The following is a 108,679-nucleotide window of genomic DNA, read 5'->3' as shown; positions in this document are numbered from 1 at the left end:
CAACCCAAGAATTAGAGTTCTTCAATAGCTATCATGAATGTCTAATTTGTGTCTCCTGTTTGCTAAAAACAATCCTTCTAATATTTATAAAATCCTCTCCCAAGGTAGATTATAATGCCTACAATAATCCATTAAAAGCCACTCCCGTGGTCAATCAAAGAACACTTGTAAACTATTAAGAACCAAGGATTTTAAGTCTCACAATTCTCATATCAATCTCCCAATCTAATACTCAAATTGTGTCCATCATATCATGTACTAGAATTATAACTCCTCCCTAATTCGTTATAACTCTTAAAGATTCAATTAAAAGTTAGCTACTCTTCTAATTGTATAAAGCGCTCAATGACAGATTAACAAATCAAGAGAAAACACAGTCCAACTAAACAAACATAATAAGTCAAAGAATACCACCCAATTCTTGGATTAAGGAATTAGCTACTCATGATAAGATGAAACTAATATATATTTATACCACGAACCATGAGTATATGAATTGAAGTACGAAGAATACAACTTGACGAAAGTGTTTGACGTCCGGATGAATCCCTTCACTCCTTCTTCCAATCTCTCTCTCAAGTGTTTCTTTCTCTTTTCTCTCTAAAACGGCTATCTCTCTATTATTCAATATGATAAAAGTTAGTTGTCTCTAATCTCTATCAAAGCCCTAATATATAAGAGTTTTAATGATTTTCAAGAAAATAAAATAATATCCTAAAACGAGTTAAATTCTGATGCTGAAATTCGTAAGCTGCTGTTCAGGCCTGATTCTGGGCTGATCCAGTTGGATTTTGATATCTGGACCACCTTGAACTTGTAGAAAATTTCAATATCTTCGCGTGGGCTGTTGAATCGCCCAATTTTGACGTCCGGAACTCAAGTTATGGCCCAAACAAGATTTGCTTCGCAAGCTATCCATAAAATTCGAATTTCCATCTGATTAAGCCCAAATAAGCTTGATTTATTCCAACTTTAGGAATATTTATTTTCCTGCCATTAAACACTTAAAATCAATTAGTAACATCCCGATTATTTACAAAATACTAAATTTATGGGAATAAAATCATATAAAAACATATATAAATATATGTTATATCAAATATCCCCACACTTAGTGTTTTGCACCTCCTCGGACAAATAAAATAAATAAAACTAACACCTAAGAGATATATACCACTTTCGTAGGTGATCACAGTTGCATTTGGCATATGCAACAAGCCCTTTAAACCCCTAGGCAGCCCTAGTGGACGAGTAAGGTCTCGTGAAGGCCTATAGCGAATGTACCCACAAAATTCATCTAGCTCATGCAATAATAATATAGATGACCACAAGAACACAAGCATGGAATGCAACTACATGATTAATGCACTAATAATTGAAAATGTATGGATCCCAATAATAATAGTATATTCCAAATCAGTGATAACTATCAGAGTATGCAACAAGTTTAGACACATCAAGCTCACACCGCAATAAAATCACTTAGTGAACACAAGTACAGAGTGTGCGTGTGTGCTTATCCTAACAACATGCTCTTCTTTGAATCAAGAACAGAGACACACAAGTTTCAACATGACTAGTCATGCAAGTTAATAGCTCCCAATTTGAGTACTAGAATAGATCTTAAACACTTTGTTGCTTAGAACTAGCTATCATTCAAATTTACAAGGGATTTTCACGTCTTCTTTTTATTGCTATAATACTACTATATATAATTCTTTTTTTTTGCCACATGATCGGTCTAAGATTGGGACGCTCCTCAGGATAAGTGAGTTACGACCACCAAAAGACTTCACAAGCTCAACTTTCTCCTCTTTTTTTTCTATAAGTCAAGTATTTCTCCAGTAATCAAGGATAATGAAAAGTCACCAAGAAAGTTATATTTCTAGTACAATTGCACTTAATACCAGCACAAGTACATGGGTCGTCCCTTTCATTTTCGCCACCCATTGATCTCAAAGGAGTACTTGATACTGTATTTCTTTTTTCTTCTTTTTTTTTCTTTTTTGAAGAAAACATTTACACCCCACAATCACCTCAAACTCAAGCATTTACTACTAAGCTCAAAAGGGAATAGTCAAAATTCTAATCATCAACAAGCGGCTACCCCTCAAGAAGCAAGTATATCTCAGTCTAAATTCAATATTTAAGAGCATGATAAGATTGTGTCAATAAATAAGCTCTGAACTAGTGACATTACGTATGTAACATCGCTAATATGTGATCATAGCAAGAATTAATCAAAAACAAGCTACACATAGTATCATCATAGGTTACTAACTTGGACTATTACATGGGATCATGCTATGTTATGATATGCAATGAAACATACATGTTATGCAACTATATGAACTAATGTATGCAATGTATTAGTGTTTATCCTAGCATGATATGATCATCTAAATATTTTACAAGGCTAGAATTTTTTTTGATTTCTAATTTATTGTTTTTTTTATTTTTTTTTTTAAATAATAACATAACACACTATTGAGAACACATCCCCACACTTAAATGAGTCAATGTCCTCAATGACACACTAATACTCCTCCTATAAATAAAAGAAAAGTAAGAATACTCCCCTATGCATACGCATGAAGTGCCGTTTGAAAAATAAGCGAAGTGTGTTGCCTCTAAGTCGATGCACCGCGGGCACCTTAACCATGCCCATGGTGCCAATCATTCTGCCCGGACTTCATAACTGACCTTATGGACCTTAAAATCCGATCTTCACCGTTCAGAATTTAGATATTAGTGTAAGGAAGATGCTGTCCAAAATTCAGGACGATCCGGCCGTTGGAACTCCGGGAAACGCAAAAACAAGGCAGCTGATACAACCAGAAAAATTGCTGCGAATTTTTTATTTTCAGCACCTGTAATAACCACTTCAAACAAACACATCAAGGTAACTTGTGGGAGTAGAAAAAAATCAAAATATACCTAATATAATAATCATGAGTTACCTCCCAAGAAGCGCTTGTTTATTGTCACTAGCTCGAATTATTCACGTACAAGTAACAAAACTAATGAGGTGAAAAAGCAAATAACACTAGTACAGAAAAGACTTTCCGCGTCGCCCCTTTAGCGTCGGTTAAAGGCAGAACCGACACTGTAGATACTTTTATGCGTCGGTCGGGCAAAACGCCGACGCTATAGGTTCACTTGTAGCGTCTGTCAAGAGAATGCCGACGCTATAGGTTCACTTGTAGCGTCGGTCGGGAGAATGCCGACGCTATAGGTTCACTTGTAGCGTCAGTCAACAGAATGCCGACGCTCTAGATTCACTTGTAGCGTCGGTTGGGAGAATGCCGACGCTTTAGGTTCACTTGTAGCGTCGGTCAAGAGAATGCCGACGTTATAGATTCACTTGTAGCGTCGGTCAAAAGAATGGCGACGCTAAAGGTTCACTTGTAGCGTCGGTCAAAAGTATTGCTGCCTTCCGCAGTAGCTGCGTCAATTTGTGGTCGAGTATTTTCAAGAGTATCGTTCACAGGGAAGGACTGATATCAACACCAATTTCAAATCTTTTATCTCTTGCAATTCAGAAGTGTGGAGAAGAATTTGGTGGTGTATGGTTATCAACTAATTAAAATAATAAATAAATAAACTATACAATAAATATGAGAGAAAACAACCCAAGAATTAGAGTTCTTCAATGGCTATCATGAATGTCTAATTTGCGTCTCCTGTTTGCTAAACAATCCTTCTAATATTTATAAAATCCTCTCCCGAGGTAGATTATAACGCCTACAATAATCCATTAAAAGCCACTCCCATAGTCAATCAAAAACACTTGTAAACTATTAAGAACCAAGGATTTTAAGTCTCACAATTCTCATATCAATCTCCCGATCTAATACTCAAATTGTGTCCATCATATCATGTACTAGAATTATAACTCCTCTCCCAATTCGTTATAACTCCTAAAGATTCAATTAAAAGTTAGCTACTCTTCTAATTGTATAAAGCGCTCAATGACAGATTAACAAATCAAGAGAAAACACAGTCCAACTAAACAAACATAATAAGTCAAAGAATACTACCCAATTCTTGGATTAAGTTAGCTACTCATGATAAGATGAAACTAATATATATTTATACCACGAACCATGAGTATATGAATTGAAGTACGAAGAATACAACTTGACGAAAGTGTTTGACGTCCGGATGAATCCCTTCACTCCTTCTTCCAATCTCTCTCACAAGTGTTTCTCTCTCTTTTCTCTCTAAAACGGCTATCTCTCTATTATTCAATATGATACAAGTTAGTTGTCTCTAATCTCTATCAAAACCTGTTAGGTCCAAAGTATCGTAGAAGGGGGGGTTGAATACGATACTCACTACAATTTAAAATTCTTTCGAATCTTGCGGATAAATAAATTGCAGTCCTGTAATGGGTTTCGTGTTCCGGATATTTATCGGGTCGGTTTCTGAGGATATGAAAATATTAAACCAACACACAATATTTTCCAAGGTATATCTGTATATTGATAAATACCTCGAAGGGTGCTACAAATCCAAACCCGAAGGTTGGCTACAATGACCACTCCTCTAAATATTACAAGCCCTATCCACTACAAATATTTACGGTACAAAACTAGGCTAGGGTGTGTGTATATTTGAGAGAGTTTGTGCATAGCACTTGGCCATCCATCCCGAAGGATGTTGTGTAAATTGTGAGAACCACAATCACATATTTATAGGCTTTCATAAACTAACCATGGTTAACGAGTTCGTCCTGGACGACTTGAGTTCGTCCTGGACGAATTCAATTTAACTGTGGTTAAATTGAATTGTCCAGAAATAAAAACTAACTCATAAAATACTTGAAGTTGCGCCAAATACATGAACATGTATTGTAAACTTGCGCTTGATTTTTTTTTGGTCAAAGTTGGCGCCCTCTCAGTGAACTTGCGCTTCCAGAGTGTCACTGTATGTCTAGCACTTAGAAAACATTCAGGAAATGAAACTTGCGCCATTACAATGCACATAGAAGTGGTCAACAGTTGCGCCGAGTCAAAGATTGCGCCTTCACAGTGTTCCCCTGTGTGCATGACTTAGATTAAATTCCATCAAGTGAAAGTTGCGCTATAGTGAAGAAGCCTTCACTGATCTCTCTCATCACTTGAGAGCAAACTTTGACTTTAGTCAAAGTTTGCGCTCCATTGTTGCACAGAGGAAGAGTATGAAGTACTTAGAGAAATCTCATTGCGTCTATACAGTGAAAGCCTTCCCTTGTTCTCTCTCATCTCTTGGGGACGAACTTTGACTTTGGTCAAAGTTTGCTCCTCAAGAGCATTGATACTTCACTGTGATATACTTAGAAAATTTCCAAGTGAGGAAGAGCTGTTGACTTTTGGTCAAATGTTGCTCCTCACATAGCTTCCTTGTTCTCTCTCATCTCTTGGGGACGAACTTTGACTTGGTCAAAGTTTGCTCCTCAAGAGTGTGGAGACTCCATTGTGATGTACTTAGAAAATCTTCTAAGTGAGGAAGAGCTGTTGACTTCGGTCAAATGTTGTTCCTCTCATAGTAAAAGCTTTCCTTGTCATCACTCCTTTGACTGAGATTGACTTGAGTTTGCTCCTCTCCCTACTTAGCCAAATTAGCTCAAATCTTGAGTTGGCACAAATCATATATTATATATATTATATTATATTCATAATATTATATAAATATATGTATAAATAAAGATATACATATAAATATATATAAATAATATTTATATAAACATATAGTAATATATATATATATACATATATTTAAATATATTCTCATATATTTAAATATATATAATATACATATAATTATATGTAAATATAAATATAAATATATATATAGAGATATATATAATTACCTATAGATATAAATATACATATATTTATGCACATAATATAATATATATATATATATATACACTTAAATATATAAATGTTTATGTAAAATATAAATACATATACTATATACATATATATTTATTTAAATATATATACATATAAATATACATATACATATGTTTAAAAACATATATACATATATATTATATATATTATATTTAATTAAATATACATATATACATATATAATTATATTTGTACATATACAAATATATAAGTGCACACATATATAAAATGTCACTTCCTGATATGGCTTTATGTGGAAGCTTTGACATGTGGCATTTGAGCAGTAAGCTTTGGCATAGCTTGGCTTTGGAACAAATGACTTGATATGACTGGATCAATTCTTCGATCGATAAATACTTTGCAAAGCTCCGTACGTGCTGACGCTTAGTGCACTGGTCTGGTTCACAAGCGACTAACACTGAAGTTAAACATTGTACCGTCTTTGTCAGCAAACATTGATCAGTCGGTTCCGGGTTAGTTTATGCTTCAGTTTGTTGATTGTAAATAACTAACCAAGATATATAGAATATCTTGCATCAGGGGTTGCACTGAAATCTTTCGAGTACCTTGGACAACATCTTCATTGCTTCCACAATCTTGAATACTTCAATCTTTATTCTTCACTGAGGCATGAACATATTAATGAACTTCTTCCAGTGAACTTATTCCTTCAAGACTGTAGATGGCTTCTTCAACCTTTGTCTTCGTATCTTCCGATTCCGGTGCAGGCGTAGTGTTATTTACTTGTCCTGTTCTATTGTTGAGTTATCATCCCTATGTAACAGATAGGGTTTTCTTTACATTTAGACTAACAATCTCCCCCTATTTGTTTGTTAATCATAACAAGCAAATCCTCTGGAGGATAACTCAACTAACACTTGAAAAAGTAAAGTCCTGAACTAGTAAATAATGCTACAAAGTTTCTGGATCATATAATACATTTCCAGATTTCATGAATAGAAATAACAAATGTGCATATCACCTTTATTTCTCTGGTTCTTGCTTACCTGCCAGATAATCCTCATAGTCTGTCTTGAAGAGAATTCAAAACATTCCATTATGCAAAGAATAATCAGCAGCTTCATTGAATTCTTCAGTGGTAATGAATAAGTTCATGTCTACCACTTACTGAAGAATAGATGTATCACCTTATACTTCTCCTCCTGTTACCTTGATCAGGTTCCCCTTAGTGATAAGTAGTTGTCTCCCCTTAGATGAAAGATCAATCCTCCTCCTCAGTTGAAAGAAGAATCTCCCCCTCAGTAGTACACAACTAAAGAGTAGTTTAATCCCCTTTAGTTGTAGACAACTAAAGAAAGCTAACTTACTTTTTCTTCCCCCTTTCATATATTCTCCCCCTAAATATATTCTCCCCCTTAGTTGTGGAATCCTCCGAGGATATGTGGTATCAAATATGGTCAAGGAACGTGTCCAATACATCCTGTACCAAAAGATAATATCCCCGTAGAGAACTAAACAACGCTAAAGCTGGGGTCGAAGAAAGAGTTCAGAAGAAGGGTTTACTTTAATTGGGTTGGTCCCTATGCTGAAAGAATAGGTTCCAAACGGAAAAGTAATGAGTAAAACTAACATTCCAGTAACAACATCCACTTTGTCTTTAGGTATAAATTTGGTAATTAGTAGGTGTCTCACTAAAATGTTCTGCAGGTGTATCACTCAACACTCAATTTTCTCTCGGTTTTTGGGTAAGGGTGTCACTCACGAGTTCTGTAAGTGTATCCCTCCACACAAATACTGAGCTTCCAAAATGCTGAGTACCTGCAAGAAAATCACCTTAGCCACCCTTAAAGGGGGTCACTGGTGGTGCAATGGGAGTTCGTAATTCCCAGTCCCTGCAAACTCATCGGATAAATCCGAATCATGGTCCACAAGTTGCCAACCACGAAGTGGCTTATCCAATTAAGGATCCAGAGTTGTTTGCTCTGGGAGGTTAGACAAAGGCTTAATTATGGCAAAGGCCTAAGTCCTCCTCAATGTCTGTGAAGACACTTGATTCAAGAGAATCATCAACCATAAGTTCACACCGTGAAATGGAATGAACCGTAGTTGCTTCCGTCAATTCTTTCAACAACATGTGAGTTTTCGATACTAAATATTATAATATGTACCTCACAAGTGTTTCACTCTTCTCAATTTCCTATGTGTTTGCACTCACTCATGCTCACATATTTCTCATTCTGATATCTCACTGGTTCTTCTCAGAATCTCACCAAGTGTTTAACTCTCAGTATTTGGCTCACAGTGTTTCTCTCAGCACTCAAAGTATGGTCTTCTGTACCTGCATGAGAAAATCACCATAGCCCCTTCAAGAGATGTCACTGGCGGTGCAATGGGGTTTCGTAAATCCCCGATCCTCAATTGACTCATCAATAAATTGACTCATAGTCATAGAGTTGCCGATCTCCTATAAATAGGAAATCCATTCCGATTGGATCCAGATCTGTTCTTATCTGGGGAGGGAGACGAGAATCCTGAAGATTTGGCAATTGAGATCCTCGTTTCCTCCTTACACCTGTAAAGGCATCAACCATCTTATCTACCGTAAAATGGTAAATGAAGAAGTTGCTTCTGGAACAAAACCTTTAACCTTACTGTGCACTCTCTTGTATTGTGTCCATAAGATTTTTGTTTAGGCTCTTCATCAGAGTGATTACTGATGATGTGCTTGACTCAATACAAGATGCTCTGGCTGACGAGCGAATTTCAATGGACTCATCCTGTTGAGAGAATGATTCCAGAGACTGTTTTATTGCCTTTTCAGCTCTATATTCTTTTGGGAGAATACAGATGAGCAACAGTTACCTCAAGTTTGAAAACACCTTTTCTCCTTGAGAGGTAGAGCTGTGGGTACACTATCCCTCACATCCTTATTTGCTGCAACGAGTACAGTTTCTCCCTCATTGACTTTTTGTTTGAAAAGTTCCTTATTACTCCAGGGGGAAAGTTGGGATGTGTTCTGAATTTGGTTTTATAGTCTGGGATAAAGATTATTGGTTTTCAACCTTATGACTATCTAGGAAAGCCAAGAGGCTGATAAAGTTCCGAAGAACAGAAAGAGATATAAATGCATTTTTGAAGATATATGATTTTGAATGAAAGCAATTGCATTTAATCTTTTGAGGAAAAATGAATCAGTTGTGATTGTAAAAATGATTTTCATAAAGAATGACAATCACAACCGATGAAAGAATCAAAGTTTTTCCATTAAAAACTGGTTTGAGTACAAGAGTCAGAATCTATGCATAAAAGGTTTAAATGAACTTGTCTTTGAAAAAGACATAGACTCCTGTTTCTCACTACAATTTAAAAAGGAAACAAGAAAATTTATGCGCTACAGTGTATAAAGCACTCGCCACACTAATTAGTGAAAAGGCCTCATACTAGCACATCGTCAAAACAGACGCTGCAGGTGACAAAGATTACCAAGTACACAAATACAAGATAATCAATGTCTCGTCCTATGACGCTACATGTATAGATGCAAAATATTCTAAGAAATATTTATGAAATAGAGTAGTGGATACCAATTGTTAAAATCAATTGATAAGGAAATTTCTTTAAAGAAACTCACCACTCCTGAACATAAATATGAGACAGAATGAAGATTTTGTTGTCTCCCTTGTACTCAGAATATTAAACACCTAAAATATATTAGCACTAGTGGTTTTAAGAAATATGCAACAATATTTCACCAGTGCCAACACATCACAATTCATCCACAAATAAAACATCAATAAAGCATCAAAAATAGATACCAATTAAATATTTCAAAAATGAATTAATCATGCTTCTATTATTCTATCAAAGTCAATCATGAAACAAATAATCATATAATTGTCATGGATCACAATTTAACTAAGATAAAATAAAAATTACTTACGAAATATCATATAATTATCAGATAAGCAAATAACAACTAAAATCATGACAATCATACAATGATATTCGCAAGCCCGAGGGAAAGTTGAAGAAAAGTTCACGAGTCTTATACAGATAATCATTAAACACAAGTGAACTCACACAACTCCTCGCAGAAAATATTAACACTTAATATTAGTGATCTCCACATAAGCATGCAAAAACATCACTAACACTAAAAGTATCACAACTATATGTAGTTAGACATGAAATAAAATATCAATTAATAAATCATCAAATATCCAACACAAATAGTTATGCTTCAAATATATACACTAATATAAATGGATTCAGCCTAGAGAGAGTCTAAGTAACTCCACAAATACTAGTATATCATGACTAAATTCTAACTAGATTCTAACCACATACCAATTACTGATACAAGTCACAAGTCTAGAAACAAATAAGTCATGCTTCAGATTTTATACCTATAAAGATGAATTCAACCTAGAAAATAATCCTAAGTATGTTCACAAATACAGATATATCACGACTAGATTATGACAAAGTTCTCTACTAGATACCAATTTTTGAAGAGGTATAGATCAAGAAAAATAACATAATTAAGTCATGCTTCATGTCATCCCTAATCATTTAAATCATGAACAAATAAGTCACTTAATTGTCATGCAACACAATTTAAATAATTGAAATAACAAACACTCATGCTAAAACATATAATCACCATCTAAGCATGCAAAGCAATAACCATGGCAATCACATATAATAGCAAAAAGCACGAGGTACTGGATTTTAAATAAATTCACAAGTCTTATATATAGACAATTTAATACTCATGAATTCATTCAAGGAATACGATAGACATGCTCATGAAAGAAGTAATACCTTATAGAAAATATAGTATGTGATCTACTTGCAGTTAAGTAAAGTGATAAGTTGAATACCTCTGAGACTTAACATTTCAGTTGATGTACCTTTCTTGTACAGATCAAGTCCAGTGGTTGTTGGCATAAGTCTTGACATGTCTAGAATCTTCCAAAATGCGCATATTCAAAAGATCCTTGACTTCCTTTTATTGCCATCATTCTCTAGACTAGCTAGTAGACCATAAAGAATTGCAACTTTCCAACAAACTCATCATATCACTAATCTGCATTCACTTAGCAATTATCTTGCACAAGTGACGTTAGTCCACATATAATATAATCATGGTATCACAGCACATATAATTATATTGTGTGTGCCTTGTATCATGAGAGGTAATAATTTGGATACCAAATATGACTTTAGCAAACAGATATTAAAATAATATGCTAGTCAGAAATCATACCATGTCTGTGACGATCATCAGGTGTTGGATAGCAACTCATAGAGAGCTGGTGAAGAAAGAGCATAAAAATTCCGTTGGATCTGCAACTGCAAAGTCCTTGAAATGTTGTATGAATCTTCATCCTCTAGATCACTGTAATATCCTGAACCCAAGTCTCGTCAATGGCGCTTTAGTTCAATTTTGAAGGTCGTTAAGTCCTCTAAGATGTAGAGTTCTGAACTTGAAGATTCTATTTCCGTCATCTTCATAACCTTCTCTTTTGAAGTAACTCTAAGCAACCAAATTGGCTTGTCCCTCGTAACATAGCCAAAAACATCCAGTTGGAATCTAAATACCCGACAAGTACTAAGTACTGAATTGTCTTTAGGTCAGGGTATCAGAATCCGCACAATCTGCTTTACAACTTGATTGAGATCATATTGTTGTGCACTCACTCAATCTGGATCCCTTTAAGAGCTTCTGAATCTTCCTTAAGTTTCAGTTCAGATTGAAACCTGAAGAAACAACATTATTTGACAATAGCTCTCCCAGTCTTCACTTCACCATTAGGAACATTTAAGAACTAGAACCCGGGAATGATATTGACTTCCAACCCTTTGTCTAAGCAGATACGTTCTTGATATGTCCTGTTCATATTCATTGTGGTGTTGAGTTTGACTAGTGGATCCACCAAATGCTCCCCCTAAGCTGTTGCTGGGATTTTCTTAACAATCCTTATCCTTGCAAAGAGATTCTGCTTGGATTTGAATCATCATAATACCAATGATATCACTTTTAACAGCTTGGAGCAAAGTGTCGTTCAATGTACTGTCTAGACTTACAATCACCTTCTGTTGATTAATCACAATCACCCTGTAGACTGTAGACTCCATTGAGTAGCCGAGGAAAATATTCTTTGAGCTTCAAATGCAAGACTTGCAAAGAGGCATTTTCCTCCAAACACATACCAAGAGTTAGTGTTTGCTTCTGATTGGCCACTGACAAGAATGGTGTCTTTCTGGATTTATCAATGATCAGGGTTCATCTTGATCAACCTTCATTTGTGACGTCTTGTCCTTCGAACACATACGAACAACACGAAAGAAACTAGAGTAGTCAACGATCATCGCAAAAAGAAATCTGGATTTATTTGTAGACATGACATTAGCTGCTCCATAGAAATCCATACGTATCATCTGAAGCGGCTCAGTAATGTTGATTATATCTTTGCTTCTGTGCGATGCTCCTTCGACTTCCCTATTGACATACCTCATAATCTTCACTCATAATGAATTCCAGATGAGGTAGTCCTCTCACCAAATCTCTTCTTACTAATAAAAAGAGCTCCTTGTTTTGACATACAAGTTTGAGAGCTTCAAGTGCCATAGCTAATACTCATCCGATGAAGCTTCACTATCAAAACAGCTCACTCCATCTTCAGTTGAAGTTCCATATTAGCTACGAGCAAAATTCACATCCTTCCTGATTTAAGATAAAACACTATTCCATGAACTGACATAATGTCCTTTGTTAGAGAACCGTCTGATACTAGGAATGTGTGCTTTGACTCCTTGCAAGAAAGATATGCTTCCATGATGACATTCCATAAAACAGGCATGTCCCGTAAGAGAATCTTCGTTGTCATTTTCCAAAGATTATTGACGGAACTGCTCACACGATCACATTTGCTAACAGGGTACTTTTTGTGAATCATATGATTTCAGTTACTCAGCAAACAGAGTGCACCAAAAATCATATGGAACATATGTAACCTGCAATCACAAATGGAAAGAGTTCTATGGTCCCCAATCATAACTGGGTCCGGATGGATTAGAGATTTTTCTTTAACAGTGGTAACAACATAATCAACCTTAACATGCTAATTCTTATTTAGACATTGCCCTAATGTGATTCTCAAACATGCTTTTCTAAAATCAATGCAAGTACAAAGACATGCATTCATGACGTGAAAATAAGCAGACATGATGTTGAATACACATGGCAAACAATCAAAGATAAGACAAGAGCAAGACAGGCAGTTATGTAATTCAGAAGATTCAGTACTCTCTACTTAAACCAATTAACACAAGTGCAACAGGTATCAAGTAGAATTACATATATTCAATAATCTTCCAAGAGCATAAGGATCTGATTCCAATCTGTTGTTATATGGCATTATACTATCTCTATTACCTAAGTCAGTTTTAGATCTAACATGAAGTTCTAAAAGTTCTACTGACACAAGGTAGACATTTCATCATAGAACAAAATAAAATCCTTAACAAACAATTCAGATTAGATAAGCAAATCTAATTGTACTAGGGAATCTGAAAGTAAGTGTTTTAACAAAGTTATACATGCTAGGATCATAACCCCTAAAACTAAGAGTCGTGTTCCAAAGGAAAGCTTCTAATCTCACCATTGCAAATAATCAAATCATAAATATTCATACACATGTTAAGAATCTGCTAAAGACACATGCACAATATTATCATCAAACCTAGTTACTAGAGAGGTCATCTAGCATACTAGTTTAACATTATCTATTGTGATGCTATCATGCATGTGCTTGTGTGTTAAACAATTCTACTCAGAGATTTATAACATGCTTTGAATATAAAGAAATAGGTATTGCATAGTTAGAAAGAATTCGTACCTGAGATGTGTGAGTTAAGTCATCTTCAGAGAATGCTAGGATCGCCAGATAACCATAATCATCATTCTCATCAGCAACTGATCCATCTCACACCTTTCCTAAAATAGCATAAGAACTTCTGTGATGCTTCTTTCAAAACATCCACTTGAAATTTTAGACAATCCCTATCATCCTTGTTTGTCGAGGCTTCAATATATATAGCAACCCTCCTTTGCTAAAGATACCAAACAATATTGTGTGTACTGACCAACTCAGTTTTGAAAAACAACCTCCTTGAACTGAACCCTGAAGAGTCACCACTTGAAACCAATGGATTCCATCTGAATCTGACATGACTAAACCTCTCAGACAGTGTTATGCTAATCCTTGAAGTTCTGTCCTCACATTCTTCAAAAGTGTTAACTTTCGTCGACTTGAGCTTCCTCAAATTCAGTAGTTACAAACTCTTCTGTTCAATCCTAAGGTTCTGACATAAATGCACAAAACTGATTTGGTGCGGTAGTAACTCGATAATTATATCCTTAAACCTCCACAGTTATCTGTCTTTGGTTCAGTTGATTCTGGATGGATTTAGCATTGATACAATTCACTGTGTAATTGTATATCCCTGAATCACTGAGTTAGATTGAAATCCCTTGAAGATTCGTCCGTAAAAACTTCTCTTTTCCTACTACCAGTGGTGCCATTCAAAGTTGACATTCCGAGCCCTGGAAAGATGCTTCACTGCAGATGTAGCAAATTCCCATCCTGATCTGGTGATCTGATAATCAAGTAGGAGTAATTACTCAGATCAAGGCCTGAAGTACCTTCTTCAAAATTCACTGTCAGTAGTGTCCAATCAGTCTTCAATAGAATCTTCTTCGAATCACAATCAGCTTTGTCGAACATAGAAAACTGCTTCTAATAATCCTTTGAGTAATCAATTGGATTGGGTCATCAATGTAATTCCATTACCGGTTCTGAGAATCTGGTATTTGAAAGACCGGTGTTTGTCTTGTAATCTGTCAGCCTGATCTGTCTCAACTAAATGTCAATCTGATTTGTCTTGGAGTAGAATAATTTAAAAAGGTTACGGGACACTTGATTATTTAAACTAAGTTTAAATTATAAAAAAAAATTATAAAAAATAAAAGAAAATAAAGTATAAAATAAACTTAGTTAAATCTATATAGTAAATTTAATTATATTTAAAAAATAAATTCAAATAAATTCATAATAAACTGAATAAGTTTAAAATAAATTTATTTCAAATTCATTTAGTAAATATATTAAAATTTATTAGATAAATTTAATTTTTGAAAATATTCAAGTGTCTCGTCTCCAATTAAATCATAGTTTCCAGAACACACGAAATTGAACCCTTGAACTTGAACTTATATCCATAATCAGTTAAATCCTCTTAAATTTATATTTTATATTTTAACTTAAATTTAAATCATAAACTATACAAATTTAAATAATAAATTTATAAAAATTTATGATAAACTTGATAAAGTCTAAGAGTAAACTTTACAAGTCTAAAATAAATTTAAGCAAATTTATTAAATGAATTTAGTAAAGTTTATAAAGTAAATTTAATTAAGTTTATAAGATAAATTTAATTAATTCATAATAAACTCAATTAATAAGTTTAAAATAAATTAAGTCAAATTTATAAAATAAACTTTTTAAAATTTAAAGTATAAATTTATAAGTCCCGGTCCAAAGTTCAGTATCCGACAGATAATCCTTGCTTAGGCCTACGGACAAATTCAGCAACACAAACCGGAAGAACATTTCCCCTAATCAAATATCAAAAGCTAGGTTCTTGATTTTCCGTACGATAAGGATCCCGATTTGTATATCAATCAACCTGGCTCTGATACCAATTGTTAGGTCCAAAGTATCGTAGAAGGGGGGGTTGAATACGATACTCACTACAATTTAAAATTCTTTCGAATCTTGCGGATAAATAAATTGCAGTCCTGTAATGGGTTTCGTGTTCCGGATATTTATCGGGTCGGTTTCTGAGGATATGAAAATATTAAACCAACACACAATATTTTCCAAGGTATATCTGTATATTGATAAATACCTCGAAGGGTGCTACAAATCCAAACCCGAAGGTTGGCTACAATGACCACTCCTCTAAATATTACAAGCCCTATCCACTACAAATATTTACGGTACAAAACTAGGCTAGGGTGTGTGTATATTTGAGAGAGTTTGTGCATAGCACTTGGCCATCCATCCCGAAGGATGTTGTGTAAATTGTGAGAACCACAATCACATATTTATAGGCTTTCATAAACTAACCATGGTTAACGAGTTCGTCCTGGACGACTTGAGTTCGTCCTGGACGAATTCAATTTAACTGTGGTTAAATTGAATTGTCCAGAAATAAAAACTAACTCATAAAATACTTGAAGTTGCGCCAAATACATGAACATGTATTGTAAACTTGCGCTTGATTTTTTTTTGGTCAAAGTTGGCGCCCTCTCAGTGAACTTGCGCTTCCAGAGTGTCACTGTATGTCTAGCACTTAGAAAACATTCAGGATATGAAACTTGCGCCATTACAATGCACATAGAAGTGGTCAACAGTTGCGCCGAGTCAAAGATTGCGCCTTCACAGTGTTCCCCTGTGTGCATGACTTAGATTAAATTCCATCAAGTGAAAGTTGCGCTATAGTGAAGAAGCCTTCACTGATCTCTCTCATCACTTGAGAGCAAACTTTGACTTTAGTCAAAGTTTGCGCTCCATTGTTGCACAGAGGAAGAGTATGAAGTACTTAGAGAAATCTCATTGCGTCTATACAGTGAAAGCCTTCCCTTGTTCTCTCTCATCTCTTGGGGACAAACTTTGACTTTGGTCAAAGTTTGCTCCTCAAGAGCATTGATACTTCACTGTGATATACTTAGAAAATTTCTAAGTGAGGAAGAGCTGTTGACTTTTGGTCAAATGTTGCTCCTCACATAGCTTCCTTGTTCTCTCTCATCTCTTGGGGACGAACTTTGACTTGGTCAAAGTTTGCTCCTCAAGAGTGTGGAGACTCCATTGTGATGTACTTAGAAAATCTTCTAAGTGAGGAAGAGCTGTTGACTTCGGTCAAATGTTGTTCCTCTCATAGTAAAAGCTTTCCTTGTTATCACTCCTTTGACTGAGATTGACTTGAGTTTGCTCCTCTCCCTACTTAGCCAAATTAGCTCAAATCTTGAGTTGGCACAAATCATATATTATATATATTATATTATATTCATAATATTATATAAATATATGTATAAATAAAGATATACATATAAATATATATAAATAATATTTATATAAACATATAGTAATATATATATATATATACATATATTTAAATATATTCTCATATATTTAAATATATATAATATACATATAATTATATGTAAATATAAATATAAATATATATATATAGAGATATATATAATTACCTATAGATATAAATATACATATATTTATGCACATAATATAATATATATATATATATACACTTAAATATATAAATGTTTATGTAAAATATAAATACATATACTATATACATATATATTTATTTAAATATATATACATATAAATATACATATACATATGTTTAAAAACATATATACATATATATTATATATATTATATTTAATTAAATATACATATATACATATATAATTATATTTGTACATATACAAATATATAAGTGCACACATATATAAAATGTCACTTCCTGATATGGCTTTATGTGGAAGCTTTGACATGTGGCATTTGAGCAGTAAGCTTTGGCATAGCTTGGCTTTGGAACAAATGACTTGATATGACTGGATCAATTCTTCGATCGATAAATACTTTGCAAAGCTCCGTACGTGCTGACGCTTAGTGCACTGGTCTGGTTCACAAGCGACTAACACTGAAGTTAAACATTGTACCGTCTTTGTCAGCAAACATTGATCAGTCGGTTCCGGGTTAGTTTATGCTTCAGTTTGTTGATTGTAAATAACCAACCAAGATATATAGAATATCTTGCTTCAGGGGTTGCACTGAAATCTTTCGAGTACTTGGACAACATCTTCATTGCTTCCACAATCTTGAATACTTCAATCTTTATTCTTCACTGAGGCATGAACATATTAATGAACTTCTTCCAGTGAACTTATTCCTTCAAGACTGTAGATGGCTTCTTCAACCTTTGTCTTCGTATCTTCCGATTCCGGTGCAAGCGTAGTGTTATTTACTTGTCCTGTTCTATTGTTGAGTTATCATCCATATGTAACAGATAGGGTTGTCTTTACATTTAGACTTACAAAACCCTAATATATAAGAGTTTTAATGATTTACAAGAAAATAAAATAATATCCTAAAACGAGTTGGATTCTGATGCTGAAATTCGTAGGCTGCTGTTCAGGCCTGATTCTGGGCTGATCCAGTTGGATTTTGATATCTGGACCACCTTGAACTTGTAGAAAATTTCAATATCTTCGCTTGGGCTGTTGAATCGCCCAATTCTGACGTCCGGAACTCAAGTTATGGCCCAAACAAGATTTGTTTCGCAAGCTATCCATAAAATCCGAATTTCCATCTGATTAAGCCCAAATAAGCTTGATTTAATCCAACTTTAGGAATATTTATTTTCCTGCCATTAAACACTTAAAATCAATTAGTAACATCCCGATTATTTACAAAATACTAAAATTATAGGAATAAAATCATATAAAAACATATATAAATATATGTTCTATCAAAGTGTTATGTAATCCACAAAAGTATTTTAAATGTGTATTTCGTATAAGACTCGTGTCCTGAACATTTAGAGGAGCAATGTAAGACTTCTGATGTAAGGTAAAATATGCATTTAACTTATATCAAGTTTGAGATTGTGAAGATGTATTTCGGTGTGTTCAGTGAATGGCACCCCGGGTTGGGTTGCTGAGGTCATTCCGGGCCGGGGGCGTCACACAATTAGTAGCTATCACTTCTAGGACATGTTATGTATTGCTTAATTCATGTATATCATATGTGTAATTGATGGGGTGATTGTGCATCTATATAAGCACATATTAGATTTATACTATATGCGTCACTTAATGTTGTTATCATTCTTGTAACCTAACAGCTCTCAAGTATATCTGTTCATCCTTTGAGAGAGTGTTCTTATCATGTTTATACAGTTTTTATTCATCAATATAAAGACTGCTCTTTATTCAATTATGTTATTTTGTTGATTTGATTTGTATTACTGAATTCAACCCCTTTCTATAGTGAACTAAGATCTAACAAATGATGATAAAATATTAGTTACAAATGAAGATGTAGAGGAAGTAGATAAAAAAAAAATTTAAAGATCTTAATTCTGATGATATATATTTTTTTTAAAATGATAATGTAATGAGTCCATATTTAAATCAAAAATTTTAAGTTTGGATGGAGCAAAAAAGTTTCTTCGTGCATATGCTTTAAGATATGGGTTTGCCATAAAAATTTAGATGTCACAAAAGTGAGTCTAGGTGAACAAAATATATGCTCGTGTGTGTATATATAGGTTGTCGGGGAGAAATGAATTTAAAAGTTGTGTTGTTGATGAAAAAATAAATTAACCAATATTAGGGGGAAAAGACGTTGAAACATCCTTCATAGGATTGGTTGTAAAATGAGGATGTATGTTGTGAAAACAAAGGAACCAAATTTTTGGGAGTCAAGTTCACTTGAGTTTTAACATAATCATGAGACTGTGTATCATACAAATATGAATTTAATACAATGGGAGAGGCATTTGACCGAGGAGGCAAGGAATCTTATAAAAACTATTAATATATCGAGTGTTGGTCCAACTTTCAAGTTTAATAATGAGTATCTTTAGTAATTTGAAATGGAGTTAATTACATTTTGTAATTCTTAATTTTTTACTCAAACACACATGAGTACCTATATTTTTTTGTGTGACAATTTATAATCATTGCATTTTGTAACCCCAATCCACTTTTCCATTAAAAATTGTCATTAATGATATCTAATTCTACTTTTATAGCCATGTTTGTCTTTTTCAGAATTAAGTCATCTATTCATATAGAAATATGAAAATGTGTATAATTTTTTTGAAGTTCATCCAAACACACCTGAAAACTAGTGTCATTCCCACGAATCAAGCTGAACACACTACGTACTAACTTGAATAAGACAATCCTTGATCCACTAATTTCCAAAACAAAAGAAAGGTAAAAAGCATAACTAATTTCCTAAACAAAAGAAAGGAAAAGAGCATAACGCTCATTGAGACTATTCATAAAGGCCCAAGAAAATATAAATTTACAATTTGGAAGCGATAAAAGGACTTATAAAAAGAGACTTGAAAAAAAAATACGACCTCGGTCGTACTAGTATTTCATTATACATTATAATTTTATTCATCTAATATGTTTTTTGTTTTGTGCGTAAGAAGAAATGGAAAATGATAATCTTTTGGATTTTTCACACGTTAGTGATTTTTTGTTGGATTTGTTTCTAAACGACTACTTTTTCGATAAATACGTCACTCCGTCATAACAATAAGTTACTCTCTCCGTCCCAAATTAACTGTCCTGTTTGACTTTTTGACGATCAATTTGACCCAATTTTGACTGAAAATTAAAAACTATTTTTTAATAGTTTGACAAAACTAAAATATATATTTTAAAGTAGATTTGATAATCTTTTCAATGATATATTTTTCATAATTTTATCCAACTATTTAATATACATATTTTTCAATCAAAGTCGAGTCAAATTGACCGCCAAAAAATCAAACTGGACAGTTAATTTGGGACGGAGGAGTAGATGAAATTACCTGAAATCTATCACTAGATCATCATCTTATGCAAAGTAACTTTGTTGCTAGATGTTTAAGTATTTGTAGAGCGGGTTCGACCTGATTAATATTTCGTTTATGATAATTTTGTCTTTTTTCGCCGGAAAAAAACACATCGTCACAGTAAGAGTAAGTCCAACAGTGTTCTTTGTGAAACCCTAAATATAATATAAAAAAATTATGTCTTAGTAGTTTAGGACATATTCTACTAACTTCAACTACAACAATGTGCCTTATTTTCACCATATGTTCAATATTTTATTATTAAATGTTCATTTTCATCATTAAAACATAATATAAAGTAGAGAGAAAAGAGTATTGGTAGTAATTTATTATAAAATATGAGATAGGATAAGGAGAGAGGGTGCCTCAAAAATAGAGCAAAAGAGTTGTCCCAGTGATATAAGACATCACTAACACATTGTTGGAGCAACCTTTTTTATCAAATATCCTAAATTTAACCTTAAGACATGATATAAGGCTTATCTTGGACTTGATCCAAGGCTCCATCCAGTCACATACACAATTCCTTGACTGATCGTGGCTCTATCCTGTGGCTAACGCAGAATTAGCCCAAGCCGCTAATTTATTCTGCACTGAGAAATACTGCTCCTACTCCCCTGGAAATGCTACATTGAGCATTAAATTTTCATTGGAGTTCTCAACAATTATTCTTCTCCTTCGAGGTGATAAAATACTACATTTATCATCGCAACTTTAAATGCCGTCATTCTTCATATTTTCCTCACAAATTTTTAATATTTACAATATTTAATAATATATTTTACAATATTCTGTTCAAAAATTTCAATAAATTAAAAGTATTCCTAAATTATAAAATAATACATGTTATAATATATTCCTTACTAAACATATATGAATTTTTCTGAACAGAACTTACTTCTCTAAGCCTTGCAATTAATTTGTTTATAAAATCTTGTATTAATAAAATTATTATATTTCACCATGCAAAAAAGAATAGTCAGACATGTGTAAATGAATACTACAATTTGTTCTTAATTTCAAAGAAAAAGATAACTTAAAAGGCTAAATTTTATTAAAAAAAGTTGATGATGGTCATAAATATCCGGTCTCGGAAATCAGAGCGCGCAGAGCAATGAATTTAGGGTGTAAAATAATCGGCGAGCAGGCAAGTCGCAATTGAAAAACAAGATATGGGCGTGGGTCATCGAAAAAGCAACCCAACCAAGACTCCATTTAATGAACCAAATCAATGCATGAATACAAAAACAACGATCAATTAGATCCATATACAATGTCGGACTCTAACGGGGATTCTTTCGGCAAGGTCAAGCAGAGGCTCAAGGATCGAACCAAGGTGGCCGCTGTTTTTTCCCTCTCATTTTCATATGCTATAATGTAATAATAATAATAATATATGTGGGTTTTGATTCATTTGTTGTAGAAAGTTGTTGAAACCAAGGAGATGTTGTCAAAACAAGCTGTTAAAAGCAGAGAGATTCTGTCCAAACAAGCTGTGAAGAGCAAACAGATGTTGTCTAAGCAAGCTCAGAACATTGCCAAACAGGCTCAAGAGCATGAACGCTTCATCAATAAGGTTTCTTTTAATCTCTGTTTGCATTGTTTCTGCTTTTCTGTTTGACAGAAATGCCATTGTTGTTTGTGTTTCTAGGTCACTCATTTTGTTGGGGTTATTGGTTTTGGAACATTCTGCTTTCTTTTGGGTGCAAGTAGGTACCAGCTTGTTTTTTTCGATGCCTCGACAAGTAATGCAGCTTAATTTTGTAATTTTTCTTGCCTGGTTGATTCTACTGTTTATCAGGACCTCAGGACATTCGCTACGTCTACTGCTTGTTCTACCTCATCTTTGTCCCACTCCGGTGGATCTATTACCGCTACAAAAAATGGCATTATTATCTTTTGGTAAGTTGATTTACAAACACTTTGCTAAGCCATGCTTATATCTAGGATTGTTAATCCTAGTGATATGGTTATCAAAGTCTTCTGTTGTTTCAAATGAATTCTTGATATATGCTTAGATCCGCTGATATTGTTGATTAGAGTACTATAAATTTGTAATGCAAAGATCCTACTTTCTGGTTTCTGGCTTTGTTGTTTCACATTTTTCTACCCGAGTCCCCCTACTTTCAGGGGGTTATCCTTTCTTCAACTAAGAACGTCTCTGGTGCAGTACTCTTCGTTTAGGCTATCTTTGATTTAAGGATGATTTGGCCGACTGACTGTTGCTTTAAGAATATTTCCTCCCACTAATGTTCCACTTCATAAAATTTTAGTTTTTTTGTAATTATAAAAGAGTTTTCTTGATTATGATGCAGGATTTTTGCTACTATGCCAATACAATTTTCTTGGTGATGCTTCTGTTTTATCCTGAAAATGAAAAGCTTTTCATGGTGACCTTCTCATTTGCCGAGGTGAACAAATAGTTGAATTCCTACACTTAAATAACTTTTTCATTTTTTACAATACACCATTCCTACAAGTGCAGGGACCGCTTGCTTGGGCCTTGATTGTTTGGCGTTGTAGCTTAGTGTTTAGTTCTGTTGACAAATTAGTAAGCGTGCTTATACATCTATTACCTGGTGAGTCTTCTTTTGCCTTGTTAGTTAGTTATGTTGGTGACAGTTATCAAATAAGGCCATTTGTAACAATTTCAATTTCAAATGATTTACGTATTAGATACATCCTTCGTTCACCTTCAGTAGTGCAAATTTTAATTAGTTTATATTTTGCCCTCTGTTATTTCTAAACATGCTGGCTTGAAAGGTATTAAAAACTATATCTTTTTATTTCCTGTTGTTACTTGTTAACATGTCTCATGTTGTATTACCTTTATCGGTATTCTTCTTTGCTAGATTTTTTTTGAAATTTAATGGATAAATTCTTTGAACTTGTAGTTATATTGCTGAACTTCTACCTTCGAGATGTTTTTAATATGTCTGCTAAATGCACTTTCACATAATTTGTACAAGAGAGGGAGACTTTGGTTATACCATGGTAATGAATTTAAGCTGACCTTACGAGTGCTTTAACTCTTTAAAAGGAAGTGCTCCCAAATTGTTTTCTTGCACACTCAACTTGCAAAAATAGTGATGCAAGTTCACAATACATAAAAGTAAATTGGTTGTTCAATGATTTCAATCACTATCACTGTTTCCACCAACATGTATTGCATGAGCCTGCAGATTTTATGTGGATCTTAACAATAAAAAAAACAGATATATTAATTGCATTTCTATGCTTAGTTCAAATAATATGTCAACTTATGATAAGTGTTTCATATAAATATACTTTATAAAGTTCAGTTTCTGGTAAAGATTATTGCTGCAACTTTACCTTACCTTTTACTGTTTAGGATTGGTATTTTTCACAATTCGGTGGTGGGATCCAGCGTTCTTTGAGGCCATGCATCCTGAAGGAACAGTTCGAAGAGCTTCATGGCCCTATGTAGAAGACAGATCTTATCTGTGGACCTGGCTCTTTGTTGTACCTTTGGCTGCTTACAGCATATGGCAGGTTCTCTACTTTCTGATTGTGAATGTCCTTCGTCATCAGAGGCTGTTAAGAGATCCTGAGGTCATGACTTCTTACAGGTCTGAGCAGGCCCCTTTCTAACTATCTCTTAATATCCTTTATCTTCTCTGTGTTAATAAAGTCACTGCTCGCTGCTTAAGATCTTTTCTTTTGCACTTCATGCACTTTCCTGATACTATTTATTCTTTCTGCCGTCATTCTTAGCTCTATAAAGAACTCAAAAATGCTTTTATTTCACAATTATAAGAAAATAATTGAAGTTATGCAGGTTGTTCATGCATGCACAGTACTGTCAACTATGTCCCTCTTAATTTCTGTCAAGTTCTTAATATTTTTGCCAAGTGACCATCTCAATCTGGTAGTTATGACTTTCTGAGAAACAGACTTCTTGTTCTCAAGTTCAATTTCTTAGCTTTAATATTTATTTTTTGATCAAGTTATAAGTGAATTGTTATTGTTTGATAGGGAACTCTCCAAGAAAGCACGAAAAGCAAACAACCTATGGTGGCGATTAAGTGGTTTACTTGGTGATCAAAATCGGATGTTCATGTACATTCTCCTCCAAGCAGTGTTCACTGTAGCAACCATGGCTCTGACAGTCCCTATATTCTTGTCATATGAGCTCCATTGTATATTCCAAATACTCAAAGTTTCTGCATCTGTATGGAATGGTGGAAGTTTTCTGTTAGAGGTAATGCCAAGACAGGCGGTTATGAAGGAGAAGAAAAAATCAGGGATGCAGCCAATACAGCCTCAAGAAGCCCAATCTTCAGTTGCTTCAGAAACTTTAACTGAAGCTCCTGCAACAGCAGTGGATGCTGTTATTGTGGGTGGAACCCCGTCTAAGTAGTTAAACGATGCTCGTAAAACTGTTTGTATGCCATGTGAACGAAGCTGCATGTAGCTGAGCTTTATTTGTAGGTCTCGGAATTGTAGTTGAACTGTAGTGGTTGTAGTTTTATGTTTTCAATTACAGAATTAGGTACTCGGCGTTTAGGTGAAGTAAGTTGAACCAGTAACATGTGTTTTTTACATTACCTTGATGCTCTGCAGGATATGTTTTAGCTTGTATTGTCTACTGTGATTGTACAAAAGAGCATGCACTTTGACAATGGAATAAGTCATTAATGAGAGTGGTAGTACTTCCTCTGAGCTGTGTGGAGTCTTTTTGGTTTGTACAAAAATACACTCACATGCTATTAAATATTTCACATCATTTTGCAGTGTCTAAATGGCCAACCATTTTTGCATATTTAAATTTCAGTCTCCCAGACCCAGACTACCTGAGGTCAGTGGACTTGGAGACATTACCAAAATGGGGCCAAATTTCCTTAATCATCTACGTTACACTAGCCATTCTCCTCCTGCTCTTTATTTCCCAACCCCCAGTAATAAACCTCTCACCATCCTCACCACTGCATCAAACTCCGATCAAACTTTTCTTTCTCTGACCATTCCAAGCCTGCCTACATCCCCTTTGACCCCATTATCGCCCGATATCAAGAGAAAGAGAGATGATATGCTGAACGGAACTTTTCTGGAAAACAAGATTTGCCAAACGAAAGAACGGTGTAACATATGTTTCAGAATAGGGACATTATGTTTCAAAATAAGGGTATAACCAACACCCTTCAGAGAAATCACGAATCGATGTTGATTTGCTTTATATAAAGATATCAATGAACTTCCAAGTTCTGACTGAGGCCCGATGTTGATTTGCTTTATATAAAGATATCAATGAACTTCCAAGTTCTGACTGAGGCCCGAAACTGAATGAACAACGAACCTATTGTCTGGTCCGGAGATCCAACATTAGACAATTTTAACTGATAGTCAGAAGTTCCTGCGAATCCCCACTCATTATTATTGTTGTGTAGTTTTTTTTCCTTTCATTTATCCGAAGTGTAGTATGCTTTCACCAAGTAATATGGCAGGCACTTCACAATGTACTGCTTTATAGTATGGGTGGCACTTCACAATGTACTAACCATTCGAACTAAATCACAAAAAATATATATTCAACTTTTGATATACTTGGCGTTCAATTTACAAGCCCCAGTCACAAACTTACATGTAGAAAGAAAAACAGGGCTCCATAGCCCGTGGTGAAAACAGAACCCCATGCAAGTGTTCACAGAACTTCCTGAAAACCAATGCATGAACGCTACACTACTAAATCATCACGCTGATAGCCACATGGCCTTCTAAATAATACCACCCTCATGTACCCACATGAAGGGGTGCAAAAAATGAATAGAATCCCGGACACTGGACAAAAGGCACGTACCCAGGGAAGAAAGAAAGATGTATAATACATATGAAAAGGACTATAAAAGCTATATGCACAAATTTTGCACATAGATATGTGCAAATTTTCCACAGCCGTATGGAATGTAGATATTACTGACGTTCAGAGATTCAGAGTCTGGAATCTTTTGACCATCATTCTGAGCGTTGATGCAAGAAAACAAATCCAGAATTTTCACGGATCAATGGTGGAGGTTCAATATCTGCTAGATCGACTTGCTGCATTGACTTGGATATGTCATCCACAGAGAAAGGAATGCTGCGGTATTATTTAACAACAAAATTTGGAGAGCATTAGGAAAACAGAAGTTCACATCATATTTGAAGCAATAATAATGATAGAACTTGAAATATTACCTGGAGTCGTCATCTAACAAAAATGAACTACTGACGGCACTGTTCGAATCTTCTGTCATCAGAACTCTCATGTTCGAAATAACCTACATTCATAATGAAAACAAGAGTTTACTATGGGGAACTTACCTTGTTACAGGAAAAAAGAGAGCATATGAATAGACTATGGGGAGCTACATCCCCATTCCCCAGAAGTCAATGCTATTATAAATCAACTTACATCTGAAGACACACTATGGGTGCCATATTTGTCGTCCCAATACATTGTACTAATTCGGTACAGCTGCTGTATGCTTAGTACCTGAAGCAGCAACATGTAAATGAAGAAAAAATTAAAGAAAGAATTTAACTAGTTGAGAAAACGATAAAACAGATAGAAGCTCCAATAAAATATAAAATTGTGTAGTCAAATTTACTTACAGGACACAGTTCATTTGTTATCTCATTTAAGGTCTTCTTAGGCTTTTGATGTATAACCTACATGATAGGAAAAATGAGATATGGATAAGATAAAATTATGCCAGCATTATGAGCAAGAAGAAGATATTCGGTCTTACAAGGAAACCAACTGCTTGTCTTATATGCTTCAATTCATCCCAAGCAGTGCCTGCATACTGAAAATCAAGAGACATTAATAAGAGACTTAAGATGTGACTGCAAGCAATATTCTAGTTGGAGACAATTCCTACATCCTCATTTGCATGGCAACACCATTGTTCTAACTCTGCCAGGCCTGATTTGACATATTCACCGTTACTGAATGAGCAACATTCACGTCGCAAAAGGAGACTGCAAAAAGAAAAAAAAGTTCGACGATCAGAGATAACGGAAACAGAAGTTGAGTCATTAGAACTGATGAACTGCAACAGTCCTAATTTAATACATCAAAGTATGAGGTATTGACTATTACCTGTTGAATAGTTGCACGTTGATAAATGAGAATATTTGAGTGAACACTTTCCGAACCAAGAATGGAGGAACCTGTAATGGATCATTACAGTAAGAAGATATAACATGTACCATAGACAGGCAGACATTGACAATAATGTTACATATCCGAAGAACATACATAGTTTGCTTTCATGGTCTGCAAATAATTGTTTAGACTTTTAACAATGCTCTGCCAATGAGCAATAAGAGCCTGTTGAGCAACTGCATTAGCTGAGGCACGACCTTTCACCAAGCTTCCACGGGAGGTCCTAGGTGCCTGAAATGGAAGGACAAAGAACTAGAATATGAAAAATGATTCATAGGGATACGAGGTTGGGCTTGAGTTATGGTTCCTTGTTCACCCTTCACATAATGAAACAAATGTAATTTTCTCTTTTAAAAGTAAATGTTTCTCAAAATATTTTGGTATAATTCATTTTTTAAAACCCATAATTACATGATCTGTATAACTTGCACAGACATGAAATGGTTTGATTGACTTAAGGATTTCTGCTAACACTTTAAATATAAAAAGAAAGAACTTCAGAAAGGCCAGATTTGGAATGAAAAGAAGGGAAAAGGGTTGAGCTTTTACTTGCATATATAGGAAAAACTGAAGCTTAACTTTTGAAAAAAAAGAATGAAACTGAAGCATAAACACATGTCACACTCTTGCTTTATATGCATACGATAAACTAATAATAAATACAGATGGAATGGAAATTTCAAAATTAACTAAGAGTTTGCAAAACCATTATGATGACGTGAATATCTAGAGAGCTACTTTCAATTACAACAATTTCTTTACGAATAATAATTGCATTTTCTCTTGATTCTTTTATGTTACTTTTTTGGAGGACTAATTATTACTGGGAGGGGTATAATGGAGAATGTATACCTGTATACATAATCCAAGCAATGGAGAGATCTCTTTCTTCAGATTATCTCTTATCATTCCGTATATTTTCTCGAGGAAGGCAGTAAGTTGTTGTTTAAACAATAAAGCTGGATACTTCGCCTCTACTTGACGTAAATCGTCCAGTCTTCCAAGCACTCGGCCATTGAGGAATGGGAGTCCAGCACTCTGTGGTGACCCTCGCAGCCCCTAAATTCCACATACATTTTCGATGCAGAAAAGGGTGAAAAAGCATAGAGGTAACGTTGAAAAAAAAACCTACAAAACATTACTGTCTCATACCTGGGACATTCTTCCAAAAAGAGAAGCCGAGGAAGATCTCCGCCTTTGTGGCGTCAAGCTGGCTGCTCCACTTGCTTTGAGTGTGTGTTGTAGCAGTGTTAACAACGTTGATGTATTACATAACCAGTATGCCAGCACATCATTATTGTCCGGAACCTTCAAAAAGCAGTTCCCTCAGTCATATATATAAGTACGCATTTAGTTCTAACATTTTTAAAGAACATTAGTTGACTCCAGAACAGGTGTCATTTTTTAATGACAGGTGCAGTAAAATTTATAGAAAAGAAACACCCAACTCAGGTGTTTGTTTTAAGCTTATAAGTGTGCAAATCACACAACTTTGTAAAGTTTGGACAGTTAATCCCATATGCAGCCTAGGTCAGAAGGACTTGTTACTTATTAGCTCAATAAATTAAAGGTAGGACTATGTGTACTTTCTTAAACTTGGAACCTTGACATCGATAAAAGATATTATCATCAGTGAATGCAAATAATCATATTGCTTCTTTGACATTTAATTATTTATAGTAACCAGTGAGCTATTTTATTAGTTCAATTATCCAAGCAAATGATGTAACAAGCAACTTCAGAAAGGGCCAGCTAGATAGGAACATGTTAGAGATATATCTTACTACCTCTATGGATGAGGCTATTGTTTGGATGATGCGATCAAATACACTAGTTCTTTCAACTTCAAATGACCTCCAATGAAGAAGGCATTTGTATATAACACATGCAGCGATTGGTTTGCCTCCAGAAAATCCTATATCTTGAGAAATGCACTTGATCAGCATATCCTGATTCTCCTGTACAAAATTAGGAGATAGCAGAAAAGAAATGTTAAATAGCAAACAAAAGCTTACATGTAAAATAGTAAGAAGGTTGTGTTAACATGTAGCAATTATATAAATAAATAATATATAAATGCCGATCAACTAACAGTTACCTGCTGCTTTTCATTAAGAGATTTCTGTGGTGTTTCCTCCAATTCAGGCTCACGAGATCTTGCTTTAGCAGGAGTCATCTCATGTAGATTCTAAACAGATGATAAATATACAAAATTCATTAAACTGTAGTGTAATCCTCATTACAGGCAGTGTATTATCGAATTCTTACTATTGAAAGCGTTGTTTCTCCATTAGAAACATTCCCATTCTGTTGATTTCTCTGCAATGTTATTAGAAAGTTAGAAGCAATTTCATTAGTCAAGCAGGCCAAATATTAACTTAACAGTCTTTATTACCTGAATAATTGTTGTTCTTGGCCTTGAAGAAATTGATTTTCCAGTAGGTGACATTGCCAGTGCTTGTTGACGGAGTACCTGATTCTCTGACTCGGAATTCGAAAGTTTCTCTTCAAGCCTGAGAGAGTGTTTAAAATTTTAACAAGTTCCAACAGTGAAGTAACGAGCTTTTAACGAGGAACATATGTTGGAACTATAATTCTATCACTTCACATGATATTTACCCATAGTGCAGAAAGGTTAAGTCCGATTCTCATGTAGAAGATAGATGTTTCCGAAGGTATAATTGTAGAGGACTTCTCTAAATGTGCCTTATGATAATATTAAATTGAACACTGGTTTTTCAATATTTTGAGAATTTTCTGCTCACTCCATGCCATATCCGTCTTTCATTATACTTTAGTTTGTCCCAAAATTTTGTCCACCTCTCCTCTTGTATTATTTTACTTTCCTTCCATGCCCTTGTTTAAACTAAATAACTGAGATCTCCATACTTAACATTTCGTAGAATGTAATAGATGCTAAAGTTCACCACCTTTCTATTCCATACTGGCATGACTAATTGTCCAACTTAAATGAGGATAAAAATAGTCCAAATGCTAAATAAATTAATTTCTCCAAGTATGTGTGCAAGTCGAACAAGACATATAATCTGGGATGGAGGGAGTACTAGCTAGTAGTGAGATCACAATAGTAAATATAATAATGCACTAGTAGCTGGTAGGAAATGTATTGTATTGAGCTATCACTATCAACCTAAAAAAAAATCGATGAGAGTTGATATATCTAGCAGGTACCAATATTACATCCGAACAATTAGTTTTGATATATAATTCCATCCAAACGAACCTCTGTACAGTATTTTGAAGCTGATCCACTTTTCGATCTGCATCTTCAAGTTTTTGAACTAGCTCAGCATTCTGTACTTCAGCACTTGTTCGAGCCTTCCTAACCTCTTCTGCAGATTGTCTCTCTGAAAGTAGTACAGCCTGTACAATTTTTAAATTTAGCTAGTGGGCCCAGAAGTCTATTTTGGGTTTCATTCAATAATTTCAGTTTTATATAGCAAACAATTACTGATTGATAATCAGAACAAATTCATACAGCAGCCAAGGTAATTAGAACACCTAATAAACTTATACTAAGCCAACTAGTAGAAGTTAGGTATACATCCTAGCTCAAGCCATGACTATCAACAGCAATAAAGTCTTTGCTAGGTAATAGCAAACTAGGTACTCAGTCCCAGTGGTTTAGCTGTCTTCTGAGCCCATCATTTTGAATATTTGGAATACAATAAACGTTGGGTACATTTCCAAGTTATCAGACACACTAATATTTTCTTCTCATTTATTGCAAGATTCAGGAATATATGTTACTGCAAAACATGACCTAACAGCATATGAGCATAAGGCTGGGACAAACTGTAAATTTTTTCTCCTAGAGTATTTTTTAGGATGTCTGAACCTACAACTAGCTTAAACTCTACCATGTAGCAGCAAGGGTGCCTATAATTACCAGTAAATTAGTAAAAATTCCAAGACCATATATTTATAGGGCAGGAGATTGCAAAGTGGTCTCATAAGAGGAAGTAAATTTTAAAGGCATTCACTACAATTTTTCACCCATCAAAATATAAAAAAGTTCTCAGATTACTCTAATAAAGTATCTCCGTGACAAAAATATAATGCACAACTATTTGGCAACATATATCATCCATTTGTAATGATTAGGCAATCCATGTTACTTAAGAGTACCTACCTTCAAACTCTCCACCTCAGCATTCAATGCATCAATTTTTTCTGTGTCCTGAACTATAACAGGCGTCTCCTTAATGACAGGGAGAGCTTCTTCAAAAGCTTTTCGTGCTGCCTCCTGCTCTTGAATTGCTTTAGACTTTGCTTCTTCCATTTGTAATTTCGATGCACGTAAAGCTTCCTGCAACTTTGTAATTTCTTGTGCTTTTGTCTCTTCCATCTCAGTCTGCACCCAGCAAATAGAAATATGGTTCTTAACTACAGCACACCTACACTTTAAAGTGCAAAATACATTAACCGTGAAATGAATTACCCTTAAACGTTTTTCCAGCTGCAATCTCCATGTAAGTTCCTCCACACGCTTTTCTAGCTTATCTTTTGCTTCTTTAAGAGCTCCGGTTTCTCTTGCAGCCTAAATAATTATACATGTATTACTAACTCATATATTATTCCTAAAAGTAACTCCATTATGAATAAATTTTGATTCTTGATTAGAAAAGATATGCAGAATGAGATGAAACCATTTTGAGTGATCGCAGCTCCCTCTTAGCAACCCTTTGCCTCCAGCCACACTGAGTGACAATGGCAGCCTTCTGAAGACTTTTGTAATAAGAGTATGCTCTGTGATAACGATAATTAGCCTGCATGAAACCAGAAGGTTGTTAATGGATATATCATTCCCCTTTCGCACTAGTTTAATCAAGAATATGTTCAGTACAACATGGCTTTAGAACCTGTATAACAATTGCAGCTTTGGTTTGCTTTCTATATCTGAATTCATCACGAGCTTTCATTGCTCTTAAGCCTGCCTGCAATGTAATTGCAGCCTTCTGAACTGATACATAGGATGTCCTGGATACATGACTTCGGAAATTCTTCTGGATTTTTAGAGCTGCTGCTTCTCGTCGCAATTGCTCATATAGCTTGCAAGCCGATAAAGCTAACAAAAGAAGGATAGAAACATAGAGAAATCAGAGAATTTAAGAATGAGCATCAAGCTAGAGTGAATATTAATAATATTAGCAACATAACTAACCTTGATTGGTTTGATCCTTAATTTATTTCTGTTACCATTCTTATAGCTGGTGGTTTTGGTTATTTTTGTATTTAAACTTTAGCTATTTTTTTTAGGCCATTTAATCTTTGGCTTTTATATATGCATATGTAGCCATTGTATGGGAATGCCATCTAGGCTCTGTGGCTTAATATGAATTGTCAAGACCTCTTTCTCCATCTAAGGTCATTAGATATACCATGATAGACAAACTTAATGTTCATCAAATCGCAGCTGTTTCTACATATCATAGTTTGATATGTTTGGTAAGACTCAGACCTAAAATATTCTATGAGAAATAAGACGTCATTAAGGCAGCTCTCTTTACACACAGTTTGATAAAGAAGGAGCTACATCTGATACCTCGCCAACATGACTGCAATTGAACAGCAGCTTTGCGCAATGATATAAACTCCTTCTGGGCAATGTAAGTCCGAATTTGCCTTTGAATAATTTTAGCTGCATTTCCAAGAACCTCTGTTCTTCTTGCATCCAGCTCAGCCATCTGACCAGCTCGAAGGAAAACCTTTGTCTTACCAATCTGCCAAGTGATATATTCAGAACAATTTATTATTCTGAAATTTCTCAAGTCAATCACATATCCAAAACATTAAATCCAATTGTCAAGCAGGAAGAATCAAGATGTTCATGCAGTATAAGGTTAACATAAAAGTGCACTAACAAAGGTACGTGCAGCAACTTCACAAAATTACGAGATCTACTGTAAAAATTATGAAACACTCTACTCGTACATATTATTGCCCAATCAATAATGATATATGTTAACCAAATGTCCAAACCTGATAGCCTCTTAACCCCATTTTGTCCAAAATCATCTGGCAGGCAACTTTGTCATCATAGCTACACAAGAAGTTTCCATTAGATGTGCATGGAGGAGACAATTGAACAAAATTAAGGGTCATCATGAGATGTATGCACAAGAAAATGTCATATATAATAACTCAGATGCATTCCAAATCATATTCTTCAAGATAACCCAAGTAAAAAAGGACCTACTTTCCCTCCAGAACTTCTGGAGCAAGAAGACCAAAGCGAAGAAGAAATTCATAAAATGTTCTTCGAGTAGGATAACCAGCACAACTAATCCTAATGGCCTCCAGCACTCCCTGCACAAAAGTACAAATTTTGAAATTTAGCATTTGCATGTTCATATAGCTCTCCTAGTTCCAAAACACATGTAAAGATTAGGTTTTCCGGGTTATACTTACTCCACAACGCAATTGTTGAATAACATTGAGGTTTTCAAAGATAGCAGGCTTGAGTACATTGTTAGGCTTTACACATCTGATGTAGTGAGGCTCTGTTGTACTCAAGGTTTCCATTAAAGACTGCAACTGAAGCTGCATTCAGGAAAACATACATCTTCATAGTCAGTCCCCATATCCAAAGCTACGAGTCGATGATGGCATCCAGGAATTCAACTAAAAGACCACGATAAGACTTTGGATTGGTAAACAATCCTTAATATCATTTGCTAATGTTTAGAACCAATCGTCCCTCGCCTCAAGGAAAAACAGTTGTTCTTAATGGTATGAAACTAAATGTCCGGGACTAGGAACTACATAAACTCACCTGAACACTAGGGATGACAAGTTTTTTCACAAATTATATACCATTCAGAACTTCAGAATCTTAATTATGCAGTACTGTGAAAACTTGATAGCAGAATAATCTTTTATAAGACTGTAATTAGTTGTGTAGCCTCTCTATGTTTAATATAAAATAGGTACCCTGAAAGAAACTAAACTGCTTATAATGAATGTTTCTTGGCATGCGGACTTAACTATTAGTAACAGCTGGGAATGAACATGTAGCTGACCCGCCATGAAGTCAAAGTTAAAAACAGAATTATCTAATATAGTTGGCATTAAATCCTTTAAGAGATTACAGCCCTGGATCAATTAAATATTCCGTATAAAGGCCTGATTAGTGCTAGATACAAACTTAAAACCAGAATAAATGGAAGAACATGACTGTAATTGTTACCATAAAAGTGCATTTACTCTAAAACTAAGTTGTCAAAACAAACGATTATTATTTGTCCAGAGTTTGCTTTATGAGTTAATGTGGACCAATGACTGATGTTCTTTTAATTACAAGGGTAGAAAAGATTAATTTGAATGACTGATGTTCTTTTAATTACAAGGGTAAAAAAAGATTAATTTGAATGACTGATGCACCTGAAACATAATGCAATTTAAGAGAGAGGTTTTTTTGGGGGGGGTCCAGGGGTTAAAGAGATGAGAGGAAACCTAATTCAATGAGGATAAGAGTTGTCGAGCTTAATACACTGGTGATGTAGCACAAGAACGGAAAACAGGAAAAGGATAGATAATGTGGATTAACTGCGCAAAACCCACCAATAGCTGAAGAATCATTACCCTAGATATTTATCGACCGTTGAAGAGAAGAGTTTGCAGGAATCACAACCCATAACGAGAGAGAAACGATTCATAATTCAATAACAATCAAATATCAATCGAAGTCTTATAACAATGATGAACTAGATCTCATTATATAGGAGTAAATACGTAAAGACTAAACTAAGCCACCAAGTAAAATCTTAATAATTAAGAAAACATTTCCTTTTACTATTTTGCTACAATAATTTAGAATATTCTTCATAATCTATTAATATAGTGTAATAATAATATATGATAAATTACAATCAAATTTATTCTTGACTAATAACAAAAAAAAAAATTAATTCCTCGTTCCGCATCAATTGGTAACAGGTTTCCAACAAATATGTGTCCTTCCAACAACATGAGTAGAAAGTAGGCCAATATTACCTTGAAACGAGACCCAATTGAGGAGAATTTCGAAGACTTTGATGATTCAACTGGAAGTGGTGGAAATAAACCAGCAACAAATGAGCATCTAGAGGCAGTTAAAAGATCTTGATGTTCTGCAACCACATAATCTTTATTTTTGTCTAGGAATAGATCAGCTAAATAATTCACCTGGAGAAAGCAGGTATATTGAGCAAAACATCAGTAGAACATTAAAAGTATTGCACATAATCATACAGAACCGAATCTTTTACCTCCCCAGCATAGTGGCATATGGTGAAACTAGTACGAGACAGCTTAGGTTTGATAAATCGCTTATTCTTGGGAAATGTCTGGTACAATTTCTGAGAGAAGGTTTCGTGAGTAGACTTGGGAAACATGCTGCAATACACACAAAAAAAAAAAAAAAAAACATTTTTCACTAGGTAAAGTTGTAAGAAACACCTATATTCACACAAAAAAGCCATGATGCTGTGTGTGATTATCAGGATATGCATGACACAATGAAAATTTTAAAGAGAAAATTGTAAGAAACACCAATGTTCCCATGAAAAAGCCATGATGTTGTATGTGGATATCGGTATATGCATGACACAATGACAAGTTAAAGAGAAGATGACAACGTTTACCAGGCTTCATCTAGAAGTGCAATTATTCCTCCAGGTTTCTGCAGGCAATCCACACTTATCAGTTCAAAGTAATTAAGTCAATGAGTAAATGAAATCGTGGCTGTTGCTGTTTTACTTAGAAGTATCCTAATGCAGTAGCTAAAAAACTAAATCACAGTTCGTCATCACAATCCAAAATTCAAATACAAAATACATCTGGTCTGATCTGGATATGATCAAATTATACACAACAGAGAAGTTAAAATTCAACTGTCCTTTACCTTCTCAATTAGATCCAAGACATCTTGGTTATCAACAAACTCTATGTAACTCCAATCAATTTCTTCCTTTGTGTACTCTTCTTGTTCCATTTTAAATACATGCTGCAGACATAAGATCCAACAAATCAAAAAATAGGAATCAATGGTAGTCAGTAGTCACAGACAAATAATCAAAAGCCCCAAGCAAATGAAAACTAACCTGATTAAAATGTTGCTGCAGCTTTTCATTAGTAAAGTTGATACAAAACTGCTCGAAACTATATAATCCAAGGTCGAACGACTTGTTACTAAATTAAATCAAAGTGCAAGTAGTTTTCTTTGAAAACGAAGCTGCTAAAGTGTTACCTGTTCTGCTTAAAACTTTCAAAGCCATATATATCAAGAACTCCAATCAACGATTTTGAGTTTGGGTCCTGCCCAATGGAACGGTTTATTTTTTCTACAATCCTGAAAAAAAAATGAAAGTGTTGTTACAAAAACTAAACATCCAGAATGTTTGAAGCCATAGAACAATGCCATATATCATACCAATCAAACAAGCGAGAATATACAGTTTTGGCCAAAGCATCCCTGCTACCCAGCGCAGATTCAGGATCAAGAGTCCTCGTAATAATTTCCTCGGGTGTCACCATTACACGCTGAATCAATGCATCTTCCAAGCTCTTGGCATCGCACCTATTTTTCATCGTTAAATTTTCGAAAATAAGTAGCCAGCTAGAAATAACAGGTATGAGATATATTATAGAAAAGCTTCGCAAGATCGGAGAGACAAGCAGATGGCCTTACATAAGCAGTTCTGCTGTCACATTAAGATGGAACCTTGACTTCTCATCCTTAAGAACGGAGGAGTCAATTTCCTCTCCCTTGGCAAATTCAACATTACCAAGATGAAGAACTGCAGCAACCACCCTAAAAATCGCCTCCTGTAAAGATCCTATTGATGTTAAGATCCTACTAAGAAATATAGCAGCTTCAAGAAAAACTTTTTAAGGGCAAACCTGTTCTTCTTCACTTATTCCAACTATATCCATAGCCCTTCTCGTTGCAAGATATTCATGAGCATCATTTACTCCATCAAGCTCATAATAATCCGACTGATTCAAGTAGTGGTATGACCGAGGGTTTTCCAATTTATACTTCTCCCTGTCCTGAAAATTCAAGGGAAACTCATCAAATACATCATTCAGTGTCTTCCAATAAAAATGCCTAAACAAAAGGCACCCAGACGAAATTGAAGAAAAATAAAGGATCATACCTCAGGGGGCGCAGCGCAAAGAAGATAGAAGCAGTGATAATTTCTTTCTGGATTTGAAATCTGGCAAACCCGAGACCTCTCAAGCAAGTAAGTCCGTATAGCTGCCCCAGATATCCTCCCACTCTTATCAAATTGTATCTCGACAAACTTACCAAAACGACTATTCGTAAACACAGAAAAGTAGGAGTTAACAAAATGAAATATATGAAAAGCTACTGCAACATGACCTGAACTGAACTGACTTTTAGTACCATTTCCATATTATAATCTTAGTGTCATGAGCCGTGACTAGGAATTCTTTTTACCCTGAGATTATTGGGAATTTAATGGTGTGCCATCATAAACGGATGAGTGTACTTTTCAAATGTTTAGCAACTTAAACCTACATAAGGCTCTCCATTGCAAAATCTGGATAACATTATGAAGAAAAAAAAAATTGGATCTTCACATATTGACATGATTCGAAGCTATTAGTTGATGGTTTGATATGAGCAAGACCATCATAAGTATATTTCTTCCTAATACATTTATATATTTGCCCTGCTTATTTAAATTTTCTTGCTCCAATACTTATGAAAAAAGATTAAAAAAAAACATTGTCGAGTCGAGTACTTAAAATCTGAGGGGAGCTTCCATTGCTATGTCTGATTTGAGTTTTTTGCCGCAGGGTCAAATTTTGTAAAAAGCGGCAATAATTTATTAACAGCCCAGCTTGAGATGGGGTTGTAATTTATTTTCCAGAATATTGATGCTATTATTCTAATATCATGAGTATGGGGATTGCAAGATTGGCACTACAGAAATATTATGTATGCCATTCAAGAAATGAATTTGCTTCTAAACTGCAATTTAATAACGACCCTCTCTTATATGTTGTGAATCACATGATAAAATGCAACATATCATTCTCGTCTTTTTATGCCCCATATATAAACAAATTGCCCACACAATGCACACCTGGAGTTGTTATTTCTGACGGTTTTGGCATTGCCAAATGCTTCGAGTACTGGGTTTGACTGTGGATTTAATCAAAAATACCATATTAGACTTCACCTCCTTCACGTAATGAAAAAATAACAATTTATATTCACAAAATACATATGTGACATCATTCTTACTTCGAGAACTTGCTGTTCAACCGTTCGTCCTTCCACCCCCGACCGGCCACCTAGATGTGCAAGATATCTCATAAGCATCTTCGTTGTTTCGGTCTTACCTGCGCCACTTTCTCCACTAACTAAAATAGAGTTGCTCTTTCCCTCATTGATCATTGCTCTATCACAAACGGCAAGAATATATTTGAAAAGTACATCCAGAAAAGCACATTTGATTGCATATATCAAGTGAGGGCATCAATTTACGTTACCTGTATGCAACATCTGCGACTGCAAAAACATGCGGACTTAGCTCTCCAAATGCAGCTCCCTTGTATTGGTCCATCATGTGAGTATCATATAGGTGAGGCAATCTTTGAAATGGGTTTATTGCAATCAAGATATTTCCGGTATATGTCTGTGAGGATTTGATAAAAAAATTAAGTTATAAGCTTTTTTTAGTAAATACCAGCTTTATGCATCAGAAGAAAGGATCATGTCTCACATAAATTTCATTAAGTTCGTATCTGGCTGCCAAATTTTGCAGAACTCCGGGTTCATGCAAATATGAAAGCTTTGTCATGTCATCTACACCTCCAGGAGGTGCTTCAGTGTCTTTTGGAAAGACTTTCGAGAAGTTTGTGATGACCTGCGATCAGCTTCCAGTCTTTAGTTTTCAATATAATGGTGACTACCAGAACCACAGTATAAAATGTGAAAAAGGAGGTAAAATAGTAGTAAGTTATCTTATCAGCCCTGGCATACTTCTTTACTTTCATTCACATGACCATTTATATGCTACTTACACCCTCAAAAGGGCAGCCCTAGAAAAAATCTTGTCCAATAATCTCATAAAATAGTTTTCAAGGAAGTAAAAGTAGACCCCTTAGTTGAAGAGATAAAATATCAAAAGCTGATTTCCTCACTCTGCTGCAAAGATGCCTCTTAACAAAAAGGGCAGCATGCATTTTTCAGAGTGAATATAATTTGCAGTGTATATGCTTTCATGTTCACACGTAGAAAGAGATAAATTAGTTTCAGATAATTTTTTTGCTGATATAGTTTATAGAGTTTCGCATACTAAATAGCTCTTTGACAGCTTTATTAGGAATAATCTTTTTACATCAGAATCTCAGCCAACTCTGTCTTTGAAAAACTTTATGATATACTTATCAAATTGACTTGTAGAAAAATTTTAAAAAGGGATCAACAACTACAATAAAGTCTTGTTGAATATGAAATTAAAGGGATTTCACATATATCTTTACTCTACAATGACTACCTATGTAATGGACTATGATAAAACGTCCTGCTGAAAATGTGCATTTGAAGTGTCAATGTGATATGGGCTTGTAAAGTATGTAGTACTCACTGTTTTCCCGTGTGAAGTACGGACATGAACCTCTTGACCATTTATTTTGATTACTTCTCCGTCTAACCATGCTAATTTTGGATCATCAACCCATACATGTGACCCCACAATAATATTAACTGGCGCAGCCTGCAAATTATTATAGCGTCAGGCATGGAAGAAGATGTTATCATTACAGTTACACAGCTTATACATCAAATACTCCACACAAAGATATAAACTAACACTAGTTCATGAGTAGAAACATCTATTGCATTAAATCCACTTTATCAACAAAATAAAATTGCTGCTAGTAAAAAATTAGCACACTGCACCTAATTAATATACCAAACAATAAAACATCTACATCATCTTTTTTCAATTTCAGAGAGAGGAAATGATACATATATAAGAAAAAAAAATGTAGTTGTGCTTAAGTCTAGTGAAACGTAATTTCTATTGCAGATGGACATGTTCTGAAGTTGCATTAGCAATGAAATTTATTGGTAAGATGTTCATGAATTAATAAATATAGTATATAATAAGTTTTAGTATTGAATAAGTCATGCAATACGCAATTGTCACATGTGCAACATTTTATTGATGTCACGTGAAAGGCTTCCCATAAGAAGGGTTTTATAAACATACCGACACACCCTTTTCTTAGAAAAAGGCTGTTTTATGATACTTGACAGTCGTGCAAAGCAAGACCATCTATTCATATGTTTCGTCTACAAAAACATGATAGAATGGAGAAAGTTGTTATGTGCTTTAACATTACTATATTATTATTTATGTAGATGTCAACAACATCGCTACATTAATAGCAGATAATATTTTACTAGACTCAAGACAACATCTTCAGTTGCTTTAACATTTTTACTTAAGATTTATATTCTATCACTTTGACACGGACATATGGGTTATTATGTATCATGTTCAAGTCTTATATTATGACTGCAAGGTTCATTTGTCTAAGCTAATATTATGACTTATACTCAAGAGGGGCATATTATGACTTATACTCAAGAGTAACAGGCCCATAACAACATTTAGTATCTGGATGATTTATGCAATGCAGCAATGAACCCAACTTAAATAGTTTAAAATTATATCTGTCTTTGCATCAATATATGATTTAACAAGGCACTACGAAAGTAATATCCTCTATCACGACACAAGTAACCAAATATAACATAAAGCTAGAATTAACTTGTATACATTTATGTACAATGAACTTCTAATTTCATAAATCATAATATTAAACATGGCCATCTTATAACAACAGGAGGTGAAATCATTTAGATTTAAACATAACTAATAGCATTTTATGAATATAAATATTCCTTTGCATCTTGCATTGGTACAATTTCACGCACATGTGCAATCAAGTTTCAAACAATCTACTCATTTTGTTTTGCTTTTATTAAATTTAGTTACTCTAGAAAACAATTGGGAAAAGATGTTACTAGTCTAAGAATCTAACTGAATAGTCAGTATGACCAGTTCTGTTGACATAGACACCCTGATGTTGTACAGGCTTCTTTGTTTTCCGTTTCTAACTTTTCTTCTTATTTAGCCTTGATAAATCACATAAACCAAATTTTTATCTGGTAGATAATTTGAAATCACTGACAAATACTCCCTCCGTCCCATCAGGAAGTTTACATACACTGTTTGCACGCATTTTGAGGCTCCTCTAAAGTATAGTTCCATAATATTTTTCTGAATTTTTTTTTCATTGAATAAAAGTTTAAACGTCAAAATTTTATTCAGAGAAAAAAAAATTAAAAATGCTATGGAACTATACTTTATAAGATTCTCAAAATGCGTGCCGAAAAGTAACGTAAAGAACCTGTTGGAACAGAGGGAGTAGTACCTTAAAAATATTGCAAAGAACCTATAGTTAAGTGATATGATAGACATATATTAACATAAGAGCGATCATAGCAGCATTTCCTCATATTAGATAAAAAGGTTTATGTCAAGATTTCTCAACTCTGTCTACTTAACACGAATAAGAGAACAAACACGTTAGGTTATTTTGAACATACATAGAGGTACCAGGAATACTCCTCCATCACTTCTTTTTTCTTCCACTCATCTTAATATAAGATTAATTTGTTAGAAGATAGGTAACCTATTAGCTCATTTCAAATTCAATAATTTGCTTTCAGACAATGGTACGTGTTAAAATCATAGAGAGCGTACCGTCCATTACAGGAATAATGATAGAAAGATTAAAAGGAAAAACATAAAGAGATTGGAACACTAACAGACTGAAACACGATTTGAAGTAAACAAGTCTTGGTATCAAAGTTTTTATAAGTTAAAACAGAAAATGATCCATAATCAAGGGAAGGAAGAAGCAGTCCGTTAGAGTGTCTTGTATCACTCTTAAGCAAAAGTAAATATCAAGTCAACATTTCTTACTAGCAATTTAAGTCTTCCCAAGTCAACACCATATTCTATTAAACACGGTCCACCGATAAGTGGTGTACTAATGGACAAGTATAGGGAATGGTGTGCCTAAATAATGGTGATAAAACATTCGAAGTTGAATGTGTATATTATACTTATCTTAAAGAGTTCATACGGTTCCGATACGCTGGTCAGCTAAAATTAATACCTCTACACTAACAACCTCTCTTACGCCTATCCGAAAACAATATCTATACATCCAATACCACAATCCAAAACTAGACCCTTCCACTTTAGCAACACATCGTTACACAAATTCATTATAATAATCAGCGAGAACAAGTCGAGGTAAACATAAATCACACAATAGAATCTCAAATTACAAGAAGCAAATTAAGTTAAAATTACAAATAATTACAGAACGTACCATTTGATGAGCTAAAAAATCGATCTCCTAGTATTCGTCAACTCATCAAACAAAGACAACGAGTTACAGAAGATTGATAATCTCAACTCGGTGAGTGAGATCGGATACGGAAGCAACTTGACTCGGCGATGCTGATGATGAAGATGATGATGAATAGCCTTTTTGTTTCTCTCTCTAGAAAACACTGGTTATGAGTTGTGAATTTGTATATATTATTGTGTTTTGTGTATCTATTTTTGTTTTGTTTGTGTATATATGGGACTCAGCTGAGTTGAGTATTTGGGGGGAGCTGTAATAATCGCCTTTTTACTCTAAACCCGACAATTGGTTTAAGACAAATATGCTACAGTAATTGTCATTTGTATTGTCCTGTTTTTACGGACCGGATGGTAAAAAGTAAAAACAGTACTGGTATTTAAAAATATAACGGTAAAAATATTGAATTTCGAAATTCAAATACTACACTGTGCTTCTCAGGAGTCAGGAGTTATAGGGGCCGTTTGGCTAAGCTTAAAAGAAGTGACTTCTTGCTTAAAAGAAGTAAGTGGAGTAGAAGTGAGAAGCAGAAGTAAAAATTTAGTGTTTGGCTACTTAAACTTATAAGTTTTTTTTAGTGTTCGGATGATTTGACTTTTAAGTTCATGCAGTGTTTGATACATTACAATATTATTTTTAAAAGAGTGTAAATTGATAATAAATAAACTTGCTTAGAAATTTAAATACAAAATACTAAACACAAATAATTTAAATAAAAATAATGTAACAATTAAGGATCATTTTTACTGTGTAAAACCAACAAAATTATATTAATTTCACATTAAATATGACTTATAAATTAAATAAATCCAGCAGAGATACACAGAGAGTGAAGGCTCGCAAAAGAAGAGCACAGCAGCTATGTTTTGAAAGGTGAGAAGAGAATAAAAAAAAGCATCGATTCCTGACTTCTCTTTTTCTGCTTCTGGAGCCAAGTTTAAGCGCTAGACTTTTTTTCCCAAACACATGATCAACTTCTCTTTTGGGCTTCTGCTCAAAAGAAGCCTTTGCTTCTTAAGCCCAAACAGGCACATAGTATTATTAATTCATCAGTTTCGACATGAGATTATTACTTTACATGTTGCTTGCTGCTTTTATTACACCGTGTTTCTCTCCATTATACAATAAAATACGGCACCTTTACGCTTTGCTTGACGTATAAAACTGGAACTTGCTGTATATTGTACAGATGGTATGGATATATTTTAAAAATTGTTTCAAAATTACTGTTAGGATAACCACCGATAGGGATGAGCGTGGTTCGGTTTGGTTCGGTTTCGACCGGAAACCAAACCGTAACCATATTTATTCGGTTTCTAAAATCAAAAACCAAAACCATACCAAACACCATCGGTTTGGTTTCGATTTCTAGTTACGGTTTCGATTTATAATGATTCGGTTTCGGTTTTCAAACCAAATTATTCAACATCGATAATTTATGTTTATTCAACCTGATAAATTGATAAATTACGTCTACAAATTTCAAGTTAGTACAATTTACACCACATGCTTTAATGGTATTACCTTATACTTGTTATCTATAATTTAAAAATTAGTATTTATTTAATATTTAAAGTAATTTATGTGAGAAGAGGTAGAGTTGGAGTAAATATATGTTATATTATAAATAATATTGATGATGTGGCATTATAGGGGTTTGCTTTTTCTCCCTCAAATAAGAGGAGGAGTATTCTCTCCCGTAAAATTTTTAGAGAATAAGGAGTTGCGTTGAAAGACTGATTTTTGATCCTAATCCTTAAATCTTGTCCACCTAGACCAAATATGAGTAAGGAGAGTTTGCATTGAGATTGCTCTAAGCTTATCAAATTTAAAAGGCTAGCACTCTGGATCACTGAACTATATAAGAAAATATATTGAATTTTATCATTTAAAATCATTAAAAAACAAAGAAAAATGAGATAAATACTCACATATTTTTTTAATATTAAAAGCGTCATTCAAATTAGATTCCATTTACTCATAGATCATCTAACTTAAATATCTTGCAATCAAGTCATTAAAATATATAATTATGAAAAAATTATATTAGAAGTACATAATAAAATAATAATTGGAGGTACTTTCATGTGGAATGATGTAAAATTTTCATTAATAACTTAATCAAATAAAAAATATATTATTAAGTATATTGCAGTTTTTTGGCAAAATATTGTTAACAAGATTTTTAGAATCTAGAAGGAATAACAATGATGTATATAATATAACAATCAATATATAATTTTAATATAAAAATACTAATTTACATAAGCAAATAATGTAATTGATAATTATGGGTGTTTAAACATTTAGCCAAAAACTGATTTATTGATATTAGATTTAAGCAATGATTTTATACTTAAACAAGTGTAATTATTATTACTTTGTACATATATAGATTTTTATGCCGAAAAATAATTATAAATTGAGTTTTATATCAAACTGGGCATCCATAGCGGGACTCATTTACATCATTATAAACCAAATATATATCAATTTCCCCGCATCACTATTCATACATCTTTCCTTGAGCATTTATAAAAGATTAAACCAGACTTATTTACATCATTATAAATCAAATATATATCATTTTACCCGCATTACTATTCATGCATCTTTGCTTAAGCATTTATAAAACGTCAAACCGTTTAGTTTATGCATCTTTGCTTAAGCATTTATAAAACGTCAAACCGTTTAGTTTTTTACTACAAGTAGTTTCGTAATTTAAAAACTGTTTGTAGTTACAATTGTAGTAGATGTGAAGTGTGTAATATTTTGAAAATTTTAGACGGCACGGCACTTTCAGCAACACCAGCAAAACGAAATATGCTGAAAAGTAAAATTGGTAAACTGAAAATACACATGAACAAGCAATTGCTGCTGCTAATTTCTCCCAACTGAAATGAAAAGCACTTGTACGCACATATGGTTTTCTTCAGAGATAATGGGACTTTTCTCGGGTCACTGAAAATATAGTAACTGAGCAAAGCAAATATCTAATTAGCACTGAAGGAATATCCTGAAATATGTAGATGCAAGATAACGACAGGGCAGAACCCTAACAAACACAATATTCAACGACAAATTTTACAACTGCCATTAAGATGTGCAGAGTGAACTGATTGTCAGTTTAAATCTATATTTCTCAACTAGCAAATCTGGCCAACTTCATGAGTATTCATAAAGTGAGATGCTCTTGTCGTCTGATACACTTGCAAGCTGAACAGTCCGGACACCAGGTCCTCCTGGTGGTCGAAACATCACTCCCCAAACCTGGTCTGTGTGGTTTGTCATAGATTGCACAGCTGCCCTCATCTTGGGATCCCACAGCCTCACAGTCTTGTCGCTTGAGCCTGTAGCAATTGCTGCTCCATCGGGACTAACATCTACACTCAACACCCAACTCGAGTGACCGGACATGGACACAAACAGGGTCTTTCCCTCCACATCATACATGTTCACATGGCCATCATCCGAGGCTGATACGAGCACTCTTGAATCAATAGGAGAGTACACAAGAGATCGGACAGGCATGCAATGGCCTTCAAGGTGGTGAAGAAATTTGGAGCGAGCAACATCGAAAACAGAGATGGTCCCATCCATTGAACCACAAGCAAGCTGTCTTCCGTCAGGGCTCCATGCAACTGACAGAACAAACTTCTTGGTGCCACTCTTTTCAGAATGCTTCACACCTTCAGGACGGGGTATTGACAGGGTACCAACCAGCTTCCATTCAGAAGTGTTCCATAACTTGACTGATGCACTACCTCCTCCGGCAACTGCTAGAACTGTACCCTAAAATAGTGAAAGTAATTGTATTGATTGTGTGAGGTACAATGTTTAAAGAAACAATTTTAATCATGTCCAAAAATGTAAATAGAAACTACTAGAACAAATTGTGTCATTGCATGCAGTAAGCAATGTAAGTAGGTTAAATTTTTGGTCAAAGTAGGAGATTATCCAGATGGGTAACAGTTTTCAGTAACAATTCCCTCTAGACTGCACTTCAACATCAGGAATACCAAAAAGAAAACAAGTGCTATAAAGACAATGAAACTATCACACACAAAAAATAAGATCTTGCATCACAAATCATAATCACCTTCCAAACACACATGAGGTATTTCTTGAATCAACCATTTGCTTATTCATAAATACATAATTCAATTCAATATTCATTATAAAGCTTAGCACAGGAAAAAAAATGTTGAACATGGTTTTTATACAGCCATAACTTAATTAAGCATATTGTAAATTAAAATGAGGCTTTGACATTTGAAGTTCAGTATACACTTAGGCCATGTTTGTTTGAAGGGACTATAGTCCCGGGATAACTACATTATTTTCTTAAAATTTAAGGGACTATTATCCCATGGGATTATATAATCACTGTTTTGATTCATTTCCATGGGATTAAATTACCTCCTTTCACAAGGGATTATAATACCATATAAATTGACTAAAACAATTATGGGATGGGAATTCATGGTATTATAATCCTTTACAATTGAGACAAATAGGGTAATAATCCGGGGATTATAATTCCTCCAAACATAAATCGCCTTGAGGTGTTTTAAAGCTTTAGATAATCCAATCTATAGCTATCCGTTTATCCACTTCAACTTGCAAATTTGGCTTCCTCGTTCCATTAAATGAATGTCAATCCCAGTCCCAATAGAAATTATTACAGGAACAACTCCATAGCAAGTCAGAAAGCAAATTTCCATAAATAAAGTAGCATATATCAAACTCAGAACTAGCAGTGATGCGAAATGGTGAACAAGCATGAGAATTGCTGCAGAACAAGAACTAGAAGAAAAGTAAAAATATAGATGATGTGGATTAACCGCAAAAAACACACAAGCCCTAAGGTGATCCGACTACGGAAGAACCACTACCCCTAGGATTTCTAAACAGCAGCAGAGAAGAGTTTGTATAAATCACAATCCAGAGAAAAAATTCTCAATTTAACTTCAATCGAAGTCCTCCAATAATAATAAATTACATCTCCTTCCATAGGAGTAAATCCTTGACCGTAGCCTCCATGTAAAATCTTAATAATACAGGGAAACAAATGCAGATTTCATTGAATTGCAATAATGATTATTCCCAAAGCCGCTTTACTTTTTATTCGACGAAGTTGTTTCCTTCGTACGCACTCTCATTCTCATAATTTTACACTGCCAACAGATCTGATTATAGAGCTGGGGAAGAATCTATATATTTAACCGTGATGGCTTCGGTGGCAACAACGGCGACGAAAAGGTAGAGATGTGGTGCAGGGAGATGAGGAAGAAAAACAGTGCATCGCAAGGGAGATGGATTGGAGATGGGGAGATGAGTGGAGAAAGGAAGCACACCAAAAGTGCTAGGGTCAAGCCCCACAAAAGTTGTCTACTACCGTTTCTAAATTAGATTGCGGACACCAAAACAAAACAAAAAGATCAGATACAATACAAATGTGAGAGACTTCATATAAATTTAATATACACTACACTTAAATCCATTTAACTTGGCACAAAGCATGTGCAGCAATCTATAGACATTAAACACTACAAAAGTAGGAGATTTTCTCTAAATTGAGTTTGTTTACATTCGATACATTGGTGACTATAAGAAATGGGCACCATATAAAATCAAATCACCTTCCTAGTAATTTACTTAAAGAAGGCTCTTTTTATATTTACAAGAGAACACAATATATATAACAAAAATACATTCGTTACAAAAGAAGACACTACACTGAAATCGATCATATGTTGAAGTTCAATAAATGTCCACAACAAATTTAATAATGACTATATATTATTCTTAATATGTGGGCAAATCACCTTTTTAACATGGGCCCGGTATTTATAAAATAACAAATAGGACTCAGTAAAAAACAGTTGGGACCTGTACATGTGTCTATTATAAACATAGGTCAAAATCTTTTTCATCCTCGCCGCCGACACTAGGGATCTGTCTCATCTGCCACTCATCAACCATGGCTAGTCTCCTTTCCAAGCGACTCTGCCACAGGATCGCCATTTTCTCTATCATAATTTTCGAAAGTAGCAAGTTGAAGTTACTATTAACCTATAATTCGTCAAACAGGGTAGGGTATTTTTGGCATTGTGGACCTGTATAAGTCTAGAGATGATTAGTCCAAGAGATCCAACTCGCCAGCAATTTGATAACCATAAACTCTTTACATGGTCAAACTCTGATAAGCAGTGCTTATTTGATGGGGCTAATAATCATTTAAGTCACTCGATTATTAATTTGAAATTCTAACTTAATGAGTGACAATTTCATTATAACATTCTACATCTAGACATCCTTTATGAGTACCATGAACGGCAATGAGGTGGCAAATGTTTCACCTAAGAGCAGTGTTGTGAAAAGGACGCACCTTAAGTGCCTCACCTATGCCAAGGCAAAGCAACTTCAATTAGGCGCACATTTAAGGCCATGAAGTAGGCAAGCAGGTTTTGGAAATGTGTGCTTTATTGAAGCTAAGAAAATTTTGACATTATTAATTTTAATGGGCCAATTATAAAGCCCAAAAAGTAACCCAAAAACAAAAATATGATTTATAAACCCAAATAAATAGAGCATATCAGCTTCCAACGACATCAAAAGGGAGAACCGTGATAGACCCCGCATTATTACTTTATGTTGATAAAAGCAACAAGGGGTTGGTTGGAAACCTAGATGGGAATTATATGAAGATGATGATAAGGTCTTCCCAGATGATGATAGATTGAATTAGGCAAAAGTTGGAAAAGCTTCTACAGCTGGAGAGCCGTCACATTCAAATTTAGCGTCAAAACAGCCTCAAAATCTTACCAATTTCAGAAAAAATATGTGTACTTCAAGTTAAAAAAAAAGGTGCATGTGAGACGATGTTAGTAGACGAGAATGAAGGAGAGGAACAAGAGTAATTGAAAGATACAGTTCCGACATGATTGAGACGAGGATTTTAAAGATGAATATGATTTCAATGAAGATCATGAATGAAATATAAAGCACTAGGCTATAAAACTTGCTTCGCATTTTGTTGTTCAGTTTTAGGATTGTTTTTACACTCTACAAGTATAATTTAATATATTATATAGGTTAAATTATGTTTCTCTGACCCTAATAGTGTGATTGAATACATTATGAAGTATAAATTCTGTTACGAACCTAGGTCAATTTGTATATAGCCTAAGCAATATATTCTTTAAAATGATTATAAATTGTGTGTCCAGCTTCAAAGAAGCGCGCATCGCTTTTGCGCTTTGCGCCTAGGCTTCAACCAATGACCAACTTGTTACATTTGGACACAACAAATGATCTAATGATAATTAACCCTTAATTAATGTACTGCTTAATGGATTGAATAAAAGGAGTATGTTGTGCTATTCTGCTAAACAGCTTCTTACAGCATACAATTGGGGCTTTTCCTGCTAAAATAAGTAGCCTATAATACAACTTTGCTATATAGTCAAGAGAATCGAAGTAAAACACCCACTAAAATGTATGTATGTGCTAGACCCCTAAAAAAATTTAGGAGTATGCTTAATGGCTCGATTCAAGAGCAACGGAAAAGGGAAAGACGTTTATTGAATTTAAATCTTCAAAGCACACATAGCATGCCTAATACAGACTACAGTAACAGTATTGAAGCAGGAACGTTATGTATATTCCAAGTGAGTAAAAACGCATTAGCGATTTGAGCAAAGAAAGCGAGAGAGGGAGAGAGAGAGAGAGAGGAGGAGGGAGAGGGAGAGAGAGAGAGAGGGAGGGGGAGAGAGAGTTGTGGTAGACCTGCGGATTAAACTTCAATTGCCAAACTTCAGAGGGAGAAGCTTCGAGAGTAGCAATAGTATTATTGGATTGAACATCGAAAACTCGAACAAAGCTATCAATGGAAGCGGAAGCAGCAATTCTGCCAGAGGGATGAGCAGCCACCGAAACCACGCCCAGGCAATGACCCGAATTTGTGCGAATGAGTGAGAGATCTTCCGGGTTCCACAGCTTCACTGTCTCGTCAAGCGAGCCGGTCAGGAGTAAAGCCGGGCTCTCCTCGTTGCCTGGGACCCACGTCGTTGTCCACACTGAGTCGCCGTGTGCGCCGTCTTGGGTTCTCAGCCACGCCAGTTTCATTTTTTCCGTTGTGTCAGCGATTAAACCCTAGGCACCGCCACGGGGTTGCTACCTTCAGATGTCTTCGATTTCGGTCTTCTTTCTATTTTAAATTTAAAATTCCGCTATTTACCGAAATGTTCCTGATTATTTCTGAATTAAATTTTATAATTTTTATATTGGGAAAATGAATTTTTTGTCCCTAAACTATTTACCTTTTCAGAAATTTGCCACCGAACTAAATTTATTTTCATTATAGACACTAACGTTATATCTTCTTTTCATTTTAGCCATTCCATTAACTACTTAACGGAAAATTCAGTTTTTCTTTTAAAAAAAAGGAAAAAGGCCAGAAAATATAAAAAAACATAAAATATAAAAAAAATTTATAAGATATTTTTTTCATTTTCTTATAGATTTTTTTCACTATAAATGAGATTTTTGCTTTTTTTAAGGAAAAAAATGACCTTTTAAAGATACCTCTTGATTTTTGTCAATTTTTGTTTGTTTTTTGAATTTTTTAGCTTCTTTCCTTTTTTTTTAAAGAAAAACTGAATTTTCCTTTAAGTAGTTAACGGAATAGCTAAAATGAAAAGAAGATATAACGTTAGTGTCTATAATGAAAATAAATTTAGTTCGGTGGCAAATTCTAAAAAGGTAAATAGTTTAGGGACAAAAAAATTCATTTTTCCTTTTATATTCCATCCGCCTTATTCATTTATATACAAATTTTTTATGTCAACTCAATTATATATACTCCAAAAACTAAAATTTTTAATAAAAAAATTTAATAAGATCCACTGTTTGCTTTCGCTACATGCATTTTATAAATTTTGATTTTGATTGGTCTCGTCATTTTACTCGAATTAATCTCATTTTAGAGTATTTCGTTCTATCACTCCACCCACTTCTCTTACTTCAGTGAATTATACAACTTTTTAAATATGTCTATATGCTTCTCGACGGAGACCATATCAATTTAGCGATTTCAATTTAATTTCGAAAGAATCATCGAACTATCGAAAAATTTCTTATCAATCAATCATTCATTCATAGAGTATATAATTATTTTCAATTTCTCGGGATTTCACCTTATGAGTAATATAATTTAATATATATATAACTTATATTTTTTATCATAAAATATATATTTATAATAACATATAAATTGATATATATGCCAAATATATTTTATCAAAAATCATATATCTGAAATATTATATATTTTTACTTGTTTTATGAATAGCTTATGACTTGTGAGTAATTTTTATATAAAAAAAAAAATTTTAGAAGATTAAACTACTGAAAAAAGCACCTTAAACTAACTTTCAATTTTTTAGTTTAATATCGAATTAAAGTTTGAATTTTAAACCCGAAAAACACGCTCTAAGTTACATACTTTGCATGGGCTTCTATACTAACTTTATATTATACGGTAAATTAGTGATGAATTATTAAAATATAATAATAATTTTTTTGATAAAATTATTTATTTAGTATTGAAATGACTTTAAAAAATTATAATAGATTCGATAAATCAATCAAAATCTAGATCCTTCCGACTTCTGAATTTATTTAAACCAATTTTTATCTTATGAAGAAATAAATATATTTTAATTTAAAATCAAAATTAGTTTAAGGCGGAGCCTAATACAGTATCCGAAAAAAAGACATATCGCCGATGGGCTTTTGGTATAAATGGGCTTTACGCAAGAACTAGGGCCGGCCCTGGCTGGTGGCAGTCTTAAAACCCTGCCCATTACATAAAGGCGTGGTTAAACCCCAAAGGCGTGCCCTAATTTGTTGCAGAGCAGAGCAGAAGTGAGTGAGTGAGTTGAAATTGTAAACAAAATGGTGTGGTTTCAGTGCGAGGATTGCGGAGATAATCTCAAGAAGCCGAAGCTCCTTGGTCACTTCAGAATGTGCTCTGCCAATAAGGTTCTTTTTTCTTTTAATCACCATTCTTCAGTCTTTTAATAATAATAATGATGATGATCACCATCTGTTTGTTTATTGGTTAGCTATCTTGCATCGATTGTGGACAAGTGTTTGGGCAGCAAAGTGTTCAAGGACACACACAATGCATCACTGAGATGGTCTGTTTACTCCTCTTTCTATTTTCCTTTTATTTCTTTTTTGAAGAAAAAAGCTGAAAAATGCTAATAATAATATTATTATTATAGTTTTTCTAGTTTATTGGCGCTGTTTATCAATTACATGCTGCCGCTAAAACTTTTATAAGCTAAGTAATTGAAATGCTTCATTACGCTCAATGATCATTTCTATACCCTCTGCTTTTATCATTCTTTTTGTATTTGATTGTTCCGAATTTGCATTATATTTTGTGATTTTCTGCAATACAATCAAACAAATAAAGAAATAATATCCTAAGATATGCATATGTTGCGACAAAATGCAACTGGGTATTCTTTTTCGGTAAATGCAACTGCATATTTTGGTGATAGTCACCAGGTCAAATGAATTAAGTAGATGCCTTATTGCCTTGCTCATTTACGCCCGGATAGTATGGCCTTAAGATTAGTTGCTTTGGATATTTTCATCAGGAATTTTCCAAACCAAAAAACTCATATTGGAGATCTGTAGTTTATGATTGTTCTAATCTATTGATTTGCTCTATATATGGAAGTTGGCAATTAATTGGTCTCTTTTCTCCATGAGTTATCTCTCACAAGAGCCTATTTGTTGAAGCACTAGGTAACTATGTCTATGGTAAACAGTTATGGATTTTTAAATCATTAAAATTTAGTCAGACGAACTAAGTTTCTTCTAATCTCTTAGTTGAGAAGAATTTTTATAATAGTTTTGCTTGGGACACCTATATTTTCACTTTTGCACACAATGAATGGATTGAATGTTGAATGTTTTAGTTTATATTTGTGCCCTCTTAATTTAACATATAAGATGAAGTAGCTGTTATTGTAATATTGTCCATTTTATACCCTTATTTCAGCATTTCTATAGGAGAAGACCACTTGGCTAAAAATCTGTATGTATGACATGTCATAATTTAAAATTATAGAGAATGCATAAAAATTTATGTACTCCAACATGACATTCCCCTTGGCTAAAATTGTAGCCAACCCTCTAATGTTGGTTATATTTGCTGAACCTCTGGAGACCTCTGGAGACCCAGAGACCTGTAGGAAGATTCCACATCATCTATTATCATATTAATATAATATATTCTATTTATACAACTTGAAATAATAATAACATATTATTTTTAAAATATAGCCAACCATTATAGTAGTCCCATCGGAGCACAATACCTTACTACATAATCATTAATTTATATTATTTTAGCCAATCCCGTTAAAGATGCCCTTATTGGAGGTGAAAGGGATTTCTATAACTGGTTTCAAGTGCAATACAAATTTGAAGGTCAGATTTGTACACGAGTCATAGGAACTGATAGGATACCTATATGCTTAAAGAAAGCTCGAGTACTAATCAATCTCACAGATTCCAATGGTTGCCTCTAGTCTAGTCTACTCTAATGTGGAGTATATGACCATGTATTACAATATTATAACCAAATGCGAATTTATATTATTTGTCTGATTAGTTACAATTAAACTTTAATTAAAAGCACTACCTGAGTCCTGATGTGTTACATGTGTAGATAATATAATTTTTGCATTCCAAATTCAGGAAAAATATGGTCCCAAGGGTCAAGTTAAAGCTTCAACAAATACAACTCCGAATCCCAAGAGTGACTCAAAAATGAAACCGGAGGTTGATATAAATGTTGGTTTGTCAGAACGCCCTCCATGGTTTTGTAGGTGAGTACAAGCAACTAGGATAAGCTGAACTTCTTCCTTTGGTTGTACGACCCTTGTAATTGTTTGCATTTTGTACGAGCTCAAAAATGAAGGTTACATAGATATGACGAGGACTATAGAGATAGTGGGGAGTGTCCTGGTTTGTCATATATGATCTATTCTTTACATTCTGGCTATTGTTTCGTGTGTTATGGGGCATAATAGTCTTTGAACAATCAATTGCGATGGATCGTAAGCTGTTTTTCGGTAAAATATCTACCAACTAGGGACCGTCAAATATAATACCAACCAGAGGACCATATATAAGTTCATATTACTGTTTCTTTAAACTTGCTTGTAGAACACAATTTACTTATGTCCTTCAACATCTACAATCACTTAGGTTAATATAGGATAAAGTGACAGGATATATCTTGTTCTTCATGATTATTATTCGGCTAGGGAGATTTATGTAGTATGGATGATTTTATCACTTTGCTGCTGTATCAACAGAGTGACATCTTGCTTTGGCCTTTAGGATTAGTAATTATCATTTTTTTATAATAAGTTATTTTCCTGTCTTGCATTTCAAAAATAATGGACGTGCCATGCTGTTATGAATACATGTAAATACTAAATTTTCATTTTAGCTTACACTGGTCTTCCCAAATTGAATTAGAAATATTCTACACTAATGAATGATTACTGTCCTTGAATTGACAAGAAGCATTAGTTTTGCTATTGCTGTGGGCTAGACAACTTTTTTCTCTTTTCCAACATAGGTGTCACAAGTTTGTACGTATATGATTTTGCAGACTCTGCAATACCAGTGCTACAAGCAGGCAAACTCTTCTTCTCCATGCTGAAGGTAAGAAGCACAGAGCAAAGGCTAGAGCATTCCATGCGTCAATGCAACCACCCAAACAAACAGAAGAATTAACTCCGACCACCAAAGTTTCTTCTGAAAGCAACTTAAAGGACCGAGTAGTTGGAAATCAAGATGTAGTGGAACCAAAGGAATTAGGTCTTCCAGAAGTTGCCCCTGCGCATAATGGCTCTGAAATGGGAACCGTACATGCAAATTCGTTAACAAGTAAGAAGAGAAAACATTCAAGTGATAAACAGAATGTTGAAGTAGGAAATGGTGAAGACGAAATAGAATGCAAGGAAAAGAAATCTAAACAGAGTGTGGGTAAAGATGACCAAGTGACGGGCACTAAATCTTTTACTAGAGAAGCAAAGAAGAATATAAAGTGGAAGAAGCTGATTGCTTCAGCCCTGGAATCGGTAAGAAACCTCGGTTTAGGTCACTTTTGTATTCTAGGCATATAATTGGTTTTATTGTGCTGATAAGTGATAATATATATTTATACTATATGTTATATGGTTTTTACATTTCTAAATTAACCTTGTAAAATAGCATAGATTTTTCTATAGCTCTAATTCGTGCATGTATGTTAAAGTTCATTTATGGCTTTGGAGTGTTAGTAGTTAAGAACACATTTAAACCTTATTGTTTTATAGAACTCTTTTTGATTGCAACACCCTTACTTTCCATTGATGCATGTGAGGCAGAATTCAGACGGAGTTCTAAAATTGAGGAAACTACAAAAATTTGTTCAGAAGGCTCTTGTGGATTCTGAGATTATGCTAGATGAGAGCCAAGTTAAAGAAACAGTCGAGCAAAAGGTGAGAAACAGTTTGTACTGTAAGATTTCCCACTTGATAGGTAATGAATTCCTGATGATTTTCTTTGCTTGGGCAGATCAACTCGAGCTCCAGATTCTCAGTTGATGGTAAATATGTTCGTCTAGTGGTGAAAAATTGAGAGGTTGTTCAAGGGTATACAACTGAATGTATTGAAGAGATCTAGATGGTTATAATTTGTTTTTTCCCCGGTTTCTGGTCACAGGACAGGTTCCCTTACCATTTAAGATCATTATTAAATTCATCAATCTATTTTTGGATGATCAAGTAGAGTATAGACTATTTATGTTCCTTACTAATATACATGTTGACAGATCAAAGCCTTAAAAGGTCCATCATTCATGTTTTGAGTGCTACATTATTCTAGATATATGTTTAGAAAGAAACGATGAACTCATTTGTTAATCAAGGGTTTATCAGGATTTAATTACTTGGAAAACATATTGTTATAATTTACAAGGCCATGTTATGGTCACTTTGTTAGCGCAGATATGCTTGCACATCTCATCTAACAAGTATGTTCTGGGGGGAAGTTAGACTGTAGTTTCTTTTCTTGTTGCGAGGTTGAGATTAACTTCAAGATTGATATGTATGATTACAAACACAGATGTCACAGGAGAATAATAATTGTGTTGACTGCATGATGGTACTAGTTCTAGGCTTTTTCTTTTTACTGGTTAAGTGGAAATTTCATTAAAACAAAGCGTACTGAACTAATTGACAGCCCAAGAGGGCTACCGGCTACAAGATATTAGCGACAGTATCAATAGGAAATTGAGAACACACCCTGCCAAATGCAATTTGAATTGATTAAAGTAGAAGATAATGTAAGGCTGGATAACCTGTTGAAATTATGTCTCTTTTAATTTGCCAGTCTATACTCTATATGTGTGCTTCCTAGCTCCTACTATTTCTCTCTGTCCATATTGCATTCATTGTAGTTTGCAGCTGTTTAAAATAAAAAGGTGAACTGCTTCTATATATTGGTAGTATTCCTAGAATTTATATTTCCTGCTAAAAGGTCCTGCCAACTGCTATAAACTGGAATTTCCCGGGAAGATGAGACGAATCTCATATTAGGACAGCTGCAGTAAAGATGATCATGGCTCTCATCTGCTCTGTTAATTAGCAAAGCAGACAAGTAAGATTGACATTACAACCAAATCTTAAGAGACAATGATGAGTGGGAAGCCGCTGCTTCATAACAATCCAGGTTAGAACAGAAAACTTGGGAATAGAAATTTGTTCCAGACCATATGAACCCCACAAGGGGATGGCAAAGATACCCATAGAGATCCGTATATAGTAGAGATATTTACTGGATGTCCAACAATAGAATCACATTTTATAGTACCAACATTATAGCTTTGAACTCTGGCACATATATGACGCAGCTCAAAAGCAAGATTGTGGTTTGAAGAAGTATTCTGCACCACAGCCAGAGAGTTAGACTCCATGACAGATTAGTATCACCAAGGATTTCAGCAAGGGACTGTTTATGAACCCATGGATAATGCCACATCGAGAAGCTGCAATGAACACCAACACTGTAATAGATCAGTTGACAAGCCTGATACCTAGCATTAAAGATTTTTTTAGGCTCCAGGAACATTTTGACGGAACTTTCATACTCCAGAATTTTCCCCCCAGCAAGGTAGTACTCATACACCCAGTTCACCCATAGTCTCTGAGGAAAAATAGCTAATAAAACACAGTTGGCTTTCTTTTTTGTCAAGGATATAGAGGGTTGAGTCGTAAAATTTGATCTCTAAAAGTGCAGCCTTGATAATTTTAGCTAAGAGTTTTTATTTTTTACTATGAAGATGCTCTAACCAGTCATGCTAGTCTTTTCGTTTCAGTTCCGTCATTCAATTCACCTTAGCATTGAGTTTTACTGTTTTGTGATTTTATCATTTTTTATTGTCCCATTATTGTCTTGCAATTTGCAAGCAATTTATTCAGATTCAGTTAATTAGAAGTGACAATGCTCAGTTAAAACATAATGGCCAAATTCAGCAGTCCTGTGGATTGGCAGACTGAATATTACCCAGGAATTGCATAAACTATAATAGTTACATTGTAATGTCAAGCTTGTTTACAATTTCATTGTTTTTGTGCGAAAAACCTATATACCTGCCCAATGAAATGGAAACTATTACTTTGATGTTCTTGTTGTGACTTGCCTAATAGCTTTAGTTCACGAAAGTACTCCTGTGTGCACCTGGATTTCATATCTACAATTCACTCCGAAGCCTAATTCCATCGATTAGGCATGTAAATACAATGTCCAACAATTGCACATAACTGTAATGTAACCATCACCGGAATAACATTACAACTGCTATGATCATCACCAGAAGTGTACATGCCATTGCCTGTAGGAATCAACAGATTTAGTCACTATTACTTACACTTTTAGTTATTAAAACCCAAAAAGAAATAACTTACAGCAACTGCAGAAGCAGCAAGGCCAGCTCGTTCTCGAGGGTCTTTCCGATAGTAGTTTCCGAGATACAAAATTGTAGCATAATACCACATCAATGGGAATGTAAAGCCCAGGAGAAAACTGGACAGTAAACCATATGATCAGTTAAAACTTTAACATAACTAAAAGAGGAGGAATTTTATATACAAAAAATTGGAATCAATCAGTTGGAAAATACTTACGAGAACCACCCGATTCCACAACCAAAGCATGGAAGTGGTTTATCATAGATTCCTTGTTGGAAATCATCTACATCCCTTATAAGGGTATATCTGCCTTTTTCCCGATCTGCAGCATCTATTGTTTGTCCTGTCAACACCGTATCTTGTCTCAGAAATTAGTGCACACTTGATGCCATAAAATTGTAGCAAATGATGTAATGGAGGTGATTTATATTGTGCACATACATGTATTATCTTATCTGTATGTACAGTGAAAATCTGGTATCTTGCATAATTTTTTAAAGAGATATAACCGTGACTATATCAAAAATGCAAATTTCTGGTGCAATAGTGTTTCAGAACAAATGAAATTCAAGACAGATGTTAAGTATTTCAATCATATACATAGATATGAGAGCCAAGAGATAAGAATTGCTTTCAGATGAACAGTAAAAATGTCTGCTTTAGTAGAATGTAAGGACATCTAGTTGAAAATAAAATTTGACAAAATTGATACATCAAAGCATATGGAAGCTGTGGATCCAACAGGGCTTCCACATGCAACCAATGCATCTGAAACATGAGCACATTTATGTTCTTACTTCTTCAGAGCAAGTCCAATGGATGCTAAACCTGGTTCTATATCTACAATTTGGCATTAATTGCATAAAAACTCAAATCCAAAGGGGTTTCATTTTTGATATAAATATGCATAAATGCAACCTTGGTTCTATATTTAAAACCAAGGATTGATTTATGCATCCTTGCCACATCATCATTCACTATAAATGGAGGGTAAGTAGTTAACAATTATTGCATTGTACATCACCAAATACCAAAAGCATATTAGTGAGTTACTAGTTCAAAGAGTTGGTAAAATTTGAAAGTACTTATGCAAGTAGCATTGGTGCTATATTATAACAATAGCTATAGCTATTTTGCATCTAGCAATGGACTTGCTCTCCCAAAATATATAGAAAACACAAAGATATATAAGTTGATTTTGCATGATAACAGTACGTTGACAAAATAGAGTCCATCAAAGCAGACGACTATAATAAACTACCTTTAGTCATTGAAAAGTAACGAGCTGATGGCCTCAGAAGGTCAAGATTCTTATCTGAGGCTGATTTCACCAATTCAAGTCCCTTTTTTGAATGATCTCCCTCCTCAAGAGTAGCATCTGTGATGAAACAGGAGCCTATACTTCAAAGTCAATAGGAGGCTGTTTTAACTCTTTTCTTGCATGTTGATTAATAAAAAGAAATAACTTAATAGTCTAAGCATAAATTCTAATTGCAACAAATATTGTGGTTCATAATTATGGCATGCATAAGTAGCATATCTGTAGTTTGATTAATAATCACTACTCTGAAATTTACCAAGTAAAATATTAACTGAAATGGATTCTTGTGTACTACTTACAATCACTTTCATATATCAGCTGCAATCAAACAATAAAGATAACAGAAAAAAGAAGCAATATTTTGTCTCCAGGACACATTCTTCCTGATGAAATAAAAGGTTTTGGTTTAGAAGAATTTAATATACATATAGCTGCTCTTTCTTCACTATATTTGGTCAACTCCAGTTCACGGGCGAACCAACAAGATGGATGTTTTTTCAGCTATCTAATAATGCAATTTAGATGTATGAATCTGTGCTCAGTAATTTTTAATCTCCCATTCTTCATGCTTACGGGCGTTGCTCCTCTTAACAATACAAATAAGTATAAGTGTATAACAGAGAAAAACATTGATATAAATTTTTCAGGAGCAAAAGAAAAATCAAGTTGATTACTCTGATCCATTTGTACAAGTCTAAGCTGATAAATCCAGTAGATTGAGGTCCTTGTTTAAGCTGTCTCCTTCCAACTACCTGCTTCACAATTTTTAAGGAAACTTTTTCTTAGCAATCTTCAGTATAGGAAATCATCGGGGCTGAACTGGGTTATGACCTTACACTTTGCTTTGTTCCCCATTCATTGCAACTTTTTATTGTTTAAAGATTATTGATTTATTAATATCACAGGATGGAGGTTCATATTCTCTAAATGCTGTGTGAGCATCAGCCATAAGGTGAAATAATTGAGCAAAAGGTTGGATTGATTCATTGAAGATATTCAGTGCCACTAGATGAATATTCACCAATCCCACTAAAGGATTAGCAGCATTTCTTTGAACACAACCATAATTTTCACACTATTGTTAATATTTTGCAGCAGAACTAACGTAAGCAAAGCACACAATATGGAGCTTGATGAATGTGAGTTTCTTAGAACAAGAGCTGGCACGCTAAATCCAATGGGGTGTGCAAGTGACATTGGAAATGAAGGATCAGTGGCCAAATATAGTCAAACATGTTATTGCTGTGTTCTTTGTCGCTCCATTTGCTATCATCTACAACGGAATTGAGCAGGACAAGTTCGGTACCAACTCACAAAGGTTTTTTCTTGAAATTAGGGTGGCATATATCTTGTACTTTGTGTATAAAGTTATGCACACAGCTGTTACCAGTAAAATGAGTAGTGCGGTGCTGTGGGAGCTAAACACCGCAACCGTAACTTTTAGAATGAACAGAATTTGAAAATATAGTGCTTTAAATCATATCCGGCTTATTGAGTTCAACTGGTGAAGTGTTTTTGTCTTCTTTTCAAAAGCATTGATGACAAAAGATTTTGTTGCATTATGTTACCCTGGAAGCATCTATACTCTATAATCAGAGCAAGTCCAATGGCGGTGTTAAAGAAGGTGCTATTGCTATAATATAGCACCCAAGCAAAAAACTCAACTCCAATAGGTTGCTAAACTTGAATGTAAAATAGCAAAATGCTATACTTGGTTCTAAATATAGAACCAAGTATAGATGGTGCTATAATTGCCACATAAGCATGCAAGTGACAAAATGCATTAATAAAGTAATAATGACAAATATAGTTATGTACTTTAAGATTATGTAATTAGAATATAGCTTTATTTGAAAATGTTTGGTTCTATTTTGCATTTACCATTGGACCATAAGTTCTATTTTAGCATCAAAAATCACTTTTTGATTTCAAATTATAACAATAGCTACATCTATTTTAGCATCACCATTGGACTTGCTCTCACAATCACAAAAACAATCCCATTTCTTATTACTAATAATTTTCACTAACGATATTCACTATAAATTTTCCGCCACTATTAAAAAGTCTACCTCAAAATCAAAAGAATAATTTGCTGTGACAGATGAGCAAAAGAAACAGAGCAAGTTGAGAAATGTTTTTGGAGCAAACATATTGGTCTGTCTTCCGAAAAATCATCATAATTTCAACAAAAATATATAATTCAGCCAAAAAAAAGTGCGCGGAATATAAATTGCAGACTCGGACAATCATATAACAATCTCAAAAAATTACTTGATGATCAAACAGCCAGAGAAACATAGAGTAAAATTCGGATAGAAGAGTCGTAAGGATGAACTTGCCTGCCGAAGATCACCAAAAGTTTCTATCGGATTGGGGGAGAGAGAGAGAGAGAGAGAGGGGTGAGTCTGCTGTCCCAAAACGTAGACTAATGTATGAGTTAAATGCCGTCTGGGAAACGAAGTGGCTATATATGCACAGCATCCATGTATATCAACGGAGTGGGGTAGTAACGTATTATAGTAATCTCAGACCAACTTATGTCTTGACAAATCATTATTCTTTTTTATCTTTTCCGGACTATTCATGTTTTCACTAAGGTTGTAAAAATCGGAAATCGGGTCGACTCGGTTTTGATCTTGGAAAAAAGAGTACTCGGAATGAGTACTCGGATAACTAATCGGATATCAATTTTTATATATTTTTTTGTATTTTAAATTTATATTACTATATTAGTAATGACCTAATAATAATAATTTAATAATTTAAATCAAAACTCCAAAAACTCAAAACAAATAAGAATTGGCCAAGATTAATTTACCGGTCATTGACTCATTGAGTCATTGTACATACTTTAATAAACCCCATTGAGAACCCTAGATGAAACTATAATCAATGGTGTACTATGATCAAAATTCTCTATGTCCAAAATTCAAATCGTTTGATGCTCTGTGCAAAGTGCTTACTAACATGTTAAGATATGTCTACATTGCAGATTAAGCAGTTTAATGAGCCTACTGAGGTTAGAATTACCGGTCAAACTCGGAGTCTAACCGAGTACTCGGAGTCAAACCCGAGTTTTGACTGATTTTTCAGAAAATCGGTTTTGCCTCCGATTACTCGGAACTCGGATCGGTCATGGGGTCAAAACGAGTACTCGGCCGAGTCAACCGATTTTTAGAACACTGGTTTTCACCAAACCGACTTGATTCAAGTTACAAATTATTTAGCCGTTTAGTTTAGTTTATTTTTCTAAGATAAAGAATTACTTCTGAAATAAATATTATTATCTTCTGAAATAAATTTTAATTTTTGTTAAATAATAATATAAAACACTTCCCTACAATATAATATCTATAAAAAATTATAAAAATATACCTTTTTAGAAAAGAAAAAAACACTTAATTCATATGTATCGGATACATATTATGACCCAGTTTGACACTTCCCTACAATATAATATCTACAAAAAAAATTATAAACCTATACTTTTTTAGAAAAGAAAAAAAGCACTTAATTTATATGTATCGGATACATATTATGGCCCAGTTTGACTGATTATCATTATTTTTTTGTTTAACTTACAATATGGACAAGTTGAAGTTTTGGTTTAGAAGAATCTTACTGATGAAATAAAAGACTTTGGTTTAGAAGAATTTGGTTTTTCTCCGACGAAAACTTTTCAACTAGTTTCAAAAAGGACAAAGATAAAAAATGAGAAACGGGTATTCAAATCAAACCCTAATGTTGTGTTTGGTTGGGAGGAATGAAATTTGTTAAGAATGGAATGAGATTAGGAATGGAATGGTGAGAGAATGGAAAGAAGGTTGAATAGAATGATCAATTCAAAGCTCTTGTTTGGTTCATTTTTTTTATGATTGGAATGGAATGAACCATTCCATTCATTTGAGTTGTTTGGTTACTCAAAGGAATGGAATGATAATTAATTAATATTTTTTTACAAATTTTTCCATGTAAAATCTTAACTTTCAGAATATATAAATTAAATACACAAATTAATTAATTTCATGTCAATAGCATACTTCCCAATTCATTACATAGTCAGTAGTACCTAAATCAACTATGATAAATATTAAAAATTCACAAATAAAATCCAAACTTTGGCCACAGCCAGTTCTTCATAATTTACAAATAAAATACAAAATTTGTGAAGTGAATACGAGAACACTGGAGAACCGCAACACCTCTAGGCATTATCAATATGTAGAGCTTATCCTCTACCCTGGCCACAGGAGGTAGTGGCGGATCATTTACCATATAAACTCTGGCTTAAAGTTCCTCTGCAGATAAATTTGCGATTGAGCACTTGCACTGTCTGAAGATTTGTCAAGTTACCAATGCTTGGAGAAAGAATACCAGATAAAGTCTGGCTTGGAGTTCCTCTGCAGATGATAATAACCAAAAAAAAAATATTTACCCCATTGTACTAACATTACTATCTACACAATCTGTCACAGGATGAATAATGACTACCATTCAGAACTACAAGAAAATTTTCATGCATTTAACAAGCATTAAGTTTGCTGAATTTCATGAAACTGAAAGCAAGCAGAATTAAGGAATAACATACAGGCCAACGACAAGATAATCAGGTGAACAGGTGACCATTGTCCAGCTACATGGATCAGCTGCATCAGAATCTCACTTTGCTAAAACCCCATGAGGATCCTTCAAAGCAGCTTTAATACTCATCAAAGCTTGCACTGCAGTAATTGTATAATAAAAAAGAAATTAATTACCTTCAAGATTGACTCCTTTAGCAGTAAGCAAGGAGTTAACAGAAGTCTATAAGCTCAGGTAAATCACAAAACAGAACACATAAGATAAAGGTAATATACATTCTGAACTTCCTCTAAGATAAAGGAATATGTTACCTCGGTCAGACATCACCAGAATCTTATAACCTTCCTCATTGGATATATCTTAACATTGTAATTATCATAACAAGAATAATATAGACACTAATGAGTGAAAGCTGCCTACAGAGTAGATTAAAGTACTCCCTTACCTGGCCAAACTGGGGATGGGACAGTCAATTAAAATATTCCGAGTTCTTTAGTCATGAATCAACACAAAGAAAGATGAGATCTTTACCTACATTATCTCTCAGTTTTAACAACAAGATTCATTTGCAAATATGCGCGTAAATATTTAACAGTTTTTGTGAAGTACCAACCAGGTATTTAAGAAGATAAGATAAAGTACATTCTGACTTCTAGTAAAGCATATCTTTCCTGGCCTTGAACATAAACTTGGACCTGAATGTTGGACGATAGACATCGAAGAATAGACGATATTGCAGTTTACAAAATAAGTAAACAGGCACTCCAGCTAAACAACTGACTAGAATAGCAACCCACCTGCCCTTTGAGCTAGAGCTAAAAGCAATCATCATGGCAGTAACACTATAGACTAATTCAAGATTTTATCAATAATATTGTAACACTATAGACTAATTCAAGATTTTATCAATAATATTAAAACTGGAGTAAAATAATCTCGTGTTGATATTATTAATCCAACAACTCAACTCATCAATTTTGGCTGACAAGCACCATTCTCTGTTAAGAGCAATTATTCATGCCCTTGACAACCAACAAGAAGAATCTTATCATATAGATGATCTAAATAACATATAGATGAGCAATAATGTCACAGCATGATCTTATCATGGACTGGGATGTTGCCTCAAGCACACAAGAACCTACAGCAATGCGTACTACAGCTACAAGAGAGATTGTAGAATACTAAAAAACACGCTCTCAAACTAAAAAATAGCAATAGACGAAGATTCTACTTGGCAAAGATCAATATGATTTCTGCTTGAATTGTTTATGCAAAATAAAACCAATAAAAAGACACGCTCTCAAATAAACAGAATTGCCGATTATTCCATCTCTAGCAGGCCTGAAGACTATATATTGAACTGTACACAGTAGGCCTGTTTCCATAAACCTTTTTCTAATTGAACAATAAGAAACAATCTACCCATCACATTACTAGAGCAGCAAAAGTTGACAAGTACAGAAAAGTTAGTTATGTGACAGATCCAGGATCATCTTGAAATCTGAAATTAATTTGCAATTATCAAGTTCCACAGTTTACTTTCAGCATACAAAATAATTTACTCAACATGATTATAAATTATGATGACTAGCCAATTTTGACAGTTTTTAAAATCATTGTTAAAAACAAACAAAAAGTATATAGTTAGAAAAACAGACCTTACTGATCTCGAATTGCCATAAGCCATGGCTGCACTCTGGATTTCCCCGAGCTTCGGTTAGAACTTAAACTGCAGTTTCAGCAAAAGTTATGTTCTGTAAATTTAAGTGAAACCAGGATTTAAGTGAAACATAAATCTGATAATATTTTATCTAAATCGATAGATTTAAAACCTGTTTGGATAGATCAATCGAAACTCCAAAATATCTGATTGAGGCTTAAACTTCGTCTTCAATGGAGATGAATTATGGATTCACAAAATTTTCAGTCGAAAAGAGAAAGAGAGAGTGTAGAGAGGGGGAGAGGCAGAAAAGGGAGAGAGAGATGCGAGGAAGAGAGAGATGCCGGGAAGAGACAGAGAGATGAGAGAGAGAGGCGAGGAAGAGAGGCGGAGAGAGAGGCGAGAGAGAGAGAGAGGCGGAGAGGGAGGTGCGTGAGAGAGGCGGAAAGGGAGGTGCGTGAGAGGCGGAAAGAGTGAGTGAATGGAATGGGCTTAACCCGCACTTTCAAAAATGAATCGAGTGTTGGATTAACTGATGGATAGGAATGGATAAAAGAATGGGCTATTCCATTCCTTGGGCCAACCAAACAGAATTTTTAATTTTTGGAATGGAATGGCCCATTCCATTCTGGGCTAAAGTCATTCCATTCAGGTCAACCAAACAGAGTGTAAGAGGGTATATTTTCTTTAATAGTTTATTTTTAAGTTGTATTTATGAATAGTTTAAAGAAAAAAAGTTGTATGTATGATTGAAATATTATTTGCATATATATATGGTTGTAAAGTTGCAGACTGCATTTTCGGAAAAGAGTTTCCAAAAGTGATTTTGCAATATTCTTTAGAGTTAATGACACTTTGTAACCCCTAAGTTTGCTCCAAATCGTAGTTTAGTACTTAAACTTTAAAACGTGCCAATATGCACCCTAAACTTAACATTCCCGTGCAAGTTGTAACCCTTAGTCACTATTCCGTTCAAATCTACCGTTAACTTTAACTGTTTGAGCGGTAACTGTGTGTATATCAGTTTCTAACAGCTAATTTATCCATTGTGACCCCTCAAAAATTATGTATTATATTTTGAAATTATTTCTGAACACACACAACGATGTAAAAAAAATTTAAAATAATTTTAAAAATATGTATCTAGATTTAGAATCTGAAAATTTATATTTTTAAAATTATTTTAATTTTTTTTACATCGTTGTGTGTGTTCAGAAATAATTTCAAAATATAATACATAATTTTTGAGGGGTCACAGTGGGTAAAGTAGTTGTTAGAAACTGATATACACACAGTTACCGCTCAAACAGTTAAAGTTAACGGTAGATTTGAACGGAATAGTGACTAGGGGTTACAACTTGCACGGGAATGTTAAGTTTAGGATGCATATTGACACGTTTTAAAGTTTAGGTACTAAACTGCGATTTGGAGCAAACTTAGGGGTTACAAAGTGTCATTAACTCTATTCTTTATGAAAAATTGAGTTTTTGCACAATCTCCCCCGATTTGTAAGAAAAAAAAAGCATATGACTACTTCATTGACAACGAGATCTAAACCCATATTAATTACGCAAAGAGATAAATTGCAACAGACTTGTAAAGAATATATGATTTAACATTGCAATATATCCTATACATTGTACTCATAATTTTCATATCCCTTATATTGCTTCAAGTGCTCTCATAAATTGCTACCATGGCCTCCATTTCTCTAGCATGATACAAACTATAAGTTCTTTAGCTCCACATTGGAGAACATCTGCAGAGTGAAATCATTTGTATATTCCTGTTAGCATTAAAAAATCACTTTTGTATTAGGTTTTAACATAAATATGATATTACAAACGTATTACTGAGAGAGGCACCAAGAAAAAGTGAGGGAATCTACTTTTTGTATCGTACTCCAATTTCATACTAGGAATAATAAAAGAAAAGTGATAAATTGATCCTTAGCGTAGAACGACATCCTATTTAGTCTGGATTATAAACTACGCATAAGAGGTTAAAATTGAGTCACATCAGCACACCTAAACAAGCAAATTTGCAAATGTTCCGCATAGTGCAGGCACGCGGAAAAAAAATAATCAAAGGAAGAGAGTTAGGAGACTGCGATGCTCGTGGAAAGGAGTACACACTGCCACACTGGGGTGTACCCTTAATATCTATTTGAAGATTGCATGCATCTTAAACATAATGCAGAGTTGCATAAGTCTTCTCCCTATGTTCTTGAGGATGCTACATTTAACCTCCATGCCTGTATAGCAGAATGTAAACTGTGGTCTGGAGTAAGCATCTTATGCTTCAACCGCTGTTTTGTTACCGGGGAAACATTCTGCCTGTCCACCCACATTCGTATTGCTTTATGCTCGTATGTGTAACCATCAGAAGCAATATGTGGATCATCCATTACTTCCTACAGATTCATCGCAGTATATCAAGCATTGCAATATAAGAGCATGAAATCATGTACAATACTTGGTGTAGTTCAAACTTCTACCTGAAGAATTGGGCAGTAGAAATGCCCAGGTGCATTAATAATTTCAGTGACCTTTTCACTTGCATCTGCAAAGGCAGCAAGCTTCTTCAACACTGGAAGCACTTCAGTATCGAGATCTGGCCTATCTCTGCATCTGAGAGCGGAGCACTTCAAGGCCAACTGGGTTAATTTCACTGTTTCGGCCAAAGGCCAATTTTTAATTGATTTATCCAGTACGTCTGCGAAAGAACCACTTTCAAAAGCATTTTCAACTCTTTGTGTAAGCCCGTAAGGATGCTGAGCAGTTATTAATTGTAGAATTATGATGCCAAAACCGTATAGATCAGACTTGGGTCGAACTGTGCCTGTTCTCTGATACTCTGGATCCATGTACAAGAGTGTACCTGCAAGAACTGAGTTTCCATATTCTGTGACATTGTCAGGTACAGCATCTGAAATGAGTTTTGCCAAGCCTACATCTCCAATCTTGCTTGAGAAATTTCTGTCTCGCAAAATGTTCCCTGGCTTCAAGTCTCGATGGATGATAGGCTCTGGTTTTGAGTTGTGCAAGAATGAAAGTCCACAGGCTACTTCAAAAGCCAATCTGAACCGAATGACCCATGAAAGAGATTGGTTACTGTTCCTGCAAACTATATGATCGTCTAGGCTTCCGTTTTCCATATACTCGTAAACAAGGCAACCAATCTCTGGACAGGCTCCAAGCAGTAAAACTATGTGTGGGTGGCGTAGTTGGCTGAGAACTTCAATCTACAGATATTCACAAATGTCAATAAGAACTGATAATCTTGCAACTAGTTGAATTTTGAATGGTACATAGAATGTAAAGGTTTTGATATGTTAGTGGTACTTGAGAACCCACACTCAGAAAATGAGTCATAGATGCTAAGCAAAGATTGTATAGCAGGCTAATACCATTTATTTTTGTATGTACAGGTGTGCATTGAAATTAGCATATATAGAAGTAAAGTATTTTTTCAATGGAACTACATGATTTAAACATGTTTCAGAATATCTTCCAATTAGAACCGAGGCAAGTTTAAAAAAATGACCTCTGTCAAAAACTCATATCTTCTGTCAGATGCATCGGGAGTAAGAACTTTGATGGCTACAGGGGTGTGATCAAGTTTGCATTTGTAAACTTTCCCGTATGATCCTACACCGATGACCTTGGTCACAGAAAAGAAATCAGTTGCTACCTCTATTTGATCTCTAGTGTACCTCTTGTACCTTCCATCACCCAACAAAAGTGCATCAATAACCCTTTGCTTCTCCATGGACTCCTGCGTAGCTTTTACTTCTGCAATTTGTCTTTCATAAATCTCTTTAGATAACAAATTTTTTGCCATCTCAATTTCATTTACAGCTTCCACATGCCTTTCCTTCTCGTCAACTGCCATTATTCTTAATTTTTCTTCATTTTTTATGGCTTCATTCACCCTTTTAGACTCTTCAAGGTAGTCAGAAGAAAGTACATGGACCTGAAGAGTTTAGTCGTCAAAGCTGTAAATAATATTGTATAAATCATATTTTGCAGACGTGATTAAACCTAGAATGCCTTGCAGAGTGAAATACGTTATGAATTTTGGCATGATTAGTATATGTCCGATGGTAAAAATAAATTTACAGATGAACAACATGATGAAACAATCAACTGATCAAGGTCTGACCTTGGCTTGGGCATGGACAAGGTCTTCACAAGCTCGGTTATACAACCCGACAACTTTTTGTAATTCTAGACGAACTTGCTCTACTTCAGCATGAGCATCTGACTGTATAAAACGTAGACATCCTAGTAGTTAGCACTGGCATATATGTTTACAACATCTTGGTGCAGCAAGTTAATGACTAACAAAAACATGGCTAAAGATAATGTCTTAGACAATGCATACAATGTAGGGAAATGTTGAAAGATCGGAACCTACTTGCTCTGAATAGGTAGAAGACTGAGAAGTTGATGATCTTTGTAGTGGACGATTTTCTGAAATATCATCAGCCAATTTTCTTTGAATATTTTTGTGGCTTTTATGTCTGAAGAGCATAGAACTTGGATATTTGATCAGTGATTTTGCAGAACTTTTTTGAAAGCCAACCTCCTCAGAGGAAGAAATGAAAGCAGGCAAACGTTGATTTTTCATTGAAGCACCTTGTCCCCTCTCAGTCAACAAACAATAATCTTTGCCTGCAACGATAAAGGGTAGGTTAGGTATAATATCTACTAAGTTTGGAAGAGTCGCGAAAAGAATGTGTATAACTACCATTGGCGGACAATGAGATTGCAGATTTGAAAGTAATCCGGTTGGAAGAAACCACATAAAGATTACAAGTGGGAGGAGCATGTTTGACAACAGTTGAAGCTACCTCAGGGCCCTTTAGCTTTCTACAGGAATGATTAGATTGCAAAATATTGCAGGTTATACTAATATCATATTAATTTGAAAATCTGAGAAGAAGGTGCAAATGGAATGACATAAGTTATAATAATTTAACAAAGTAGGGAGAACTAATAAATAGTATAATAGCGAACCTTGTAATGCAGTTGGAAGACGAAGAAGCGAGAACTAAGGTTGTTATCCCCGAGTCAGTTAGAAAGCTAACAAGCGATGATGCAGGGTTGTCCCCTTCCAGCAGCACAGTGGTGATCTACAATTTTTTCTTTTATTATTGTATTAGACTCGCTCATCATTCTGCCCGTTGGCCAAACTTATTTTTGGAAAAATGTACATACAACTATACTTTTCTCTGAAATAAGTCCTTTTTTTTGCTAAATAACGAATATAAAACACCTCCTTTGCTCTTTAACATTCATATATAAAAAAATTACAAAAATATGTAAATATTCAAAAAACTCTGCCAAACAGGACCATTATTAACAAGAACGGAACTAATAAAAATCCATATTCTAATTAAAAAATTGTGGTACCATATAAATTAAAAACCGAAAAAAAATGAGAATAGAGTAGAGATGAAAATTTACATCCTTGCTCTTGCATAATTTCTTGAATGGCAGAAACATTTGTTCAAGCCTTGATTTCATATCTTGTACATACATCTCCACCACATCAGAATCCATGTCCTTGATAGGAATTTGTTTTCCTGCTGCACTCAGTTACATATACAGAGAGAGAGAGAGAGAGAGAATTAACATACAATTAGAAATATATGTATACAAAAAGAGAGTAGATAGAAGCTAAGAAGATTACATGGAGTAGGGATACAAGTGAGAGTGGGGAAGACATGGATGAGTATAAGATGATGAGCATCAGACAACATAAGATTCTCCGCCGCCCACCGGACGGCGCGTCTGCTACCACTGCCATCTTTCACGGCCACCGCCACGGAAACCATGATCACCGCTGGTTAACTAAATTACCTACCGTCATTCAAATAGCTACACAGCCAGACTCCTATATAATTTGGCGGGTCAACTATGATAAATCAACGTACTCTATAATTTATTTATTTTTTCTGTTATTTATTATTACTATTATATGTGGTGGCGTGTTTGGAATGCTGCTCTGCTCTCGTAAATATTTGGCCGTGAAAACTACGGTGGTGCCGTAAACTTGTGATTTGTGATAATGTTACTGTGTATTACTTTTTTATTTATTATCAAAAACAAGGAACATCCAACTTCTGTGGAAATACACAGATGCACCTATCTTCCATTCAGCTCGACTTATTGCTCCGTAAATAATAAATAAATTTTATAAAATCATGCTTGGCACCGCTTAACTCTCTACATGTTTATACTATACTATTGAGATCCAAACATTAAAAATTTGATCCGCCAGTACTTGACCGGACCTATTTATATAGGGAAAATAGATTTTTTCACCACCCAACTTATTGTTTGTTTAGAAATTTGCCATCAAACTATAATTTTTTTCCTTTTTGTCACTAATGTTAAGTTCAGATTTTTTTTTTTGACACTAATGTTAGGTTCGAATTTGATTATTAACATTATATTATTCTTTTTAGCATTATTGAAACATAATAGTGGTCCACAATATTATGGTGATATGATGTGTGTCTATATCTTTATATGTAGTACTCCATATGTGCCCCAGGTAAATTGACACGTATTTTAAAACATCTAAAAGATTTAGTTTCATAAATTATTTTAATTTTTTTCCTGAATATAAATTAACATTTGAATTTTTATACACAAAAATGAAAATTTCAAAATTAAATTATGAAAATATGTTTTATAAGAAGTAGGAACCTTAAAATACGTGCCAAGCAGTGGAAAGAACTATAAAAAAATAGGACGGAGGGAGTAATAATAACATAAATGAGCGGTAAATCGGGAATAATTGTATATTGTCTACTTTTTTTTATAGTATTCGTCCTTATTTTTGTACAATAATATAAATAATTTTAGATAACATTTAACCTTGATTTTTATGAAACTATATATAATATAGACAATAGACAATCATAACTTTTATTTAGAAAAAAAAATTAAAACAATTTATGAAACTAAATCTTTTAGGAGTCTTAAAATACATGTCAAACTCTCGTCCTCCAAGGTGAACTATCTACGGGACATATGAAGTACTATATAAATGGATATAGACACATATCAGATCTTCATAATATCTTGCAGACTATCACTATATTTTAATAATACTAAAAAATAACATAATGTTAATAATTAAATCCGAACCTAAGTTTAGTGACTAAAAAAAATCCGAACCTAACATTAGTGACAAAAAAGAAAAAAATAATAGTTCGGTGGCAAATTTGTAAACAAACAATAAGTTGGGTGGCAAAAAAAAATCTATTTTCCCACTTATATAATATAAGTGGGTTTTTCACATTAAAAGTTTGATCGGTCGTTATATCACCAGACCTAATTAAATAATACAAGTTAGGACGTGCGTTCTCCGCGTCATATGTTTTTACGTGTGCGTTTTACATAAAAAGGTGAATCTTGTATTTTATTATAATAAGTGATATCAGATCTAGGTTCGTGATCGACGAGGATCGAGAAAAAGTTCGATATTCAATTAATATGACAAAGTATGAAGGATTTGTTAGCAATAAGCTAAGAAAGTTTGAAGAGTACGTGCGGTATGATATTTGGCTTGCATTGTGGATCAATCATGATGGATTCGAAATTGGGGAGAGATTCTTGTTCGAAGGGAGATATTGTCTGATGAACGTCCGTGTCTTAGGAGTGACTATTGATTTAGTTATGAATTGTATTGGCCTCATGGCGAGGATTGTCATCAGCTCATTATAGTGAGAGCATGAGTTTGGATGATCCGAAATGTATATCGATCATAACTGTATGTTTAAACAATTATTATAAAACATTTGTCTTGGTCACAAAGTTAGGATAAAATTGTTGAGTATCAATTCAATATGAATTGAGTTCTGATTTGAATTAGATTTCAGAACTGCATTCTAACTAGAGTCAGGAATTTCAGTATTAAATTCTGATCTAGCTAAGTTTGGCATGATTATATATATATATATATATATATATAATCATATTTTATTTGTTATGTATGCTCAATTTGTAAACTTAAGTATGGCTTGAGTGGGTATGCTTGAGTACGCTCCGACTTAGTATTATAGTCTGATTGATTGTATATTTAATAACAATTTTGATTAATAATATGAGTTCTGACGTGGATTTTCCATGTAATATATTTTTGTGCGCGTGCTTTGCATAAGTAAGAAAGTGAATCTAATATTTTATTACTAACATCTCTCTCATTCACACACCATTTAGATTAGAGTATTGGTCCTATTGGAATGATTTTGTGATTATTCAAAGCTTGTTTTGTGTATACAAGTGAAAATAGTTTATTTTTTAAGTTAACAAAGTAGTTAATTTCTTTGTGACTATTTTTTAACTGCCACTATGATTATAACCTTAATATTTTGTATTTTATGAAATTTTGTTATGTCTCAGTGCACAAAATGTAAACCTAAATGCGTAGATTATCAATTAAGTTCTTCAAATTATGTAAACTTGTTGATAAGTCTGAAGAATTTGTTGATGATTCGAGTTTTTTTACATGCAAGGATAAAAAGTTAGGATAATATTAATTAAAAATAATACTGATTTCTTTATTTTATCATTTTTATAAACGATTCAATCGAATGAAGTGTAATTTCCCGACATGGATTTACATGATGCGATGATAATAGATAAAGAATAAGATTATTTTGAATTTGATGGATAGTGAGAGTAAAAATAACATCATAGTTCAATTACTAAAAAAAAAATCATAGTTCAAGAAAAAATTAGTATCGTTTCAATTAATGAATTTTTGTGTTATATATATATAAAACATATTAAGTTACAGATTGAGGTTTTTTCAAAATTATTAATTTATATTATTAAAATAATATTTATCTTATAAATTGATATTAAACCAAAAAATCATATTCATAATATTGTTGGATATTATTTTAAGTTTAATGGCTTCAAATAAACCATTAATGGCTTCAAATAAACCATTGTAATCAAGCCATTCATTTTCTCGTATGTATCATGCCAAAGTATTAAATTCTTTCTATCAAATTTTAATAAAATTTTGAGTTGAATATGTGAGGCCAACTTCTATTAGATTATATTTATAACTGTATTTTAAATTAAAATTATTATAATTTGATTTAAATATTTTTCTAAATTATGATTCTAGATTAAAATTGATAAACATAATTTATTTTGAATTAAGAGAAGGAATCATAAACATGCAATAAAAAGGTAGAATTTGTTTTGAATTAGGAAAAAGTTCTTGTATTCGTTACTCACATAAATCCGGCTTATTAATATATATTATATAAAAATTGCGACGGTGCGATTTATATATATATATATATATATATATATATATATATATATATATATATATAGGCAAGTGATCAAATAGAAACTAATGTTATTCTAGAAACTAGAAACCACTCCCATGATCACTATTTATAACTACTAATATCACTCGTTTATACGCTATTTATCACTATTTTATGCAGTTGAATTAGCAATTTTTATTATTGATAATTGAGAAAATTTACTTATGTTTGCTAGTGGTTATCGATTATTGATGATCAATTATAGTTGTAGGAGGTCTATGATGGTAAAAAAATGATGAGATGAGGTGTGTGGTGGTGGTAAATAATCACTAGTAATGGAAAGTTATGGTGACAAGCGGTGGTAGGTCAATCGTGGGTATAGGTGACCGCGGTAGCAGTGGAATGGGTTGATAATGATGCCCGGAGGTTCATTAATGTGGTATGAGTGAAGATGATGATGACATATGTTGTATATATGTATATTTATATATCTATATTTCTGAGACTTCTTGTATAGGAAATAGTGATTTGTGATGTACAAACGAGTGATATTTGCAGTCAAAAATAGTGATAAAAAATTGGTCACATACTAGTTTCTAGTTTCTAGGCTAATTTAGTTTCTATTGGAGTAAACCCCTATATATATATATATATATATATATATAGTTGGGCTCCTTGGAAACACATAACTCTTGGAGTCCTTGGAGTCCCCTCTTAACACCGTTGGATCATCTTTCCATCCTACGGTCTGCAGGATACAAGCAGTTACATATTTTAAATTTTTAAAACTCTCTAATATCCCTAATCTTAAGCTCCGAAACAATCGTGCATAGCCCTCTATCCAACTTTTGTCCTGCATTCAGACACTAGAAATATTATTCAAATAATTTATATAGCTACAGGTATTGCAGTACCATAAATACGCACATTAGAATTTTATCATGCAGCACAACATAGACATTACATAAATCATGCCAAATAACATGTAGGACACATATCAGATGTAACACAGAACACAATGCTAAGCATAGAACATTAAACTATGCAGGACATAACTATGGTCTATGTTCTGCAGTTTACAAATAAGATATACACAACTTGGCTTTGCATTACTAAAAAAACTCATAATTTATACATTCAATGCGGAATCTTTTCAGGGTATGCTGCAACTCATATATCATACAGAATATCTGCAAATCACCTACCCAGTTTGTACACGTATTCTACAAATATTAACAACAGAGAAAAAACAAAATTAAGAACATGAAACTATGCAGGACACAACTATGTTCTGCGGTTTACAAAAAAGATGTACACAACTGGGTGTCCGATAGAGAATGCGCAGAACAAAGAGAAAAATAAATAACGCACCACTGAAAAGGTTGCAGAACAAATGGCAGGATAATATCTTCCCACAAACTCAGCAACAAAATAACTAACGCTACAATCGTGGAAGAGATGAGTGAGCGCTTAATTTGGAAAGATAAAGTAGTTAATTATTTAAATTTTATATAATTCTAATTAAACTACAGCCGTCAGATGAGAATGAAATGGAGGGTCAGGATTGGGACTCCGGGAACTCCAAAAAAAGTGGGACTGGTAGGAATAGATTGTGCAATTTATATGATTCCACAAGTAAAACTGGTAGGAAATATTTATTTTACTTAAAAAAATCATAAACACATAAACGACAGAATTTGTTTTGGATTCAGAAAAGAAATCATAAACATGCAAATAACTATTAGTTGCCTTATTGAACAGAAGTTAATTTTGTTCTAATCTAACGGTGCTTATTTGTTCGATATACGATCCAACGGATGATAAGTTTTTGGACCATAGAACCATGCGACCAAATTATCTCCCTTACGCTTGTTATATATAAGTATATAATGATCCAAACTGAATTCAATTCAAACTATGTAATATCAAAACTAGAACCGAAATGAATTAGACCTAATCCGAGTCGAACAAAATATGGTCGAAATTCAAAATTAGATCGAATTCGAAACCAATTCCTAATAGGCCATTGGCGGTGTCTGCAAGGGCGACACATATAAATCCTACTAGGGGCAAAATTGGACAAATACAAAACCAATATATTAAGCCCTTTCCTTAGACGTAGTAAGACATCTTTATACACCCAGCATAAACTTTTCAGTTTCAGCCTATTCCTCAACTCCACGGCAGAGATCCGAGGAGTTTGGGATATTACAAACCCTAATTACGTTCATTTTTCAATCAATATCTTCTTCATCAGGTACTTCTACCTCTATTAAATCCTCATTTTTTATTTGTTGTTGTAGAGATTGCATATATATGTTTAATAAAGCTGCAATCTTTCGATTTGGGTATTCAAAATTCTTAAACAGCTGTCTGTTCTTTATATCTGGGTTTATACTGTGTCTTGTTGATTTCCTGTTATGTGTATGTGTGTGTGTGTGTGTGTGGTAGTGTAATTAAGTGAGATGTTTTTTAAAAAATTTTATGGTACATGCTGGGGGGGTTGTTTTGAATGATGCTTTTAATTCTGGGTACCCTTTTGAGACTTTTGGATCTCTTTTACTTGAATATTATGATTTGTGAGTATCTATCCTTGTGATTTGTGAGTGTCTGCAGTTTAGCTCAATGAAGCAGCGATTGTAAAGTAGTAGTAAATTGTATGTTCTTTTGTGCTGGTGTAATAGACAGGACTGAGAATTTGGAGGAATATTGGTTATTTTGTACTTAATTGGGATCTTGTATGTTTTGGTATTATGTTTTGTTTGTTTGTCTCATTCCATCGTCATGACGTAGTTATTAGTGCAAGTGGTGAGATTGAGAGAGAAACAATTTAGCGTTTGTTTGATGCAAGTTGTGTTTATTTGTTGATTTGTTCTTTTCTTTGTTTCAGTCATGGCGGCACCAGAAGGATCTCAATTTGATACTCGTCAGTATGACTCAAAGATGAGCGATCTGTATGTACTTGTATACAACATATTTTACTGTATATATTGTATGCAAATCTGTTGTTTTGTGTGAAAGGCTTTGTTGAGTTTTCTTTAATTTCTTTACTTATTCTGTCTTTATTAGCTTCAAGTATAAATTCTTTTCACAATGTCTTTCTGATTTATATGTTCATTTTATATCATGCTTCTTTGTTTAGGCTTTCATCTGATGGACAAGATTTCTTTACCTCCTACGATGAGGTTTACGAGACTTTTGATGGAATGGGCTTGCAAGAGAACCTTTTGAGGGGCATTTATGCATACGGTATATCTGTTTAGGCCACATCTTTTATATATATAGATATATGTATGTATTTATACATACATATATATATGTGTGTCTATATATATGTATGTATATATGTGTATATGTATGTATATATATATGTATGAACTATCCTTTCTCCTCGTTGACATTATCCTTTTTTATACAAACTGTTTTGGTACAACTCCTGCAGATCTACTTGAATTATCCTCTCCGTTTTTTATGCTTCCTCCCAACTTGTTAAATATTTAAATTTGCACATATGATCATTGCCATACGAAGTGGACTATAGATATATATAAAAGTGTCACATCCAACTATCACAAGGAGTAGCCTCTAAATTTAAGATGACAGTTCCAAAGAAGTACTTCTATATTAAAAATCTGTATTTATCTCAGTATTTGGAAAGCGAAGGAATCCATAGAGCCTTGTCATTAGGGAAATCTCTTTCTACCAGAAACTCTAAATCTTTTGTTTTGTGCGACAAAAAGATGAAAATTTCCTATTGAATTAGCTGCATTATATCATATTAATTATTCACAATTATATTCAGGTTTTGAGAAACCATCGGCTATTCAACAAAGGGGAATTGTCCCCTTCTGCAAAGGGCTTGATGTCATTCAACAGGCTCAGTCTGGAACTGGGAAGACTGCAACCTTTTGTTCTGGTATACTACAACAGCTTGACTACAATATAGTGGAATGCTAGGCCCTGGTACTGGCACCTACTCGTGAGCTTGGACAACAAATCGATAAGGTTATGCGTGCTCTTGGTGACTACCTTGGAGTCAAGGTGCATGCCTGTGTAGGTGGAACTAGTGTTCGAGAAGACCAGCGGATTCTTTCAGCTGGAGTTCATGTTGTTGTTGGCACTCCTGGGCGTGTCTTTGACATGCTCCGAAGGCAATCGCTTCGTCCCGACTACATTAAAATGTTTGTATTGGACGAGGTTGATGAAATGCTTTCTCGAGGTTTCAAAGACCAGGTTTGTTACTGATCCTATACCAGCCTCTCTTCATGTCTAGAATTTGTACTTCAATGCTTTTAGTTATAAAGTACAAGGAAAAACAGGTTACTGTCTCCTGTGATAACGTGTGTCATGTAGATTATGTGAAAACTAAAGACAGCTGAAAACTAGTTTAGAATGTATGCATGGTTGTAGTAATTGGATCATGGGTTTACTTTAGTAGGACGGATTAGGAAAGCTAGAGAATGATGTATGCTATACCCTTTTTTATGTAAAATATTCTAATGATCTTTTGTCTCCTGCCAGATCTATGATATATTCCAGCTCCTCCCTTCCAAGGTCCAAGTAGGGGTCTTCTCTGCCACAATGCCTCCTGAGGCCCTGGAGATCACAAGGAAGTTTATGAATAAGCCTGTTAGGATTCTTGTGAAGCGTGACGAGCTCACCCTTGAAGGTATTAAGCAATTCTATGTCAATGTTGACAAGGAAGAATGGAAGCTCGAGACACTATGCGATCTTTATGAAACATTAGCTATTACACAGAGTGTCATCTTTGTGAACACCAGACGCAAAGTTGACTAGCTAACTGATAAGATGTTAAGCCGTAATCACACAGTTTCCGCCACACATGGAGATATGGATCAGAACACAAGAGACATTATCATGCGTGAGTTTCGTTCTGGGTCTTCCCGTGTTCTCATCACCACTGATCTTTTGGCTCGTGGTATTGATGTCCAGCAAGTCTCCCTTGTTATCAATTATGATCTTCCAACTCAACCAGAGAACTATCTCCATCGTATTGGACGTAGTGGTCGATTCGGAAGGAAGGGTGTTGCCATTAACTTTGTGACAAAGGATGACGAGAGAATGCTGTTCGATATCCAGAAATTCTACAATGTGCAAGTCGAAGAGCTACCATCAAATGTTGCTGACCTCCTGTAACTGACTTTTTCTTTCTGTTGTTATTGAGAAAGGTATCTCGGTTTCTCATTTCCGAGGGCTATTTCGTAAGTAGGTTCGATGCTGCGTTTGAACATGGATGTATTTTACTTTATTATAGTTAGATGCAGTGTGACTTGGGTAGTTTCTACTTTCTGTCTGCGGCCAAGGATATCTGGTTAAATTTTTCTTGCAACTAACATTTGTAACTTATATCTATATCTTCTTAATGTGTGCAATGCCCGTTTTGCCTTTATACCCACGGGTTACCCATGTTTTACCCAATTCTTATATACTAAAATACCTATGTTACATAATCCTGCGCGACCCGTGTACAACCTCTTAACCGGCTTAATAACCAACTGATACAGTACCTTGCCAGCTTGCCTTCTTCGCGGCTGTTAATTCCCGATTGATTGCGTTGATTGCTAAAGACAGATTTCTTCTCTTCCATTATGGAAACTGCACGTAATCAGGGGTGCATTTTAGACTATGCTTTTGATTTTTCAAAATTCAAACGTCATTTCTTTGCTTGCTGTCAAAGAGTTCTTGTGTGGGTTTGTAGAGTGGTTTTTGACGGTATTCTTGCTGGCTATGGATTCACGTTCGCAGCAGCCGATGATTAATTTGTCAGGCTCAGGTTCGTACAAGAGTGGCATGATTTTGCAATAGGATTGGTTTAATTGTGCTTTACACCTCCGTGTGTGCGAGCCCAGTTTATTGTCTTTCATGTGTAGGTCGGAAGAGGAACAAAGAAAATCAATCAGATGCTTCACTTGCTGGTATTCGCGAAACCATTGCCTCACATTCATCATTTGAGCCGTGTTTCTTTAGCTTAGGAACACCACGTGTTTGTGTTTTCAATTCAGGACGCGCTGGTTCTGGAAATGCTCTGGATTTGTTCCTACAAAGACGCGCTGAAAGCATTGAAGTCGAGCGCATGTGAGCCCTAACGCTGGCGTTCTGAGATGCCGTTTTTCAGGCTTCAAGTATCGTGATCAAGCAGAGGTTGTCAGGTGTTGTTGAGCTTTATTCGCTAGGCGAGGTCTCCGGTTAGTGAATCTTCGGTTTTGTTTATTGATCCCTGTTTTGTGATATGAGTCTGAGTTCTTTGTATGTGGTTTTATTTTATCCCAGGGAAGAATCGTAAGTTCTTCGCCTTCATATGCCGTCTCTTCCTTCGATAAATGATGTTAAGTTCTTCCACAGCCATATTATCCATCTTGCCATTCTGTGATGTGTTGAGGCTACGAAATGGTTCATGAGAATTTGATTAGATAGGTTTTGATTCATGCATATAAGGTGTTTGATTTATGTTCTTTATGATTTTGTTTGATTTTGTAAGATCTTCTTACACTTTTATACTCTTTTTCATTCCAAGTCACATGTTTTTAATTACCTGTAAAATCATTTCTCTTTTTAATTACCTTCATATGAAGAATACAGTACCCTTCTCTCAATTAGAAGCTCTGTTCTTCTATAATTGGCCTATTCTGTGTTTATAGGATTGTTAGGAAATAGTTCATTTTTATTATGTGAACTAAGCCTCTCTATAAGTCCTGTATTGCGTAAGATTGAGTGTCAACATGATTGTTGCAGTGAGATGACGGAATGAAATTTTATATATTTTTATATTTGTATTGCTAGAATAGATTCGGCTTCTCTTTTAGTAAAGAAAAATGAAATAACCCGACAATGTCAAAACTTTTAGTATGTCTGTGCTTATTGATTCTGATAATCCTACAGCTAGCTGATTCGGAAAAGGACAAGCTTCTCGAAATGGCAGTTCTTCAAAAAGAGTTGTGATCACAAGCAGCAATAGACTGAGGCTCACCTTCAACGACGAGCAGGGAATCATGGCGTGGCTCTTCTGGTGAATTTGCCGAGGGATTCTCAAGCCGGTTGGTAGCAAGCCTCGGTCGATTGTCTACTTCGCAGAGGGTTCAAACTTAAAATTCTGGAGTTGCTCATTGATGTTGGCATAAGTGGATGAGCATAACAGATTAGAAAGATTTTCAGGACTCTACAAATTCTTTATTACTTTTCTTATTTCACATTATTGTTTTATTTTGCAGCTAATAATTGCAACAAAACCGGATCCAGAGCATATGAGAAATCGCCAAAAATTGTAACTGAAGACAACATCAAGTTACTTTTTTTAATACAGAAAAAGGTTTTTATCGGTTTTATTATGTTCTCTCCTTTATGAATGAAAATTATATAGGTCTTAGACATAAGGAGTAAATCTCCTTCGGTGAATGTCATCTATGGTGATTCCACTTTGCAGCTAAAATTGTTATATCTTGCCTTTTTCATTTCTAATTATTGTCATTTTTATGATTTTTATAGGTTGATGCAATCCAAGCAAATTATTCTGGCTTACTAATATCACTAACGGACATATGCATGAAGCCGTTACGCCAGGATTGTGCAACTCAAAGTGTGCTGCAGGTATCAATTTCGCATGACCTGGACTGTAAGGGTAATATTTGCTACTTTGATTATGTACAGCTGCTATTCAAAAAATAGTTGGTAGTGAAGATGGACTAGATAATTTGTGAAATTCTTGGTACATGAACATGTAAAAAGATTAAGTGATGCTATGAAGTTCAAACTATTGTGCTAAAATGATTATTTATACAGCTGTGTCAAGTTATGTGCTCTTTTGTAGTATAGTTTTTAAACAAAAATTTATATTTTAGAACTTTTTTTGGAAGAGGACTAAATGAAGAATACATCTCCAAGGAAACATTCTAAATTCTGAATTTACATGCATATGATTTTGTTATATACTCCCTCCGCCCCCCTGAGTTGTATACTTTTTATATTGAAAAGGTTTTGTTATATACTCCCTCCGTCCCCCTAAGTTGTATACGCAGGGGAGCACACTTTAATGATTCTGTAAAGTATAGGTTTATAACTTATTTTAAGATTATTTTTTTCTGAATAAAATTTAACTATTAAATTTTTATTCAGAAAAAGAAAATCTTAAAAATAAGTTATAGAGTCATATTTTATAGAAACATTAAAATTTGTGCCAAATAGCGAACGTATAGAATTAAATGGGACAAAGGGAGTATACTAAGTTTCAGACCTTTTTTTGTTAAATCAATTTTGAACACCATATTCTACTTCAGGTGCTTAAGGATGCAAATGGTCTTGATATAGTTGCAGAAGATGAGTCAGCAGGTAAAAAAGTTATCCAAAGACCATTTCAGTTTCTATTTTACCTTTTTGTGTCTCAATGACACAAAAAGATAAATGTCTTCTTGATGCTACGATCAAAGAAACGAAACGGTGGCGCAGCACTTAATGTGTTCATGCATAATAGAGTTAAGAATATGCAGGCTTCGAATCTAAATACATCAAGAAGTCCTCTTGGCACGCTTGATACCAATATATCTCATAACGAACAAATGAAAAAAAAATCGATTCTGAGTTGATGAAAAGGAATTCTGCGATGCCAGAGGTTGTAAAAAAATCTGTACCAGAAGGTATTTTCATGTTCCATGCGTGTGCTATGTTGGATTGTGTTTTCAAATTCTACCCATGGAATTGTGTTTTCAAATAACTATTTTGTCTATTTCATTTTTTTGCCGTTTTCATTCTGATGGGTTATTACAAATCCCCGATATACTATAAAATTTTCTTTAAGATGTGGATTCGCACTCTATTTAGTTATTTTTCACATATTTATAAGATATAATGCTTAGACAGGTGAGCGCATCATTAGTTTGGAAAAAGTAAAGCTTGGAAAATTAAGAAAAATGTGATCTCTTTTTTTGACTGAATTAATTATATTTGTGTGTGGAGTTTGTTATTACTTTTTCTAGATTTTGTAATTAGTGTAATGCTTGCAGGGGAAGTTGAAGCGGGTGGCTGGGTTCATCTTGGTCCAGAACATGGAGTAGGTGTTGTCCCAAAAATGGTCGGGATGCATTTTTTCAGAAGATGAACCACTGGAAGTAGTTGTTTGAAGGTAGTCTTTGGTGACTTTGAGGACAGTCTTTGATGTAGTAGTCAGGCTCCCGGACGGAGGGAATGGGAAGGCAATGTGTGTTATTATTTTTTTTGATCAATCTATTTGATAACTACCCTTATGATTGTCTACTTCTTTAGTAACTCCTGGATATTTACATTATTTTGTTATTAAATAGATCAACCTCAATATCCAAATCAAGAAAAGTATAAGTGGTCATCAGAAATCCTTCCTTCAGTGTGCATGTTTGATAAAATTCTTAACAAAGGTATGTTAATTTATTTGTCTTTCTTAAAGTCTATTGTCTTATATTTGTTTGTGATGATTTGGCAGAAAAGGCATATGAGCAATACACACTAATTAGAAATCCGAAGGCAGACACTGGATACATCTTTGCAGTATGTATTTCGGACTTTTAAACGTACCTCAAGTCCTTTTTAATTATGTTAGTTGGCAGGTGCAAAGAGATCCGGTCCTCCTTGAGCAAACCTAAATTGAGAAAATGGACTAGCTGCTGAAGTTATTCAGAAGATTGAAAATGTGCACCCCAATTCACATACCACATGTGCGGGTACTAATGGTAAATTACTCTTTAGAAAATTTTAATAAAAGATTTTGTCCATTCCTGTTTGATTGTTATTCCAATACAGATTTCGTACAAAAGAGGCATGATCTTGCAATAGGATGGGTTTAATTGTGCTTTGCACCTCCGTGTGTGCGAGACTCATGTGTTGTCTTTCATGTGTAGGTCGGAAGAGGAACAAAGAAAATCAATCAGATGCTTCACTTGCTGGTATTCGCGAAACAATTGCCTCGCATTCATCATTTGAGCCGTGTTTCTTTAGCTTAGGAACACCACGTGTTTGTGTTTTCAATTCATAACCGACACATTTTGGCAGGTATTCGTCAACAAGGTTCTGGAAATGCTCTGGATTTGTTCCTACAAAGACGCGCTGAAAGTATTAAGAGATCCAGGACCATCGGCACTTCGTCAGAGTTCGACAAAAACAACACAGGTAAGAATAGTATCCGCGCATTGTCATTGTGTGCAATTGTTGATTTGTGATCGATGTCTTACACCGTCATGGTCAGAATAAAATCTTACCATGTGTTTGATTTATGAACTCTTATTGTTTGTATGATATAGGCTTCAGAGAGTATACAGATGGAAGGGCGCTGGTTCATTTCTACAAAAACGTGCCGATAACATCAAGAAAGCTGGAACCAATCCTCCAGGGTTTGCCAACATCGAAGGCTCTCTTAAAGAGAATGGAGGTGACACAATCAATGCGGCAACAAATCAGGACTCCCATTTTTTGAATTGCAAGGTGAAATTATGGTGAGTCTTGCCTTAAACTATGCTTGCTGTGATGTGGTTGTTTAGTTTCGAAATTCAAAATTTTGGCCTAATCATGGATTCAAAATTTTGGCCTTAAACTATGAACTCATGGTTTGATATCGGCTAAATATATTGTTATACCATGGATTCAAGTGCACACCTCGGTCAGCCCAAATCTTCGAGCGCAGGTTAAAAGACGAATGAAAACGATTTCGATAAATTCGCATGTTCTGATAACATATTATTTGCTTGAATGTGATTGTATGACAAAGAAGAGAGGACAGTGACTGATGAATTCAAATTCCCAGGTCGTAAAAGGAGCAACGAGAATCATCCTAGCAGCTCTTTCTCTGGTGATGTTTTTGAACAGCCAGCTTTATATTGGAACACCGCGTGTTTGATTTATGAACTCACATTGTTTCCATTTTCCAGGCATCGGAGAGCATGCAGGCGGAAGGGTGCTGGATTCATTTCTACAAGGACAGTGCCGAGAACATCAAGAAGTCCAGGACCAATTCTCCAGGGATTGCCAATGTTGAAAGCTCTCTTAAAGATAATGGAGGTGATACTCCATCACATATGCAAATGTTGTTGTTGTCTGCTGAATTAAGTACAAGTTTTTCAACATTTGTCATGTGTTCAAACTACAGGATACAGTCGGTCTCCGCTGTCTAAAGTTGTTCAGAATTCACCCTATGCGTTCTTAGTGGAAACCACAAACAAAGGTGTCATACTTTGCTCCATATTTTGTTCAGTCCAAATCATAATTTTAAATGCCTCTGGTAGTCTATGTAGAGAACTCTACCGAAAATATATTGTTTGACCATTTGTTTTTATGGTTATGCAGTTTGCAAAGATATTCCGCAGTCTGGGACCCAACTTCGTCGGAATTATGGACATGATATCGCCTCCCAGATAACAAACAGAGGTAACTCATATGAATCGACATACATTGTTATTTGAAGTGTGTTTCAAACGTATACAGAGCGTCTTACAATTGTTTAATCACGGTTATTTAAAATTGTGAAATGCACGTATGTATGACCAATTGCATCCTTATTTCACCCAGGTCTTGAACGTACTCCGCTTAGTGTTACAGGAGGTAGTACGCTGTCACCGATAGCAACGAGTATCGGCGAGAGGTCCACCCCCGGCACATCCCTGACTAATGAGACCACTAAGACAACAGGTGTGTGTATATTTCATTTGAACTTTGGAGTATATTAAAAGATAATGTTTTAATGATTTTGACAAACATGTGTAGGACGGAGAGGACGTGTTCCTTGTGGAAATCTGCACCGGGCTCATAATTTCTTAATAGAAATCAATAATTAGTCAAAAATTTATTCATTGTAATCATCTGGTGTAATTTGAATTCTAAAAATATTATTATTTGACAGAACATCCCGAATTTGGACGCGCGGAAAACTGATTTCGTCTGAATTGATTGCACATTGCTGGAACACTTCAGTTTGAGGTACAAAATGTTTCCCTTATGTAGTTCATAGCAATGCTGGACCTATTCAATCACATTTTATGTAATCGTCTCTGATTTTCGCTGAAACAAATAAATGTTTTATAATCATCCGCAGACTTTTACAAATGGAACAGGGTTGTTGTAAGATACTTGGATAGCTCCTGCTTTACTGGCGACAGGCAAGAATCCAATTTATAATTTAAATTTCAGAGAATATATGGTCTGATTATAATTAATTCTTATAAATAATAATTCTTTAGGCCCTTGATATCTAAGGCGCATCTAAGGCGCATCTAAGGCGCTTATCTGTTGTGTTTATGATAAATTGAGCTGTCTTATTGATTTGTAAATAGGTAGTAATTGAATATGAATAAGTGCTGATCTGGGCGTGTGGTGTAAATATGCTTTTCTCCCATATATAACATCCTCTGAGAATTTTAAAGTAGAACAATTTCGATTGTGCAGGCTATAACTGGGGACTCCGTAGTTCTAGAATTTGGGAAGGCCAGATCTGCTCTTGAAGATAGTCTTAGGCGGGTAGAAGATATAGTTCCACAAGCTATCGGTTGTCAGGTATTATTCCCTAATCCCTGATTACTATCTCTTTCATGTTCCTTGTGGAAATCTGCACGAGGCTCATAATTTCTTAATAGAAATCAATAATTTGTCAAAAATTTATTCACTGTAATCATCTGGTTTGAATTCTAAAAATATTATTATCTGACAAATCACTCATATTGATTAACACATGCATGCATTTGTTTGTAGTTGGCTTCAATGTAAGATGGTCCCAAAATTTTTCGCAAGTTGTCATGTTTTGTAATAATCCAGAAACTGTAATTTGATTCAATTTAGAACACAAGAAGTCTCAGTGTTATCATTCTTTCAGATTTTGGAGATTTTAAGCGAAATCCAGGGAATTGACTTCTTAGTTGATCCGTTGGATAAGCAGGTGGGGGATGATATAATTGGATTGCTCCAGCAAGGCAAAAAATTCAACAGTGGCTGTTCCACAATTTTAGCCGTGAAATATGCTTCCACTGAAATTTCAAAATCCTATATGCTATGATTTTAGACATAATTTCTGTTATGAAATTGTTCTCCATGTCTCGCACTCTTTCTTCTTTAAAATTTAAATTTCACCGAAATCAATTCAGCACATCGGTGATCCTAAGTCTTCAATGGAGCATAAATGTGTGTATTTCTGATTTGTGATGAAATATAAAGGTGTGTATTTTTCTGATTTTCGCGTGCATTTGGGTCCCCTGTCTTCTTCTTCAAAACGTACTGGTGAGTTTGGCCTCTTCTTTAAATTCCTATTTCTGTAAATAAATTGTCTGAATCAAATGATTGATATGACACTGATTTTCCAATCACTCTGCTTGACCCATCCTTTATACGAGGCACAACAGGATTTTGCATTGATTTCTGCTTACAGAAAATTTCATTTAGAAGCTTAAATTCTGACTTTGTATGTGTAGTACCAAATGATTTAGATATAATCAGGGCACCTCTGAAATGATTTAGATATAATCTGTGGTTTTGGACAATGTTACTTACCTGGTTCCTGTCTCAAGAGTGACAGATCAATTTTTTTTTGTTTTTTGTTTCGATCCATCGAATGCCCCCATACTGTCTCATGTGCAATCTCATGTGAATTGTAGTACCACACGACTCTAAGAGTATTGATTTTTTTATTGTTTTTCAGGATAAATAAAGAAACAGATGGTTTCGAGTTTCTGATACACAAATATTTTAGAGTGGCTAATTCACACACGAAAATTTATGCATCACTAACACTGCAATTTCAAAATTTTGAATTGTAGCCGGAAATGTATTTGCGCTATTTGGACTTAATATAATTAGATATTGTAGAACTTGACAAGTTGTTTTTGTAGCCTAAACCAGAGTGAATAGTATAAGCAAACTTATTTAATAGACAGAAGGGTGGCGTGGCATGCTTGAGGAGCTCTATCAATATTTCTCTTTATTCACATAATTCCTATTTTTTCTGCTTCCCCATATTTATGTTCCTAATATCTATATTCATTAATTTTAGCTATTCCTAGAGTTACTAGGCGGGGAATTTCAGAGGTATGTGCAATTACACCCGTTCAGATAACTAAAGACCTATCAACTGCTCAACAAAGGTACTGTTAGGTCCAGATACGATTGTAGAAGGGGGGGTTGAATACAATCGTCACAAAATAATCGCGGCGGAATAATCTGATCGGAGTTTAACTTGTTAATCAGATTTAAATTAATTAATATAACAATTTTTAAGTCGTTATATAATTAATATGGTTCGTTTTAATGTCCACTAGTTCGTAGAATAAATTCGACAGGATGTATTCTAGTTTAGTGATTAAAACAACCGAATGATCAAAGCACAGGAAACTGTGGATTTAACGAATAGCAAGTTACAAACAACTTGAAAGTTTACAAGGCAATGAACATTGAACAAATGAAGTGGTGAAGCCATATATATAGGCAAACCATTGAACTTGTATGACAAAGCTAGGCATGACAACCCTTAGGAAGCCCTATGACAATTACACAAGTGCTATGACAAAAGGTATGACAATTACAAGCATTGTCATGGCACAAATGAGAAGGTATGACAATCTAAGGGAAGGTATGACAATCAGAATGACAATCAGTGGGAAGGTATGACAATTACAAGCATTGTCATGCTGATTTTGAATAGGTATGACATCCGTATGACAAACGGTATGACAATCTAAACTTGGAGGCTAAGGCTTGAAGTAGTATGACAAGCGGTATGACAAACGGTATGACAAACCGTATGACAGACCGTATGACAAACGGTATGACAAACCAAAGGTTTGTCATGCCTCCTGACTATGGCAGTTGGCAAAGTGCGGTATGACAATCAATTAGATTGTCATACCGTGCTCAAAAACCATTTAACAATTGATTTTTCCTATATAATTAATTCAATAATTATCCACTTAATTATATTAATTATATAAATTCATAAATTAAATTAATTCGAGTGTGAATTAATTTAATAAATAAATTACATAACTTATATAATTATTTTGAGATGTGAATTAATTAAAAGAATAATTATATTGAGCACTTCTTCAGCAGCAGGCCTTCTGACTTCTTTTAAAAGATCTGATTCTTTGTCTTGATTGAACGACCACCTATTGTTGATGCAGAATATTTAATCTGAGTAGCTGACACACAAATGTACTGTCTGGTTCATCTGTATCTAGCTGAATCAAATATTCTTTATCAATTAAACATTTGTGAAGTGGCTTGTTCATCGAGTCTTTGTCTTCGTAGTTCTTCTTCATAAGTAGAAATAGTTTGGAATCTTCTGAATAAATAAAGTATTAAAACTTTATACCTTCTGGACTTCTGGACGTGCTACAAAATATTATTTGTACACTGAGGCTTGAACATATTAATGAACTTCTTTCAGTGGTGTGCAGCAGCATCCTGAAATTCTTCAGACATATGATTTTAATAAATCACTTGACGTTCTTCGTACGGATTCCTTCAATAGTGCTTGCTAATTTACTTTCTTTCTTATCAGAGTTGAGTTGATACTCTTAAATACAAATAGGCTTAACATATGCCTTTCAATCTCCCCCTATTTGTTTGTTAACATAACATGCAAATTATCGAGAGGATAACTCAACTAACTGATAAGACAAAGGATTAAACATGAATTGTAAATAGCAAAAAGTTTCTGGTATTTCATTAAACATTCACCAGAATTCAAACAAGTACATTAGATTACATAAGGATGTTCTTATTGAACATATATTACAAATTCCTTATCAAATCTAAAGATCAACTTCTTCTTCTTCAATATCTGAACTGTGAAGGACAGGAGTTGATGGTTCTTCTCTGGATGGCACTTCTGATGTAGTGGACTCACCACGCTTCTTACGTTCCCGTGCCAGAGCCAGTTGATGTAACACTTCCAACTCTACAGGGTCTTCCTGGAAGTCCGATGGCTGAGCCTTTGTAACATTCTTCATCTTCCGGAAATATTGAGAAATATTCCTTCGGGTGCAGTAAGCTAGAATCACATCATCAGCATCAGACTTGGCTTTAGAAGCGAAGCCCTTGGTTCGAAGTAGAGTGGATGCTAGAGCCAGTTGCTTAGCAGGATACTTTGATAAAGCCTCTTCATTCAGATAGACAGTGCTTAAGAGCTCCTTGTGAACGAACTTTACACAATATGGATTCTTGACAACCTGTGGACTATTGAAGACAGCACAATCCAACAGCTTATCACGAAGGAGTTCGTTCAGGTTGGAGCATCGCTTTACCTTATTGCGAAGTACCCAGAGCTCAGACACAGAGAATGATTTAAGAAATTCAACAGATAATCTGAATGAACCATTTCTCCGTGTATATACAATCAGCTCCCACTGTTCTAGCAAGTTATTGACTCCAACAGTCAAGTAATCAATTTCTAAAGCGAAGGCATGCATAAAGATATCCTCGTCAGGGTTTACCTCTCGAAGATCGTAGATCAGAGATAAGAACTTTCTGTCATTGAAAGACTCCCTTTGAGGTCCATTGAAAATCCTCTTTGCGATGTCCCAGCTTTTTCCAACTTTCCTTCTTATATCAAGATTCTTCTGCTTGCACGCAGCATCATAGATTTTCTGCTTTTCTATCTTGATTTGCTCTTCAGTTATCAACTTGTCCTCTAGAAGTTTCTGGTAATCACGAAGCTTACGCTTCCTCGCTTCATTCTCAGCTTTAAACTTCCGGACATTCTCTTCATGTTCAGGGTCAACAGGTTCTTCATCCTGAAACAGATAGCTCTCCTCAAATTTGCCTTCTTCCTCTGCCTGACGGTAGGTAGCATCGAAGACGTCATCATCATCCATGTCTTGTGGAAAATCATCATAGTTATCAGAATCAAAGACATTCTCAGATTGATGTGCCGGCTCTTTGCCCTTAGACTTTCCAGAATTGTCAGGAGCAGATTCAGAAGTATTCCCTTTGTTACTTTGATTCGAACTATTGCCCCTGTCACCTTTGTCTCCATCTCCTCCTCTATCTCCTCTTCTATTCTCCCCCTTAGTTGAGGGATCCTCTCTGGAGGTATCAGCATCTGACTTTGAGTTCTTGAGGAGTTGATCCAGCTTTCTGTCGATATCATCAAATTTGGACATATACAGTGCATGATTTGATCTCATCTCGACAGTCAACACTTGAATTTCTCCTTTAAGCTCATCCCTGGAAGAACTGGATGGCCTTTCGTCAGCTTTCTTCTCTAGGGTCACCAACTGTGCACCCTTTAGCCTCTCATTTTCAGCTATCATCCGGGCTAATTCAGCTCTAAGCTTAGACATTTGTTCCTCAAACAGAGCCGGGTCAGTGTGTGCACTCACCTCACGTACACTCATAGCTGTTTCACTAGCCTCACGTGCATGTGTATCGCTCGGTGTTTGCCTTTCATCACTCATTGTTTGCACTCTTCCAGCTGTACCTGTATAAACTACCAATGCCCCCTGAGATGGGTTCAAAGGTAGTGGAGGAACAAACTGTCCTCCGGAAGCCTGTGAGGGCAAGTTTACTTGCACATTGCCAAGTACCGCCTGATCAGAAAAGAAAGTTTGATCAGAAAAGTTTTCATACATGATAAACTGGTTTTGAAAATCTGTGCAATCAGTAAACATTGGAACCTGTGTATTTGTTTGGTCTTGCACTAGCGTGAGTGCTAGCGCAGTGCTTGACTCTGTACAGGGTACCGTGGCAGAGCGGTCAACTTCAATGGCTTCATTCTGTTGAGAGAATGAGTCCAGAGACTGTTTCATTGCCTGTTCCAAGTCCAAGCCTTTTTGGGAAGGCAAGGATGAGGCTGCAGATGTCTCCAGGGCTTCCAACCTTGGCTTCTTAATGGAAGACAGAGCTGCGGGTTGACTTGTTAAACTACTCGAACTCCGTTTCCTTGCAACTTTACGAACAGGTTGCATTGAAGTGTTGGTTGATGTGTTTGGAGAATCGAATATTTGTTGAAGAGAATCTTCAGCTAGGTTATGAACCTGTGTGTTGTCAGGTTCATTGCTGGTAGTCTGGAAAACAAAATCAATGTCACCAACAAAATCAGATACATCAACATTAAAATTAGAGGAGAAGTCAGAAAGTACCTGAGCTACCTGTAGGTCCTGTCGAAAGGACTGCAACTCTGGATTTGATGTTGAGTCAGCAGGTAAAGGTTGGGAGGTTGATTGTGTTTGTGGTATATAGTGGGTGTATTGTTGTTGTGGTAGTGGTTCAGATGAAGACGGTTGAGCTTCGAAGAAGTTGTATTCCTGAGGTTCGTCTTCAAATGATTGTGATTGATGTAGAGGGGAATGGTGTGGTGATTGGTATGGAGATTGATGTGGTGATTGGTATGGTGATTGGTGTGGTGATTGGTGTGGTGATTGATGTTGTTGTAGTTGTTGCATTTGAAGTGGTTCTGGTTCTTGTGGTTGCTGTTGTTGTGGTTGAGCTTGTTGAAGCTGTTGCTGTTGAGGTTGTTGCTGTTGAGGTTGAGCCACTTGGAATTGATGAAGTTGTTGTGGCTGAGCATTGATCTGCTCCATCAGGTATGGAGTCACTATTAGTGGAAGATTCTCATATTTTCTTTTGTTTGTCAGAGCTTTCATCAACTTCGTACAGACACGCTGAGTTGGTGCAATTGGAGAGTTGAAGTATGAATTCTTCTCAGCGTCCGTCATCTTATCATTCAAAAACAGCATTAAGAACCGAGGGTAAAAACAGACAACCCTGGGATTCTGTGCAACGGATCGACTACTGAGTGGTCCCAACTTCTTTAGAATCGACTGAAGAATCAACTTGCCAAAGTTGATTCGTCGATTGTGAACAATGCAGAATCCAATGATTTGAAGAAGGGAGGATATGATATTGAAGTTACTTCGAGTGGTTGGGGAAAAGACCTTTGCCAGAGTATCGAAGAATAAATCCCACTCAGGTTTCAAGTTCCCTTTCAGCATTCTTGGTAGATGTATCTCTCCCTGATAAAGAATGGTCTGAAAGAATTGAGTAATTTCAGCATCTGTCGGAATCTCAGCAAAGTTGTTTCGTGGAAACCCAAGAATTCTGTTGACATCATCTACTGAAATGGTAATGCTCCGACCTCCAGTAATATTTCCCGAAACCCTGTAGCTGTCCAAGAGAGTGGTATTAAGTGCAGAGGAGTAGAAGTCTTGGAGTGGACGAATCTGTAAATCAGCATGAGCAGTGATGGCCGTGCTGACTAAGCTTTGACTATTCAGAAACCTCACCCAAGGTCGGAATCTCTCTAAGCTGGAATCAGGGTCCAAATATCCGTTGTAGTTTGTCTCACCGATAACAAATTGGCCAGCCATTTTATAATTAAAAATTGAATTAAACGAGAATTTTTCAAATAAAATGTTAATTCTCAAATTTCTCGCAAATTTCAATTAATAATTAATTAACAATTAACCAATTAATTAATAATTCGAATTAATTGATTAAACTCGAATTAAAAATTAATTAAATTGTAAATGGCCAATTCAAATTCTCAATAACTCAATTAAGTCCCAAATAATCTTACTTAGCCAAACAAGTCCCAAAATCCACACGAACCCTTCAAAATTCGAAACTTCACACCTCAAAGAATTCGAAAAGATACAAACTCCAAATCTGTCAAACTCTTCGCAATGCAGATGGAAATCCCAGGAGAAGATCACAGTAAAGATTTGAAGTCCCAAATTCGAGCAAGAGTCGCGTATTACAGCCTCGAAATCGTGAACGAGGGTTTGATTTTTAAGAAAAATTTGGCATTATAACGGCTTAGAACTTGATAAATCAGTAACCAGCAAGCGATTTAAGCTTGAAAAGAGAGTAACCAGCAAGTTTATAACGAGAAAACTTGAAAAACTCGGCGAAGAAACAATGGAGTTGTGTGTATTTCGGCAGTGTGTATATATATGAATTAAACAGCGGGTATGACAATGATAAGCATTGTCATAGGGGATTTTGACTTCGGTATGACAATGCTTAAGATTGTCATACCGAGGTTTTGATACGTCGTGTGGTAGGTGAATAAAAGACTCGGTATGACAATCCTTACGATTGTCATGCCGAGGTTTTGAAGCGTATAGGATACACCACTGAAACGTTAATATGACAAAGCAAAGTTTGTCATACCGAAGTAACACAGAACTCGTATGACAATCGATAATTGTCATACCGACGGAAATTAACAGAAATAAGCACACGGTATGACATTTTGAACAATGTCATACCGAGTTTTAAAAGAATAAAAACGAAAAAATAAATACAAATATTATGATTTTTGACTTTCTTTTGAAATAAAACCCTTTTACACATAAAATCAAAAATCTAATACAAATAATATCTAAAATATTACACAAATATTCTGTAAAATTCAACTTTAATTAAATATAAATATTTATGAATTTAACTTTAATTCATTAAAATGAATTAACTTAAAAACTAATATTTATGCTTAATTAATTTTGAAAAATACAAGATAGACACAAATAATCATCTAAATGCTTGATAAATAATACAGGGGAGTGTGCAGCACTTAGAAAATTAAAAGAGACATATATGAACATGCATAATTACACAGAAAATTATCAGATAATTTACAAACAATTATATAAAATCTAATAAAATACATATAATTACACTGAAAATTCACAAAAATATATAATAATATATAAAACAAATATATAAAATATACAAAGAGAATCATGGCATATTTAACATTCCTAGCTCACAAACCAACTTAGAGAAAGTGGATTCATCAAGTGGTTTAGTGAAGATGTCAGCAATTTGATCAGCTGTGGGTACAAAATGTAACACCACAGTTCCATTCATGACATGTTCTCGAATAAAATGATACCTGATATCTATGTGCTTGGTCCGGGAGTGTTGCACTGGATTGTTTGAAATGGCTATGGCACTGGTATTGTCACAAAATATTGGAATTTTGTTGACAGAAATACCATAATCATTTAATTGATTCCTGATCCAGAGAATCTGAGCACAGCAACTGCCAGCAGCAATGTACTCAGCTTCAGCAGTAGAAGTGGACACAGAGTGTTGCTTCTTGCTGTACCAGGAAACCAACCGACGTCCTAGAAATTGACAGCTTCCAGACGTACTCTTTCTATCAATCCTGCAACCTGCATAATCAGAATCTGTATAGCCGGTTAAGTCAAAACCAGTATTCTTAGGGTACCAAATACCTAAACCAGGTGTACCCTTAAGATATCTAAAGATTCTTTTGACGGCTATAAGATGTGATTCCTTAGGATCAGCCTGAAACCTAGCACATAAACATGTTGCAAACATGATATCTGGTCTACTTGCAGTAAGATAAAGTAATGAGCCAATCATACCTCGATAGCTTGTGATATCAACTTTCTTACCAGATTTATCCTGGTCAAGCTTTGTGGCAGTGGCCATGGGTGTCTTTGCCGGAGAAGAGTCTTCTAGATTGAACTTTCTTAGAAGATCTCTGACATACTTTGACTGGCAAATGAATATTCCATCTTCCTTTTGGCTTACTTGAAGACCAAGGAAGTAGGATAGTTCACCCATCATACTCATCTCATAATTACTCTGCATTAACTTAGCAAACCTCTTGCACAAGTTATCGTTAGTAGAACCAAATATAATATCATCAACATATATTTGAACAAATATCATATCATTATCATGCAATTTGTAAAAGAGAGTTTTGTCTATGACACCTCTAGTAAATTTATTTTCAATCAAAAATTCAGAGAGGGTGTCATACCATGTTCTTGGTGACTGCTTAAGCCCATAGACAGCTTTGAATAGGAAGTACACAAAATCAGCAAATTCTGGATTTTCAAAGCCAGGGGGCTGTTCCAGATATACTTCTTCTTCCAGCTTTCCATTCAGAAATGCACTTTTCACATCCATCTGATAAACTCGAAAGTTGGAGTGTGCAGCAAATGCAAGAAATATTCTGATGGCTTCAAGACGAGCAACTGGAGCATAGGTTTCATCGTAATCAATTCCTTCTTCCTGAGAATAACCTTTTGCAACCAGTCTGGCTTTGTTTCTCACAACAATGCCATCACCATCTAACTTGTTACGGAAGACCCATCTAGCTCCAATAGTAGATTTTCCTTTTGGTCTTGGAACCAGGGCCCAGACTTCTTGTCTCTCAAATTGATTGAGTTCTTCTTGCATGGCAAGAACCCAATCAGGATCAGCAAGTGCTTCATCTATTTTCTTTGGTTCTAATTGTGAAAGAAAACCAGAGAATAGACATTCATTTGTCGTAGCACTTCTAGTTCTTACACCAACATCAGGATCACCAATAATCAGATCAAAGGGATGATCTCTGCTCCAAATCCTTTCCCTTGGAAGTTGTGTCCTTGATGATTTAGCAGTATCATCATTAGGCTGATGTGTATGACTAGTTGATCCACCAGCTCCCCCTGAGCTGTTGCCAGGTTGACTTGATGATCCACCACTAGCATTAGTGGAATCTCCAGCATTATTGCCATTTCCTCCACCATTGCCTGGATCATTATCATTGTTGTCATCACCTGTTGCAACCTCAGGTGGCACATCATCATCTGAATCAGAATCTGGATAGTTATCAAACTTCAGAGATTCAGATGGATCAGCAGATTGTAAACTTGGTAGTTTAGTGTCATCAAATGTAACATTGACACTAACTTTCACTGACAGAGTATCAATTACAAAAACTCTATAAGCATTATTTGTATAACCAACAAAAATTGCTTCAGATGCCTTTGGTTCAAACTTGTTCAAGTTCTCTTCACCATCTTTGAGAACATAACACTTGGCTCCAAAGACATGAAGATGTTTGACATAAGGTTTCTTGTTGTTATACAGATGAAATGGAGTTTTCATATGATCCTTATTGATCAAAGTTCTGTTCTGGGTATAGCAGGCAGTAGACACAGCTTCAGCCCAAAAGTACAGTGGAAGCTTCGCTTCAGCAATCATAGTCCTTGCAGCTTCGATCAGTGTACGATTCTTTCTTTCGACGACTCCATTCTGCTGAGGAGTCCTTGGTGCTGAATACTGCCTTCTAATTCCCTTTTCAGAGTAAAAGTTGATTAAAGTTTGATTCTTGAATTCTGTGCCATTGTCTGACCTTACAGCTTTGACTGGCACACCTTTATCCAATTCAACTAACTTTATATGATCAATCACTGTCAACGGGGTTTCATCCTTAGAAGCCAGGAAGTAAACCCAAGTAAATTTCGAGAAGTCATCCACAATGACTAAGGCATATCTTCCTCCATCAATAGATGCAACATTCACAGGGCCAAACAAATCCATATGCAACAAATGAAGTGGATCTGTAATGGTATTGATGGTTTTGCCTTTGTGAGATGCTCTCTTCGCTTTTCCTTTCTGACAAGCTTCACAAAGATCATCAGTTGAGAATTCCAGGGAAGGCAAACCTCTCACTAGATCTCTCTTGACTAGAGAGTTCATGGTTTTGAAGTTGAGGTGTGAGAGTTTCTTATGCCATAACCAACTATCTTCAGCAGACGCTTTGGCGTAGAAACAGTGAACTTCGTTTCCAGGTCCTGAAGACAAATCAGCTACGAATATATTGCCTTTCCTTATGCCACATAGTGAAGGACGCTTATCCTTGATATGTTTAATGATACATATCTCCTTTTCAAAATGAACATAATATCCTTTGTCACAGAATTGACTGACACTCAGGAGATTATGTTGAAGTCCTTCAACTATTGCAATATCTTCTATGATGATCCTTCCAATTTTGTACTTGCCATATCCCACAGTACGACCTTTGCTATTATCAGCAAAACTGACTGTAGGGCCAGCTCCTTCTCTTATGTCCTCCAGCAGGGATTTGTTGCCAGTCATGTGCATTGACGCTCCACTGTCAAGCACCCAGGTAACACAAACAATTCCACTGGCACCCTGCAAAAGACAACTTGATTAAACATCCTTTGGGACCCACACTTGATTGGGTCCAGCAAACTTAAAGAACTGATTTCTATCAGGTGTAACAACAGAGCCCCTTGGACTGATACTTGGTTCAGATTTGACTAAACTTACTTCCTTAAGAACAGCCTTATAAACCTTGGTTTTAGGCTTCGGAACATAAGTCTCCTTTCTCTTGTGAGAGGGACTAGCAGTCTTTGATCTAGCATGCTTGTTGTTTGTGTGTTGTCTAGGTGATGTGTTTTCATTTTTAGCATGCAAATTTTTAAAATATGCAGACATCAAATTGAAAGCACAAGTCATACAATTATCAACACCACAGTATTTATGACATGCATCAAAAGCAGGAACAACAGGAGTATCAGTCATAGTAGTAGGAACATCAATAGATTCTACTCTAACCTTGTTATCAGATTTAAAGTTCTCAGTAGAATGACATCTATTGTTCTTGTTCTTACTATTCACGAAACTATTAGGCTTGTTGAATTTAGTTCTCTCAGAGTTGACACCTAAACCAGCTTTAGGCAACCTAACATTGCCTTTCACTTTGATTGGTTTCAGTGATGTCAGGATCTCATCTTTCTTCTCATTACTCTCTTTCATTTTAAGGTCTTCCTGTTTGAGTTCATATTTAATGACAACAGGAGTTTCTAACAGAGGTTCAGCTTCTGAGGCCTTAAACAAAGGTTGAGGGGAATCTTTCAAAACAAAAGGAATTCCTCTCTCCTTTGCACTCTTCTTAAAGGGAGTAATGTTACTAGCCTTACCTACAGATTTGTTATAGTCAAAGCCTATTCCAACAGTTCTCTTGATCTCTTGTTTATCATTAAGTTCTTTGACTATCATGGAGGCATCCTTAAAGGCTTTACATTTCACTTTCTCTTCGTCTAGCTGAAGTCTTAAAGCAATCTCACCTTTCTCTAGAACTTTGACTTTAGCACATTGTAATCCTAAATCCATAGTCAATTGTTCTATTTTAGGTTTTAATACTTTCATCTCATTCATTTTATAAGCATGAATATCCAAGACTAAAGTATCAATTTTAAGATTGGCAGCTTTCAACCTTTTAATAGCATCATCTCTTTCAAGTCCTAATTGCATAAAAAGTTTAGGGCATGTAGGATCTACCTGAAAGCTTCCAGCAGGAGGAGGTGAAGATGATCCAGCATTAGCCATGAGAGCAACATTCCCAATCTGCTCTTCTTCATCACTATCTGTATCATCCCAGCTTTTCCCTTCTGCTAGATATGATTTGCTCTTGAAGCTTTGACTTCCAGAAGTACCATGATGCTTTCTAACCAGTGCATCATACTTCTGCTTCAGCTCATCATACGAATCTTTTCTTTTTCCTTGAACCTTGGGCTGTTTGCATTCAGTTGCAAAATGTCCAGGTTCACCACAATTGAAGCATTTGAACTTGCTTCTGTCCACCATCCCAGTCTTGTATCCTCCTTTGCTTGTAGAAGATGAATAACCTCCTTTTTGAAACTTGTTGACAGTAGGTTTGTACTTGTAGGAGGGGTTCTTCCTGAATCTCATGTTTCCAAACTTCTTGGCAAACAGGGATAGAGATTGATCTTCTAACAGTTCAAGCTCTTCCATTGTATAGAACTCTTCGTCACCACTGGAAGAAGCAGTCTGACCCATCTCAGGTACAACAAGCTCCTGAGTAGTCTTAGAAGGAACAACAACATCCTTCTTCTTTTCTTCCAGTACAGGTGACTCAACAACTAGAGCTCTCGAATGGTTCTGTGTTTTACCCCAGCCATATCTCTGTTTACTCTGAACTTGCTCCAGTTCATAAGTTTTCAAAACTCCGTAGAGTCTTTCCAGAGAAATCTCATGCAGATCTCTGCTTTCCCTGATGGCAGTGATTCTGTGTTCCAGATGTTCGGGAAGGGTCAAGAGAAACTTCAAGTTGACTTCTTTCTTGTCGTAGAATTTCCCATTCAGATTTAAATTATTTATCAAATTATTAAGTCTGATAAATACTTCTGAAATCCCTTCACCGGGATGGGAACCAAACTGTTCATACTGAGCCATCAGTATCTCTTTCTTGTTTTCCCTAACTTCCTCTGAGCCTTCATTGATAATCTCTAATGTATCCCAGATTTGCTTGGCGTTCGTACAATTTACAACAGCATTGTACATCACTGGATTTAGAGATTCAACCAAGATTAGTTGAAGAGCATCATCTAAGTTCATCTGATCACTCTCTTCATCGGTGTACTCAGAAAGTTCTTTCGGAATGACCTGATGAGGTATCAACACACCATCCTCTTCGTGTGCTAAAATGACCTTCATCGGAGTAGTAACACCTTTGTCCAAAATCCCGATGTATTTTCTGTTCGCAGTGCGGAGGAATAGGAACATGTGCCTCTTCCATAGGCCAAAGTGTTCTTGGCTGAACGGTGGGATTTTAATGCTACTGATCTTTTGCGTACTCATTTTTTAAGATTAAAATGAATAGTGTTTGGATGAGATTTGGATTGCTGAAAGAAAAATATTTTAAATCAAAATTAATTTTTTTTTTTTAAAAAAAATTAATTCGAATTAAAAAATATTTGGACGTTACAGAGTGTGTATAGGATCTGATACTGAAAATGGTATCAACTGCTCTGATGCCAATTGTTAGGTCCAGATACGATTGTAGAAGGGGGGGTTGAATACAATCGTCACAAAATAATCGCGGCGGAATAATCTGATCGGAGTTTAACTTGTTAATCAGATTTAAATTAATTAATATAACAATTTTTAAGTCGTTATATAATTAATATGGTTCGTTTTAATGTCCACTAGTTCGTAGAATAAATTCGACAGGATGTATTCTAGTTTAGTGATTAAAACAACCGAATGATCAAAGCACAGGAAACTGTGGATTTAACGAATAGCAAGTTACAAACAACTTGAAAGTTTACAAGGCAATGAACATTGAACAAATGAAGTGGTGAAGCCATATATATAGGCAAACCATTGAACTTGTATGACAAAGCTAGGCATGACAACCCTTAGGAAGCCCTATGACAATTACACAAGTGCTATGACAAAAGGTATGACAATTACAAGCATTGTCATGGCACAAATGAGAAGGTATGACAATCTAAGGGAAGGTATGACAATCAGAATGACAATCAGTGGGAAGGTATGACAATTACAAGCATTGTCATGCTGATTTTGAATAGGTATGACATCCGTATGACAAACGGTATGACAATCTAAACTTGGAGGCTAAGGCTTGAAGTAGTATGACAAGCGGTATGACAAACGGTATGACAAACCGTATGACAGACCGTATGACAAACGGTATGACAAACCAAAGGTTTGTCATGCCTCCTGACTATGGCAGTTGGCAAAGTGCGGTATGACAATCAATTAGATTGTCATACCGTGCTCAAAAACCATTTAACAATTGATTTTTCCTATATAATTAATTCAATAATTATCCACTTAATTATATTAATTATATAAATTCATAAATTAAATTAATTCGAGTGTGAATTAATTTAATAAATAAATTACATAACTTATATAATTATTTTGAGATGTGAATTAATTAAAAGAATAATTATATTGAGCACTTCTTCAGCAGCAGGCCTTCTGACTTCTTTTAAAAGATCTGATTCTTTGTCTTGATTGAACGACCACCTATTGTTGATGCAGAATATTTAATCTGAGTAGCTGACACACAAATGTACTGTCTGGTTCATCTGTATCTAGCTGAATCAAATATTCTTTATCAATTAAACATTTGTGAAGTGGCTTGTTCATCGAGTCTTTGTCTTCGTAGTTCTTCTTCATAAGTAGAAATAGTTTGGAATCTTCTGAATAAATAAAGTATTAAAACTTTATACCTTCTGGACTTCTGGACGTGCTACAAAATATTATTTGTACACTGAGGCTTGAACATATTAATGAACTTCTTTCAGTGGTGTGCAGCAGCATCCTGAAATTCTTCAGACATATGATTTTAATAAATCACTTGACGTTCTTCGTACGGATTCCTTCAATAGTGCTTGCTAATTTACTTTCTTTCTTATCAGAGTTGAGTTGATACTCTTAAATACAAATAGGCTTAACATATGCCTTTCAGGTACTATATATTATCTCGCTCCGGTGACTTGGTTGTGATTTTGTATTCACAAAGAAGAATGCATGTTTTGTGTTTCCTCTTTGGCCATATCATATTATATTGATTCTTATTTTTTCATGTATGTGTGTGTATGAGTGTTATTTTTTGAAACATAGGTGTGGCTAAAACTATTCGGAGCCTTTATATTCTGATGCAGAAATGACGTATTCTTATTTTTCAAACATGGATGATCACACAAAAGACTGAAATATCAGGGTATGTGTTTGTAGGTGGGAGTCATAAACACAAAAGATGGCAACTAATAAGTCTTGGTATGATACTCATTATTGAGAAAGATTAGTACCTTCCTCTCCTTTTTTAGGCTGTTCCTCCCAACTCTGTTCCTTTTGCTTGGTCTCAATCTGTAGTTTAAACATTTTCAATGATAGCATTAATTTTAAAATACTATTCGTTCAAGGCAGAGTATGTGGCATAGTATGTTCCAAAATTTCCGTTCTGCCAGGGTCCTTGAGATGTTATTAACTGATATGAAACCGTCAGCTCCTTGCACCAAATTGTATTGAAAATTAATTAACCAAGCTTCTTTTTTTTCTTTTGCCAATTCATACAAGGAACAGAGTTTTGTGTTGTCATCAGTTTGTCTGTTGGTAAAGGTTATATTTTACTTTTTATATCTTAATCATTCTAATTTTTGTACTTTTGCAGTTTGGCATTCCCATAACATATATATGGCAGGAAAAGATGGTGAAGATTTTTATGTTGATATTGGTGATTCAGAGTCTGGGAAAAATGTAGCACGTGAAGATATGTCGTCTAAAGACATGTTGGATACAGGAAATGCCATGGAAGCTTTAACCAGAGTGGACTTGGACTTGGCATACTCTTCCGAGAAATCAGTTAATCTGGACACACTTATGATGCATGTTTGGGCATGGGAAAAAGAATTTGAAGCTCTGGCTACAGATGATATATCTGTTGATTGCATAGAGAAAGCATTGGCATATGATTTCTTTTCGGGTATCTTAGAATCAGAGGTAAGAGCACTGGAAAATTTCATGAGTACCCTTCAACTTCAGATGGTTGATGCACGGCTTAAAATATCTTCATGCGGCCACTTAAGAGAATTTTTCACTGCAGTGGAGGTTAAATTGTACATTCTGGCGAGTCTCTAAAGCAATCACAGGAGAATGCACTGGAAATGAAGATGCAGTTAACCAAGTTGCAAATGACATCCCTGGCGTTCAATCCAACCTATTGTAAGTTGAGCGATATTGACAATGAAGATCATATTAGTTATCTGTCAGCAGGGAAGTTGTGTGATGCTCGATTGTTTCTGACATTTGCTTTGTAACAGGGAAATATAACAGTAACACAGGTTTGCCAGATGATTCTCAAGGGTCACTTATGAGACCACAATTGCAAACAGCTGAACAGAGACATGTTTTAAGAATGTTGGAAAAGTCTCTTGCATGAGAGCTTGATTTTGAGAAAAAGCTAACAGCACTTAAACAAAATGAAGAAGATTTGAAATTGAAGCTACAACTAACCGAGCAGGTATCAGATCGAGATCATGAACCAGTAAAAATTGTGGAGATCATGGAACATAATGAAGTGATGCAATGGTAAAACAATGCAAATAAGGCATCAGAAAGATCAGCAACATCCTTTGGTGATTTATTTGTAGTGGTTTTTTTTTGATTGATTTAATGAGTATCTGAACTTGAACCAAACTCTTGATAATCAAAAAAACTATGTATAATATTTATCTACATTTTCTGGTTTAGTTTATTCTTATCTCATTATTAGCTTATATTTTTTAGTATATATCAAATAAATCTAAGTACTTTGTAAGTGAAAAAGAAATTTACTATTAATAAATATAGTGTATGTGTAAGAGATATTTATTATACAAAAATTTGAAATATATAATATTTCTAAAATTTAAATGTAATATATCATTATATCTTTATATTTATTAATCAAAATATATTTATTTAAATAATTTACCACTATTTTTCTATATATAATTTGTTTTAAATTTTTGTTATGTTATTCAAGATACGAGGTGTTGTTAGGCGACACCAAAAAAATTAAATTATATATAATTATCATTTTTGTATCTTTTATAAATATTCAAAAATAAATTTAGCTAAAAAATTTCCTGATGGATTTTATTATGGCTAAAATTATGTAGCATTCTTCTAAAAAAATTATTATCTTAACTATATAAAATAATGAATTAATATAAATTCATAAAATTTATAAATTTTTATTCCAAACATGGGATGTTATTGTTATATTAAATAATTTTATATCTATCATTTCAATTTTTGAACATAAAATCAAATATTATACTGCAATCATATGAACCATCTATTTTTAAAGAAATATATTTCAAAAAAATAATTAAATATTGTTAATGTGTGAAACTCCAAAAATTACGTTCTTAAAGTCAGGTTTTGTTTTAATTTTCATTTCTTTTCCCACATATTTTAGTTTTTATTTCTTTTCCCACATAAAAACAACTTTCTGTGTTTTCATTGTCTTTACTTCCTTTCCTACCTTCAAGTTTAAAGACTTTTGTTCCAAGCCTCCAACCGTCTCAAGCATATGATATTAACTCTGGTCTATAAATTTACTTTGAGTGTGTTATAATTAGAATCACTTTAACTTTGAGGCCTTATAATTAGATTCACTTTTGAGTTAATGTACTTAATATCTATACTTAACATATGATGTAATTCCTTTAATCAAATTATAATTGTTTATTACCATGTATTTACAACGCAAATGAACAGGACCGTGCAACAGATTGTGGAAACCATGTCACTGAATAAGCTAAGTGAGAAAATCACTGAAGATTACGTAAACGTTTTGTGTTTGGATTAGATAGTTTAATATTTTCTGGCTGATTGGTGAATTATATTAAAATTTAAATGAAAACGATATGTATTTTTCGATTAATATCCCCAGCTTATTAGACACTATTGGTTTGATCGGCTAACATTAACAAAACTTAGTTAGTATTTGAATTTGATAACTGCAGAAACATGTATTCTGTGTTGTCAAGATCATAAATGTTGAAGAAAATGGATGGTGGTGTAATAGTTGTGGAGGCTGTGGATCCGAGGTGGAAAGACAAGATGGAAAGCTCTTTTGCACCAGCTGCGAGCACTGCATTGTGATTGAAAATTGCCGTCAAGCTTTCAGAAGAGAATGACACACCATCAATCTCCAAATCTTCTTCCAAAAGAGTGAAAATGATTTGTACTTTCTTCAGGCCTAATCTCCCCTCATACATTAATCCAATAAATCTGTGTTTAATAGTTAACCGATAACCGACATATTCAGTCTTTGTGGGTGTTTATGTCCTGTTCAAAAATGAAACACGTTTTAGTATATTTTTTACAATAAAAAATGTTTGATACCTCCTCAAATGCTAATATGAACCACAGCATCTACCATGTGGACTTGAAAATTAGACTTTGTCACACAAAGGTAAAAATGCAGTGTATTTGTATGACAGATTTTTTGGGAACCAAATTGCAGAGTTTTTACTTGAATTGCCTATCTCGGAAACCATAAAATCACTGCTTTCTAACTCATGAGAAAATAGTCTTTATTATGAAACTAAATTTTGAAACACTTTGTAAAATTGCAGGAACCGTGAGTTCCTCAGCTAATAATATAGGGTGGTTTCATTTGCTGCACTTTTCTACATTGTCAGTGTGTTTATTCTTAAGAAATGTTGTAATATATAAAAATTAATAAATTAATAAGTATAATTCAGATATAATGGTTACTTTCACTATATGTTGTTAGCATAAATCTCAAGTTTTAACGGTCAATACCATATATCCCAAACAATTAATTTTTTGATGATGCAATACCTGTAAATATACATAATATACATAATATGCTAAATAAAGATTAAGAATCTAATGTTAATATTAGTTTAGTTCATTTTCCGACCTCATTTTAATGAAAATTTTAAAAATTTACCCGCACGCGAAGCGCGGGCATAATTCCCTAGTCTTCTTTAAATGGAGATCTTATTATTGGATTTGGTTATCGTTTTTAATTTATTTTTTTTGACTGTTGGGGGTTCAGTTTTCCTGGGTTGTAGTCTTGTAGAAAATTGAGCAAGTAATCCTTGTTTTATCAAGGAAGGCACCCGAAAAGATATGATCTTGGCTAAATGTATTGATGGTTCTTCCATTAAAGTTAGATAGGAATGTAAGAGAGCTTCTCAAATTATACTCCCTCTTTGAACTGTATTATGTATACATTGGGGGCTGAATTGTATAGGGTTTTGGTCCATAACAGGCGATTGTTATGGAGCCCTTATCCAACACACAACTTAAGAGCCCTTAGATCTGTATTTTAATGGCGGGGATAAAAGCTTTTTTTTACCGATCCGCTATAATTTTCCGCGGATCAGAGCTTTTCCCTTCCGCGGATCCGCGGAA

The 108,679-nt window shown here is 34.7% G+C and overlaps 7 protein-coding genes, 3 long non-coding RNA genes and 1 pseudogene across 13 annotated transcripts; 6 read left to right on the top strand and 5 right to left on the bottom strand.

Moving 5' to 3' along the window:
• Positions 1-21,663: 21,663 nt before the first annotated feature.
• LOC108195422 (glycerophosphocholine acyltransferase 1) lies at positions 21,664-25,279 on the top strand. The gene is made up of 8 exons (XM_017362382.2): positions 21,664-21,932; positions 22,020-22,172; positions 22,248-22,305; positions 22,398-22,498; positions 22,912-23,007; positions 23,082-23,175; positions 23,949-24,186; positions 24,593-25,279. The coding sequence occupies exons 1-8, from the start codon at positions 21,828-21,830 to the stop codon at positions 24,975-24,977; spliced, it is 1,230 nt and encodes a 409-aa protein (XP_017217871.1). The 5' UTR covers positions 21,664-21,827; the 3' UTR covers positions 24,978-25,279.
• Positions 25,280-26,124: 845 nt separating this feature from the next.
• Positions 26,125-43,445, bottom strand: LOC108195860 (myosin-17). Its single transcript, XM_017362860.2, has 39 exons — positions 43,218-43,445; positions 40,391-40,519; positions 39,524-39,667; positions 39,291-39,436; positions 39,043-39,199; positions 38,882-38,940; positions 37,925-38,084; positions 37,668-37,817; positions 37,456-37,592; positions 37,198-37,344; positions 37,015-37,116; positions 36,869-36,926; positions 36,670-36,771; positions 36,410-36,447; positions 36,035-36,161; positions 35,781-35,951; positions 34,197-34,328; positions 33,985-34,094; positions 33,768-33,828; positions 33,331-33,508; positions 32,648-32,853; positions 32,435-32,554; positions 32,227-32,325; positions 31,918-32,139; positions 31,009-31,148; positions 30,160-30,277; positions 30,033-30,083; positions 29,863-29,952; positions 29,552-29,722; positions 28,917-29,072; positions 28,617-28,823; positions 27,858-27,995; positions 27,699-27,769; positions 27,478-27,577; positions 27,346-27,402; positions 27,209-27,265; positions 27,009-27,089; positions 26,792-26,874; positions 26,125-26,693 (listed from the first exon to the last, which is right to left on the bottom strand). The coding sequence occupies exons 1-39, from the start codon at positions 43,218-43,220 to the stop codon at positions 26,570-26,572; spliced, it is 4,602 nt and encodes a 1,533-aa protein (XP_017218349.1). The 5' UTR covers positions 43,221-43,445; the 3' UTR covers positions 26,125-26,569.
• A 2,785-nt stretch (positions 43,446-46,230) lies between these two features.
• Positions 46,231-51,507, bottom strand: LOC108193253 (WD repeat-containing protein VIP3). Its single transcript, XM_017359834.2, has 2 exons — positions 51,045-51,507; positions 46,231-47,045 (listed from the first exon to the last, which is right to left on the bottom strand). Exons 1-2 carry the CDS (start codon positions 51,381-51,383, stop codon positions 46,419-46,421), a joined length of 966 nt encoding a protein of 321 aa, XP_017215323.1. The 5' UTR covers positions 51,384-51,507; the 3' UTR covers positions 46,231-46,418.
• Positions 51,508-53,140: 1,633 nt separating this feature from the next.
• Positions 53,141-57,339, top strand: LOC108193899 (UBP1-associated proteins 1C). Its single transcript, XM_017360746.2, has 6 exons — positions 53,141-53,300; positions 53,384-53,458; positions 55,035-55,165; positions 55,960-56,431; positions 56,720-56,833; positions 56,910-57,339. Exons 1-6 carry the CDS (start codon positions 53,214-53,216, stop codon positions 56,970-56,972), a joined length of 942 nt encoding a protein of 313 aa, XP_017216235.1. The 5' UTR covers positions 53,141-53,213; the 3' UTR covers positions 56,973-57,339.
• Positions 57,340-58,879: 1,540 nt separating this feature from the next.
• Positions 58,880-63,106, bottom strand: LOC108194068 (uncharacterized). 2 transcript variants are annotated; one of them, XM_064081181.1, is made up of 6 exons: positions 62,962-63,106; positions 61,298-61,371; positions 60,564-60,698; positions 59,519-59,645; positions 59,300-59,417; positions 58,880-59,226 (listed from the first exon to the last, which is right to left on the bottom strand). In XM_064081181.1, the coding sequence occupies exons 2-6, from the start codon at positions 61,305-61,307 to the stop codon at positions 59,170-59,172; spliced, it is 447 nt and encodes a 148-aa protein (XP_063937251.1). In that variant the 5' UTR covers positions 61,308-61,371; positions 62,962-63,106; the 3' UTR covers positions 58,880-59,169. The 2 variants fall into 2 exon arrangements, with proteins under 2 accessions (XP_063937251.1, XP_063937252.1); XM_064081182.1 differs by having other exon boundaries at positions 60,564-60,680; positions 62,962-63,105.
• Positions 63,107-64,631: 1,525 nt separating this feature from the next.
• Positions 64,632-67,392, bottom strand: LOC108193955 (uncharacterized). The gene is made up of 4 exons (XR_001801331.2): positions 67,043-67,392; positions 66,869-66,939; positions 65,215-65,347; positions 64,632-65,026 (listed from the first exon to the last, which is right to left on the bottom strand). It is a non-coding gene; the product is annotated as an uncharacterized LOC108193955 (long non-coding RNA).
• Positions 67,393-68,791: 1,399 nt separating this feature from the next.
• On the bottom strand, positions 68,792-72,946 carry LOC108193561 (U-box domain-containing protein 34). Its single transcript, XM_017360270.2, has 9 exons — positions 72,568-72,946; positions 72,342-72,463; positions 71,892-72,007; positions 71,623-71,744; positions 71,290-71,546; positions 71,035-71,136; positions 70,417-70,845; positions 69,368-70,114; positions 68,792-69,283 (listed from the first exon to the last, which is right to left on the bottom strand). The coding sequence occupies exons 1-9, from the start codon at positions 72,710-72,712 to the stop codon at positions 69,089-69,091; spliced, it is 2,235 nt and encodes a 744-aa protein (XP_017215759.1). The 5' UTR covers positions 72,713-72,946; the 3' UTR covers positions 68,792-69,088.
• A 5,872-nt stretch (positions 72,947-78,818) lies between these two features.
• Positions 78,819-81,487, top strand: LOC108195457 (eukaryotic initiation factor 4A-8-like; annotated as a pseudogene).
• Positions 81,488-82,893: 1,406 nt separating this feature from the next.
• LOC108195793 (uncharacterized) lies at positions 82,894-86,326 on the top strand. 3 transcript variants are annotated; one of them, XR_010285717.1, is made up of 9 exons: positions 82,894-83,504; positions 83,681-83,782; positions 84,469-84,520; positions 84,679-84,825; positions 85,192-85,385; positions 85,489-85,549; positions 85,644-85,890; positions 86,059-86,103; positions 86,210-86,326. It is a non-coding gene; the product is annotated as an uncharacterized LOC108195793 (long non-coding RNA). The 3 variants fall into 3 exon arrangements; XR_010285718.1 differs by lacking the exon at positions 84,679-84,825 and having other exon boundaries at positions 85,489-85,578; positions 85,761-85,890; XR_010285716.1 differs by lacking the exon at positions 84,679-84,825 and having other exon boundaries at positions 85,489-85,578.
• Positions 86,327-87,494: 1,168 nt separating this feature from the next.
• Positions 87,495-88,334, top strand: LOC135147674 (uncharacterized). Its single transcript, XR_010285397.1, has 4 exons — positions 87,495-87,577; positions 87,719-87,838; positions 87,914-88,126; positions 88,242-88,334. It is a non-coding gene; the product is annotated as an uncharacterized LOC135147674 (long non-coding RNA).
• Positions 88,335-104,259: 15,925 nt separating this feature from the next.
• LOC108222506 (uncharacterized) lies at positions 104,260-105,981 on the top strand. The gene is made up of 4 exons (XM_017396428.2): positions 104,260-104,521; positions 104,916-105,244; positions 105,348-105,466; positions 105,565-105,981. The coding sequence occupies exons 1-4, from the start codon at positions 104,437-104,439 to the stop codon at positions 105,572-105,574; spliced, it is 543 nt and encodes a 180-aa protein (XP_017251917.2). The 5' UTR covers positions 104,260-104,436; the 3' UTR covers positions 105,575-105,981.
• The last annotated feature ends 2,698 nt before the right edge of the window (positions 105,982-108,679 follow it).

The sequence above is a fragment of the Daucus carota genome, chromosome 7 (genome assembly GCF_001625215.2).
Source record: "Daucus carota subsp. sativus chromosome 7, DH1 v3.0, whole genome shotgun sequence".
Classification (NCBI taxonomy): domain Eukaryota; kingdom Viridiplantae; phylum Streptophyta; class Magnoliopsida; order Apiales; family Apiaceae; genus Daucus; species Daucus carota.
Note: the sequence above shows the minus strand (reverse complement) of the source record. Positions and strands in the feature narration are given on the sequence as shown.

Excerpts from the sequence above, each read along its gene's own strand:
- LOC108193253 (XM_017359834.2), bottom strand. The coding sequence starts at position 51,383 with ATGAAACTGGCGTGGCTGAGAACCCAAGACGGCGCACACGGCGACTCA. Across the intron at positions 47,046-51,044 it reads AATTGAAGTTTAATCCGCAG|GGTACAGTTCTAGCAGTTGC; the intron begins GTCTACCACAAC and ends TCACTATTTTAG.
- LOC108194068 (XM_064081181.1), bottom strand. Across the intron at positions 59,418-59,518 it reads TGTGGAATCGGGTGGTTCTC|TTTTCTCCTGGGCTTTACAT; the intron begins GTAAGTATTTTC and ends TTTACTGTCCAG. Across the intron at positions 59,227-59,299 it reads TTGCTGCTTCTGCAGTTGCT|GCAATGGCATGTACACTTCT; the intron begins GTAAGTTATTTC and ends TGATTCCTACAG.
- LOC108195422 (XM_017362382.2), top strand. The coding sequence starts at position 21,828 with ATGCATGAATACAAAAACAACGATCAATTAGATCCATATACAATGTCG. Across the intron at positions 21,933-22,019 it reads GGCTCAAGGATCGAACCAAG|AAAGTTGTTGAAACCAAGGA; the intron begins GTGGCCGCTGTT and ends CATTTGTTGTAG. Across the intron at positions 22,173-22,247 it reads ATGAACGCTTCATCAATAAG|GTCACTCATTTTGTTGGGGT; the intron begins GTTTCTTTTAAT and ends TTGTGTTTCTAG.
- LOC108193561 (XM_017360270.2), bottom strand. The coding sequence starts at position 72,712 with ATGGTTTCCGTGGCGGTGGCCGTGAAAGATGGCAGTGGTAGCAGACGC. Across the intron at positions 72,008-72,341 it reads AATTATGCAAGAGCAAGGAT|ATCACCACTGTGCTGCTGGA; the intron begins GTAAATTTTCAT and ends AAAAAATTGTAG. Across the intron at positions 71,137-71,289 it reads CTTCTACCTATTCAGAGCAA|TCAGATGCTCATGCTGAAGT; the intron begins GTAGGTTCCGAT and ends CGTTTTATACAG.
- LOC108193899 (XM_017360746.2), top strand. The coding sequence starts at position 53,214 with ATGGTGTGGTTTCAGTGCGAGGATTGCGGAGATAATCTCAAGAAGCCG. Across the intron at positions 53,301-53,383 it reads GAATGTGCTCTGCCAATAAG|CTATCTTGCATCGATTGTGG; the intron begins GTTCTTTTTTCT and ends TTTATTGGTTAG. Across the intron at positions 56,432-56,719 it reads TTGCTTCAGCCCTGGAATCG|AATTCAGACGGAGTTCTAAA; the intron begins GTAAGAAACCTC and ends CATGTGAGGCAG.
- LOC108222506 (XM_017396428.2), top strand. The coding sequence starts at position 104,437 with ATGATCACACAAAAGACTGAAATATCAGGGTATGTGTTTGTAGGTGGG. Across the intron at positions 104,522-104,915 it reads ATGGCAACTAATAAGTCTTG|TTTGGCATTCCCATAACATA; the intron begins GTATGATACTCA and ends GTACTTTTGCAG. Across the intron at positions 105,245-105,347 it reads CGGGTATCTTAGAATCAGAG|TGGAGGTTAAATTGTACATT; the intron begins GTAAGAGCACTG and ends TTTTCACTGCAG.
- LOC108195860 (XM_017362860.2), bottom strand. Across the intron at positions 39,437-39,523 it reads ACGAACTTAATGAAATTTAT|ACATATACCGGAAATATCTT; the intron begins GTGAGACATGAT and ends AAATCCTCACAG. Across the intron at positions 32,555-32,647 it reads AAGCTGCAATTGTTATACAG|GCTAATTATCGTTATCACAG; the intron begins GTTCTAAAGCCA and ends GGTTTCATGCAG.